The 144,179-nt window shown below is 33.5% G+C and overlaps 1 long non-coding RNA gene and 1 pseudogene across 1 annotated transcript; both read right to left on the bottom strand.

Annotated features, from left to right (window-relative positions):
- Positions 1–1,054: 1,054 nt before the first annotated feature.
- On the bottom strand, positions 1,055–1,703 carry LOC117024606 (deleted in azoospermia-like; annotated as a pseudogene).
- A 52,389-nt stretch (positions 1,704–54,092) lies between these two features.
- On the bottom strand, positions 54,093–121,910 carry LOC117025348 (uncharacterized). Its single transcript, XR_004423584.1, has 3 exons — positions 121,823–121,910; positions 78,609–78,665; positions 54,093–54,780 (listed from the first exon to the last, which is right to left on the bottom strand). It is a non-coding gene; the product is annotated as an uncharacterized LOC117025348 (long non-coding RNA).
- Between the last annotated feature and the right edge of the window lie 22,269 nt (positions 121,911–144,179).

The following is a 144,179-nucleotide window of genomic DNA, read 5'->3' as shown; positions in this document are numbered from 1 at the left end:
TGACAAAATTAAATCAACTACCACAATGTGCCAAACTTGAAGAAAAGATAAAAATATATAAAAATTTCCTGACTCAATATTAAACTAAGTAGAAATATGTACAAGAGTAGATTTTCTCCAACGAAACAATTAGGCTACACTCATTAGACAATATTCCTCCCCATTTTTTAAAGACAAATGAGTAATTTTTTACAGTTTTTAAAGCTTCAGCATTCTTTATTACCAATATTTTGCAGAATTAAAGATACAGCCATTAATTTTTGCATTTCGAGGAAAAAAATATTTTTTTAAAAAAAAAGGAGAATAGTAACTCACTAAGAAGCTTATATACATAGTAAAGTTTAGTTTGTCTTGGGTTCTTTAAAAAAATTAGGTTCAGAATTTCAATGATATCCTAATTACCATCCCAAATGTAATATATATGTGTGGATTCTGGATGAGAGATAAAATATTTCCAACTAATAAACATAAGACACACTGACTGGACTGTCCAGAATCAGTTTTACTGGGTTTAGATAAGGAAGAGTTCAATAAAGGTAACTATATATTGAGTTCCACTGATTTAAAAAATGTAGTCTTAAAAACTCTGCTTTTGTGGTAAATTTCTATTCAAATCATAAATGTAAAGCACAAAATTATGAACATTGTACTATTCACAGGTACTTGCTAGAGAAGTGAAATGCTTGGATTCTATCAAAATTCTTACCTTTCAAAATAGTGAGCTTTCTGAAACAATTTTTTGAAATTCAGCATTTGCTCTTAAATTGTTAAAATGGCAATTTCAATTAAAAAAATATTACAGATAAATCTTAATGTTATCCCTTTCAGTCTCAATTATTATTTATTTTCAACTATATATTTAACAAAGAACCAGGTTCTAAATAAACATCTAATGAAAAACAGTTTCAATGCAAAATAAAACTAGGTAATCTAATACAATTTATATAGTCTGAATGTGTGATGTATCAATATTTGGAATTAAATTTCTATAATAGTGAAAAACTCAGTCTTCTCTTAATATTCAAAACCAGCAACTTCTCATGAGACTAGAAAGTTAGTAGAGAAGATCATATTTAAGTACTGCCCAACTTCTTCTAAGATGATGCACTCTTTTATTCTTAAAGTAGTCATCATGAATAACAACAGAATTTCTCAGTCTATTCCCTGGATTAAACAGGTAAGATACCACTGTCTATATGCTATCGTCCACAAATTTCTTTTGTGGACCATTTCCAAAGGATGGAGTAGCTTCATGAACTGAGCATTCACTTGGCAAAACTTCAGCTCCTGAATCAACTTTGTTACAGTGGTATTTAACAGCTGCATAAGCTGGAGGTATAACATAACTCCTTTGTTCCCCAGCAGGCCACTGTGGTGTCATCCGATAAGTATATACAAGGCAGCTGATATCCAGTGATGACCTGAACTGTTGAACTTGAATAAGGAATCTACTCCTGAACATACGGAGTCATAGAATTTATCATCATTGCAGGCTACATACGATAAGTTTCAGTGTTTGCATTGCTTCCCACACTCTGCAACTGTGGTACATGAGGAAGATTAAAAACCAAAGGATGTGGCTGCACATGACAAGCACATAATTTTTTTTTTCTGATTGCAGGGCACTGTTTCAGCTTTTTACCTTGGAAATTTACCTGTGATTCTACTATGTTCTGCACATCCATGTCATTAATAAAGGAAACAAAAGTGTCTTTGCTTCATCCTCCATCATGACAACACTCTGTGTGACACATCACTTCTGGTACAGCAATTTCTGTCAAATAAAAACATTACAGTGTGTCCTCATCCACCTTACTCACCGGATCTGGCTCGTCCCCAAAGTCAAAATGATTCAGGACATCGAGGCAGCCATGACAGCACAACTAAATATTACAGTGTGTCCTCATCCACCTTACTCACCAGATCTGGCACTGTGGGACTTCTGGCTCTTCCCCAAAGTCAAAATGATTCAGGACATCGAGGCAGCTATGACAGCACAACTAAAGACACTTACGAAAGAGGACTTCCAGAACTGCTTCAGAAAGTGGCAAGAACGATGGATAGGTGTGTATAAAGCGAGGGGGAGGATTTTGAGGGCAATTAATCGCAATGTGTCTTTTACTATAATAAGTTTTTTAAACATTCCCCGTATTTTTTTTATCACACCTCATAATTACTCACTAAAAAGAATTTCTCCTTCCTTTCACCTCACATTTATAAGAATTTAAATGGAGATTAGGAACTGACAACCATTAGATACCAAGTCCCTAAGGAAACCATTTGTAAACTGCTACAACATTTTTTATATCCATTGTTACCACCTGTCCTCACAGCAGTCCTATGATATAAGCATTATTCCTCCTTCCATTATGAAACCAATGATAAGAGTTTTGATAATTCTTCAAGGTCATGTGGCTAGAGAAGGGTGACCCCCAGATATGAGACCAGGCTCCTGCCTCCTTGTAAGTTCACAGAGACCTGAATTCCTTTCCAGCACACAGTTTTTTTTATAGTAGCAGCAGCACTCTTAAACATGTAAAACATGTTATGGTTTTAAAATAGCAATAGATTCCAAATGCAGTCAAAGTAATCTCAGATTAAAACCGGCATCAAATTCAAATAAACACATTCCCCTACCCAGATAGCACTAGAGATTGGACTGATTATTAAAAGTAAAGAAGGAATACAAGTAGAACACCAGACTCTAGTGTAGTATGGCGTATACACACACGCACACAAACACACACAGATACATACCTCCAAATTAAGATAATACTATGTAGGCAGTATTTTTTTCCCTTTGGCTCTTTTCGCTATCATTTTTCTGTATGTTTTCCCAAATCTTTTCCTATTCATCAAAAGCACAATGTTTGATGGCTTCATATTATTACTTCACATAACTGTAGTATAACATTTACTTATTAGCACATTGGTGAATATTTAGGTGGCTTTTCCATTTTTCTTTTTCTTTTTTTCTTTTTGGCTTAAATAACAGAAATTTATTATCTAACAATCTGGAGGCTAAAAGTCCAAGATCAAGATGTCTGCACGGTTGGTTCCTTCAGAGGCCTCTTTCCTTGGCTTGTGGATGACTGTCTTCTCCTTTTGTCTTCACATGGTCTTCTCCCTGTATGTGGTCTGTGTCCAAATTTCCTTTTCTTCAAGTAATCCTCTTACGAATCTCTTAGCTGTTCTGTGTGATGAGCAGAGGGTCCTTTGATGGGTTATAGATGTTCAATTTGTGGTAAGTTCTGGAGAAGAACTCAAGAAGACTACCTCGCTGCCACAATTCCTGTGACGTCCCCTCCATTTTTCTATTAGAGAGAACACTGTACTGAGGATCCATATACATACTTTTTTTTTGGGTGAATTTCTTATTCCTTCCTATGAAGTAAAATTACTGGATCAAAGGGCATACACAGTAAAAATTCTCTTGAAATTCTTTTGATATATATTGGCAAATTATTTACAAAACTAATAGTCAAAATTCTTTCCCATGTATTTTCAGTTTATATTTTTGACTAATACTTGAAGTTTAACTTTTTTATATAATGGCGAATTGTATTTATTATTAATGTAGTTTAATGTCTTTAGTTTTCTGCAGCAAGAATTTATCTTACGTATTTGGTTAAAGAAGTCTTTACACATTAAAGATTCTTACAGCGAGTGTGCCGGTGTGTCATGGGGTAAACATGGAAGAAAAAATACTTGCTTTTACAAGCCTTTTTTTAGCATTCCAAGATAGAAAATAAATAACCAAACAAGGAAACAAGATGTTTTTTTGTTTCAGACAGTTATTTCTTTGCATCTGACCTTTTAGATAGCAGTAGGAGTAGTAGGATAGAGAAGGGTGATGCCTTAGCTAATGTGGCCAAAGCATAATAAGGTTCTCCAGTTTCTCAAAGCTTTTTATTAAATACATATATCATTTTACAGTTTTCCTTATTTAGGTCTTGCCCACTTCTTATCAAATTTCTTCCTTTGTGTCTTATATTTTTGTTGTTATTATGAAAAGGATCTCTCTTTGTGTTATGCTTTCTAACTGGCTATAGCAGGTGACTGACTGCTTTAATTATAATGTCTGTAATTGGAGCAATGGTGCCAAGGTCAGCATTACAGTGAGCCAGTTACCATAGGGAGCTACTCAAAATTTCTTGTGATTGAGCCCTCAGGATTCTATCTCCATAACTTCTAAGCTCACACTCAATGTGGAAGTGTCAGAGTTAGAGGAACTTATGATGACCAAAAAGCTTAGCCTTTTAAAAAGTATTTATGTCCATTGATAGTTTATGTTTTGAAATTATCCTATGAAACCTGCTATTTATCAAATACTTTAATTTATGTGTTTTGCATCTAGTCAAGAAACTTTACGAAGTACTTATACATTCTAAAAACCCACTTAATATTACCCAAGTTGTGTTACATTTTTTGAACTTATTTTCTTGCAGATTTTTCTTTAAGAAAAAATTAATTTATCATGACTGGATAATGTTGACCGAGACCAAGAAGCTATCTCTGCTTTGTGACTTCACACTTGACCAGGAAGGATGTGTATGGCTGTGTGAAGGGGATGGAGTAATTATTACTGTGGGAACAATATCCAGGAAAGATCTATCTTCCTATCTTGCTGAGTGTCTACCTGTGTATTTCCATGACACTAATGACTGTCTGCAGGCCCTGACAGATTACGTTAGCCTGAGGACCACATCAGAGTCAGGAAGCAATGTTCTCATGATTCTCCTATAGGTCTGCCTATGGCTTGGAGTAAAGTTTTGGATTTTTTTCCTTCCACGCATTCAAAATATTAACTGCAATATTCTTTGGTATAATTCATTTTTTTCTACTGAATATGAAGACTTTAAATGCTTTGTGTTTTGGGGTCAATTCTACATGTTTATTATATTTTCCACAGGCTTGGAAAATCTTTAAGCATAATAACAAGAGAATATTGATGCCATGAGTTTCTTTTCTCCCTGTATACCAGAGATCCAACTTAAGGGTACGGATAACTGCTTGCCTTCTGATAGCCAGCCCAAAACCATCACCAAGTGACACCCATAGAGACATCACTTCCTCCTGTGTGTTCCCATATCATTTCACACTTGACTGTCATTGTGCTCAGTGTCATGATTTAAAATTATTTATTTATCTGACTTTTCTTTACTGGATTATACCTACAAAAAGGTAGGAAATTGTCCTTATTTTTCTTTGTGTTTTCCTCACACCTCTGTATAGGCCAAGGTATGTGGTAATTGTTAATTGAGTGAATCGATAATTCATTGAATAATCTTTTTATTTTGTTCTCACATCATTTCTGAACTCGATCAACATCAGAGAGTGCCAAATGCTCTTATAAAGTATTTAATTCTATATTAAGTTACTAAAACAAACAATTTTCTGTTAAAAAATGGTTGTTTTCACTGTGTTTCTCTTTAACTTACAGGGTAAATTCATGTTTGGTTTGATGAGTAAGTGTATTTAGACATTTATCTGGCATGCTTGAATAAATTCCTCTGAGATGATAGATCAGTGTACTGTTTTAAAGTAATAATATAGCATGTGGAATTTACTCTGACAACTCCTAGCAGCGGCAATAGCTAACACTGGTATAATATTTACTATGTGCCAGGCTAGTAGATAACTTAAACTACTTGCCAGGCCTGATTTAAGGATTTTACATATATTAGTTTACTTAATCTTCTTGTTAGCACTTTGGTGTTGGTATTATTATTCCCATTTTTCATATGAGAACACTGAAGCTGAAAGATGTTAAATGAAGTACCCTAGGTTACATAACTGGTACGTGGTAGGATTAGCTTTAGAAACTAGGCCATCTGGCTTCACAGCTTCTGATCCTGACCACAATGCTGAAGACTCTTCAAGGACTCTGCTATTTTAGATCACATTCAAAACATGATCCTGAAGAGGAAAAAAATAAATAAGTGGTAAAGGTAGAATTACAGAAATGTAACCTACCCTGAATTCATTAACATCAACATTAGGTCAAGAGCATTTTATTGATGGTAATAAACTCCTAGGTAATGAATCATATGCTTACATCTTAAGCAAAAATATGTGAGATGAAAAGTGGCACATGGAGTGCCCACTGCAGTCTGTAATGGCCAAGCCTAATCCAAAATCTTTGAGCAAACAACACCATAGGATCTGCATTGTTCTTTTATACAGAAGTGTTTTTTTCAGCCAAGACTAATTAATTAGTGCTAGTTAAAAAAAACTGTCCACCTGGGTTTTCACTCCTCTTCACACCCCCAAATCTCCCTGAATCTTGGCTAAGAGAAATGGGTACCTGAGTCTGCCAGCCCATCCTGTGTGCCTCTTAGTGTGTCCCCTGCCATCTGTCTTATAACATTACTGCCTCTCACCCAATACCACCCTGCCTCCCCAGCCCTTGGCCCCAGCTTTTAGTCAACCTCACTAGCGTGGCCATTCTTTCGAAGTCACTCCCACTCCTGTTTCCTCTGGTTAGAAAAAAAAATGACATTTTAAAGCATTTTAATAACTAGTTAGAACATAACAATAGTTTAATCAACATTGTCATAGAAATGGTATAGAGTAAAGAAGAGTCATAATTATTTTAAAGGATGGTAGGAAGAACCTTCTTACCTACCAACTGTGTTTACAGAAATGCACTTTCACTCAGGTATTGTCTGTAAGACCATATTGTTACTCCTGAAGGGATACCATCTAATAGTACCAGATATTATACTACATTAATATAGCTTGATACCAACTTAGAAGGAGCTAATGTTTCTTGAGTGTTTACATTGTGTGGTATGTGTCTTATATATATTATTTCATTTGATCTTCACCAGTCATGCTCAGGTAAATAAAAACAAAAAAACAAACAAAAAAAAAACAGAACTATTACATAATAGTTGTACAAAGTCTCACAGTCAGTAAGTTGCAGACGTGAGATTTGTTATTAGTCTGTTCTGACTCCAAATATCAAACTCCTTCCACAATACCATGATTTAAAAAAAAAAAAAAAAAGATGAGGGCAGGTGCCCCGCTGGGAGATTCTGGGAAGCCAGAGGGTAACATAAAATTTAAGAAACTCTGAATGTTGACAAAAGAATGAACAATAAAAAGGTTCTAGGAATCTCAAGAATGTTCTCTCCTTTGCAATATTTCTCGAAGCTTGCTGTTTACGGCAGGCTAGAGTGATAGACCGGAAAAGAGTTTAAAGTGGATGTTGGAGTGAGGAAAACCCAGCTTTGACGATTTGTTTGCCATATTCATATTCATTAGGTTCCAACCTTTTAAATTCACAGCCCAATTTTTAAAGGTATTGTTTTAAAAAGTATTGTTATTTGCCCAAGGAAAGACAATGAAGAGAATGCTGATAGAAACAGAGAAGTGATTGAGATGTTAGAAAGGTCGAATGCAGAGGACTTAGCATCTCGCATTTTAATACAAGGGAAAGCAGTGATATTGCAATCACAGGGGCCCAGAGTTGTGAAACTGGATGATCCAAGAAGGGTGTTGCATTCAGTTTGTGGTGTTTGTCGGACATCTTGGTGGAGATGATGAAAAGTGAGTTTTGAAGTGAGAAAAATCTTGTGATGTAGGTGACGGTCAATGTATTGATTCACTTAGAAATGAAAGTTAAAGGTAGTCTACGGGAGGGAGTTTCACAGGGAAAGAACATACATTAGGTAAGAGAACCAAGGATAGAAACTGGAAACTTCTGTTTAGGGAGCAGAATGAAAAATAACAGTCTAAGAAAAAGTCCTAAAAGGAACTATTTGAGAGAGCCGTATCGTGGAAGGCAGTGGAGGAGACCTATGATGAAAACGATCCTACAGAGCAGTTCAAGGTAAGGATGGAAGACAAAAGTCTTAGATTTGGCAGATTATTATTACTCCTATGAGCGAGTGATGCACTAGATCAATGGAGCAAATGGGAAAAGAAATAAAAGTTAGAAAAATGGAAGCTCCTTTTCTGAGAACGATCTTTTGAGAAATCTAGCAGTAAAAGGGAACATCCGGTAGGGCAGTTTTGTGATGCGAGCAGGTACATTAGCAAGTTTGCAGTCTAACAATTTGAGATAAAGGATCTAAGAGAAAGAGAGAGAAAAATGTATATGTTGCTACCGGTCTTGATCTCACTTAAGTAGAAGGTGAGATTATTCAGAGGTATTAATAAGTGTGAGTTGGGGTTCTGTTCTGAAGGGAATGAAACAAACTTATACAAATTCAGCCAATTTAGAGACAAATTAAAGCATTAATTAGGAGCGGTGAGTGGCTGGTTTCTGCGGGGTTTATGATGGAACCAGTTTTATTATAGAGCTCTCTCTAGCATAACCTGAGAAATCAAGGACAGAAACACGGCTTTTGAGGTTTACCTGGGTTAGGAAATTAGCATACCCCTTGCTTCGTATTGCTGCTCCAAACTTCTTTTCAATACCTTCAAAAACTCGGCAATCTATTTTCTTCATCTTTATTGTTCCTGTCTACCAACTCCCACGACCCTTAGCTGCTTCTAAGATTTCAACGCATGGATCATAATCTTTTTCTCCTTACGTATTGACATCACCCTCACATGGCTTCATCATGCACATTAATAACATCGTTGTTTAGAAGTCCCTTGACTTCCTAAACTTTAACTACATCTCATTCCACCCAAGCAATCTACAAACACCTACGTTTCACGTGTCATCATCATTTTTTATGGCTGCTTCTCCTCTGCAGCTTCAGATTTAAGAATCTCAATAAGAGAATAAAAATATTCTTTGATTTGAAGGTAAAATGGCATATATATTTTAAGCTGAAAAATAGTAATTATTCTGCGAGACCAATCCTCCTACATCCTAAACTCTAATACATATTTTTTCCTGAAAGACAACATGTAAATATGTTAAGTAAATCTAACTGAATGTGTCCACTTTTTAAAATGCCTCCTTGAGTGTTAGTATGAAGACTACATAATCCATTAAATAATGGTCACCATTGAATGAATATCTACACTGCTATAGGTATTCAATGCATATTCTGTCAACTCAGCATAGCAATTTTTCAGAAATACCAAACTCACCTAGTTAATCATTACCATTATTACTGTTTAATCAGTGGTCTGACTCCCAAACCTAGGATTTTACCCCATAGTTCTCCCATAGGTAACATTCCACATATTACTTTGAAAGTGTATTTAAAAGATAATGTAAATATTTTTATAATTTTACTGATCTTTGAGAACTTAAAGTTCATATAAATTGAATAGTATAGAATGACTATTTTTACCACAAACATAGGGCCTGTAGTTGTTTAAATAGAATTCCAACTCTGCCACTTACAAACTATGGATCTTGGGAATTTAAATCAATGTTTTGGTAAGTCTCAGTTTCTTTACCTATAAAACAGGGAAAAAATAAAATCACACATACCACATCAGGTTGTTGTAAAAACAATTAAATGAGGTAATATATGTAAAGTGCTTAGCACATAAGGAACAGAGTAACTATTCGACATGCACCAGGTAATAATATTATTGCTATTATAATTACTATTATATCTAGCTAATATTTTTCCAAAGGATGTTTAAATATTTCTAAGCATTGGTTAATTTCAGAAGTCCTCAGAATGCCCCACTGAGATAACACATAAGGACATTCATGACTAAAATCTGTTTAATAAGATACAATGTATTTTTAATCGTGCCTCAATTATCACCAGAGGAAGTTAATTCTTTGATAGAATAGATTCTAGTTTCCTAATTTAAAAAAAAGGAACAAGCAACACAACAACTTCCCCACATTTTTTTTCCTCTGTCTAGATGGCAAAAAGGGAAAAGAAAAGATTCTGATATCCTGGTATCAACGTCACACAGCACCAGTTCCCATCCTGGATATTTCTTCAATGTATCGGTTTGCAGAGCCATGGTTTGGAGGCTGGCTGCTTCAGCTCGCACACATGTGGCCCACCAGAAGTGCTTCCATCCTTATCTCCCACCACTTCAAAATGAGTTCCCAGTGGTGCTCTGTTAGGAACTGGGCTGTCATCCTCAAGTTGGCACTCACTGCTTTTGGCAGCATTATTTCTGGTGATGTGTTTGTTAGGGGGGCCATTTGCTAATACCTGGTAAAGTATTACCAACATTAAGCTTCTTGAAAATGAGCTTGCTTTGCTAATGTAAGGACTGTGGAACCTCTGGGATAAGGGTGCATAGCAATGACTAAGTTTGGTTCCAGACCACCTGTCTGTGACAAAGGGCTGGGGAGTTGAGACATCCTTGAGATACACTCTGAACAAGAAAAGAAAAAGGAAGGAAACATGTCTCTCCAATGCAGATTTCCTTCTTATTCAGTGACAGTTTACCCCCAAGGGGCTCACAGGCTGGCAATTTTTTGCAATGAGTATTTTGGTTGTCTTACGTTACTCCAGATTCAAACTAACACCTTAGCTAAGGGTACAGTTTATCATGAAGGTTAAAACCAGTGTAAAGTGATAAATCGGATAAAAATTGTTTGAAATCTTATGAAGTTTATAATTCTAAAAATCTTCAGATCAGTAGTTCTCAAAAGAAAAAAAAAAGGAAAGAAAGAAACTCATCAGAATCACTCATGGAACTGGTTAATAACTCAAATTCTGGGTCTTATCCCTAAAGATTCTGATTCAGTAGGCCTGACACGATGCTAGAATCTGGGTTTTAATATGTAATCTAGTCAATTCTGATGCAGGTGGTCTTAAGAAAACACTTCATGAAGTACTAACATAAAATTTCTAGAGACTTGTGATTTAATCTTTAGCTGCCATCTTGGTCCTGCTGTAGTCAGACAATAAGATGCCCATGAACACTCTCTCCAAGTTTTCCATTTTCTTTTCATGTATGGATTCTCATTCATATTTCCATCTGTTAATTCAATCAGTCATTTAGTTTTCATATTGAATTCCTGGAAGCTTTGCGTTTCCCCTCCAGATCCAATCTCCACCTCTCTGACTTGCCTTGTGTCCTGGGGATCAGACTCTAAGGATGGAATCCACCAGTGTAATGTCCCTTGCCTTCAGAAGGCCAGTGGAGAGGAAAGTCAGGGGATTTACTTTTCTGGGCTCTCTCCTCAGAGAAATTTGTCAGTGGCTGAGTTCCCTCCAGTTTGTCAATGGCTGAATTGTTCTACTTAGGCATTTCCTAAGAGGCACTGTAGCTATAGCTCGTGCTGGATTCTGATAACTGCCCCCTTCTCTTGCCCCATCAGACATTGAAGACTATCAGCTTCTTAAGATTGTCTTACCCAGGGTGCTTCACTATCTGTTGCTGATTTCATGTAACTCTATTCATACCTTGTAAGAGCCCTGTGGTTACCTTCTCTTCGGTTACTTCTTTTGAGTGTGACATGCTTTTCCTAAAGGGATTCTGACCGACATATTAAGTAGCTTTATACCAGCTTCTGAGAAGGTCTTCAAAAATAAAGCATGGTAACAAATAATTATTCTGAATTGGAATAGGTACTATGATACAAATATGTACAGAGTGATAAAGTAGCATAGTGCAGGGGGGAAAGGAATCTGTCTTGGCATTTGGGAAAAACATAAATGAGGTGACATTGCTGTAGGTTTCTTGAACATTATTTAGAAAATCTTTAGGTGGAAAAGCAGAGGAGGAGCAGTTAAAAAGAGTTCCCCTGAGCATTGATTGCCACCACCCTACCTTAAGTCACTGTCATCTCTCACAAGGGTTAATGCTACAGTTTCCCTTCATTCTTTCTTACTCTCCTCCAATCTATTCCCCACACAGCAGAGCAGTGATCTCTACAAAACATAAAGACAATCATATATGCATAGTTATAAATAAAAGAAAAATATTTCTAAGTTTTTTTTTTTGTAGCTAGAACTTAGGATGCATAGGAGATAGTGGTAATAATGGTGGAAAACAATGATAGACATATTCTAAATAAGAACTTAAACACTGCAAAATTATGGAAGGCTTTAGAATAGAGGAGTGACATAATCAAATCTTTATTTCAGAAACTCTGGAAGCAATATGAAAAATGAACTATAGGAAGAAGAGACTGGAGGAAGGAAATCTTACAGGAGCCTTTTTTCACGTGATGCGGTTCTCACTGATCTTGTAAAGTGATTTTGTTATCCATTGGAAATATTCTCTGAAACAGATCATTTTCCACAACATTATCTTCTGGTAAAGAGCATTAAAATCCCTAGTGACAATTCACACGTAAGGTTTCACAATTGCCTAGGCCTATTGCCCTGAGATAACGTAAAATTCTAAATTGTTTTAATGTTCTATTACAGAGAAAATTTTGCCATAAAAGAATATTCAAACCTCAAAATTTTCTTAGCAATATGATAATTATGCCTTAAATCCAGTTTTGGGGAATTTTTCTTTTACGTTTTCCTCAAAAATACACTATTAAATTATTATTACCTAATAAATTCTGATGTAGGTATTAAATACATATTGTAATCATGGAAATTTAGGTCACTATATTCTTATGAAAAGCCCTGAGTGTAAAATACTGAGTTTGAGTTATCCCTGAACATATTTGATTATTTACTAAAAAAACAAATAGGGATAAACTTTGTATACATTTACTTTCAATGTAATGGAAAATAATATCGTATTATCTGTCAAAAATTTTCCTTAAATGAATCTGACTTTATATGATTAAAAACTCAAGTGCAAAATTAGAGGAAGAGGTAAAGGATGAAACAAAATTTAATTGGTCCAATCATGTGCTATGAAATATTATAAAAGTCTTTTTTTATGTGAAACTTTCATTTATTTATGTATATATTTTTTAAAAGCAGCTTTATTAATATATAATTACCGTAATATAAACTGAATACTTTTAAGGTAAACAACTTGAAAAGTTTCCACGCATGTGTATACTCATGAAACTATCATCATGATCAAGATGATGAACATATCCATCACCCCTAAAATTTCCTCAAGTCCCTTGTAATCCCTTCCCCCAACTCTCTCTGACTCCCCTGTTAACCCTACAAAAACACTGATCTTTGTTTTGTCACTATAGATTAGTTTACATTTCCTAGAAGTTTGTATAAATAAAATCATAGAACACTACCTTTGTCTAGTTTCTTTTCATTAACATACTTATTTTGAGATTCACTGGTGTAGTGTGAAGTAATATTTTACTTCTTTTTATGTGTGAGAAGTATTCTATGTTGATATACTAGGGTTTCTTTATCCTTTCATGTGAAAATTTGGATCGTTTCCATTTTGGGGTTATTACAAATAAAACTTAGCAAATGTGTGTAGAAGTCTCTGTGTGGACATATACTTTCATTTCTCTTAGATGAACACCTAGGAGTGAAATGGCTGACCATATGGTAGGTATTTTTTTTTTAACTTTTTAGTACATTATCAAATTATTTTCTAAAGTGACTGTACAATTTAAATTCCCACCAAAAATGTAGGAGAATCTTGGTTACCACATATCACTGCCAACACTTGATGTAATCAATTCTCTTCTTTGGGAACACCAATTAAATAAATGTATATTAGATGACTTGAAGTTCTATAGCTTACTGATGCTCTGTTCATTTTTGTAAATCTTTCTTTTCCATCTGTATAAGTTTGATTCAGGTATTTTTATATCTTCGTATCTCTAACTTTATATTAAACAGTTTTAACATCCTAGCCTGCTAATTTTAACATCTGTGTCAGCTCTGGATTGATTTCAGTTGATTGTTTCTCGCTTTATGGGTCTTTCTTCTTCACATGACTGGTATTATTTTAGCACATAATTGTTCGTAGTATTTTTCATGATTCTTTGTATTTCTCTAGTGTCAGTTTAACTTCTCTTTCATTATAATTTTATTTATTTGGGTTCTCTCTTTTTATAAAAAAAAAATGATAAGCTTAGCTAAAGGTTTGAAAAACTGGCCTTATTGTAGAAGTGGCCTCTCTGTAGACTGTGTGTAGGGTGATTTTAGCAGGCCAGTAGAAACCGAGCAGGTGCCGAAGGCATCCGGGTCACTGACCCACCAAGCCAGAGTGGCTCCAGGTGGGGAGGCCAGGTGTGTGTAGTAATGCCCTGTTGATCCTGCCTGCTCCCTTCATTCAGGGTCCAAATGGGCTTCGGTGAGGTGCCTGGGAAGACGCCGCAGAGAACTTGCAGGTAGGCCAGAGCCCTCACTCAAGCTGTGGAGGGAGGGGACATAAACAGTGGCACTTACTGGCCCCCTCCAACGCTGGAGAATTCCCATAGCCCCCTGAGAGCTCCTGTGGCTCCGCAGCTTTCTCTAGACCAGGGATGTCAAAACTATTTTCAACGTTTTTCACCAAGGGCCATATGCGGTAAAATACACAAACAGCCGGGCCACTCACTCGAGGTGAAGTACGTATTGCCTCACCTGGTTTATTTAAGTAAACTAAATATATTTTTGGAATTTGCTGCGGGCCAATTAACAATGGATTGTGGACCTCATTTGGCCTGCGGGCCGCAGTTTTGACACCCCTGCTCTAGACTGTATACCTAGACTCTTGTTTGTTGTACTGAAAGTAGTCTTATGTGGAAGAAACCTCTTTGTAGGCTCTATGGTGCCAGGTAGTTTTGGGAAACCACTTGGAGAAGAGCAGGTGCTTATGGCGTCTGGGGCACTAGCCGGCCAGGGCGAGCTGCTCTGGAGGCCAGATGGGTGTGGTGACACCTTGTAGTTCCTGCTTGCTCCCTTTGTTCAGAGGCAATAGGCTCCAGACAGTGTAGTTGTGAATGCACTATGGTGATCTTGCAGGGAGGTCAAAGCCCGGAATAGAACTCCTACCCACCTACCATATCAATGTAAGCAGGGCGCTCACTGGCTTCTCCAGCCAGAGAGTTCCTATACCTTTGGGAGCACTCAGGTATCTTCTTAGTGTTCGCTATTTGGTTTATTTTTCTTGTTTGTAGTTCAGAAGCTGTTCATTCAGCCTTCAGTTGTCTCACAGGAGTACTTGTTGTCTATATTTGTGTATCTTTGAGTTTGCCCATGGGAAGGGGCAACTTCAGTGTCTTCCTGTGCTGCCGCCATCTTGGACCTCTCACTGGTGTTTTTTTATTAGATGCCAGATGTTGTTAATTTTATTTTACTTGGTTCTGGATATTTTTGTAGTCCTGTAACTATTCTTGTGACTTGTTTTTGTGATGCAGTTAAGTTACTTAGAAACAGTGTGATCCTTTGGAGTCTTTCTTTTAAGATTTATCAGCCCAAATAATGTTCAATCTAAGGAATACTGCTACTGCGACAAGATGTAATTATCCTAATTCTGCCCAATGCCCTGTGAATCTTCGTTTTTCCAGCTTGCTCCCTTGAAATTATTGGGCACTGTTACCTCTATTTGTCCTGTTTGCCTCTTTCCCTGGCCTTGTGTGATTTCCTCAGAGCATGAGTTGCTCAACAAGTGAATACTAGAGACAGACCCTATGAAGATCTCTAGGGTTCTCTCTCTGTTAGTTCTCTCCTTTCGGGTACTTTGTCCTGTGAACTTGAGCTGCCTTCATCTCTCTGGACTCTCAGCTCCATCTCCTCAACTCAGGGAGTCTGCTGAGTTGCCTTGGACTTCCCATTCCTGCACCACAGGCCAGAAACTGTTTCACAGCCATGATTGAGCAATCAAAGAGCTTGTCTCATTTATTACTCAGGGGTCACTGTTCTTTTTTGCCTGATATCCAGTGTCTTGAAAACCATTGTTTATTTTTTTTGTTATCTCATATGGAGGGTAAATCTGGCCCTTTGACTTTATTTTGCCCAGAAGACAAAGTTATTTATTATAATGGATTATTTTCCTTCTATTTAAGTAAATTACAAGTATTTAGATTTTCTGAAAAAATTCATGTGTCAGGAAAAGGAATTTAATTATGGGGAGTATCAATCGTTCCAAGCTTAATTTCACAAAATATTAGAGATGATAAAACACTGATTTTTCTAAGCTATTGAAGATACTTTAATGAAAATTTCAGATATATTCTCTGAAATATTCTTACTATTTTTTTTTCAGGAGCTGTGAATATTATGAGTAAAAGATATTTAAGTAAAAACTATGTATAACATAATCATCTATATAACTATGTTGAATTTAAATATAAAACATTTATTATTAGACTACATACCTGGCCTTGCTACTATTATATTTTAGAATATGATATAACAAATTTACCATTTTTCACTATGAAAGAGCCATTTGTATCTCTTGATATGTAAATAGAACCATGCCATAAGGACAGGTTCTTAAAGACATCGAGTAATCCAGAAAAGCATAGTGCATTAGTCTGTGCGAGGCACTTTATGTCTCTATCTGAGAGACATGAAGACTATCTGAGTAAATTTCATAAATGACATCTTGCTAAGATCTTCATTATTCTGGTGTGGTTATAATACTTCATGTGAATCACTCTTATTATCCATTATTATTAACTGCCAAGGTTCAAATTCTAGCTCTTCTGTTTACTAGTGGTGAAATTCTGGGCAGGTTACTTAGCCTCTCTTTGGCTCATATCCTGATCTATAAAATAGAGATAATAAAGGTAGTATTTAGAGCAGTGCCTGACAAATAAGAAGTATTCTAAACTTTTGTTAAAATCAATAATTGATTGGTGTGATTGATACTGAACAAAGCTTGCTGGAAGATGGGCATCTGATAATAATACCATTTGTTGAATTTGCCGGTGTTCAACAGCAGAGGGGACTCATTGGTTTCTTCTAGGAGGAAGTCCGGGGTGGCAGCAAGTGTGATATAAAGGTCCTTTAAGCCACTGTGGGGCAGCGATGAAGTAGGCCTTAGAAAACAGGGCTTAAGACAATTAGAGGGCCTGAGATAGCTCTCAAGTCTCCTGCAGACCTAAGCAGCACGAGAGAATATCCTATAATTATTTTGCTTCTAAGAAGTCCATAGGAGTAGCTAAAAGTTGGGTTTGCACCAAAGTGACGCAGTCAGTACAGGATGTACTGTGTGGCCATGAAAGAGCCTCGGTTGCTCTCAGGGATCCAGTGAAGACCAAGGTCAGTATCTAAAGCTCAGGCTGGCCCAGCTAATTCTCATTGATGCTAATGTGGGCAGACACCGATATCCCTGGACCACCGACTTCACCTCATGTTGTTAAGGCTATAAAACCACCAGGACATGTGCTTTAATGTAAAACTAAAAGAAGGAAAGGCCCAGAGAAAAAAGAAGACCAGTCAGAAGGTGTTTACTCCTAAAGTGTTGTGTGAGTAATCAGGAATTTGACTACATCTTTCTGGATGTGGCTAGGTTGTTTTTACTCCCAGGCAGAAATAAGGTTTCAAAAAAGATATTAAGTCCAATTATCTTTGAAGTTTTAAGCCCTTGAATTTCTTGACTATGAAATTTGTACTATTAACTTTTAAACTGTAATTATGGGTGCACATGATACTATATGACATTGTAAGCTTTGGTGCTCTGGAAGTACAGTCAGGAGACATGAAGTCCAGTCATAATTTTGTTGATTACAATTGTGATAAAGTGAGCAATTTTTTAAAAACTTGTGTTGTTTTCATGGTATGTTTTTAACACCTGTCCAGCGTTACTCAGGCTTCCCAGGAGCATCAAATGGGACTATTGATATACAAGAGCTCTGAGAAACTCTAAAGCATAATGTGACCACAGGAAACTATCATGAATTAGAACATGAGTAACAGTGAGTTTCAGAAGCATCATGGAATGCAGACTTCAAGAATAATTAGCTCCCACAAATGGGGGCATGGAAGTCAATATATAGTTAAGGAAGTCAATATGCTGAGCAGTGAGGAAATACAGTCGTCAGTCTTAATGACTTGATGAAGAATTTAAGAAATCTTAGCTCAGGTATTTACTATTTTTATAGCACAAATAAAGTTGTTTTATCTCTTTGAAACTCAACTTTCTCATCTGCACAATGAGTTTATGATGAGGAATGGAAATCAAGTGTGTTAAGGTCTTGGGCATAGTAGACTTTCACCAATAAATGCTGGTTACTTTTATTCTCAAAGGATGTGAGCTGGTTTACCGTATCAAGCCATGGCGGGGCTGCGGGGGTAGATGAGACTGTGGTAGAAGTCAGGAATGAGCAGAGGTAAGTCATATACAGGCGTAGAATGTTCATTGATTAAACACTGTATATAATCTAGGCAATTGCCTTTTGAGGGCAGGGAATGCTGCAAGAATCATTCTGGAGGAGGAGGGGATTTAATTAACTCCTCTTCATGTACCCTGGCAGAGCACATGGGAAATTTGGAGCAACTTCTAAATTGGTTGTAAAGACACAGAGTGCGTATACTCCATGATGACAAGTTGAGTACTGGTTTATCGTGGCATCTGTGGGACCAAGCTCAAGACCTGCATAGGACACACTCCGCCTCTTTTAAGCTTTTAATCCAGTGGGACAAGCCAAAAGTACCTGAGTGATTCTGAATATTATTAGAAAAAAGTAAGAATTGGTTTCATTACTATGAAATAAAAGGCATGATTCAGACTGAAGTCAAGCGAAAAATGCAATTTAGTACAGTAGAGATCATAGAATCACTATTAATCATCATCATAATAATAATAATAATAAAAATAATAATAGTATTTTTCTTTATAAAGCAATGAGCAGAGTGTTTACTCAAAGGGAAGGAGATGGGATCACCCCCTTCACTTAGGCTATTGTGAAAGGTGCTTTTCTAGTTATGCATAGATGAAGTCCATGCAGGGTGAGGCTTGGAGCAAAAGACCAGGGGGAATGACCTTGATTTTGGGAATCATCTAATTAAAAATGATTTTAGCACCTTATTAGAAATTTGTTTCTGGGAAAGTTGGAGCAGAGAAAAAAACAAAAGTGACCTAGGAAGCCATGAATGGCCCAAAGATTAGCAAAGAAATTTTACTCATCTTAAGTAGATTAGGTTTAGGTAGCAAATTGATAATAGAAGATCAATGTATCTATCATCACCTTCATGATTTTCCAATAACTTTCTTATGAATTAGGTCTTTCAATCTCAGAACAAACCTGAGAAACTGTCAAAGCATATGTCATTAGCCTCAACTTGCAGATTTAAAATAAAAAGTTCAAAGACAGAGAGTGACTTGCTCAAGGTTATACCATAAATAATGGAGTCAGGCCTAGAACTCACATCTTCTGATGAACAATTGAAGTCTGCCTACAGCATACACTATAGTATATATTCTGTAATTTTACTCAGAAATAAAACACCGTTTTTAAATGAGGGAATTGCCCAAAACCTGTAGATAAAAACAAATAAACAAACAAACCCACATCAGGCCATCCAGATACTATAACTAGATCTCAAATTTAAATATAGGAGTATATCCCAGTTTCAAATCTATTGCTGCCATTTTAATCTACAGGTCTGATATGATTGGGGTTTACCCTGCATGCTTCTCAGGTTCCCTATAATGGGATTTCCTGAAGTCTTAAAAATGTTTTTATAAACAATTTCAGTTCTCACCACCTCTCCCGCTTTTAAGGAAAAAAAAATAGAACTGTTTCCATTGGCATTTCAAATCAAGATAAGCGTAATTAAGCATAAAGGCTTACACTTTGGTGAGGCATAGTCTTGGCATAGGTCTGTGGGGACAAACACAACATTTCGATAAGATCAAGAATATCTCTCATCACTGCAATGTTAGGCTAATTGATTTGGGACATTAGAGAAATTTCCTCTTTCCAAATTTCATTTATAAGATAACCTTAAAATGAGCTGTATTCCGAAATTGAGAGATCATGGCCTTTTCAAGGTCATTTTGTTCTCAGGCAACCTACATAAGCAAGGAAAAAAAAAAGAGAAAACTAGTTTATCAGTTAATTCTAATGATGCGTATACTTATTCTGCTATTCTGATAATTTAGGTCCTCAAACCAGTACATTTTTGTCTTATAGGCTATGTGTTGTTTTCTCTTAACTTTTTGTTTCTAAGCTATCAGATTAATTATCTTAAGTTTTTAGGTCTAGCCAGAAGGATGTGACAAAGATGTAGGGTTTCTAGATCTACATAGGCTGAATCAGTAGTTATTACTGGTTCTAAAAATTAAAAGGAGGATCTTAGTTCAGAGACACATTGCTACAGATATAGGATCCTATGAAATTCTGACCGAAATGTTTACCCTGGATTTATGCAATTTTGACCAGGCCTGACTACATCTGGCTGGACTGTGGATGATTCCATTTCTCCAGGAGGGAGGGTCTTTCTTCTTTCTATTTATGTTCCATTTCATTTAGTATGCATGGTGGGCATAGTGCCACTCTGACTTTTAACCCTAATGGAGAGAGCACACAAGTTGACTGGGAACCTCTAGGGGAAATCGAGCTTTAATGACAATTTGAGTGTAAAATCTGGTCTCTGGAAGAAAGGTCACCACATCTGCATAGCCCCTGGAGTCAGGCTTAGAGCCCTGTCTGCCTTCAAATAAAAAAGCATTTTCCTGTGTCTTAAGGCTGCTTTAGTTTGAGGTACAAGGAGCACATGACAGAATCAGGGGAACTGAGTGATGTTTGTGCATGTTTGACTGCACTCTGCATCCTAAGAGAAGACTTTGGAGAAACCCAATCAATACTACAAGCATGTCATGGACAGCAGCAATGCTGTTTTTATTCTGTTACAATAATGAATTGAAGTCTCCCAACAGCAGGTATAATAAGCACTACTCAACCTTTGATATTCAATCACCTTTAACTGGTTATATCTATCTGAAATTCACTGTTAACTGTGGTTTTACAATACCCCATTGGCAACCTTTTACTGCTCTCTCTGCACAAAAATGCAAAAACATCAAAAATGCTTCTCAGTGCTATATACTCAGTGTTTCCCTCTATTTGCTCAAGTGTTTTCCATTTTTTATTTAAAATCCAGTGGAAGGCATTCAGACTTTGTGCACAAAATGAAGTGGTTTTGCCTTCAGTTTGAAATTATTTTTGCCATTACTATTAGCCTAGAGTTCATATCTTCATCGTTTATGGTTGTGAAGTGATTTTGTGTTATCTAGATCCCCTAAAGCAAGCTAATCTTTTACAAATAAAAATGAAAAGAAACCAATTTTTTTTCCCACAATGCTCACTTGTGGTCTTTTTTTTTTGTTGATATCTGATTACTTTTTATTCATTTAAAGCATTTTTTTCACTATAGAATGAGCAGTAGAATAACAAATGCAGTTTATGCACAGTAGAAATGAACAACTGTTTCTACCTTATTTTATTAATGCAAATGAGACAAAAAATTAAGGGCTCATGAAAACTCCTGGTAAAATCCATATACTGGAGAGAGTTCAGGTTTTAGAATTCAGTCTGAATATGAATAAATATGTCCTGACATATTTTACTAGCCTCTCATTTTGTTTTTCAATTTAATTTTAAATACTAAGAATCTATTGTTTTAGGGTTGATTCAACATTTGAACAAAAATATCTGGTCATTTCAAGCTATGCTACAAGGTCATATCAAATTGTTAGATTTTAAAATTTCAATTTCATCTATTCAGATTGCTTCATGTAAATGGGGTGAATTTAACCAAAATCAGGTTTTGGATAGGTGAGCTAGTGGCCTATGTAAGAACCTGTGGTTTGCTGACCAAATAATCATTTTGTTTTTATTTTCAATTTGATTTATAGCCTTTGTAAGGTATTTCAGTGGATTCTTTGAAACATTTTACTTTGCAAAAAGGAAAACAAGGCAACAATAACAGAAGCCTATTATAATTAGCTATCATAATAGAAGAAATATGGTTTAAAAAAGTTTTAAGTTTCAGTATGCAGAAACAGCAAAAGTATAATCTATTTTGATTTAAATATCAGGAAAAAAATCACAATATTTAAGAAAGATAATAATGGAAGCTATTCTTATGATAAAATTTGACAAATTTCAGTAGTCTTAAAAATACTAATACATGGATAGTTTAATAATACAGTAATATGTCATATATATATACACATATACATATATATATATATACACACACATATATATATTTTGTGGATAAGATTTAGAATAATAGGGTTTATGTTTCTTTGTGTCTTGTATACACAATAGGCAAACTTCTACTTCCAAACAAATAAAAAACTAAAAGTTTCCATCAAAGCAAGAGTGGTAAAACTAAACTTAGCTTTTATAATAAAAATAGTGTCAAATTCAATTTCCCTTTCTTCTACCCAGTAATTCTGAAATGTTTTGAAGTAGCACCAGGCTGCAGAGTAATGCAATCTGCAAAATATCACCAATATTTTCAAACATGTGGTAATGATTTTCCTTACACTTAAAAGTGGCCCCAATTCTAACAATAAGCACAGTTGCTTTAGTAAAAATGTTAACTTTGACAGGTTTGCTAGCCATTTTTTATTATGTTTCATGAAAGATCATTAACTTCTTCCAATGCTTCAAAAGATCACCACATTTTGGGGAAGAGAGGTATAATAATCACTGTAAATCCTTATTGCTCAAGCAAATAGTGGACACACTAAATGAATACATTAATGAATTAGGTTATACCTATATTTAAGATACTTAAATTTCAACAATTACTCCGAAATTGTAGAACTCATATATTCTACTTTATGAGACGTATTATTAAAATATCCTATTCTCACAATGTTGCCAATGTGAAATACAGACTTTTACTTTACAGAAAAGAAACTCAAAATTAAAAACTTGCACAGCACTGATAAAATATGAATTATTTCTCTTAAATTCTAGAGAAATCTAACTTCTATTAAAATTTGGACATGTGTTAGAGTTTATCTCAAAGTGTTATAGAAATTGATAAACTGGTACAATAACATATATAGCAGTGAAATAAAAGGATCTGGGAGGAAAATAATTCACGTCCAGTATCATGACCAAATTCTTCAGTTTGTTTGCATAGAAACATAATATGTATTTTATATAATTAATTAATGACTGGAAGCATGAGAAAGTTGTGAAAAACCTTTGTTTTGAATTGACAAATATTTGTGTTTTTGATATACTTTCATTCAAGATGTGAAATAAAATGAAGTCAGTGACTGTAGAAAAATATTTCATAGCTAGAACACTGAAATGATTTAATAAGTTCTATGAAAAGTCAATTTGCATGAAATCAGCACCTAGCCTATAACGGGTGGTAATGGATTGTTGGCTTGATTTTATACCACTTGACATCAGATTACAATACACTGAATAAATGTTAACCTATAATCCCTTTAGTAAAAGCGAGCATTGTTTGTCTTCCCTTGTAGAGACCACATTGATTTTCTTTTATTGGATGCTCAACCACTGCACCTTAGATTGATTACTTTGAATTAAATGTGCAGAGAACATTTTTATTATTCTAAAACAGCAATCTTAACATTAAGGAAATGCACTTCCTCCCATTCCCTATGTACTACAGAATGTATACTCAGCCATATCATTTAGATTTCTTTAGTTTTCCCATTTTGTTTCAAGGCTGCTGTGATGCTGACCCCTACTCTGCCCCTGTGACCCTTGACCCAGACACATCTGACCAGTCAAGGCTCTGGGGGTGGCAAATTAATAGAAGCCCTGCTTGTTAATTGCATAAAAGAAAAGCCAAAGAATTCATCACCTCAGTCATGGCCATTGCTTCCCTTTGACCTCCTTTTCCCACAAGGCTTTTGCTGGTGGTCACATCTGTGGTTTTCCTTTAGCCTACATATTTGCTATATAATTATTCAGCATCAAACCTTATTAATCAAATCGATGCTGTGTTTTAAATGGAAATTGCAGGATTAATACAAGCATTCATTTCATCCTGAAAATCTTGATGGCTTTAGCACATGAAATCCAATTGGAATATAAAAGAAGGGATGTTGAGACCTGATTGAATTAGGGGAGGCATGGTGCACATTAAATTACATATGCCAGCAGGGTTCCGTGCTTTTATAGTAAAATACTGCTTTGCAGTTCATACGTCATATAACCTCTTGTGATTTTCTCTTATTCACTGGCACTCTTAAGATAAGCAAGAACATAAAAGGCTTCCATAGTTTTAAGAGTTTTAAAATATCCAATATGTCTTCAATAGAAAAAAAAATAATTTCCTATGACCATCTCATTGAATGTAAGAGATTATCACAAGAAGATACTGCTGAAACTAAGTACATTTTCTATTAAATAGTGCTAGACATCTCTTTATGTGATGGGAGAGGCTAAGTAAACCTATAAAATCAACTTTCAATAAACCCTTTTTTTACTCCAAATGTCTTTACATAGTAGGTGAACACTATTTGAGATTGAGTGTTGGAAACCAGAGTCACAGACAGACTGTTATTGACAAGTACCACAAAGATATTAGCAAAGCTCAATAGCTTATTCTTTGGGGTTAACCCTGACCTAGTGCAAGATTAGCACTAACACATCAATAACCTAAGAAAATAGGTCAAATTATGTGTTTTAATGCTTCAATTTGAAAATTTGGGCACATTCTAAAAATTCTCTCACAGAGGTTTTCTTAGCTCAGTTTTTGTTTTTAATCTAGCAAATATGAGAGAAGTGTGTCTTTGTATTTATAGCCTTATTATGGATGCGGATACACTGTTGGCACATTAATACATGACCATTTGGAAGAAATTTAAATATAATTCAAGTATAATAATCATAAAAATACAAATAGTTGTGAAATAGTAAAGCAGTTTGGTTAAGGGGGTTCGGTAAGGGGAAATGGCGGTGTCTTGTGAGAAATTAGGTATTATAGAAGACATTCCTTCCAAAATGTCTTAGTTTTATGTCGTTAAAGTTCAGGCTTCGTCTCACTCAAAACAAGTTTAAACTCACTTTTGAGATTGGCTGTAATTCTTTTTTTTTTTTTTTAACTAAAGAAACAAAGGCCTTTTCATAAAGGTCTCTGATAATTCGTATGTACCATTATGTGAAAAAGAAAAAGTTACCCCCTCTAGTCAAACACAAACTCTCGGATACCCAGTGTGGTAAGCTTTTATATTTATCCAAAATAGAAAAAGGAACATTTTGCCAGGATGTGTGGAGTGGAAACTAGAGTTCATGCCATCTTATGCTCAGTTATATGTCCTTATAACAGTGAATAACCTGTGCTACCATATGTGGCAGACATACTTTATATTACTATCCAAAGCCATATGAAAATTCCCTGCTTGCTTTCCATCAGTTACCAAAAGACTACATTTAATTTTAATTTCAAAGAGTACATTTGAATTCAAATAAAATTAGGGATAAACACAAATAGGCAGAAAGTTCCAATTCAGGAGTATTTTTTTAAGGAGTATACCTAAATGCTAATTATCTGCCAGATTCTACTTTTTTTAATGGGTGACTGTTTTATGTACATGGTTTTCTTGAGTAACTGCACACAAAGAAGGTGTTTGAAGCATCCCTATCTATGATAGTTCCTCTTAACTTGCAGTGTCATTCTGAAACAAGAATCCAAAGAATAGGGGTCTTTTCTCCTCCCTAAATGCATTTTAAAATTTTTGAATGAGGCATTTCTCTATAAATCCCATCTTACTATATAAAAAAAAGTTACTCAGAAGATCTTGATGGCACTGAATTTATGGAATTGCGTTTGACAATCATGAAAACAAATGCCTTCAGTATATATTATGACACAAATTATTTCATTTTTATATGTCCCTTGCCAAATTATATGATTTTACTTAGCACTTTATATATATTTCATGATTAGTTGTAAAAGACAATTAGTTGTAAAATGAGTCAGCTTAGCATCCAGAGGACTTTAATAACAAGTCGATACACAAGTATTGTCAGGTACTATTGTTAGTTAGAAATAAATAGTACCTCAGATTCTTCACTGCAATTAACATCCTTCACTATTTATACACAACCTGAAGTTTGATTCATCTTGGAACATACTCAGAACTTATAGTTTTTCATCAGGCTTCCAATAGGAGCTTAAATTATAACAAAAATCTTCAGGATGAATAAAACTGTTAATCTAGCACAGTGATTTCTCCTGAAGTTGGTATAATAATGCTTATGAATAAACGCGGGAGAGGACAAGTGTGTGTATGTATGTGTGTATAAAAGCATGTGCTCTCTTGTCCAGAGAGAGGCAGTAGTAGAGGTTCTATACAAGGTAGATCCTCTGAGTAGTTCTTCTAATTTTTTCTTGCTAAGGTTTAGAAAGCAAAATTCTTTAGAATCAACCCTTTAGTGAATAAAAGTAATGAATCAATTTGATGTTGCTCTTTGTTAATAAAAGGGTAAAAATTTTCCTTGTTTTACCAAGAAAGCATTATTTGGCCACTTATGAATAATGTAATCATTGTTACTATGAAAAAGGAGATCTGCTAAGTATACATTTCATGTGTTAGAAATGTTTTCAAGATAGGTGAATATAGAAAACAAAATTGAACACTTAAAGTCTAAGATAACTTCTTTTGAGCCAATCATGTAAATGATTTCCTCTGTGTGCCAGGGCAGCCAAATATTTTGCATTTTATTAAGATACGCATTCTATTTTCTGGAGCAAGCTAAAATTTATTCTCTCTGTTTCTAGGGTAAACATAATTATTTGGTGTTTTTAAATTAGGAGAAATAGCACAGACCAGGAAAAATCTAATATATTTCACTGTAGCACATAATTAGGGTCTGAAGAAAAATAATGCCTGCCTGATTCTATCTGATTTTAACAGATGAAAGTGAAGGCTATTAAATACTCAAAGAGAGAAAAAAAAATCTTGTTATTTTTTGGGAGACAGATGTGCAGAAAGTTGGTAGGAGAGTGTTGGGCAGCAAAAGGTATAAAAATTACTTCTCCATGAGAACATTCTCTATATATAGTATAGTGATGCCACAAAACCACATAACCATATTTGAACATTTCTTTAAGTTGTACAATAGTCTAAAAGTGCATATTAATATTCCCTTAGGTTTGGCAAGAAACCCATAGAGCTGAGGTATATATCACAATGAGCTCTAATTACATTGATCTCATTCTCTAATTTACTTTATTGTTATAATTATTTGCTACCATTTGAGTGATGGAGAAAAGACATCCTTCTTAATAACAGGGACTAATCCTATTTGAAGGAGAATCAAATAGTGTTCAAATTTATTTATGTTGTCAGTATATCTTGTTGAGAAAAAATAAAAAAAATCTTTTAATGCTATATCAAGTTAAGTTATTTTCACATTATTTTTTAAAAAAAACTGTGGATATATGAAGAAATGAGCTCTTAGCATTCATATAAAAATAGGTAATAAATATCTAGGGAGATAGTTTTAAGAATCTGCACCTACATCTATAAACAACATATTTTTTCCCCTTAAGTTCAGTTTAAAGCTAAAGGATTAAATTATCCAAGTTTTCAAATGATTGATTTTATTTGCTGTTATTCTATTCAGTTTCTTGTCCTGGGATTGTGTAGCAATGATCTCATTTGATCCACTTTAAATATAGGTGAAAAACTGCAGTGTCTGTTACAATCTGGACACTTGTTTACATATTTTGGCTGAACTATCTCAACACCATGAATAGTACTCTTTTACAATATGCAGTGCACATTTCAAGATGTTGTTGTTCTCCATGACTGAAGGAAAACATGTCTTTTAGCAAGTTGCCTTTTAATACAAAGTGAATCTCTTTAACTTCTTAACGTATTGACCTGATAAAGTAAATGATTTTCATATTCTTATGATATATACAAGTGTATCATATAACAAAATACCATTAAATAAGTAACAGTTAAAGAATAATCTTTTTTTTTCCCTAACAGTAGAGTACAATGATAATGGAAAGCATGTTCTAAGAGCTGTCACACAGATAACAAGTCATATAACATAGAATGATCTGGTGAAATCATTCTGAAACAAAAAACTGATAAAAGCTAGACATTTTTCAAAGGATACATTTCCAGTGTACAGATAATGCTTACGCGTAAGAAGAGCTTTTTAAAAAGTATGATAGAACTGCTCAAACTGTACCCATTGTTCAAGTCTCGACTGACTATGTACTGTGCAAGTGGACTCTGATGTTTTATAGGCACAGAAAGACCACAGGAATTGACAAGTACAGAGGACAAGGTCTTTATTTTAGTGTGGGTTTCTAAAAAATTTAAGAAACGGAATTAAAGATAAATCCACCTATTCAATAATCTCTTTCTGAAGACAGTGTTTAACAGGAGCCAGACATTCTTTAATGAAGGCCCATCACACTAATAATGCACTCAATGCTTTTACCTTACACATAATGCCATAAACTAAATATTCAGTGCAGGATGATATCCAACCTTGCACCAGCCCCTCAGATAGTCCAGGACATCTCAACAAACACTTGAAATGCTACCAAACCCAAGCCGCCACTTCACATGATTTATGATGTCATTAATGTCAAGCTATCAGTGGACAAGAGTAAAAGAGACAACAGCAAAGCTGACTAAAAACAAATAGTTTTGATTAAACTCAAGGACGTTCAGTACAGCTTTCAGCAAAAAGGCATTCATCATTTCCGTAGCTGACCTTGTGTTTTTTTCCCTTCATTTTTTAAAATCCTAAATGCAAATGTAATGCACGTTAGTATTCTTGCAGACTCTGAAACCCATTGTAGCTATGTCCACTCTTTAAGGCAAATGAACGAAGTAAAAGATAACAGCACGCTTTCGATGGGGCTGATGGAGTAGTTAATTGACCCTTTTCCTTAAACTCTCCCTTCCCCTCTCCTTTTATTTCCCAGAAGAATTCTGTCACTCTCCTTCTAAATCATTTGCAAAGAGTAGTCTCCTCTGTCTCTCCCCTCCCGTTTTTATGCCATTTTTATATTCAAAAGAAGGAAGGACTAAAAATTGGATACAATAAAGATTAAAATGTACATGAAGTAAATAAGAGGAGCAAATATTTTCATGTAAACATTTCTAACTAGGCTACAAACCTTTTCTGGAAACACAGTCAGATTATTCCTCAGAGTATTAGTGTGCTTACATTTCTTGAAATAAGCGAGCATAATGCTCCTTTATCTGATGTGGGCTCCATTTCAAACATTCCAATTCTCTTTTGAGCAAGAATTAAAATATAACATTGTAAAGAAGAAACAAACGATGTATCAGAGATTTTGTTCTTCGTCAACAACCAGTTGGACTGTCACCTCAGGAAATCTTATTTCATGGCCTTGTAAAAGCTGCCATAACTCATTCAAACAACAGGAAGAGACTAATAGTTCAGGCTTTAAAAATGTATTTTAAAAAGCTGTCAGTAGCCTTGTGTTTTTTTTTTTTTTTTTTTTTTAAGGTAATAAGGTTTTCTATTCAAGTACAAATTTTAAACAGTGATGCCCTCCCCATACATTTCTGATATCATTATGAGGATCTGTGCATCACAATCTTTTATTCCAATAATTCTTATTTGTTGTTAGCATGACACTTCAAAACCGTGAGGTTTTATCAGCAGATTTGGCTTTCACAGGCATTAATATAAATTAAATTATACCTAAATATCAGAATAAAATTAATTGCGGTATTTTAATTTTAACTATACATATACTTTAATAAAATTTTAAAAATCAGAATCTCATAAGACTTAAAAGCTGTAGTAATTTTTTTTTTAAATGATTGGAATACTTTATGAAATGTTGCCCGTTTTTAGTTGGAATTTCTCATATATATTTAAAACACTCCTCCCCAATTTAGGTAGTTTTTATTCTGATTAACAAAAACTTTCTGGTAAGATTTTTTTTTTTTTATGGGAAATAAGACAGACTGTTTTATAAGTATTATGTGTGCATGAGAACATTTGTAATATCACCCTTGGAGAATAATAAACAGATACTAGAGATTGAAATTCTGACATAGTTTACAGAACAATAATCCAAACATCTGTTATAATGACAAGGGATTTGAACAGAATAGAGAGTACATGGGAAAGCTATGCTACTTTTAGTACAGTTATAACGTTAAATCAAAGCGTTGCAGCTCAAGGCAGCTTGCTGTTAATATAAACAATTTTCTACATATTCCTGGGCCACAAGCCAGATCTCAGGATTCAGTTACAAGCACAAGGTCAAGAGGGAATCACAGTATGAAATTACTGCCTATGAATCAAAAGAATAAATGGATAATTAAATATGAAAACAAATTAGAAGGTATACTTTCATTTAACTCATCATATGAATTAGTGGAGCAACTTTATGTATGGAATTTGTTGCAGGATAAGTAGAAGCTTTAATGTATTCATTGATTAATCCTGAGCTATTAACATTTCCATGAGTCAGGCTCACCATATCATTTTTTTCTGTATATATGTACATATATATTTTTTTCTGTATATATATATATTTTTCTGTATATATATATATGTGTGTGTGTATATATATATATATATATATATATATATATATATATATATATATATATATAATTTCCTAAGGAAATCCAACATCTAATCATAACCATGAAGATAAATATCTAGTGATATCATTCATGGATGAAAATAAATGATGCTGAAAATTTTTAACTAATTGCATATGCAAATTTTCTTAAACCTGAACTTCTAAGAGACTTAGAAGAGAGACTCTGTCACAGTTTTAAATGATCTAAGATCTAGTTCCACTTTTCTTAATATCTTAGCCACAGCATTTAGCCCCTGTAAAAATCTAGCATCCTGTAAAATTCAGATTAGACTAAATAGAGTCTAAAACACTTACTGGAATAAAAGAAAAAATACACACACTAAAAAACTGCGATATATGAACTTGATATACTTGTATATGAAAAAGGATGACAATGGATCCAATCACTGGAATGAGTTTTTAATGGATTTCCCAGTCTAACAATATATCTGGTTTCTGATATGAGTGAAAATAATATCATTAGGTATTGACTTGAATTACTTGTTTTGGTTAATGGCTATTTAAATTCCCTCCCTTTTACAGAGAGAAACAGTTCTAAAATTTTCAAATTTGAAAGAAAGGAAAACAGTTGAAAATAAATGATGGTAAAGGTTGAGGGAAAGAAAAGAATAATGCTTTCTTTTTATTCTTTTAAAAAGAAGAGTAGAAATGTTCTGAAATCAAAATCTGTGAAATTTCCTCTTCTTAGCAGACGTTTTTGAAGGACCTGGGATTTGAATGGGGATAAGCTTCTATGAAAGAGGAGCAGCCTTGGGGCATTTATACAGAGAATTGAGGAGACTGAATTTATCATAGAAAATATTCTACACAAGTTCATCAGATTACTGTAGAGTTTCAAATATGCCATCAAGTTAAATCTCATCCTTCTAAATTATTTCATTCCAAATGAAGTCAATCTACCTGCCCCTCCAAAAAAGTTTCATAAAATATAAGAAAACAAGTTACTAAAGTTTAATGATGGCTTAAAATTGTTTTGAAATGTTGAAAAGTATTAACTAAAAAAAGGATCATGTACCCATTCTCATAAAGATACACACATGCCAATTTTTCCCTCTCACTGAATGCAACTATCAAACCTGCACAAATACCAGGAGAAGCATTTGAGAACTCTGAAAAGTAAATATCAACAAGGCTGGTAATTGAATAACACCATAATTTGAAGTACCATGAAACACACAGTGAGTTTACCATTTTTTTCCTTCCGTATCTGTTGGCTTAATCATAAGGTAATGCAAAACCCAAAAGTGAGCACTAAGTTTCATAAACATAAAGATAAAAGACAAAGCCTCCAGTTCTGGTTTGAGGAACAGAAAAGGACACTTCTAAAGTTCAGAGGGAGTGGGGGAAATCTCTTGATTTTTTTCTTCTACTTTTTCTGTCTTTTATTACACTCCATAACCAGATGGTCCTGCAGCAAAAACTCTGTGGCAGGGGAACTTCCTTTCCTTTTTGTGGAATTGCCATTTCCAAGTGGGTGGTGCCAAACTGGTGATTTTTTTCCCTCTCCCTTTGTCTTCCTGTTACATGGCTTTGGAGGTAGTGCAATCACAGAAGAAGACAGTTTCTGACTAGAGAACCAAAAGGTGAAACTCAGTGGACTGCAAAGTACCAATGATATTACAAAGAGGAAATAGCTAGAGGAAGGAGTAATTTTGTTTATTAATTCCTGGGTTAGCCCCTGGCCTATTCAAACACGAATCTGATCCTAATTAGCATGCCAAAGATTTTGAGAAGGAAAAGATTTCTCATAGGGTGTCAAACTGATCACTGGGTCATGCACCTGCAGGACAAAAAAGATCACTGCAACGGCTTTGAAAACCGAACTGACATTAGAAACACGGCTTATAGAAAGCTAAAAGAAAATGATCAACACTCTTGTAAAACATAAACAAGATCCAAAGTCTCATAATGTAATACGCAAAATGAACAGAGTACAACAAAAATCACTTGGCATATGAATAATCATGAAAATCTCAACTCATATGGAAACATGAAATCTAGAGATACCAATGGACAGATGTTGGAATTTTCTGGCAAGGCATTAAAGCAGCATTGTCAAAATACTCCAATGGACAATTACAAACAATCTTGAATCAAAATTAAAAGATTAACTATCAGTAAGATAATAGAAAATATAAAGAAGAAACACATACACATACCAACTTTAGTGCAACTAAATAAAATGAATAAAAATGGACAGAATTGAGGAAGAAATAGACAATTCAACAATAATAGGGGGAAACTTTAATACTCTACTTTTAATAATGGGTAGTCAACTAGTCAGAAGATCCACAAGGAAATAGAAGACTTGAAGAACATTATAGTCCAACTATTTATATCGAATAATCCTAACACATGTCTTTAGACCATTCTTGTCAAATGCATGAGGAATGTTTTCCAGGCTAGACTGTATGCTATCTTTAAAACAAGCCTTAATAAATTTAAAAAAGATTGAAGAGAAGGTTTGAATTTTAATAAGTTTCAACTTATCTAATTTTTCTTTTATGGACCATGATTTGGTGTTGTATCTCCAAACTCACCACCAAACTTAAAATCATGCAGAATTTTTTCTGTGTCTTCTTCTAGATGGCTTATTGTTTTCCATTTTACAGTTAAGTATCTGATCCAGTTTGATTGAATTTCTGTGTAATGTGTAAGACTGCATATGCATATGCAACTTTTCCAGAACGTTTGTTGAAAAAAAATCTTTGAATTTGAATTATATTTCTGTCTTTGTCAAGATTTGTGTGTGTGTACATGTGTGGTTCTATTTCTGGGCTCTTTTTCAAGTTCTATTAACTTATCTATTTTTTAATTAATACCACACTGTCTTGATTACTGTCACTTTATAGTAAGTTTTGAACTACAGTGTGAGACATCCAGTTTTGTTTTTCTTCAGTATTGTATTAGCTTTTCTACAAAGCTTTGACTTTACAAATTTGAGAATCAGTTTTTTGATAAAAAAGAACATATCTTGCTGGGATTTTGAATGGAATAGCATTGAATCTATATATCAAATTAGGAAGCATTGATATTTTAACAATATAGACTCTTCCGATTCATAAGCATGGAAAGTATCTCTATTCTTTGATTTCCTTCATTAGTATTTTGTTGTTTTCCACATACATATCCCATACATATTTTGTTAGGTTTGTAACTATGAATTATCTTTTTTCATGCTCTTGTGAATTAATTTTTGGAATTTCAAATTCCAATTTTTCATTGCTAGTTTATAGAAAAACAATTGGCTTTAAAATTTAATCTTGTATTTTGTAAACTTGATATATTCACTTATTAGTTGTAGACATTTATTTGCAGATTATTTGGGTTTTTCCACATAGACAATTAAAAGAAAAGACAGTTTTATTTTTTCCATGTATATATCTTTTATTTCTGTTTCTTACTGTACTAGCTAGAGACATGAAGTATGATGTCAAAGAGAAGTAGTAAAAAGGACGTCCTTCCCTTGTTCTGTTAGGGGAACAGCATCCTGTTTCATCATTAGTTAAGTTTTAGTTATATGTTTTTGGTAGGTGTTCTTTATCAAATTGTGGAAGTTATTTCTATCTAATTTTCTGAGAATTTTTGTCAGATGAATGTTGAACTATGTCAAATTCTTTGTGCTAACTGATACAATGATATGATTTTTCTTCTTTAGCCAGTTGATATAGATTTCTTTGATTTTTTTAAATGTTAAACTAGCCTTGTTTAATTGGGATAAATTTCACTTAGCTGTGGTATACAATTCTTTTTATACAATGTTGGATTCTATTTTTTCATATTTTGTTGAAGATTTTAAATGTATTAGAGATACCGGTCTGTAGTTTTCTTTAACCGTAATGTCTTACCTCATAAAATTAGTTAGAAAATGTTTCCTCTACTTCTATTTCTAAAAGAAATTGTCAAGAATTGGTATAACTTTTTTCTTAAATTTTTGATGTAATTCACCAGTAAAATCATCATGACCTGGCAATTCTTTTTCTTGAGGTTATTTAATTATTGATTTCTATTATTTTAAATTTGCTGAAGAGTGTCTTAAGGTCCTTAAGAGTGTCTTAAGTCCATGTGAACTGAGAAGAATGTGTACTCAGCTTTTGCTCTGTGAAACATTCTATAAATGCCAGTTAGATCAGTTGATTGATAATGCTCTTCCAGTTATATCCCTGCTGATATTCTGCCTACTTCATCTGTAAATTATAGATAGAGTGGTGTTTAAGTTTTTAATTGTAATATTGTATTTGTCTATTTATCCTTTTAGTTCTATCAGTTTTTGCCTCATACATTTTGAAAATCTGTTAGGTGTACACATACGAGTTCAGACAATTATGTTCATGAACTCCTCCTAGAAAAAGTGCTACATACCTCATTACCGAACATCACTATGGTCATCTTCGAAGTACTCCCCTTGGGAAGCTATGCACCGATGCCAGAGCCTAGTCCATTCTTCAAAGCAATTTTGGAATTCTTTTCTGGAATGGCCCTTAGAGCTGTCGTCATATTACCCTTGGTGTCCTGAATATCGTCAAAATGTCTTCCTTTCAATATTTCCTTTATCTTTGGGTAAAGAAAGAAGTCATTGGGAGCCAGATCAGGTGAGTAGGGAGGGTGCTCCAATACAGTTATTTGTTTACTGGCTAAAAACTCCCTCACAGATAGTGCCTTGTGAGCTGGTGCATTGTCATGATGCGAGAGCCATGAATTGTTGGCGGAAAGTTCAGCGTATCTAACTTTTTCACACAGCCTTTTCAACACTTCCAAGTAGTAAACTTGGTTAACTGTTTGTCCAATTGGTACAAATTTGTAATGAATAATCTCTCTGATATCAAAAAAGGTTAGCAACATCATTGCAACATGTTTGTGAACTTAATTGTCAGACCTCATATATAGAATCCTGTCTTCTTTGAAGACGGTCTCTTTATTATTATGCACTACCAGTCTTTATCTCTGGTAATCTGCCTACTTTGAAGTCTTTGTCTAAAGTTACTATATTGATACTCCAGCATATTTTGCTTAGTGTTACTCTGATACATCTTTGTCAATCCCTTTATTTTTCACCTATAGGAGTCTTTATATTAGAAGTGGGGTTTTTTTACACAACATAATATTGTCTCTAGTATATTTTGTTCACTCACTTAACTTCTATCTTTTAATTGGTGTATTTTGACCATTTATATTTTAAGTGATTATTAATATAGTCAGATTAATTTGTATTATATTTATAACTGATATTAATCATTGCGTTGTTCATTGTTTCTTCCCCTCCCCCTTTTTTACCTTCTCTGACATTAATTAAGCATCTTATATGATTGATTTCATTTTATCTCCTTTCAGAACATATTAATTATACTTTAAAAATTTTTTTTAGTTATTGGTCTAGAGTTTACAATAAACATTTTGATGAATCTAAGTCAACCTTCAATTAACACTATATTCCTTCATGTGCAGTGCAGGTAAAAGAGCATTCTCAATACTCCCTTCCTTTGTGACATTGCTGTCGTACATGTCATCTATTCATAGTCTATAGTTACCTAATATACTGTTACTATACTTACTTTAAACAAACATGTATTTTTTTAGATCAATTAAGAATAAGAATTATAAGATTTTGTTATAACTTTTATTATCACTACTCCAACACTCTTCTTTTTTATGTAGTTTCCAGTTTAAAATTATGTAATTTTTCTTTAGCATGAAGAACTTTTAATCTTTCTTAAAGGTTGGTCTTCGGGTGACACATTTCTTTAGTTCGTCTTTCACAAGTCTTTATTTCTCTATCTTGAAATATAATTTTGCTGAATATAGGATTCCAGCTTGATTAGTTGGTTTTATTTTTTTCAACATTTTAAGTATTTGACACTCCTTTATTCTTCCATACATGGTTTTTGATTAGAAGTCACTTCTTATCCTTGATCTATAGGCAAGACATTCTACCTTCACCCAAAGCTTCCTTCAAAGGTTTTTATTTGGGTTTTCCAAATATTGACTACAATATGCTTAGGTCTGGATTTTTTTTTTTTTTATTTTTTTTTTTTTTTGAGATGGGGTATTTATTCTGCTTGGGGTTCTTTGAGCTTCTTGGATTCATGGTTTTGTATCTGCATGAATTTTGGAAATTTCTCAGCCATTATTACTTCAAACATTCCTTCTGCTCAGTTTTATCTTTCTATTGTTTCTGCTATTCCAATTATAATTATGTTCAACCTTTTGAAATTGTAGCGCAGCTTTTTAAAAATTCATTTTTTTCTCTTGCATTTCAGTTTAGAAAGTTTTTCTTGACCTGTGTTCAAGTTTACTGATTTTTTCCTTCAGCTGTCTTGTGCCCATCAAAAGCTTTTTCATTTGTTATTGAAGATTTTTGTCAGCATTTCTTTTCGTTTCTTCCTTAGAGTATCCATCTTACCAGTTACATTACCTATCTCTTCTTCCATGCTGTCTCCTTTTTACTTTAGAGCCTTTAACATATTAATCATAGTTATTTTAAAGTCCTTGTCTGATAATTCCAACATCTGTGTCATATCTGAGTCTGGTTCTGATGATTTCTTTCTGTGTTCAGACTGTGTTTTCTTGTCTTTTCTTTCCTTTTTAACATGCCTTATAATTTTTCTTGAGAGCTGTAATATTGGATTAGGTAATCGGTAAATAGGACTTTAGTGTGAGGATTTATGGTAGTCTGGCTAGTTCTACTGTTTAAAGTGTGCTATAGCTATAAGGGCCAATGGCCTCAAATTTCTGTAATATCCTAATTTTTGTCTCCCCTCTTTGCTTTGGGGTTTCCTTTTGTTCTGAATCCTCAAATATAGTCTGTATCCTTGCAGCTATTTTAACTGTAATTCATTATGATTATACTGGAGTCCTTTTGGTGTCATCCTAAAATGTGAAAGAGGAGATTCTTCTATGGTTTTCATACTATTAAATCTTAGTCTTTTAGTGGACCTATGCTTTGGCGCTGCATTCTTTGTAGATGTTTATCCAGTGGCATAACTATTCCTCTCTTGTCCTCTATTCTCTTCTCTGGCTGTAGGGTTCACCATCTGTTGCCTTGAAGTCCTGACCCCCATGGCTATGTTTTCCCCACTTTAGGTTAAATAGGAAGTTTAGAGAGAGCTAGAATAGGGATGACTTCTCTTCTCACTACTGGGCTAAGGTTTTGGAGTTGAGCTCTAGCAGTGACCTTTCCCTGGATGGTAGGCCTTTGTCATAGAGTTGGCTTTCCTAGAGCCATCAAGGGATCTTTCTTGGATCCTCACTATCACAGCCTGGTGTTATAATCAGAGGGAAAGCCCATGAAAGTGTGGGGGTCTCCATAATACTGTAGCCCCTAGAAGTTTTTCACTTTCTTGCTAGTTTAATCTAGTTTAACACTCAGACTCCAACCATTTGTCAAAATTATCATTTAAGTGATTTTACCAACTATGGCTTCATTGACTTCTGCTTCATATTAACACCTCTCATCTTTGTATCTCTGAATGCACCTTTCAAACAAATTTCAATGTAACAATTTCCCACATAAGCTCAATTCTCTCAATGGGTCAAAAAAGTTATTAATATTCAGTTTTTCTAAATTTTCTTGTTGTAAAGACAGGAGTACTAACTTCTAAACTCTTTACCTGTTAACGATAAAACTGGAAGTCACTTCTCTGCTTTTTCTCACTGTATATATCACTATTTAATGAGAGATATAATAGTATATATATTTGTTTATTTATTGATAAATTAATTAATTGTCTATTCTCCAAATTGGGATGTAAGCTTTATGCAGGCAGGAATTTTTTGTCTTTTTATAAGATTTTTGTTGATATATCGTTAAAGTTTAGAACAATCTCTAAGTCAGTATTACACAATGTTTGTTGAGTTAATGAGTTCACGTTGATTATTTTAAAAATATATACTCAAAATCTGAAGTTTGTCAAACAATCCTGCTTCCAATTAATATTCTTTTCATATCTCTTTCATATGCCTTTCTGTATCTATATCATTTTTGCTTATTGGCAAAAATCTAAAGTGATTGCCCAGATATTAATAGAAAAACAATTGGTTTGATGGTGGTTGTTTTTGGGATAATTGATTTTCAGGGATGAGAAATAATTTTCATCTTCTATACCAATTTAATAGATTACCGTGTTTCACTGAAAGTAAAACCTAGCCAGACAATCAGCTCTAATGCATCTTTTGGAACAAAAATTAATGTAAGATCAGGTATTATATTATATTATGTTATATTATATTATGTTATATATGTTATATAATATAATATATTATAAGACCAGGTCTTATAGTAAAATAAGCCTGGGTCTTATACTAATTTTTGCTCCAAAAGACGCATTAGACCTGATTGTCTGGCTAGGTCTTATTTTTAGGGAAACACGGTAGTAATAATTGCTTGAAAACCAGATTTTAAGCTCACTGGAAGAAAATTTCCACAATTAATGAGATTTGTTTTCCTACTTAGTAGGAAGAAAAGTTGTATTATTTTTGCACTGTATGTACCATCTCTGATTCCTGGCACACAAACATCAGTTAATTATTTTAAAATAGGTGGCAACATGGTTTCCATAGGCTGCTCTTAGCTGTACCCATTCTAGTTTAGTTTAATTCCCAAAAATATGTGTATAATTTATCTATTAATAATATATTCTATAATTATTTAAATAAATTTCAGCTTAATTGTAGTCCTTTCTAGCAAAATAAAACTTTTAATTTCCAGTACCTAAATATCTTTTTACTAATCTTAGTAATCTTTATTTAGCCTATTTAAATTTAACTTATATTTTCCACTACCTTATATCCATTATATTTTCCCTTTGAATCATATTTCCATTAGTCTTACAATATCAGATTCATTAGGGTCAAATATAATTAATTCAAAAATTATTTGGATAGATTTGCTTTCTGGGAATTCAGATTCATATTAAGTGGTTGGAATTTAACATCTTTATTTTAGATGGTAAGAATTTTCAGCAACTGGCAGTCTAGAGTTAGCAAAAACATTGCCACTTAAATCCCTTGGAATGCATACCGGATAGTGTATCCAACACAAAACAACAAGGTGAGTTTTTGTCCCTTGTATTGGATAAATGTTTAATAGAAATATTTTCAACATTTTTTTAACATATTAGTATGACACTATCAATTTTTTTTTCATATTGTTACAATATTATCAATAAAATAATTTGGGTAAAGAGTTTTTAAATTTAATTTTCACATCCAGAAAGTATTGAGGAAAGGGTCTCCATTTTTATTGCAGAATGAAAAATGATTAGTATTTTTTTCTCTCTTTATAAATGCCTTGACACAGTACAGTCTAGTTTCTTATCACTGATATATTTATTATTTTTTTGATGATTTTGAGGTTTTTAATTAAATGAAATTAATTCAAAGTACTGGCACATTTAAAAAAATTGATAACTCTAAAATAACTTCAAAAATGTTAAAATTGTAGGGAAGTAAACCTGTAATATCTGAACTCAATGTAGATTTTATTTGCTGATAGAGATGAAGCACAGTGAAGTATGTATAGACTATACAAGCACAATGTATAGACATTGATATATTTGGATTGGATCCAGGTCTGCTAAAAAAATTCCATTATTTTTATCCCATAGAGTAGTTCAACAGAATTGTTTAATATATTGTCCTTACTGTCCTCCAACACCACACCCTTTTTTGTTCCTTGGGTTGGCATTTAAGGCTTGAGAGTAAAGTATGAAGAAAATTAGATCTGGTTATCTGTTCTAAAATGCTTTAATGCAATTGGATATATTAAAGCCTACATTAAGAAAGAAGAATTTTTCAATTTTAAAAGTCACTAGACCAGAGCTAATCTCTCTACCTTGTTTAAGGAGGAGCAAGACTTTCCTTTATCCCTGTCTTGATTTGCTTTGCTTTGGTGCCAGGGAAGTGTTAATTTTATTCCATCCAGTTTTTAAATGTTAATTGTACCTGTCAAAACAAAAGTTTCCTCCTGGAACTGGTTGTCATATAAAAAATGTCATATTGAAAGAAACTGAAGCATGAACTCTAAAATCCTTAGTTAGCTAAATGAATATTGACTAGCTGATACTACATACAATGAAAAATTCTCTAATAAGTTCTCAAGTAATAATACAAATACTGCATCTCAGTTACCAATGTTTATCACATCTTAAAAATGTAAAGTTTAACTCTATTAAGATGGTCAGGCTGATCTGAAAGTATCTCTAACCTCCTGTTTATCAGATGGGCAATGACTAGAATAGAATTAAATATGCAATTTTCTTCTTTGTGTGGAATTTGCGATGACGATTAGAGTGCTAGAGCTTAATCTTTCTAAGCTATTTCCTATGTTGTACAGTGAAGAATCAAAGGAAGTTACGTCATTAAATGATTAAGTCTAACAGAGGCATCATTGACAAGGTCATTCACATACAACATTCATTTAAGAGCAGTTTGCAGAGTATGTTATATGTGAAGGAACAGATCCCAGGAAGATAAGAGGCACCATTTACTGTGTGCCAAGGATTGTACTAAGCACTTTGCATGGACTACCGCATTGAATCTTCAAAAGAACCACTTGAGATAAGCATGATTTTATCATCTTCTTTCCAGATGTAAAACATTAAAACTCAAAGAGCTTGAGTGACTTGCCCCACAGGGACACTTCATTAGTAAGTGAATAGATAAGATTTGGTTCAACCAAGGCATAATTTACCCTCCTTGTTCTCAACTACAATGACATGCTACATTCTAGAAACATGACCAGAAGCAAAAGTTGTTAAGGAAATATGAAATATAGTCCCCCTTTATAGGTGTTTATGTCTCCTTGACCCAATTTATTTAGTTTTGTTGCTGTTGCTATATAGATGTAGACTGTGGTAGGCAGAATAAGGGACCTGTAAAGATGTCCTTGTCCTAATTATCAGAACCTGACATGTTATCTTATGTGGCAAAAGGGGACTTTGCTGACGTGATTAAGTTAAGGATCATGAAAAGATTACCCTGGATTACCCCATGAGTCCAGTGTAATTACAATGGTCCTTATAAATGAAAGAGGGAGGCAGGAGAGTCAGTGTGATTAGATGTATGAAGACTTCAACCCACCCTTTGAAGATTTGGAGATAGAGATAGAGAACTACAAGTCAAAGAGCGCAAGCAGCCTCTAGAAGCTGGGAAAGACAAGGAAACAGATTCTCCCCTGGAGCCTCTTCCATAAGGAATACAATTCTGCCAACAGTACAGTATTAGTCCCACGAAAACCATTTCAGACTTTTGACCTCCAGAACTGTAAATATTGTTTTAAGTTACAAAGTTCCTAGTAATTTGTTACAGCAGCAATAGGAAACAAATATATAGACCAAAAGCAAAATCTTTACCAAAAAACCCTTCCTTCCTTCCTTCCTTCCCTCCCTCCCTCCGTCCCTCCCTCCTTCCTTCCTTCCTTCCTTTCCCCTCCATATTACATAGAAGATTTGGAATGTTTGTGCAACCTATATTCAGGTGAATTTATTTATCACCAACCAACTTCTTCAAGAGATATTAAAAGCACCAAATACTGCATGCTCTTATTCCCCTCTACCTGTCTAATATTCCCACTATTAGTTGGTTTAAGGCAAAAGATGGATATACATTACATCTTTCAATGCCGATTCTGATTGAAAGTGGTATCATTTTGTAGGGCAGGTTTGAGAAAAATTCTGAGGCTATGTTGATGCTCAGTAGGAAAAAGCATTGTGGTCACTCTAAATGTTTGCCATGAACCCAGGTGGAGGGAAGCAGGCCAGCTCCCGAAGTGGTCAAGAGCTGGAAAAGCTCTTTAGAGATATGAAGAAGAAGTGATTCCTTCGGAACAGTCAGAATTCATAAAGAAGCTTGAAGATATTGGGTAAGTGCTAGGGAAGAGATACTCAAAAGGAACAATCTTGCTTTATTCAAATATTTTTCTTGGGGATCAACTTGGAATAATATTTGCTGGGCCTCATGACTTGCTCAAGAATGTGCATGTCACAATGAATTAGGATAATAGCCTTTCATAGACTCCCAATGTTCTAGCAGACTGTGATCCATACACAGTAATAATTCCTTTAGTCTAGGGAGATTTATAGACTATGCAAAACGATGAATTGTTTTGCTTGTCATTACAGTTGATGAAAATACTGTCTGCAACTTTTAGTAGCTATGTAAGTATCCCAAATGTAGAAGGCACATGACCAAGGAAAAATGAGGTTTACGTGGCATGATTATAAACTTGGGATTGTGTTTAATGAGCCCTATTTACACATCAGTTTAGAGATTTCCCTCCCTTATTCAAGAAAAATGGCTTGAGAAAAATGTTTGTTAGATATTCCATTTTATCATTCCAACAATGCCTCAAAACTAACTAGAGGGAAAGGTCAAAATGCTAACTTTTCTTGGACTTCTCAATACGTATGGACCAAGAGCAATGTTTCCTGTCTGTAAGAATTGGAAAATTCATAGCTTTGGGGAATGTGATGTTCTAGAATGCATTTATAAGCAATAGATATTTCTCATCAAATATTAAACACTTAAGTTTTTATTTTGTTTGCATATAACGTAGATATTTCCTTGAAGCATTTTTATTTATTGTTTTTTATTAACTAGATAAAAAGAAACCCCACCATTATCTAAGTATAGGAAGAAAAACATCTCTTCTGAATTGATGTGTTCATCATTGTAATAGAGCATAATTAAAATTATACACACTTAACAAAGAACAGGTTTACAATTAAGGCTTCTTTACGTTTATTGACATTAACTTACGATGGCCAACTCGGCCTTTATATCATGCATTTTTTAATACAAGATATGTGCTACGGTTGAAATAGCCATATTATCAAAATGTTAGTAGATATAAAATAAAGTAACTTCTTTATGCAATTAAATTTAGTAATTAACAATCCATTCATGATTTTATGGCACACAAACTTGTCACCAATCAAATGAGCTGTTGTCGGTTTAAAAAGAAAAAAAATAATTCTGTGAATGTTGAAAAAATGCAGAGTCCTAATATATAATAATTATTTAAGACTCAATCTAAGTTGGACATAACACATAGGGAAGTGGAAAGAGAACAATGTTTCTGGATTGATATACAGCGAATAGCTCTGCCTGAAAAATTAAGATTCTTCTGAACCTACCTTAAATAAAGCATCCGGCACATGATAGAGATGGATCACTTGCTCTCATAAATCTGGCATTTAAACTGAACTAGTTATGAATATTCGTGACAGAAAGATTTAGCTGTATGCCTCATCTCCCCACCAGTGACTAAATAATTAGTCTTTCAGTTAATCTTCATTACCATTGTCATCTTCCACCTTGTCCTTTGAAAACAAGATTGAAATAGAAGGATTTCTAGAAACTCATATTGAGAAATATGAGGGCTGTAAGCCATTCATATGACAACGGTGCTTAGACGAGACAGCAAAAGTTATTTCATCTAATCTATAGATACACCAGTGTTAAATTGATTAAAATTTCAAAGGAGATTTTGGTACATGGTAATGCTGATGAATAGTCCATAGACAGCAAAGGGTAAGATGAAATGCAGGTGAGGAGGAAGCACTAAATTGTCTTTCACATTCCTTGTGCTTCTCTATTGTTCCTGCTCCCTGCCCTCGAACACATCAACCCACTGCTTTAATCTTATAGCACAAATTCACTTCTGGATAAGAGTTTATGTGATAAGAACTAAGATCATGGGTGTGCTTTTAAGATCCCCTCAAGAATTCTATAAGAGCAAGAAAGACTGAAACTTATCCTTAAGAGTGAAGTTCTCCATCACTGGGAGGGCACCTTTGTTTAGGCGCTATTGACTGGTAAATCACCAGAAGTAGAAGTCCAGTAATAGAAAAATAAAAGCAATTACAATACTATTTATTTATCACCAACTAGGCGCTAGGGAATTTGATTGACGAGATGTTATCTGATTTGTCCCACAACCCTGCCCTATCTCCTTTTTCAAATGAGGAAATTGAGGCCCAAGAGGTAAAATAACTTGGAATTGCAAGTTTGTGGTAGAACAGGAGCTTAAAACCATATCTGTAAGATTTCAAGCAAAAGTTGTCAGATGATTTTACTTATTTTCAGTATATCTCAATTACTTTTTTTACTTTTTAGGTTAATCGAAGGGAGAGAAAGAGTACTGAGAAAAATTAAGCTGTGCAGAGAAAAGCAAAAGTAAAGTAGGCAAAAAAGTAGATTTTATAAGAGAGATATAGTATTTTTTTAAGGTTAGTTTTTTTTGGGTTTTTTTTTTTTTTTTTTTTTTTTTTTTACCAGCAGTCATGCTGATAATAGCCATTTTATTCATTAAAAAAAAAAATCCCTTTGGATGCTATCTGTCCAGAAAAACACAAGTTTCTGTGTAGATAAGTTGTATTGGTTTTAGCTCTTGTTTAACTGAAGCTATTGATAAAATACTATAGTTTCATCCATTTTTTTCACATTCATAGGCAGATAGCTCTTTTTAGTAGGTCCTCTGGGACCATGCTGCCTTCATTATTTGTTTGCAAGAGCACATAAACAGAAGCTTCATTGACATTCACGAAGAGGGAATCTTCTCAGTGAAATTTAGAGAATTCACCTTCTTGTCAATAATAGATTTCAGGAAGTTTTGTTTTCGATATTCCTACATATCCCGAGCCACTTATTATTTGATACTTTCTTTCAGGACTTAGTACCTAAATCAAGCAAGAACACCTTCTATTGTCACCCAGTGATAAATCTATTTGTGAAAGAAAGAGTTGCTCTTTTGTTTTTCATTTGGGCATAAATAAATGCATTTTTCTTCCTAGACATGAATTAATTAGCACTTTTCTGTCCCAGACATCTATAACATGAAAAGAATGTAAATCCAGAACTATCAATACAATTAACATTAGAAACGGAAGAGCTGGAAAAGAGAAAGTAGTCTGATAGTAAATTTATAAACTTTAAGTCAGTCATAAACTAATAAAATTTTTTGTGAATTAAAAGGGAAACTGATTGGATTCCCAAATGGGTACTTTCTAGTTATGCTGTGCTATCTTCTATGTTATCTTCCTGCCACTGTAAGCTCTTAAAACTGAAGTAGTTGGTTAATTTCAACACAAAAACTTGCGACATTTTGGGTGCCCGATCTAGAAGAAAATGATACTTTTGCTTATAGGTGCCTCTCTATGTAAGGAAGTGAATTTTTTTCTAATAAGGTTAGAACATTAATTAAGATAATTATGAATCAATAATTGAAAGCTTTGGCAACTCTTTTAGAGAAGCATATGCTTTGAAACTGAACAAGTGCAAAATCGTAACAGCTTGGTCTCTTCAAAAGTCTGGTTCAGGGAAGAATTCAGCCATTCCTTAAAATACTGTTAACTCAAAACCTGGGTTACTTTGGAAAAGCAGAAGAGTACACAATTAGGTAAAATTTTTTCAGAGCAGGGAGAGAAATATCGGTGCTCTATCATTTTCCCACCTTGAGAAAGACACTGATTTGAGATTCCACTGATTCCAGAACTGACTATAAACTCATTCTGGAGAGTGTTTGCTATCTTACCTGGAATCATATTCACAAAAGTATATTTCATTATGTTGTTAAATATTCATAGAAGATATTTAAGAAAATTCAAAATAAAATTTATATTTGTATTTGCCATATTATTTTTTAAGGCTATAGTGTCCTAAATATGAATCTTAAGTATGAACCTTACCTCTACCTGAGAAATATAAATTCCTCCTCCTTTCTCATAAGGGCACATAACTATGTTTCCCATTTTGATGTAACTGCTGGAAACTTCAGATCCAAATTTTAAACAAGTGTAACATGTTTTATTTTCAGACGCTTATCATAGCTATATCTTTATAATTTTTCCTTATGTTCTGATTTTCTATTTTGATTTTACTTTTTATTAAATGTATTTTCCTAGAATTTGCTTCAAGTCCTCTGTAGGAAAGTGTGAGGTTATAAATAAATAAAAATTAACAAAATGTGGTGGGAGTCTATATTATTGGACAGATTACAAACTGTTCAATAATATATACTATTTTTTCAATGAAGATGCTCCCACTGAAAACAGAAAGACCTTCAATTCCAAGTAAACTTCCACATATTTGCAGGCCAGAAGTCTAAAGCTCACACAACGCAGTAAAAACTAGGGGTTCCAAAAACATGTATACAAGTGGACACTTTGGTCAATGTTGCTGAAGTAATAGTTCACAGCAATCAGAAGTGTTTGGACACTGATGGTAACCACTTTGAGCACCTCTTGTAATTGCAGAAGTCAAACATGACTTGTACTCATCTTTGGTTATCAGTATATATTGAGTATTATAATTTTAATAGTTCTTTCCTTTCTTAAAATGTGTATACACTTTTTTGGCACCCTCTGTATTAACAATAAGAGTTTGAGGTTTCCAGGTTCGGGACCTCTACAGCTAAATGCATTTTTAAATAGGTGTTTAGTCCTATGTAGCAGAGCTGACCGAAATTTCCATGTAGTGAAAGCTCTTATGCTTTCATGCTTCAGTTTCTTAAAACTCACCTACAAGTTTTGCTGTGAAAATAAGCCAATTTTATTGTCATTTCTGTTCAAAACTGCAAATGACTTGTACTTGCTAGTAGAAGATAGATGGTGGTAAGATATTATATAGAAGTCCACATGAATAACTTTTCATGTTGGGGAAGTAGAAAGAAAAACCTTAAGAATGTTCAGTTTTAAAAGTATGCAAGGATATAGACTTAAAAACATTAAGATTTGTTATTCAAAGTTTACTAAGTTTAAAAAAGACATGTTATTCTTTTGTTTCAGGTACATGCTTATTAAAACATTACATATTGCCTTACTTGGGCTTTTAAATTCTAATCATATAGGCTCATGAGAAATTTTCACCTATAAAAAGATTTTTTGGAATCTTTTTAAGATTTTTGGTTAAGGCAATGGGTTTCTTACTTCCCACTCACCAAAGGAAAATATTCCCTCAGTTTTTTTTTTCTAATGCTTTCCTAAAATAATAATTACCTAAGACAGCAATGAGTGTGAGATGGTGACTTGTAACAATTACATGTATCCTTGAAAACCAGTAAGTAACAATCAATATCTCACTATTTTGTAAACTAAACATATTTCTGTGAATTCTTGCACCTATGTGACCCTTTTCCAGACATTCCCAATGAAGTGTCCATAATCTCTACATTGTGTGCATTTAAAATTATACAGATAAGAATCATTATTAAATCTTTCCTGGTTGTGTTTTAAATTAAAATTATTTCCTTTAAAAAAATAGTCAAAATTAAAGAGATATGGAATAGAAAATCGATTGCCAAAGGTTAGGGAAGACAGGAAGCGTGTGATTATAAAGGGGCAGCATGAGAAATTCCATTGTGATGATGAAATGATTCTGTATCTTGATTGTGGGGGTGGTTATAAGATAGATACATGTGGTAACATGTTGTAGAAATATACATAATACCATACAAAAATGAGGGAATTAAAAAATGGATGAAATCTGAGTAAGATCTGCATTCTAGATAATTGAGTTGTACCCATCAATTTCTGGTTTTGATAATGCACTGTGGTTATGTAAGATGGCACCATTGGAAAAGATGGGTGATGGGTACCTAGGGACATCTCTATGTTTAGTTCACAACTTCATGTGTGTCTAAATTAGTTTAAAATAGAAAGTTTAATTTTTTTTAAAGAATAATCAAATTAGCTGAAAGTGGGACAGGTTTTATTTATTTTGTTTTCAGTAAACAGTCACCTAATACATATCAAGAAAATAAATTTATATATCAAGCAGAAATAAATGCATAAAAATAAAGGAATCATGCTTCAGTATTTTTGAAGTTGATTTCCTACATTTTTATTTTAATGCTATACTATATAAAAGTTTATATTTGGTGGTTTGCTATTGTGTTTTGACAGAAAATAGCACTTCCCATTCACTAATCTATTGATCTAGATGTGTAAGACAACTTCAGATGTAATATCATTATTGCTAAAGAAAGTGAAAGAATACCCAGAGACTCTGTTTTCTGCCTATTTCCATACCACTTTAGTGTATAATGACATAATTTATGGAAAATAATTCCTGACAAAATTCAATAGTACCTTTTCTATGTACTTTATGGCAATACATAGGTAATATTTATTGAATACTCTTTATGTCAACGGGAATGGTACTAAAAGTTTTATAAATAGTCTCATTTAATACCAATTTTCACCCAATGAGATAGGTTATTATCAATCCAATTTTATAAGATTAGCCTAAATATGCCAGAGGTGTTCTTTCAAAACTGGTACTGCTGGATATTGGTTTGGAAATTCTAAATATTCACCATTAATTTGTATCTACTGAAGTGTAGACTTTGATATTGGGCCCAGATTATATATTTTGAAAACCTCATCTTCTCAGGCTAGCCACAGTACTGCAATTTTTTGAAGTTCTGTAGATTTAGCACTAAATTCAACTTATCAAGTTCTTCCCAGTCATCAATGAGCATAATATATTAGCACAGCTCTAACTCGCAGAATGGAGTGCCGTTTGCCATGTCATCTGCCAGAGGTATCCCTCATCTGCTAGTTGAAATTTCTGTTTTCCCATTAAGAGGCCAATGGGACTTGCACAATTGGCCCCAATTTATAAAAAGCAGTTTATCAATGTAGGCTTCAGGTGGATATCCAAATTAAGTGGTGCATGATTAAAGCAGTTTTTAAAACACAAAACAAAAGAAACAAAGTAAACATTCCCCCCCAAACTAAAAAGATACAGATTATTACAATTTTTAAAAAGATAATGATGAAAATGGTGACGAAGGATGATGCACAAAGAATCGGTCTACTTTTGGTGAGGAATTTATTGATCTATAGATTCTATATGAACCAAAATGTGTCTGATTTGAAAGCACAACACAAAATATATGGCAAATAATTAAATCATGCTGTTTCTTATTATTGTTTAACACCAGATCATCTTTTCAGAAGTTAAATTTTCATATGGTTTAACTCTTTAAAGTTTCCTGAGAGCAAGAACTGTGTGATTTACATTCCCACAGTAAGCTCCTAGCACATAGGACACTGAGTAAGTATGTGATGGATTGACGTTTGGAGGCAAGAAATGCAACAGATTAAAACAAACAAACAAAAAAACACACTGTAATACATCAAAACCACTCAAATAAAATTGAATCATTGTATCTCTTCAAATTGTCAGTGATGTTAAAAAAATTCTTTATTCACATTTGTATTATATGTTTCTATATGGTATATTGTGTCATGTGGGATATATTCTATAAATCATTATAAATATGTTTATGTGTAAATATATGTATATGCATTTAATTTATCCTCATACAAATACTCAAAATTTTAATTAAATTATTATGATTAAAAATTGTAGCAGTAGCCAGGTTAAAACAATAAATGATTTTTAGGCCAATCCACCTTCAATAAGCAAAATGGCTACTACTGTGTTTCCCCAAAAATAAGACAGGGTCTTATATTAATTTTTGCTCCAAAAGACGCATTAGGACTGATGTTCAGGGATGCCATCCTGAAAAATCATGTTAGGGGTTATTTTCCAGTTACATCTTATTTTCTGGGAAACACGATATGTATTTACTATTAAGAAGAGTTATGGGTAATTTTCAAATTTCTTAATTCTTTAACTTTCTGTATATAAAATTCTCATGAAGGGGATGGGGTGCAGAAACAAATTACCATGGAAAATATGTTCAACTGAGATCTAAATTTCTAAATAAACTTTCTGTGTAATTATTTTATATTGAGCCCCATTAAAAAACAATGCTACTACCCTAATTCCCCCACGTCAATTATTAAGAAAGCATAAACATATGCAGAAATGTTTATGGAAGAACAGCATTTGTAATCCCAACACCCTGAGATAATAGCTATTAATGTGTTGGCATATACATACTACCCCAAACTAGAAATAACCTAAATGTCCATTAACTAGTATAAGTGGATAGACAAACGGTAGTATATCTATTCAGCAATATTAAAAAAAAAATTAAAGTCACGGATGAACCTCAAAAGCATTATGCTAAGTGAAAGAAGCCATAATAAAAGACCACAAGGTTCTATTTGCATATATGAATCCATTAAAAAAATATTGTACTAAAGTTGTTAAAAAATAAATATATGTTGGCATAAAACTTTCTTAACTCTTCCTGATTCATATAATAAAATGGGTGATAATCTATATGCCAACTTGCAGTATTTTTTTATTGAGCATATATAATAGACATTTTCTGTTTAGCATAGTGCTACATCACCATTTTTGATTGATTATTCTATATTGTACAGGTGTACCATAATTAACTTATTTTTTCTAATTATTCAACTTTAGCATACATGTATGTGTGTGTATACATGTCTTTACACATTAGTTTCATTTTTTGCATAAACTGCATTCAAACATGGGTTTGAACTCTGCTGGTCATTTACATGATTTTTTTCCAATAAATATACAGTTGGCCCTCCATATCCCTAATTTTGCATCTGCAGATTCAACCAACTGCTGATTGAAAACAGTATTTTTTGATCTGAGGCTGGGAATCCATTGATGTAGAAGGCCACCTGTATGCACTGTTCTATGCCACTTCATATAAGGGACTTGAGCATCTGCGGATTTTGGTATCCTCCAGAGGTCCTAGAACCAACCCCCTGCAGAAACTGAGGGGCGATTGTAGTTAAGATTTTGGGGAGTCGAAAGTTATACGTGGATTTTTGACTATATGGCAGTAAGTGCCCATAACCCCTGTGTTGTTCAAGGGTCAATTGTGTACGTATATATTTTATCTATATCTATTTTTCTATCTATTAATAGATTACCCTAAGAACACATTGTACCAATTTATACTTTCATCTTTAAATAGTGAGAATCTGCATTTACTCTTACCCTTAGCAGCAAACAGGCCTTATCAACCTTGCTAATCCAGGCCAATCCTTAAAAAGTTAATTTATAGTGCTTGCATGCAGAGGTTAACATCCTTTTTTATGTTGTATGTTCATTTGTATTTTTGTTTTGTGGGGAATTGCCTGTTTGTTTACCTTGCTCATCTTTTTAGTGGAGTTTTTTGTTTTTAATTTATTAGTTGATAAGATTTGTTTACTTATTAACATTAGTAACTTGCCTTTCACATGTTGTGTAAATATTTGTTATACATTTTTCTTTGATTTCAATTTTTTTATGTTGGTCATATACTTTACATATACATATATTTTGCAACTGTAATGTTGGTCATTACATTTTTAGGTAATCAAATCTATCAAATTTTCTTTATTGGTTTTTCTTTTTGATGCCATGTTAACGAAATCCTCCCCTCCCCTAAATTGTAAAAATATTCAATTTTTTTCAGTACTTCTTTGCTTTTCATTTTAATCTTAAATGTTTAAATAATTTACAATTTAATTCGGTCAGTACTATGATAAATATGTAACTTTACTTTTCATCATTATGACTCCTTGATTGTATCAGCAATAGTGACTGAATAATGTGGGTATTTCTTCCCTAACCTAGTTTGAAATTAACATATACAATATGATTCCGGAATAACAGATATGGATTTCAGCTAATTTTGAAAAAAATACATATATTTATTATAAATATTTGGCATGGTATTCTCATTCCTGACAGATTATTCAGCAGTTCTTGGTTGTTACATATCATTAAAATCAATTAAAAATTTAGACAAGATCTATTTCCTAGTTGAGGGATCAAGTAGGAACCTTGACCCTATAGATGTAGATGGACACTTTACAGAAAGCTATCTGAGAGGAGAGACGCAATGCCCAATTTTTTTGTTTGTTGTGTCCCAGAAAATTCTGTTTCATCATTGACTTGGAATAAATTCTTTCCATTTACCACCTTCTTGGATAGGGTATTTTAAATTAAATGGAAACTTAGAAATCCGTATGAATTATGATAGATATAATAAAACTATACATATAAAATGAAAGATTAGAATTACAGTGCTTAAATATAACATTTGAGAATGCACATGTTGCCATGATTTAAAATGCATCATAAAATATGTATATGCATTTGAAGATAAATTTTAAAGAAAATTTTGAAGAAAACACGTTCTTTCCAGCCCAGGGTAGGAAGGACTCTCAGCTTGAAATAATAAATGCTGATATCTATTGAGTGTTTTCTACTTGCTAGGCACTATTCTAAGCAATTTACAAATGTTGACTCCTTTGACTCTCATAATAACTCTGTGATGAGTCCATTGAAGCACCAAAAGCTGAGATAACTCAGCCAAGGGCTCCCATTTGTAAAAGCCAGGGCCAAGATTCACTCTGGTCAGTTCTCCAGTCCAGTCCTTACGCACAACACTAAATCTCCCCAAAGACTCCACTGATTTCCAATCTGTTGTTTCAGTAGTCTTATGCTCTCAGATTTTCATCAACCTAAACAGATTTAAGTTTTACCTTTCATAAAAAGGGATAAAATGTAGACTGCTTTCTTCACAGAATGACTCTGAGGATAAAATGAAAATATTGGGCATACTGTTACATGTCAAAGCACAATGAAAAATATGAATTTTCATCAACCTTACAAAAAATGTCCTGTTCATTTAAAGCTCTTCATAATGAAAGCATAGAGTAATGACTCCAGATTCTATGGTTACAAACACTTCACTTATGCATTTACCCACCATTCATTCAAATAATAAATATATGATGATTATTATGAGCCAGGCTTTGTAAGTGTTTGGAAGATAGTGACGAACAAGATAGCAAAGGTACCTACTCTCACAGATCTTCCAAGGCAGTTGGTGTAAGAAAGAAAGGCTCTGCAGAAAATAAACAACATTTTAGAGGTGTGCAGTCCCTAGATGATGCTAGTGAAATTAGTCCAAAGGAAGTAAGTATATTTTTCTATACTTAACACCATGAAAATCAATTCAGCTGGAGAAACATTTTGTGAAATTTTCTTCAGAATGAAAATCTCATCCTGTTAGTGGGCAGTGTAATTTCTTCACATAAGAAATAAATCATTTTAATGTTTTACATATCAAATCACTATTGATAGAAGTTATATCAATCTAGAAAAAGTGATACTTAAGAAATAAAACTCAGACTGAGTACTGTATAATATGCATATATAATTCATTTTATTTTAAGCCTCCATTAAAGCTAACACTTGAGAACTAAGGTTTGAGACTTACTATAAACCAGATAGCAGTAACCAAGTAAAAACTTTCAGTTTACAGTTTCTGGAGGAAGCACAGAGAGACTATCACCAAATAGACAATTTTAGTATTTTTTCAATACCTGAAAGTAAAGCGCTAGATTTAACTAAGCTATCAAATAAGATAAACCAATAGGATTTATAATGCCAGTAGTTCTACTTCATTGTAAAATCAATAAATTAAGACGTTAATTTAAGCCCAGTCTTTGATTTTATTTTTGCATTCGTCTCCTGGGTAGACTGTACCCCAAAGCCAATGTGATTGGGAAAAGAAGAAGGATGAAATAGAAACCATGCTCCTGAGCAAATTGCAAGCCATGAGCAATTTTTTAAATATTAACATATTGTTAACAGATATCCTGCATTCCTCTTAGCCCTTGATGGGCTTCCTTACTACAGCTTATTTATAACACATTTATGTACTTATTCACTTATTTATTTTTCCAGATAGCCAGCAGTAATATTTTAGCACCAGAGCCACAGGAACAAAGCTATGAACTTCTAAGTTTTAGTATGAAACACATTCTCCCAGCTCACTTAGAACCAAATCTCACCATCCACCATTATGTGAACTGAATTAGTTGAGTCAACTGCTTGCGAGATGCCAAATTCCTATGTCTACCTTTTTCATACTCTCTGACCCCGAAAGCTGAGTCAATTATCTTTTTATTTTGATATTTTAGCATTTTGCACTTGCACTATTATTGGCTTTTGGCCTTTTCTACTAGAATGACAATGCCTTCAGAGTACGAATAGTGTCTTTCTATTTACCACTGAATCACCATCTTATAGTAGGGCAGAGATAGAAGGAGAGTTTAATAAATATTTATTTCATAAAAGAAGAAAAATCAATAAGTACATATTTCTAGTCAAAAGAGTTATCTAGTTACCAAAATTATTGAAAAATAACTTCAATCTGATGAGTAAGATGTTTCAAAAAAGGAAGAATTACAATTGAAATGTTAGTATGTACTCTCTTAATTTTTAAAATGTTTGAACTCATGATATATAGAATGTTGTTTAATGAAGTAAAGTGCTTTCTTCTTTAAAGGTCGAAAAATTCAATAAGTGTTATATTTACTAGAAAACTTAGATTGTTGTTGGCACTAATAATTATTCGCTTCGATATACATACACACAGCACAATCTTGGCATTCACAATTTCCAACTGTTTCAACGCTGCTGAAGTTTCAGGAGGGAGATTTTCAGAGATGGAGCATGTAGAAACTTTATTTCTTGTCTTTTAATCAAAGGAAGGATTCATTTCCAAAAGCTGTCCATCTGGTTCCTTTCATGAGCTCTAAATTTACATGATAAAAAGGCAGAAATATAATTAATATATTTTTTCAATAAGAGACAGTTTTAGGCATGTGCTTTAGCAATGAATTGTGAAAGCTTTGACACATCTAATTTTGAAATCTATGTCTCCACCCTGAGAGAGGATGAAGGAGAAGGCAGGGCCTGCAGCCTTTTGCTTATGAGAAGATCTTTTAGTGATCTATAGCTGCAAACCATGGGAAGATAGTTTCAATTTTGTTCTTGAAACATGTATCAAGCCCTATTGCCAACACATAGTCTTTCCTGTCACACATTTCACTGATTCTAAATCAGTGAAGGAGCTGTCTTTTGGCAGCATTACTGCATTGGAATCTTCTCTTCAAATCCAATCTGCAATTGCTAAACCTGGAGATCTGCATTTAAAAAAAAAGGCAGTAACTGTAATAATATTATGCCATTAATATTCCCAAGAAGTAGACTGATGGGAAAAGGATTCTATAGTGGAGGGAAAAGAAGCCGTGGAAGAACCTTATAGTATATTTTCAAAAGTGCAAAGTCTGGGAGGGAAACAAGATCAGGTTGTCAGTCTTTTAAGGTTAAACACATTGATTTCACTGCAGAAGGTCAGTAACAATACCACCAGTAGCAGATTTATACAAAAAGTAAAAAAAAAAATGTATGCAGTTGCTGGAAACTCAGGACTTTTGAGTCATAAATAGTAGATTCACTAATAATTGTTTCATGACAAATCACTTAATTTCAGTCAGCTTTTACTATAAAATATTAGACATAGGTTGAATCTACCTAATGAAGTTTTGTGATTACTGCCTGAATTGGCACTTGGGAGAATATTACAAGAATGAGGTTTATAGTTTGGGGGTTTATTCTGGCTCCTTTCCCACAAATAATGGATGCCTATAAATTGAAAACTAATTATTCTTACTGTGTGGTTCTTCCAAATATTGTCCAAATGTGTGCCTAGGATGCTAGGAGTTTAGCGGAAGTGTATTGGAAATGATTCTGTTGGAACTTTTCACAAAATGAAAAGTAAGGTGCATAATGAACCAGATTCTACTTCTTAGTAATATGCATTCATAAGAAAGATTTGAAGTTAAGTGTTGTTAGACTATGTTTATGGAAGGCAGATGAATGTCATTTATGCCTACTCAACCATGCCAACTTTATATTTTGAGTAATCAGAATACATATGTGTGATCCCAGCTGGGCACACTGACGGTGGAAATGACCAGTGAGAACAAGAAAGGAGAGCAACACAGATAATGTTTGCTTTTTAAATACTCTTACATACATTTTGGGTAATTCAAAAATGTTTGTGCAACATTTCACAAACATTTTTGAATGTTTGTGAAAAGATTCATGGAGTTAGCTTATTTCCAAGTAATGGTGAGTTTTTTTTTTTTTTTTTTTTCTCATGTGGCTTACACGGTGCATGTCTAAACCTACTTCCACGTCCAGAGAGCATTTCCAGTCTGGTATGGAAGGAGAATTTTGAATATAGGCTATCGTTCATCCAGGAAAGACACAGATTCACAGAAATTTTAACTTGGTTAACTTTGGCCAAAGGTAAGGCAAACAACTATATAAAAAAGTAAGACACTGCTAAATACAAACTAATTTTGCCTATTAGTAAAGCTATCTTATCAAAGAAAGCAAAGTTTATTCTAATTTTTCTAATAGATATTTTAAAAATCTTTTTGAAAAGTCAGATACAGATTAACATGTACGTTCATATCAGTCCTCTTTCAACATGTGATCGGCTTTAGCACGTTTGAAAGGTTTTTTCTTCCAAATTGCCCAAACATAAACATTATGTTAAATTCGTTTTTAAAAATATGTTCCCTGGTACACATTTTGTACATGTTGAAAATGAATTCGCTGGGTAGGGGTAGGGAATCGGAATATTTTTAATAAAGAATCTCAAGTGATATTCTCAGGCATGTTTGGGAATCACAGTCCCAAATTATTACCTGAATTTAAGCCCTCTTTGTAGTATCTGTGAGCAGCTAGAATTCCACATATTGAATAAACCATATTTACTTTTCTTTACATTTCTTATTTTGAAGGCAATGTAGGGGGCTAATTCCTTTAGGTAAGTAAGTGACAATCTGTGTTAGTAGTGATATTACTGAAGAATGACATAGTTTATGTCACAAACATTGAATCATCTAAATTATTTGTGCAAATCACAAGAAGAATGATTTGGGTATTCTTTAAACTCACTGTAATTTTTAGCAGATCTTCTAAGTGACTTGAATTTCTCTGGTTAACCAAATTACATGAAAAATGTTAAATTAGGTTGGTGATCTGTCATCATAGTTTAATAACTTTTAGGATACTTACGGAATATATTTTTACAAGCTTCTGTTAATTACTCACTGCCCTATTCTTCGATAAAAAGAGCTAAGACAATGATCACTAGAACTATCTAGAGATCTTGGCATTTGTTTAGAATCAGTATGGTATTTGATGCTATCCGTGCTTATCAGATACAAAAATGTGGCAAGGTAAAATTTCCTCTTTTGATAAGCTATTTATTAAGCACAACTTCATAATATAAAAATTTCCAGTTTTGACTATATTTTGTTCCAAAAACTTTCACATTGTCACTTACCACATGATGGAATTACTACTCCTCAGAGCACTGATTAGCTAATTCACTATGTAATTGCAAAGTTACTATGGACTAAGAGCTGGGGCAAATAAGTCAGACTTGGTCTTTATCTCCCTGGCACTCGTTGTAATGATAAGTCAGAGTGGAGGGTGAGCTTTATTCCAGACTTGCAAAAGCATGGAAGTGAGAGAGAAAATGGTGCAGCACTTAATTTAATGCTCTGCTGTCACCATCTTGAAATTTTTAATAATTTTTAAATGAGGGGCATAGCATTTCCATTTTTCACTGGGCCCTACTATTGTTGTTAACAGTCCTGATTACCCATTTCTGTCACTGCAGCATTATATTCTTGAAATTTGCAGTTGTTTCTCCTCTATCTGTCACCATGTACCAAAATTAACTCAAAATGGATCAAAGACCTAAACATAAGACCTGAGACAATGAACTGCATAGAAGAAAATATAGGTACCAAACTCATGGACCTTGGGTTCAAAGAGTATTTTATGAATTGTCTCCAAAGACATGGGAAGTAAAAGCTAAAATAAATGAATGAGACTGTATCAAAAAAAAAAAAAGCTTCTACACAGCAAAAGAAACCATTGACAAAGAGGCAACCAACTGAATGGGAGAAGATATTTGCAAAGAACACCTCCAATAAAAGGCTAATATCCAAAATAAAATAAGGAACTCATACAACTCAACAACAGAAAAGCAAACAATCCAATTAAAAAATAGACAGAGGACCTGAAGAGGCATTGCTCCAAAGAGGACATACAAATGGCCAATAGACATATGAAAAAAATGCTCAACATGACTAATCATCAGAGAAATGCAAATAAAAATCGCAATGAGATGTCACATCACACTAGTTAGAATGGCTATCGTCAACAAGACAAATAGTAACAAGTGTTGGAGAGTCTGTGGAGAAAAAGGAACCCTCATACACTGTTAGTGGGAATGCAGACTGGTGCAGCCACTGTGGAAGGCAGTGTGGAGGTTTCTCAAAAAATTAAGGATAGAATTACCATATAACCCAGCAATCCTTCTCCTGGGTATCTACCCAAAAAATCTAAAACATTTACCCATAAAGAAAAATGTGATCCGATGTTCACTGAAGCTTTATTTATGGTGGCCAAGTCATGCAAACAATTAAAGTGTCCTTCGATAGATGAATAAATAAAGAAGTTGTGGTGTATATACACAATGGAATACTTTTCAGCCGTAAGAAAAGATGAAATAGTACCATTTGCGACAACATAGATTGGTCTTGAGATTATAATGCTAAGCGAAATAAGTCAGACAGAATAAATACAGAACCATATGATTTCACTGATATGTAGTATATAAAACTGAAAACAACAAAAGAATGAAACAAACAAATGAAGAAACAAAAACTCATAGACACAGACAATAGTTTAGTGGTTACCAGAGGGTAAGGGGGAGGAGGGTGGTAGATGAGAGTAAAGGGGATCCAATATATGGTGATGGAAAGAGAACTGACTCTGGGTGGTGAACACACAATGTGATATATAGGTGATGTATTACAGAATTGTACACCTGAAATCTATATAACTTTACTAACAATTGTCACCCCAATAAACTTTAATTTAAAAAAATGTTAATTCAACTTTTTAAATAGCTAATCCATTTTCTTAAGATCTTAGCAAAATTTCACCTTGTCAGGCTTTTCTCAACCACCATTTCGAAAGAAGTCCTCTCTGTCCACTTACCTCAATACATGTCACTGCTCATTATCCCTGAAGCATCTATGACAATATAGAACTGTTTTGTTTATTTGTTTACTTGTTTCCGTATTACAGGTATAGTTCATGAAGGAAGAGACCTTATTGAGTCTTATTTAATAATTTATCTCCATGCCTTACAATGTTGAGTCAATATTTATTGAATGAATAAATAAACACATGTGTGGAATTCAGTGAATCTAAAGCACAGGAACTATGAAGGAGAGTGATATGAGATAAAGCTGTTGAAGTAAGGAAGGACCACAAGTTAGGGATGTTTGTCTGTATCCTCTCAAAGTGGGAGAGATATATTAGGTTGGTGCAAAAATAAGCACAGTTTTTGCAATTAATTTTAGCCTTAACCTGCAATTACTTTTGTACCAACCTATTCAGTTGAGGGGTAGTGATTTTGTTCTTCAGTATTAGAAATGTTGAAATTGTATTTTTGTTTAAAATGGACATTCCTGATAGTAGTCTATTTCTTATTATCTGAGAAGTCATCTGTGCTGACACTTTACTTAAATAAAAAAAAATAAGAATAATTGATATTTTTAGCTTTTTGGATTCCAACTATTTCAATACCCTCATTAAAAATGTAACAAGCACTGTGTTCTGAATATGTACATAAAATAGAACAATTATCCTCAGTTTGGTGCTACCGAAAAATATATAGCTGCCATTTTGTTAATATCCTTTCTTTTTTTCCCCCAAGGGAATATAAAAAGGAAAGAGAAATAATACCTAAATTAAAATCCCATGGGTCACTGTATATATTACAAATATTGAGGTCATTCAGCGCATGGCAGTGATCATAGTGCAAAATTATACTATTTTTCTTGTGAACATCATTTTTTTCCTTGGGCATGTATCTTTTCCCTGAAAAAATTATATATTCAGTTAAAATGATCTTATAATCAAGTGAGTAGGTGGATAGAAATGTCAAATAAGAATGACAATATTTCCCACCTACTTGCCTTCACAGGATGCCATGAGAATTGATATGAAAATGTTTTTGAAGTATTTTGAACTCTTTATACAAAAGACATAAACACATAGTTGTAAATTCATTCCAGTGGCCCCCAATGATAAATCTTATGACTTTAGAGTTAGAAGAGTTATAGTCACTTTTGAGTGCTAACTCCTCACTATAGATTTGAAGCTCAGAGAAGTGAATATTCTTGGTGCCACTAACTATAATACCTTTTATTTTTCAAGCAAAAATAAACATTGATTCAACGGATGGACATTTAGTATCAATTTCATTGCTTTGGGCATTGAAGGATACTGTGCTGGTCATTAGTTTGTAGGACAGCTGTAACAAAACACCACAGACTGAGTGGTTTAAACAACAGAAATTTATTTTCTCACAATTCTGGAGGCTGGAAATCTGAGATCAAGTGTCAACAGTACTGATTTCTTCTGAAGTCTCTCTCCTTGGCTTATAAGGATAGCCATCTTTTTCTTGAGTCTTCACAAGGTCTTCCCTCTGGACCTGTTTATAGCTTAATTTCCTCTTCTTATAAGAACACCAGTCATATTGAAGTAGGCCCCACCTTAGTGGCCTCATTTCAATGTGATTATCTCTTTAAAGGTCCTAGCTCCAAATACAATCACATTCTGAGGTATTGGGGTTTAGCACTTCAACATATAAATTTGGGGGGGATACAATTCAGCCTATAACACTCAAATACCTGAGTTTGGGCCTAGCATGAAGGCACTAACTAATACACGCACACTTACATACAGCCTTTTAGTGCTTCCCATTGCTCTTAAAATAAAATGTAAATCCCTTACTATAATCTATATGGCCCCGTATCTCCGGTTTCAGTCATGTGCCATTCTCCCTGGCAGTTACTTTTTTTCCAGACTTGTGCTTCTTTCTGGTTCTCAGTTCTTCATATCATTATGTCTAGGGTCTTAGCTTAATGTCATCTTCACAAAGAGGTCTTCTTTGGCCACACTACGTAAATTAATCCTGGTGATATTGATTACCTTATTCTGTTTATTTTCTGAATAATCTGTAACAAAAAGAGAAGCAACCTTTGATGTCTGGGATCTGATATGACACTCAAACCCAGGCTCAACATTATTAGAAACTGATCTCACTTTTACAGCTAAGCAATGTTATTCTCCTGCTAGGAGTAATGTCATAGAACATTCACATTAACAAGGTTATTGTGCAACCCAGAAAAGAAAAACCATCTCCCTCTCACTAAATGAGTGACTACTACTACCAGTTACAGCTATAGCTTTGCCTTAATCTGCTTTCTCTGTTGATGCTGTTTATGGAGATATCAAATCACAGAATCGTCCCTTCTTTATAACAACACCCAATTGGCCCCTAAACTCTTCCCAATGTTACCCAACCAGAGCTCAAATGCTATAACAGGGTTTTTCTAACGTTCTTATTGAGATACAGCACAGTTCCCGAGGTGAGTGTTCTCTCTCCTTGCAACAAGTAATAGACAGAATTTACTGAACTGCTGGCAGTCTTTGGCTGAGTTAACTATTATCCAGATCGTTTATACGTTTACTTATTGTCTGTCTCTTCCATGAAGGTGTAAACTACCTGAGGGAAATGATCTGGGATTGCCTCATCACTTCTTTATTGTTAGCAGCTTTCACAGCAACTGTCCCTGTACCTGGCACATAAGTACTTGGTTAATATCAGATGAATGAATGAATCAGTCAATGCCAGAATATTTATGTCTTTATACGCATTTAAATTCCTCTCTTTAGAACTTTTTAGGGTTTTCCTAGTAATATTACAGATATATAGGGGGACTGTCATCCCTAAATAGGGAATGAGATATTGCAAGTGGTACGTGAGGAAGATTATTCCTGTTGCTGGGAATAGAGCAGAATCCAGGGAGAAGAGAATAAATATTACTGTGTTAGGTAACGAAAGTTAGATTTTGAGTGGACACTTGGGTAAAGAGAGCAAATGGCCTATTTGAGAACTATGTAACATAGTAGTATACTTTTAGTGTACATTGATTATAAGGACCAGGATAATGAGACAAAATAGCTTCAAGATTGTGAGTCTCAGAATTTTTACTAAATTTCAGTCATTGTTCTCATTAAGTATTCATTATTTGTGGCTGTGGTGGAAATCTACTAAAAAATAAAAAAAAAGTCAACTGTTTTTTTAGTCATTAACCTTATCTTATAAAAATGGTTTGTATATGTGTATATTCTTTAAAGCCATTTTTATATGGCATGAGTAGATAAATTGTATTAGATCTTTATACTTTAAGTTATATAAAAATGTTTGGTAATTTATGTTTCATATAGTTAGTTCTTGGTTTTTAAAATTGCTTACTTTAAAAAAAACTTTATTATAGCTCCATTATTTGTAGAAAAGAATCAACCCAATTAAAACACCTAAGCTCAATTTAAAGATTTTTAGGTATCAAATAAGAAATTATATCACATGAAGTATGTAATGTGATTGTAATAGAGAATAACTTAATTCATAAATATTTTTGAAAGATAAGTTTTTGTAAAACAATGTGTAATATGAAGACAGCAATGATAGAAAAAATTTAGTATCTGTTTTGTATCTGATTGATATAGGCAATCCATGCAGTATATTCGAATTCTAAGTTTAAAATTTTAAACCAACTTCTTCAATGCTTTTAGGATAATCCTATCGAAAACAGACTCTGAGTTTTATAATTTGATTTTATTTTGCCCACAAAATTACAAATATTAGATTCAATAATAATGACTGATATTGTGTATTATTTTATCTATACTAGTAGAAAAATTTGATTTAAATTTTACAAGTAATAATAACAACATATATCCAGATGTTTTCAATTTCACATAATCCTATATTTTGTGCTTAATACAAAATAAAACAAAAACCTCTGATTATTGAATTCTATATGGAAATTACTGCAAAAGTAGTAGTAGTACTATCTTCATGTTTTATGAGGATGAACGTATGCTCATTTATGAAGCCTCTATTTAGAATCTGTTACTTTTTCTTTTAATATATGAAATCAAATTATTTTAAGTGGCCAATAATTAAAACTTGAAAGAAATATTTTATTAATTATACTTCTCTTAATGTAGATATCAAGTTGTTTCATTTCCAAATTTTAAGTTGAAAGTTTAATAATACTTTTCTGTGGTTTAAGTTTTTATGTAACTTTTATCCTTTTTACGAGCTATTGGTTTTGATTTCACATCTTTAAATCTTTTGAGTTCTGAGTTACACATCGGAATCTCTGGCAAAACTTAGCCTTAAAATGCATTGTTCCTATGAGAAGGAAAACTTCATTTTGTGGAATGTGAACAGCATGCTACATACCGACAATGTTAGAATTATCAAGAACAAAAGTTTGGAGGTTTTTGTTGCTTTAATTAAAAAAAGAGAAGCCTTCTAGAGTCACCTTCAAAATGTAATATAGAAACAAAGACAAGAAAAAAGAAAGAGTAGAGAGTATATCTTCATATTATTGGAAAACTATCCACCATAAGGACTTGGAATATTCAATTATAGGTTGTCTCTTATTATAGATTTAGCTATCCATATTTCTGCATACAGCATTACATACTCAAGTATTTGCTGATTTTTTTTTTAAGTCAGATTTTTTCCTGGCTCAGATTGTTTCTGAACTAATTAGTTTATTGGTTCTCCCATAACTAAAATATTGCAGGAGTAGAATAAAGATTCTGGAGTGACTTTCACATAAGGAAGCAAGCTTAAGGCAGAATCAAGGAGATACACTAGTGTTTCTGGCAGGAACTGATCATGAGTGATGTTCATAGTCTCTAAGTCATCTTGCTTTGACATTAGCACAAAGAACTCCTTAATCTGGGGGAGGACAAAGGCATGGTGGAGTGAGAGATTTAGAGATGTCTCTTCAGTCTCCAGAGGAAGAAGGTTATTATTTGTTTATTTTCATCAAAATATTAAGTGAGAATGTCTCTAGTAGAGAAAGCTTATTTTCTCTTGTTTCTTTGAGGGTTAAACATGAGTACCCTTGGCCTAAATATCGGCAGAAAGGATCAGCTTTCCCTTGGCCATGTTCTATTTTCGGACCTCAAGTATTTGGGGGAAAGAACAACCAGTAGCCATTATACCTATGACCCAGAATGATTATTGTTAGATTTAAAGGCAAAGAAGGAGGCGGAAGAGGAAGAGGAGGAAGAGGAGAAGGAGGAGGAGGAAAAGGAGGAGGAGGAAGAATCTTTATTATGATCTCTTTAATCAAATTAGAAGTATTTGGTTCAGAAATTCTTTGGAAACTTGCTTTTTAAAGATTGGATTAGAGTAGGATTATGGTCTCATTTTGCCCCTATCTACTAAATAATTGTTCTAGGAGACCCCTTTCTTATATACTGCCAACACTCTGGAACATGGATTTTCCAACAAAATAAAATGTGTGTTCCTGAGGAATAGCCTTTTAACCACTGGGGAATTTATGGAATAGGCTTTCTAAATGTTTATGCTAATGATTTAAAAAAGGGACTCAATTCCACTAAATAACATTGTTGGCTAAACATTTCATGATTGATGGGATATTCATCCCAATATTACTCCATCTGTTTTACCAGTATTAGTTCTAATAAATCTATATACTTCTACATTGTTTCTGAAGTTCAACAAGATTTTACCTAATATTCTCTAATATGCTTCACATATAAATTCCTTAGCTATCCTTTCTGGAATAAAACAGTAATCTCCTTTAGACATAGTTCTCTGTATTGCATCACCAAATTTGCACCATCTTCCAGTATTTATATGAGTTTTTGGGATAGTTCTAAAATCAATAATATACAAAGAATTTTATCTAATGTGTCTTTTGCTTCATTTAATACTTTGTAAGAAGTCTACCCGACAATCTTATAGCAAGCTGAGTATTTTGCACAAATAGACTCATCCAAAGTCTGGATGCAAACCATATATTTGATAAAGGATTTATATCCAAAATATATGAGGAAGTCATATAACTCAATTGTAAAAAACAAGAAGAAGAACAAATAACACAATTAAAAAATAGGCAGAGAACCTGAATAGACATTTTTCCAAGATACATATTGAAATGGCCAACAGGTACGTGAAAAGGTGCTCAATATCACTAATCATTAGAGAAATGCAAATCAAAACCACAATAAGACATCACCTCACACATGTTAGAATGGTTATTATTAAAAAGACAAACGATAACAAATGTTGCTAGGATATGGAGAAAAGGGAACCCTCATGCATTGTTAGTGGGAATGGAAATTGGTATAGCTACTATGGAAAACAGTATGGAAGTGCCTCAAAAAACTAAAAATAGAGCTACCATATTATCCAGCACCCACTTCTGGGTATGTATCTAAAGGATATTAAATCACTGTCTAAAAGAGATATCTGAACCTCCATATTCATTGCAGTATTATTTATAATAGTCAAGACATGGAAATAACCTGTGTCCATTGACAGATGAATATAGAAAATGGGGCACATGTGTTCAAATGGAATATTATTCAGCCATAAAAGAGAAGGAAATCTTGTCATTTGCAGCAACATAGATAAACCTTGAGGGCATTGCGCAAGGTAAAATAAGTCAGACAGAAAGAGAAATACTCTATGATCTCAGTTTTATATGGAACCTGAAAAACCCAAAATCGTAGAAGCAGAGAATAGATTAATGGTTGCCCGACATGATGGTAGGGGAAATGGGTGAGGGTGGTTAAAAGATACAAACTCCAGTTATAAATAAGTTCTGGAGAAGTAATGTACAGCTTGGTGACTACACTTAACAATACTGTATTGTATATTTGAAAGTTGCTATGAGAATAGATTTTAAATATTCTCATAAGAAGAAAAATTATGTAACTATTGTGAGGTAATGAATGTGTTACCTAAATTTATTATTGGAATCATTTTGCAATATATACATGTATCAAATCACTGTTATATGCCTTAAACTTATGCAATGCTATATACAATTTTATCTCAACAAAACTGGAAAGAAAATTAGGATAATAATATGCAGGATTTGGGGGGATTAAACACCAACTTATATTGAATTAACATATTGTGAAAAAGCTGCAAAATTATATTTATTATTATTAATGTTATTACTCATATGTATTCCGTTACTCTAGAGGATCCTGATTTAAACAGCATAAATCATTCACATGATACTTTATCATTCACTAGGTGCCAGACCAGAATGAAGTCAGGTCGAGTCTCTAAAAAAAAATTGAGTCTCTTATTTCACTTGTTATTGCAATGGGACTGAAAATCCAGTAAAGGTTATAGCTCTTTTTTTATTATTATTATAAGTTTCAGGTGTACACAACAACATAATACTTAGACATTTACATCCTTCACAAAGTGATAACCCCCCTCCCCCAATTTACTACCCTTCTGATATCATATATAGCTGTTACAATTCCATTAACTCTGTTCCCTGTGCTGTCTGCACTCCACATCCTGTGAATACACACACACACACACACACACACACACACACATAAATATATATGTGTGTGTATATATATATGTGTATATATATGTGTGTGTGTGTGTGTATACACACACACACACACACACACACACACATATATTCACAGGATATGCCAAAAAAACGTATACAAGTGGATATTTTGGTCAATGTTGCTCAAACAGTAGTTCGACATAATCAGAAGTGTCTGGATGCTCATGGTAACAATTTTCAGTACCTCTTGTAATTGCAGAAGTCAAATGTGACTTGTATTCATCTTTTTTAAATTGGTGTATATTGAGTATTGCAATTTTAATACAGTTTTCCTTTCTTAAAATGTGTATGCATTTTTGACATCCTCTGTATATATTGTAGTTGATATTCAATATTATTCAGGTTCAACTTCAGGTGTACACTGCAGTGGTCAGGCATCTACACAGTCCATGAAGTCCTCTCCCTAATAAGACAAGTGCCCATCTGACACCCAACAAAATCTTTACAGCATTATTGATTATATTACCCAAACTGTCTTTCAAATCCCCATGGCAGTATTGTGACTACTAATTTGTACTTTCTAATCTCTTTACCTTCTCCTATATCCCCATCGCCCTCCCATCTAGCAACCGCCAGTTTTTTCCTCTATATCTCTGAGTCTATATCTGTTTAGTTCGCTCATTTATTCTGTTCTTTAGATTATACATACAAGTGAGATCATTTGGTATTTATCTTCCTCCATCTGACTTATTTCACTTAGCATAATATTCTCTAGGTCCATTCATGTTGTTGCAAATGGTAAGATTTCGTTCTTCTTTATGGCTGAGTAGTATCCATCGTATAAATGTACCACAGTTTCTTTATCCAGTTGTCTACTGGTGGGGATTTCAGTTGTTTCCACATCTTGGCTATTGTGAATAGTGCTGCAGTAAACATAGGGGTGATATTTTTTCGAATTAGTGTTTTGAATTTCTCTGGATAGATACCCAAGAGTGGAATTGCTGGGTCATAAGGTAGTTCCATTTTCAATTTTTTGAGGAACCTCAATACTGTTTTCTATAGTGGCTGCACCAATCTGCAATCCCACCAGCAATGCATGAGAGTTCCCTTTTCTCCACATCCTTACCAGCACTTGTTTGTTGATTTATTGATGAAGCCATTCTGACAAGAGTGAAGTGGTATCTCATTGTGGTTTTTAATTTTCATTTCTCTAATGATTAGTGAGGTTGAGCATTTTTTTAAAACTATATCTGTTGTCCATCTGTATGTGCTCTTTAGAGAAATGTCTCTTCATGTCCTCTGCCCATATTTTAATTGGGTTGTTTGTGTTTTTGGTGTTGAGTTGTATGAGTTTTTTTATAAATTTTGGATATTAACCCCTTGTCAGATATATTATTGACAAATATCTTCTCCCATTAAGGATACCTTTTTGTTTTATTGATGTTTGCTGTGAAAAAAATGTTAAGTTTGATGTAATCCCATGTGTTTATTTTTTCTTTTGTTTCCCTTGCTGAGGGTATATATCAATAAAAATATTACTAAGGGTAATGTCTGCAAATTTACTTCTTATATTTTCTTCTAGGTGTTGTATGGTTTTGGATCTTACTTTTTAGTCTTTAATCCATTTTGAATTTTTTATATGGCATAGGAGCTGGTCCAGCTTCATTTTTTTTTTGCATGTCTCTGTCCAGTTTTCCCAACACCATTTATTGTATAGACTGTCTTTACCCAATTATAAATTTTTGCTTCCATTGTCATAGATTAAATGACCATATAGATATGTATTTATATTTGGGCTCTCTAGTCTGTTCAATTGATCTATGTGTCTGTTCTTATGCCAGTGCCATATTGTTTTGATTACTATAGCCTTGTAGTATGATTTGATGTCAGGTAGAGTGATTCCCCCACTTTGTTCTTATTTCTCAAGATTGCCTTGGCTATTCGGGGGTTTTTATGGTTCCATACAAATTTTAGGGTTATATGTTCTAGTTCCGTGAAAAATGTCATTGGTAATTTGATAGGGATTGTGTTGAATCTACATATTGCCTGAGGTAGTATGGATATTTTACCGTATTAATTCTTCCTATCCATGAGCATGGTATATGTTTCCATTTATTTGTATCTTTTTAAATTTCTCTCTTCAGTGTCTTACAATTTTCTGAGTAAAGGTCTTTTACTGCCTTGGTTAAATTTATTCCTAAGTGTTTTATTTTTTTGATGCAATTGTAAATGGGATTGTTTTCTTAATTTCTCCTTCTGACAGATTGTTATTGGTGTATGCACATATAACTGATTTCTGAAGATTAATTTTGTATCCTGCTACTTTAGTAAATTCAGTCATCAATTCTAATAGTTTTTTGGTGGAGTCTTTGAGGTTCTCTCTATATAGTATCATGTCATCTGCATATGATGAAAATGTTGCTTCCTCCTTTTCAACTTGGATGCTATTTATTTTTCTTGTCTGGTTGCTGTGGCTAGAACTTCCAGAACTATGTTGAAAAAAGTGGGCAACCTTGTCTTGTTCCTGATCTTAATGAGAATGGTTTTATCTTTTCCCTACTGAGTATGATGTTAGCTATGGGTGTTATATATGGCCTTTATTATGTTGAAATATGATCTCTCTATCCCACTTTGTTAAGTTTTTATCAAAATTGGTGGCTGGATTTTGTTAAATGCTTTTTCTGCATCTATTAATATGACCATATGATTTTTAAGGTTAAAGCTCTTGGCAAATGTAACTGGGTAACTATAGTCATTCCCACTCATTTTTGGAGAAAGTGTTAAATGGGATTTGGTAGATTTTATAGAAATACATGCAAGGAGGAATAAAAGGTATTTTTACATTTTATTAGGTTGGTGCAAAAGTAATTGAAGTTTAAAAGGTTAAAAATTACTTTTGCACCAGACTATACAACTTTTCATTGAAAAAGAGAGGGCTACAGAGTCAAAACTAACACAGTACAAAAGGCAGCACTATCTCTTCTTTACAAAATACATGCCTAGAGAAAATATCCTTGAAAATTGTGTTGGTTACATCATAAGTGTAGAATTAGACTATGTTAGTAAAATAAAAGGTGTTTGCCCAAAGACATTTTTGCATTCCTTCCATGATTTTCATGTTTCTAATGTACTGTTGAAAAAAATCAAAGTTCTGTTCAGTATTTTGTTTGTAGTTGACTCTAAAAAATTAAGGGAAACCATTAAACTGATTTTCTTTATAGTTTTACAGTACTCTATTTTGAATAGTGGTGATGCTATAAAAATACACAAGGTATAGCAATTAAGTTCGGAAACTTGGCACTGTGTGCTTACATTGACCCCACTGTTCAAACAGCTCGGTAAAGTTTCATAACCTTGGTATATCAGTGTCTCACAGCTGTGTGCGTGTTGATGTGTGGTAGTGTCTTAATGAGTGGCGTTCATTATTGTTGTTGCGTGTTTTTGTGTGCCATCGTGAGAATGTCTGAGCTTGAGTTAGAGCAACAAACAAACATTAAATTTATTGTTAAACTTGACAAGAGTGAAAGTGAAATCAGAGTCATGCTAGTCCAAGTTTATGGGGATAATGCCATGAAGAAAATGGCAGTATACAAACAGATTAAACGTTTTTCTGAAGGGAGAAAATGTGTCACTGATGAAGAGAGGTCAGGGCAGCCAATAATGAGTAGAACTGATGAAAACGTTGCAAAAATTGATCCGATAGTGATATTCAGCAATGAGGTACACAGCATATTTTCTAGAATGAGTTCGAGAATGTAATTATCACACCTCATACTTTTGCCTTAATATGAGTAAGTGAGTTTCCAGAAGGTTGAGACCTGTTTCATTTTAGTCTTCCTCACTTTCCAGTCCACATTCACACATTGCCTTTCCTTCTGTAATAGCACCTGCCATGCACCTTTCTGAAATTTTTAGAGGTAGGAATAATTAAGAGTAATTTGGATCAGTCCTAGGAATGGCTTAGAGAACTTAAGAATTAACTTCTAGTATTAGCTGATTTTTGGTTGCACTTAAGTTTTGAAATTTCCTGAAAAATACATGTAGGCCATACTACATATGTTAATGTTTCAAGAGAAATCTCTTTTGATGTATGCTCAGCTTTATAAATATAGAAGATAAATATGATAGGCAGGAGCCAGAAAGAGAAAGACAAACGTGAATTTGTTTCAGAATACTTTAGTTTCATGATGACGATGAAATATTTTAAAGAGAATTACATCAGTATGTTTCTTCTATTACTTAAGAATCACAATTAATTTCCCTAAAATGTAATTTTTCTTTCTAATACATTTTTTTCACTACATTGCATTTTAATCTCTAAAATACTTCTCATTTGTAAATCAAATGGTGACAATTTGCTTTTCTTTCACTGTGATAGTTTAGAAACTAGAAATTACTTGGTCCATCTGGTGACCAAGAGCCAAAAATATGAAGATGATCAGTTTCATTTTCTGAAGTTTGCTGTCTTTATGCGTATGCTGATGCTTCCAGTCGCAAGTTCACTTTATGTCTATAGAGGAATGGTTATTTCCAATGAGTGGTCATTTGTAGACGTACATTGTTTTGTGACAGGATAATATTTACTACAAAAGAGTTAATAAGTGGAAAGATAGCTTCATTTATTGACCTACTTATAGTTTTCAATGAAAAAATTGTGTGGATAGTTGCTTAATCTGCACTAGGAAATGGAGAGTAATTAGAGGTTTAATACAATTTTCATTGATAGTGCTTGTGAGTCTGAAGGAAGTCAGGAAAGCCTCAAGTTGTTTATTATTATTATTTTATAACTCTTAACATGTAGGTCCCTGACAGAAGGAGGACACTTACCAGTATCGGAGGTAGTATCCCACAGGGAGACAGAGGATGTATTTTATACTCACCAATAGCATTTCTACTTTGAGTTTCATGGGAAAAAACGGTTTAGCTATTGGTCAAACTGACCACCTAGGCTGTATTTTTCAGAATAAAGTGTAAAAGCTAAATATAGAATTCAGCTTTTGACTGTTGTGGGTAAAATGCTGTTACTTGGAACAAGTTTTTTTTTTGTTTGTTTGTTTTATTTAAATAGTGGATTTAAGAAAACAACAATCCTCATGGAATTTCTTCATTCTACATAGAGAATCAGTCATTGTGATTTGTTTTTTGTTGTATGGTGGCAATAAGAATCCACACATAGTATAGATCCTGCTCAGCTTTGCTAATCTTCTATCAACTTCGGGACCTGCAGATTTAACTTAAAGAGGTAATGTGGCACTCAACGACAAAATCAAGTTTTTAATGAAAGAACAGGTCATGTTTCAATCTTCTATTCTAAGGCATTTCCTTTCTAGAAAAGCTCCCTTAATGGATATTAGACAAAATAATAGCATGACAGTTAAAAATATATTGTTTCTTTTCAAATCTTTCACTACATAGACAAAGAGAGTGTTCTAATTTCCCTTCTTTTATTTTCATTTAAAAATTTTAGTATTAGCTGAATTACTGATAATCAGCATTCAATCAAGTAAACAAATAAATCAACAGAGAAATTGTTTATAAGATAAATGTGATCTAAACTGTCACTGTGAAAGGCCAAAGCAGAATTCATTTTATGTAGACCTCAAGCAACTCAATTTCTGAGGAATGATTTTAATGGTGGCTTTAACTTAAATGCATATTTTAACAAGGCATATTTACAGTACATAATAAATGTTTAAAGTAGATTAATTAGTATGTATAGTGGAGGTTTTCTTACTGTTTAGAATTATTTGCCTTGCTAAAGTAGTAAATCTAGATGAGCTGAGCACTCAAATGATTCTAATAACACTTGGCATTTGTACAGTGCATTATATTTTCTAAGTACTTTATAATTATAGTATTAATTAGTTAAGTGACACACTGATGTTGTGAAGAGGTCTATGTCATTATCTCCTTTCACATTTCAAGAAACTTTAAATGCAAAGTACACAGTAATTCACATTGCAAGTGATCAGGTTAGGACTAAAATCCTTTTGCATGACGTGTGCACGTCTGATGCTGCATTTTACTAAGAGTAATTTATTTGCATGCCATTTTCTCTTGGCTCAAGAGATAAAGGATTCATCCCAAATATAATTTCCCAGAATGCCAGCTGACTAAAAAAAAAAAAAAAGAAAAGAAAAGAGAAAACAAAATAGGGAGTTCTTTAGTTTCATTGCATTCTGCCTCCCATAGTAAATTTTTATTTAATCCTAAGTATGACTTGTTGAGTATGGCACTTTAATGGTAAATTGAGTAGCCTCCTAGAAGGACCCTTGGCAGTCTTTTGGAAAAATTGTCCATTTCTGCAGCATCTCTAGTGCTTCGTGTCAGAACAAGAGGAAACTATAACTTCCATGGCAAATAGGTTTGAGAATTCACTTAAGTGTATTTGGTTTACAATCTCAATGCAAATTAAGTTGGGTTCCAAAATATTATAGAATCATTTTATATTATTATAAGCAAACATACACAACAAGCATTATTCAGCCATTTGTTTTATGTTCTGGTTCCTGAGAGAAGACCTGGAAATTAATAAGACAAGTCTTCTGTACTAAAGTAACTCTTAGTTTAGTAGAAGGATATAAACATGTAAACAAATTAGAACAATATAGAAGAAATATTTATCAGACACGTGCTACCTATCACACATAGTTTTAGGAAATACAACAGTTAAATAAAATAAAACAGTTAAAAATCCCTCTTCATGTAGCATATATTCTAGTGGGTAAGAAAAAAAAAATATATATGCACTGTGATAGAAGAATAATAGAGTACTTACAGATAAGACATGAAGGAAAAAGTGATCAATATTTATTTATCTGAGTGACAGTGTGGTCAGGAAAGTTTTAATGATAGAATTGCTATTTGAATTTAATATTGTAAAGTAAGTAAGTGTCTATTTGAGAGCTAGAGAGAACTTTGGGGCAGCCAAAAGGATTGGGGTATGGAGGGTGATTGGAGTGCGAAATGGTTAGGTATAGAGAAAATATACTAAGCAGAGACAGTCTGGTGGACAAAGACTTGGACACATAAAATAGTCTTGTAAATTGCACCATGTGCAAAAACAAGCTCAGAATGAATCAAATATTTAAACAAAAACATTTATTCGTAAAGATATACGTGCTCTGATGTTCATTGCAGCTTTATATATGGTGGCCAAGACATGGAAACAAGCCAAGTGTCCTTCGATAGATGATTGGATAAAGAAGATACGGTAGGTATATATTGTGTTTCACCGACAATAAGACCTAACTGGAAAATAAGCATGATTTTTCGGATGACATCCCCTGAACATAAGCCCTAATGAGTCTTTTGGAGCAAAAGTTAACATAAGACCCGGTCTTATTTTTGTGGAAACACAGTATACACCATGGAATACTACTCTGCTGTAAGAAAAGATGAAATAGTGCCATTTACGACAACATGGATGGATCTTGAGATTATTATGCTAAGCGAAATAAGTCACAAACAAAGTCGAGAACCATATGATTTCACTGATATGCGTGCTATAAAACTGAAAGCAACAACGTAATAAGACAAATAAAGAAACAAATACTCATAGACACAGACAATAGTTTAGTGGTTACCAGAGGGTAAGGGGGGCGGGGAGGTGGATGAGGGTAACCGGGATCAAATACATGGTGATGGAAGGAGAACTGACTCTGGGTGGTGAACACACAAAGTGATATATAAATGATGTATTACAGAATTGTACACTTGAAACCTATGTAATTTTACTAACCATTGACATCTCAATAAAATTTAATTTAAACAAATCCAAGTATATGTGTGTGTGTGTGTGTGTGTGTGTGTGTATGCATGTGCGTGTATATATATGTGTGTGTGTGTGTATATATATATATATATATGTGTGTGTGTGTGTGTGTATACACACACACACATAATGATTCCACTTATATGAAATATCTAGAATAGCCAAATACATCAAGATAGAAAGTAGAATGGTAGTTGCCAGGGACTGGAGGGAGGCAGGTATAGAGAATTGTTTAATGAGTATATAGTTTCAATTTTGCAAGATGAAAAGAGTTCTGGAGATTGATTATGCAACATTGAGAATGTATTTAACTCTACTAAACTGTACATTTAGAAATGGTTAAGATGATGAATTTTATGTTATACGATTTTGCCACAATTTAAAAAGTGTTTAAAAGGTTTTTTGAAAAGTAAGGTGCAGCATACATAAGTTGTTTGTATAACACGATTTACACAAATAAATCAATCATAATTTAAAAATTGTATTAGGGCAAAATAAATGAGAAAAAGAGAAAAATGGAAAAATTGATTTTGTATATTATTTTTACCTTTGGTATATTTTGGATTTGAGTATTTACTTTGAAAAAAATACTTACAAAGGTAGATTGATATAGATAAGTGGACAGATGAATAGGTGGATATATAGTTGGGATGGTCCATAGTATTGTATTACCGATTTTTGATCCATTTTAATCCACAGAAATGGCAGTCTTATACCATTTAATAAAATACAGGGATTAGTAAAAGAAAATGAAAGTAGCCTAATATTTAACATTCTTTCCAGATTTCATTTTATAAATTAGAAAAAAACAAACCTCCAAAAATAAGTCTCAATTTAGTGTTAAAAAGTTAGAAGGATATTGAGTTTGTGATATTGTAGTCCAAATTTCTTCATTTGTAATTCTGCTTGCAATTATTGTTTTTTGTGTGAAGCATGTTAGCTCACTGAATTTCTAAGATTAGACTTTAGGCCTTACTGCATAGTTTATATATAGCACATTTATTGAGACTTAAACAGTACAGATATACGAGTTCTGACAATTAAGTTTGTGAACTGTTGCAGTGATGTTCCTAAACTTTTTTTGATATCAGAGGGATTATCCATTATGAATTTGAATCAACTGGACAAACAATTAACCAAGTTTACTATTTGGAAGTACTAGAAAAGCTGCGTGAAAAAGTTAGACAGAAACGCCCTGAACTTTTCACCAATAATTCATGGCTCTTGCATCATGACAATGCAGCAGCTCACATGGTCCTGTCTGTGAGGGAGTTTTTAGGCAGTAAACAAATAACTGTATCGGACTGCCTTCCCTATTCACCTGATCTGGCTCCCAGTGACTTCTTTGTTTACCCAAAGATAAATATTGAAAGGAAGACATTTTGATGACATTCAGGACATCAAAGGTAATACTACGACAGCTCTGATGGCCATTCTAGAAAGAGTTCCAAAATTTCCAAGGGTGGACTAGGCGCTGGTCTCGGTTCATGGCTTCCCAACTGGAGTACTTTGATGGTGACCGTAGTGATATTCAGCAGTGTGGTATATAGCACTTTTTCTAGGATGAGTTTGCAAACTTAATTGCCAGACCTTTGTATGTAGCATCTTAAGAATATTTCTAGACAAATCAACATTGTTGGTTGATAATTATTCTATAGTGTTTTTCATGCACAAATTATATTAAGAGAGACTATTCGAATGTCATATAAGTAGAACTGGCCTTTTTGAATCCATATCATTTTAAAAGATATAGGGCAGAAAAACATGATTGTGAATGGGGTGATGCTTATAGTGTTTGGTTCAAAAATCTTTCTTTGCCTGTGATGGATCTCATGTTCCTTAGGCAGATAATGTATAGTAATAGTTGAAGTATATAATAAATATTCTTTCTTACTAATGTATTACATTTTATTAGCTAGATCAATATTGCTGTAATTTCTACCATTAGCATCTCATTGCTGCCAAGCACATAAAAATATTTACATTGACATTGATCAAAATTGCAACAGTGTATATTAAAATATAAATGACATATAATCAGAATTTTCTGTTTTTACTGCCTCCAGTTATTTGTGACCCCAGATATGAAGTTCAAGTTTATACTTAATAGCACAATTATGTAAATCTGTAATTCTAACACTGAATTACAGCTGGTAATGATCAATAATTATATTTATGTATGATGTGAAGTTAATACTGCCACCATAGATTAATGTAAACAACAAAATTATTTCTGCAGTCAAGAGCTAACAAATCATCATAAACAAAGAGAACTAAAACAATCTCTTCAGAGTCTAATTTCTCCAGCAGAGTAAACAGATTTTTTATGCCCAATGAATGTAAAGCCCCAATTAAAGAAAACACAACTCTACCGAAAACATCATGATGGCTGAGTGTTTCACTACATTTTTTAATTCTTATTTCGGTCTTCAGAAAAGGGAATATATCCTGAAGTATCTGATAAGATTTTGCTGAACAGATCACTGAGAGAGGTGAGAGACACAGTAGAAATTCCAGAAAAATACAACCAGACAATTTAAAACACATTATGCAAAATATATACATCTTCTGTACAGTATAGAGTTCGAGGTCTTTAAAAAAAAATCTTTGCAAATGTATTGGCAAATTGTATGTAGCTCTTATGTGGTCTGACCCTTTCTTGAATCTAGCCGCAGTTAAAAGAAACAAAAGCTTGAAATATTCCATATAAAAGACTTTAACTTTCAACAGTTAGATATTTCTGAACCAGGGAGATGACAGGAATTATACTACACATTTTTGCATTGCTTAATGCTGTGTAAATATTAGATACTTGATAAACATACTGTACATGGATATAGAGAAAGCATATTAAAATACAATGAAAAGAACTGCAATATTTTAAAATGCCTATGCTCCTTGCTAAGACTATAAGCAATGTTATATTTTCTATTTCACCAGTAAGGTTAGAGAAGAAGGATTGACTTTAGGAGGATACTAATTTTACATCTATTTTATTCATTTGTCATTCACTCATTTTTAGCTGACATTCGCATAGGACTTCTTATGGGACAGACAATGTTCTAGGTGTTTTATATATAAGAATCTATTAGTTTTCATAATTGCTCTGTGAAGTAGTACTATCAAGACCTCCATTTTACAGACCAGAAAAATGAGGTGCAGAGGGGTCCAAGCTTACATAGTTAATAAGTAAAGGAGGTAGGATTTAAACAAGTTTTGCTTGAAATTAAAATCATGTTATTTACTTCATACTGCACGGCATAATCCAAATTATCAGTATTATGTAGTGGAACTCTGTTAAAATACAATTTTTGGATTCCTAATTTAGGCCAAGCTAGATTGCTAATATCCAGTCCACTTCAGGGTTTCTCATCTTCAACACCATTGACGCTTGCCGGATCAAATCATTCTTTGTTTTGGTGGCTGTCCTGTGCATTATAGGATGTATGACATCATACCTGGCTTCTTCCCACCAAATTCTAGTAGCACCTCCCCACCCAGTTGTGACAACCAAAATGTGCCCTGGGGAGCAAAATCACCTGCAGTTGAGAACTACTGAATCTTAGTCAAATCCCAACAACTGCATGTATTAAAATAGATTTTTAATAAATGCTTTTCAGTAACCTAAAACACTTATTCACTAAAAGTCAGATATTTTCTCTATTCCTAATCTACCTAGGAAACTTCACATCTTAATTCTGTCAAGGATGAATCTGGGAAATGAAAACTGACAACAAGAATTAGTCATTTCCGTGTAACAACTTCTCATGATGGTGTTACCAGTGATGGCTGCCCTCCCTGTCTCACAGATTTTCATCTCTGACATAGCTTATTTTTCACTTTGACTATATTGAAAATATATATATATCCATCTGGAAGAAGATAATTTCTACTCCTCCTAACCCATTGACACAAATACTTTATAGATCCCAAGATTGCTTCTGATATAATAAGTTAAAACCTTCTTTAGGAATGAATTTCTGTTCTTAATTTAGATGAAGTTCTCGTTTCTTTTAAAGGTCATCTCAATAGAATAATTCCATTCACTTTCATGCTACAGAAACTTTTTTGGGATTGGTAGTAAAGAATTATTGGCCTGTAGCCCAATTCTCTCTGAACTATTCTAGCTACCTTCTTAGCAAGATGAAAAAAACAGAATAATTAATTCTAAGCTCCCTTGTGAGAGTTCGTGACATGATGTTCTCACACTGTAAAATTTCACCCTGTGATCTGGAATGATAGGCTTACATTTCTTACCTGGTCCTTGTGTAAATCCTCAGGTAGCTTCAGCAAGGATGAGCTTGTTCATTCTACCTTTTCAGGACAAAAAAATTTTTTTTCTAAGACAATACATTTACGTGAAATTAATTTATTCAACAAATATATATATATATATGTATATGGCATTCATTATATACTAGTCACTGATCTAAGAAATTCACAAATATTATTAGCTCATTTAACTCTCATAGCATTATGAGGTAGACACTACTATTTTTATAATCACCTCAACTTTAAAAAGAAACTGAGGCACAGAAGGTTAAATAACTTGCCCAAGGTTACATGGCTAATAAGTAGCACAAGTAGGACCTAGACATAGGCAGTGTGGTGCCAGAGTGGGCAGGCTACAGAAATTGGTCATGCTGCCACTGCAGAATATTCTGAATCATTTTTTAAGAGATTCAATTTCTCTTCTAACTTGAAAATACCTCTACATTTCAACAAAGGAAGAGTTTCTATTACTGATATTTTTATTCACATAAAGATTCTTATTTATCAGACAGCTGAAGCTTTTAAGACAAAGCTCTAATCCTGAATTGGCAAAATGGAGCCCCTGAGCCAGATTTTGCCTACAAGTGTGTGTGGTGTGTGTGTGTGTGTGTGTGTGTGTGTGTGACTGTGTGTGTTGGACCAAACAAAGTTGTTATTACATTGTTTGCCAACATTTAAAGCTTGAGGAAATTTCTCAGAAAAATATGGATTTCAGGTGGTTCTTGAAATAATTATAAGAAAATAACATTCAGTTTTCCTATATGGCAACAATCTGTCACAGCTAAGCGGCTGTCCTTTTATATGGGACATGCAAGCCCCAGCACTCTGTTATCATGCATCTTGCAAAACTCATTAATTATCGTTTCTTGCTGGTCTCTGGATATTTGAGTTTGAGACCCCTACTCTAATCCCTGGAGGGACTGGAAAGAAGTAAAACAGAACTTAGTTCTCCAAGAACATAGGTCTCTACGGAGGTGCCATTTCTAGAACTTGAGAATAAGGTGAAATCTTAGGCTCAGACAAATATCCAGTCCATTGATTAAATCTAGTTTGCAAATTACAATACTGCAGTATTGTGATTGTTAAAAAAATTCAACTGAGTAAATTTAAAAATCTTATTGGCCTCATTCAATAATTCAAACATCCAGCAGTATCCAATCTAGCAGATAGAAAGGGGATCTGAGGATCAATACGAAATGTAAGACTTTTATAGGTAGAAGGGTGCTAGAACAAAGAAATAAAACTAACAAAAGCAGATTGGTTGTGGTGAAGTCATTTTGCTTTAGGGATGGCAGGAGTCTATCAGGCATATTATTTTATTAATGCTGATCAGGTCATTCCTGATTGACTGGTTTAAGATTCCATTTCTGGGAGAGCCAAAACTGTAATTGGTGACATGGGGCTTAGCATAAGACCCCACTCCATTTTGGGCCTGTTGTCTTATTTTTAACATGATTTATAAGAAATACTGTGTCTCCCTGAAAATAAGACCTAGCCGGACCATGAGCTCTAATGCGTCTTTTGGAGCAAAAATTAATATAAGACCCGGTCTTACTTTGCTAATATAAGACCGGGTCTTATCTAACGTAATATACTATAAGACTGGGTCTTATATTAATTTTTGCTCCTAAAGACGCATTAGAGCTGATGGTCCGGCTAGGTCTTATTTTCAGGGAAACATGGTATATATTTGATCATTTCTCATATATATTCCATCTTTGACCAGAGTTCCTGGTTCACAGTTCCCAAAACCCTTACAATTTCCTGAGCAAAAAGAGCAACTGTTGCATCTATTGTTTTAGTATTTTTCTCTTGTCCTCAGTTACTGAAAACACTTCAGAGTCATAAAGGTGAAATGGGTAGCTTGTTATTCATAACAACCTCCTTTCCACCAGAACAGGACTTATGTTAATGAGGTGACTTTTATAAGGCACTTGGGTTGGTTGCCAGGGAATCAACCACCAAGAGAATAGTGGAACTTTCAGTCCCATCTCCTGATTTTCAGGGAGGGGACAGGGGCTAGAGGTTGAAGCAATCACCAATGGCCAATGATTGAATTAGTCATGCCTGTATAGTGAAGTCTCCATAAAACCCCAAAAAGAGGGGGCTCAAGAGTTTCTGAAGATGGAGGTCTGGTGGAGATGCTGGGAGAGTAGCAGGCCTCCAGAAGGCATGGATGCCCTTTCCTCACACAATGCCTTATGCATCTCTTCCATGTGGCTGTTGCTAAGTTTTATCTTTTTATAATAAACCAGTTATCTAGTAAGTAAACGGATTTCCTGAATTTTGTGAACCACTCTAACAAATTAATCTAACCGAAGGAGGGGTTGTGGGAAATTCTGATTTATATCGAATCCTTCAGAAGTGCAGCTAACAAACTGGGCTTGAGAGTGGCATCTGACTTGGGCAGGGGTGGGAGGGTTTGGGGGCTATGGGGGAGAACAGTCCTGTGGGGCTGAAGCTTCAACCTGTGGAATCTGACACTATTTCAGGGTAGTGTCCGAATTGAGTTAAATTGTAAGACAGTCAGCTGGTATTGGAGAATTGCTTGTTGCTGCGGGAAACCCCCTCCCCATTGTAAAAATTGGATTCCAGAACCCTATTAAATATGAAAATCAATATCTGACTTTATGTAGAATTACCGTTCCATGACTCTACAGTAAGCGCCATATCCTCCCCTTGATGAGAAATAGGAATTAACTTAGCAAGTGGGGCAGCATTGATTGTGAAATTGGCTTGGTTGTGCAGAGTGGCCATGTGCAGGAGAAAGCTCTAATTTTGCTTTTCCATTATTGAACATGCAAAATATGGGCTATTTTAATGAAAATATCATTGTATTTCTAGACTTTATATATTACCGGGGCTTCGTTTTGACAAAATAATTATGTAAAAATAGAAATTGTTCTACATGAATCTCTAGTAAACATATGTGTGTTTTACATGCCATTCATTTGGCTCCAATCCTGGTGGGATGAGTGATGTCCACAATGTCCTGTCCTCAACAGCCCTGCTCAGCTCTTGTAGACTCATGTCCATGGCTTATTTTACGGAATGAATTCAGCTGGTATTTGGTCTTCCTCTTTTCCTGCTGCCTTCTATTTGTTCCAGCATTATTGTCTTTTCTATAGTAGAGCATACTCTCTGAATTCCATAAAAAGAGAAAATATTTAATGTTTTACTAAATAGAAGAGGATATGGTTATTAAAAATATCTTTAACTTCACTTAGCTAGACAATGGAATTTCATAAAACTCAACAAAAGTTAAATAATATAATTTGGAATGGTAGACAGTTAAGGGAAATAGCTGATGGCTGGGAGGCTGAATAGTTTGTAAGTGGGCATAAGTAGTCATGTGACAATATCTTAGTAGGGAAGTTGGTGGAATGCTTTGAACCTAAATCTGAGAGCACTTGATTATATATAAAAAGTGACAATAAAGCAAGAAAGGACCTATGAGTAAAGGAGAGAATCTCCAATGACACAATGAACTAACTGCATTTTTTTTCTGCATAGAAAAGCAGAAACTATAATGCCTCTAGTGTCACAATTATATCAGTCACTTCATGAATGAATTTTCAAGGAAATATTTTGCAGAAATCCTAGCATAGCATATTATAGAAACACTATTGTGATTATTTGGAAGTACTCATAGTATTCAGGATCATAAATAGTATATACGAGGTGTGATCAACAAATACAGTGAATGTTTAAATAAAAAAAAATTAGTACAGTAAAAGACACATTGCCATTAATCTCCATCAAAATACTCTCCTGTGCTTCAAACACACTTATACCATCATTCTTGCCACTTTCTGAAGCAGTTCTGGAAGTCCTCTTTCATGAGTGTCTTTAGTTGTACTGTCAAGGCTGCCTTAATGTCCTGAATCATTTTGACTTTGGGGAAGAGCCAGAAGTCACAGGGTGCCAGATCCAATAAATAAGTTGGATGAGGACACACTGTGTTGTTTTTATTTGACAGAAATTGCTGTACCAGAAGCAATGTGTGGCACTGAGTGTTGTCATGATGGAGAATGAAGTAAAGACACACAAAGAGCACTTCCAGAACTGCTTCAGAAAGGGGCAAGAACGATGGGATAAGTGTGTTTGAATCGCGGGGGGTGGGGCAGGGTATTTTCAGGGGGATTAATGGCAATGTGTCTTTTACTGTAATAAGTTTTAAAAATTTGAATATGCACCGTATTGTTTGATCACACCTCTTACCATGGTGTCTTGATTGATAATATGTATGAAGCTGAGAGTAAGCATTGAGCAACTACATGTAGGCCAAGCCTATTCTGCAATCAGCAAATCAGTTTGAGAACTAGAAGGTTAAAATGTAATTAGACTATAAAACCAAACCTGTACAATAAAAGAAGAGAATTCAAACAGAATGAGTTGAGGATAAACTATTTGAGGACTTCTGCTTAAAGACTTCATCAATACACAGTTGAGGAAAGCTTAGTAGTTACCCCCAAAGCATAGGGCATTATAAGTCAAAATTTTATACTCTGTAGTATGTCAGCCAATATATATTACATTATATATTCTTAAATTATTTATTTAATAAATGCTCTGTAGTTAAAGATGTAAATTTTCTTCTTTATTCTTCTATGGCCATTTTCAAGTACAGAACTACAGATTTTTTTTTTTTTTTAAGAATTAAAGAGTAAACTTACTGGGTGAATGTGACTAAATGATTTCATTCTGGTGCATAGACAGAGCAGACAAGGCCAGTTATATTTCAGATATGGGAGTAGACAAAAAATAGGATTGACTGGGCAGAGTTCTAGGACCTGGATGGGGCAGAGAGAGTAGTTGTTCAGAGACTGCATATCTTTACCATGCCACAGATGATGAAGATAGTGACAAAATGCTCCTCAAAGTTTGTTTTAATAGTAGATATTTTTAAAAAGTCAGAACATAGTTAAATGGTCCAAACACAGATCATCAATCCAAGGGTCTACTGGGAGAGAGGAAGATTCGGCAGTATATTAATTATCGATTGCTGCACAACAACCCACCCCCATATTTGTGGCTTGAAACTGTAATGGTTTACTATCCACCATGAGTTGGACAATTCCTTTGCTGGTTTTTGCCTCTTGGTTTCTCATGGGTTTACGTTTCACTGGAATATCTCCTGGACTTGAATGTCCAAGATGGCAGATGGTACAGATTTTTGGCTGGAGAACTTCAGTTCTTCGTAAATTGTTATCCTCCTGGTTTGATTAACTCCTTACATGACAGTCTCAGGGAAACATTGCCAGAGAGTGAGGGATAAAGCCTTAAGGCGTCTGGGTCTCAGGGTTCAGTACTTGTACAACTTCAGTTCCATCACATTTTATTCATTAAACTAAGTTCTAAGGCTGGCCCAAATTCAGTGGATGAGGAAATACACTCCATCTCCTTATGGGAGGAGTAGAAAAGAATCTGTAGACGTATAATAGACTAGAGACACTGAATCAATAGTGTGCATGAAAACAAGGAACCCAAGAAATTTTTATCCAAGTTAGAAAACAGAGAAGTCTAATTTTCAAGGCAAAATATGAGTGCCCATAGTACATGTTTAAAGTGTTTTTCATGTGCTTGCTTACACATGTGTTTTCGGTATGTTTAAAGATATCTCGCATGAGTGAACACCTATAGAATATGGCCTAAGCAGGGATTTTTCTGTGGTAGCATGGATATATATATATCTATATATATATATATATAGAGAGAGAGAGAGAGAGAGAGAGAGAACAATTTCTCCATTCTTTTTACTATAACAAGCCTTTAAGTGCTTTGGTTACAAAATAACTTTCCATTCATCCTGGGCTTTGTGTCCTAAACCTACATGAATAGAGCTGTTTCCTACTATACACTGTTATGTACTTTTCTTTGATTAAAAAAAAAAAAAACTCAGAAGGATTATTTTCTTAGGATCAGTAGTAGAAGACAATTGTTCATGGATCTCAGAATTCTAGGACACTTATTCTCCCATCTTGTAGCTGTAAGTATCTAATTTGTATTTTTTAGTTGCTACTCAATGGGGCAGAAATCATAGGACCCAATATTGCTCTGGTGGTGCTTTCAATAAAATAATCATATTTTTTTCTTATTTTAAGTGAGTCTTAATATATATATCACACGAATTGAGGAATGGCTGATTTGATATTTTGTTCTGTCCACAACTGGTTAGGGTTATCACTACGTGATCATGTGTTCCACGTAATGCAGAGCTCTGAATACATTTCAGGAATGGAAGTGATGATTTGAGTTTGCTCTTCAAATGTCTAGTATATTGAGAGGTGATCCAGGTATTTTGACCAATGAAATTGTAACTTATTTTAGTTAATCTTCTTTTGACTTCTGAATTCTGGCAGATAATAGACCTAAATTACCTTCTTCAAATTAGATCAGAAAGACATGGTTAAATTGCACTTCTAACCATAGTATCATTTTTCACTTACTGAAGAACAGTATAAATGATACCTACGCTTCCACTCGTGTTAAATTCTGTTTCCCTCCACTGTGCAAAGGTGAGCTTTATCTCTCTTGTATTTCTTGCAACAGGAAGCACATCTATAATTACCATGTACTTTTATGAAAATGACTAGCTTTGGCTGCATATTACATCTCTCCTAAATAATAGTAGGCTAAAACATTAATCGTCCTCTAGTGTTTAAAATGCCCAGATAGGCAGAACAAGGCTGATCTGGTAACTCCAGAAACTACTTCAGTTTCAGGTACCAAGTTCCTTTCAGATCATCCATCTGTCACTCCCAGGGTATGCCCATAGAATCCAAGGTGGCTGGTGGAACTCCAGTTGTCACATATGTGTTCTAGGGAATAGGAGAAGGGAAGAAGAGATACAGAATAACTCCCTCCTCTTCTAGCATACAATACTTTATTTTAATCTTACTGACTAAATTTCAGCCACATATTGATACATGTCAAGGAAGCTGGGAAATGTAGTATTTTAGCTAGGTGCATGGCAGCCCATTAAAACCTGGAATTCCATTGTTAAAAAAGAAGGAGTGAATAGATACTGAGAGGCAACTATCAATCTTTTCCACAGTGCTTATTAAGAATTACTTAAATATAAAACATCGTGTACACATTTCTAATATGTGCTTTGAGAATCACTACTTGGCAAGGTGTTTGAAATTACCAAACTTCCCATTATTTGGTGCTTCATGCCATTTAAAGTATAACCTGAATTTAGATTATCAGAAGATGCTGTAACCTCCTAAATTTAAATGTGTTTATCTTCAATTTCTGTGGTGAAGGCAACAGCTGCATCTTACCAATGAACCCCCATCTGATAGAAACATGTGTCTGATTTCTATTTTAGTTTTGGCATAGTAACTGTGAAAGATTTTGGTTGGCACTTAGTTATATATTGCTAATATGTCACCTACTATTATTGCTACTGAACTAGCTTCTCTGTCATCTCCCTTATCATGTAACAGATCTATAATCCTTATAAGTAAGCTAGAATTATATCCTTTTACAAAAATTTACATCTTAATTCTATCCCTAAATATTTACACCCCCCATCGACTTGTGCATTTCACATTTTTCTTCTACTTTCACCTAAATTCTAATACCATTATTTAAAAATTGTCAATTAATGAAGAGAGACTGAAAAAAGGCAATCAACTAGAAAATTATACAGTTGGCAGCACTGCATAAAAAATGATAAAACTGTATATGTTTATTACTTTAAATACAAGTGATGATTATTTCATTTGCTTTCTTTTGGTTTCTTAGACAGAACGTTAAATCTTACAATTCTTACCTGACTCAAAAATTTGTTTGTTACTACCTTTAGTTAGAGCATTGTCAATATCCTGAAATCAGAATTTGAGGAGATTTAAAAAATTTTTGGACAAAATGTCCCTCAGAAGTAGCAGTATATTTTATTATAAACTTCCTAAGACTATTTAATAATTATGATTATTTTATTTTTTACGTTTTTGAGTCTTATATTTTAGGTAGTCAATCCCAAGTGTCAAATCTTACTTTTCTAATGGATTCTTATTTAACTTCCAATTTCCATTTATCCCTTTGACCTGGGACTTTATTCTCCTGCAATTGTGTCCATTTTATTTTTAATATAAACTTTGGGTAAAGTATAAAATACATACAGAAATGTCCTAAATGTGTATCTTGAATCTGTGCAAAGTGTAACTAGCACTCAGAATATAAAACAACCTCCATACCCCAGATGCCACTTGTACCTCTTTCTGATCACTCTTCACAATCTTGACATCTAGCACTAAAGATTAGAGTTACTATTAATATATAAATGCAATTATGTAGTAAATAAAAATTTGTGCCTGCCTACTTTCATTTAAAAATATGTTTTTAGATTCACAGATATTTTGTGTGTGCAGTATAATTTATTCACTCTCATTGCTGATTAATTTTCACTTGTCTTTGGTTTTCAGCAATCTTCCCATGGTGTGCCTTGGTATATAGTTTTCTTTGTAATTATTCTGCATGGGATTTATAGCACCTCTTGAATCTATGAGTCTATGTCTTTAATAACTTTTGGAAAATTTGCAGCCAATATCGCTTCAAATATTCCTTATCTTTCATTTTCTCTCTCTCTCCTCTCCTGGAAGTCCAGTTACATACATGTTAGACTTTTTTCACTTGTCCCACATTTTTTATGCTTTTCGTAGCCTTTACTGTGCCTTTTCTCCCCCCACCCGTGTTCATTACTTTTGATACATTTCACTGACATTGACATATTATATTCTATTAAACAGTCTTCTACTGTTCAATATGCTGTTGATAACCATTTAATATGTTCCTAATTTCATGTATTTTATTTTTTAGTTCTGTAATTTCATTTGATTCTCTTTAAAGATTTTAGTTTAGTGTTGAATTTTTTCCTGTTATCTTCATTTCCCTCATCCTCTCACGTGTATTTATCATAATTATTTTAGAACCTGTGTTTTCAACTCTAATAGTTAGATGATCTGTGTTTTGTTTTGTTTTTTTCTTCTCAGTTTTTAGGCATGTGGTTTTATCTTTGTTGTGCCAAGTAATTTTTGTTTGAATGTCGGATATTATACATAAAAATATTAGGGACTGCAGATGACATTATCTTTCTTCAGAGAGTCTACTCTTTTCTTTGGTAGTCAAAAGGAGTGAAAGCAGACAAATGAAGGACAGTGCTGTTTTGCTGCCGTGTTACCTCCCTGATTTGGCTTGACCTGTGCCTGGTTCACCCTGGACCTCTTTCTACTTGAGTGGATGGAAAAGACTTGAGGGCCCCATTCTGTTGGCAGATTTCACACTCTAATTTTTATTTTCTGAGGCTGGTGAAAAACTTCAATCTACTTTTCAGAGATTTTATGCTTTAGCTTTTAATCTCCTACTCTGCACAGCCCCAGACTTTGGTCATTACTTTGAGATAAAAACCCAGTCATATACTTGAGCCTCCCTTCTAATCTTTATCAAAACTCTTGGTTTTTCAGTTTCCCAGTGGTAACACTCTGTTAGTCTAAAGGCCCAATTTTCAGCTTCCTGCTCAAACCTAGAATGGACAAATGCCCCATGGAAAAAGCAGCCACAAAAGCCAACTCACTCACTCAAGATTCTTCTCTCTCTGGAGTTTTAGACCCTCCAGTTCTTCGTGCCTCACCAGCTCTCCAATGTCTTCAAATATATGATTTGTGTGTTTTATCATTTTTTTCCTAATTGTTCTGTAAGAGGTTTTGGACTGCTGGGAGCTACTCAGTTCCACCTGGTATGATATATTATTTTACTAACTGATTTGTTCACTTTATTTTAAATATTCTATTATATAGATAAATAGGAAATTTACCTTTCTACTGTTGTTGCCTGTTATTGATAAGCTTTAAATATGAAAGGTCAGAATGTATACTTATAGTATATATAGGGAAGTATATCACTGCATGAATGAAAACATAAAAAAAGATTGTCACACAATATGTAATCCTAATAAAATGCATTTAAAATGTTAAACTTTATTAAATTTATGTATTATATGAAGTCTTTAAAATTAGCACTTCACTGTGAAAACAAATATGCATTCAGAAAAATGTTTCAAAATCCTAGAATGTTTATCTGACACAATTGGGAGAGAGGAATAGAATATATTTTGTGTGCCCATCCGCCATCACCAAGGTTACTCTATGTTTTAAAAATGTATCTGGTTAACATATATTACCTTTATACTTACACAATAGATTTTTTAAAGTTATGATGGATCTTATATTTTTCTAATTTATATCTATAGCTTTTTCTCTTTGAGAAATTTCATCTATGCCTATTAATTCAACCACCAATTGTATAGTGAGGATTCTGAGCCCAGACAGCTCTGTTGGGCTCAAGACCTATGCATAGAAAAGTCATCAAGTTATTGTGACTTAAATGTAACATGGATATTTCAGACTCAACTTCCTGAAACTTTATTTCTACTCCATTATTCTCACTGTACCTGACATGTGGTAGGCACACATTACGTACTGACTGATGGACTGACACGACCAGCTTATTCCAACCCAGAACCCTCTTTTTTACTCCTTATCTTGCTGAACACAAGAAAACCACCACCCTTTAAAATTATCCCAGGTGCTACATGTTATTCTTTATTACTCATTAAAAAAAAAAAAAAGTATTTCCTTTTTCTGTTTCTTTGCTTTAATTTGTTTTTTTCTGTAAGATATGTTCACAAATTTCTTGAACTATTTGCCTTTCCATATCTGTTTAAGAATAAAATACACGTGTGCGTACACACACACACACACACACACACACACACACACACCACTAACTGGAAGCTCAGTATCTTATTGCCAGGTTTATTGAATAATTGACTTCATATTGGGATTATTGGGAAGAGTGTCAGTTATGTTAGAGAAACCCTCAAATGTCAGCTAGTCTTCCCTCAAGTGTCATTCAGTTTCATCAGAAAAGAATCCCTAGCGCTCCTTTCTGGAAGCTATAAATCTGTAGACTTGATTGACTATGTTCCGGGAGTGGTTTCTTCCCCCTTCCCCTTATACCCTGCTCTCCCCCTCCTACTCTTCTTTCCCTCTCTATATATGTTGGAGATAGGGGTGAGTTTATCATTAAGTTTGTAAATTTCGTTTAATATCTCTACTTCAGTATAGTAAGTCAACCTCACCCTTAGCTTTTCCTAATGTCCCTGAATCTATGAGTACTTTGGTTGAGTATCTCCAAAGAATAAATCTCTAGGCTCTGTCAGGTGAAGAACAGGCAACTGGCCTTGCCAGTTGGTGGAGAAGTCCTTAAGTTAGGTTTTCCATGCTCCCATAATATCTTGTCCATAACTCTATCACAATTATTATAGTATATTATAGTATGGTAGACGTTTTTCTACTTCTCTGCTCTCTGACTCTGAATTAATAGACATTAGACTCTACTATCACAGAGACAGTATTTAATAAATATTTGAAATAAATGATTGGATTATTTAACTGAAATGTTTAGGTTTAAAATTCAAATTTGTAAACAAAAGCATACAGTCTTAGAGACTTATAGTGAGAACTCTTTCAAAAGGATGTCATATGTATATATGACATCACTGATTTTTTTTAACCCAACTTCGTCAACAAATTTTCACAAGTGTCAAGCACATTTTTAAGAAGTGGTAATACATCAGTCACCAAAACAGAAAATCACTGGTGCTGTCAGAAACTTATAGTCTATTGATAAGAGAAAACAGAAGTTAAAAGTAAATATAATCAATATGTAAATTGTATGAGTTAGAAGTTAAGTGCTATGGAAATAAATAAAAATTAGAGTAGATTGAGGAGAACTAGGAGTGTTGGAAGAATTCAGTTTGTAGTATTAAATTTGTTTCTTAGGTCATACTGGTGAGATTTGAACAAAGACTTGAAAGAACAGTATTAGCTAAATAAATATGTGCAGGAAGAACGGTCCAGATTAAAAAAATAATAATAACTAGACAATGGCCACAATGCAGAAAAGAAAGTATTTCAATGTGGCTGGAGTGCAATGAGCAAGAAAGAGGAAGAGTGATGGAAAATATGATAGGAGAGAAAGCAAGCCCACGTTCATGCTGAGATTTTTAGGCCATTATAAGGATCTTAGCTTTTACTCTACATGAAATGGGGTCATTGCTGAGTTTTGACAATGATATAACATGATCACAAGTACATTTTATAGAATCACTCTGTTTGCTTTAGTAAGAACGGACTGTAGAAGAGAAAGGTAGATACCGACCTGATAGAAGCGTATTGCAATGGTGATGAGGCAAGGTGGTGGTCGACCAGGATGGTGGAAGTAGAGGTGAGAAGTGAGAGGTACTTAGATCCTAATAGATATTTGAAGGTGAAGCTGATGAGATTGGTAGATGGATTAAACATGGATTTTGGCCTGAATAACTGAAGGATCAAATTGTCATCAATTAAGGTATAAAAGGCTGTAGGTAGAACATAGTTGAGGGCAGAAGATCAGATTTGGACATATATTAGATTTGTGTATTAGATATTTACCTGGCTATGTCAGGTCATCAATTCAGGAGAAATATTTAAACTGGGAATATATATTTGAGAGTTTAAGCATACAGTATTTTCTAAAACCATGGGACTAAGGAATGCCCCATTACTGGAAGACAAAAGATCAAAGAATGAGTTCAGGGGAACATTCAAATAAAGAGGTCTGGGAGAAGAGGAAAAACCCGTAAAGAAGACAGAGGAGGAAGAAAACCAAGAGACTGTGACCTGGAAACCAGGTGAAGGAAGTGTCTCAAGAAAGAGGAAGTAATCAACCCTGTCTATTTCTGGGAACTGAAATAGGACAGGAATTTGGAACTGATCATTTTATTTAAAGTTAGGGAGTTGAGATGAAAGACAGGAATCTGGTGGTAGTGGCAGTGGTGGTGATGGTTGTGGTGGTGGTGGTGGTAGTGATAATTCAGACTAGGGTGAGTTGAATAGAGAATGGGAGGAGTGGAATTGGACATAGAATAGAAAAGTTCATTGAGGAGTTTTGCTAAAAGGGAACAAAAATGAAAAATAAGTTTGTTTTAAGATGTGAGAAAGAATATTATAATAGCATATTTCCCATATGTGAATGGAAAAGGTCTAGCAAAGAGTGAAAAGTTAATGTTATAGAAGAAAGTGAAGGTGGAATTCCTGGGACCATTGTCCTTGAGTAGGTAGGAAAGATGGGAACTTATGTGAAAATCAGACTGACTGAGAAAAGAGTTTGGAAACTGCTTGAATGACATCAGGCAGGAAGGTAAACTATGTGAGTACGTGTACTGGTAAATGTGGTGGGTGGATTCTCTGGAGGTTCCTTTCTGAGTGCTTCAGTTTTTTCAGTGAAGAAAAAAAATGGCATCAGCTGAGAGTGAGGACAGAAGAGAGTGCTGAGCTTTCATGAGTGAGAAGATCTGAAGTAGTTGTCTAGGAGAATAGAAGTGTGAATGTCCAGGAGATGTATTTAATGATTACATGACATCATTAAGGGCACACTGCAGGCTATGAACAGGAATATAAAGTGAGACAAGTCAGCATGATGGGGTGTTGGTCTCCAGCCAGACTCAGGTGTATAAATGTGGGAGCAGAGGAGGAAATTTGGATTTAAGCAGAATCAAAAGAGGGGCAAAGGAATTAAAGTCATATGCAAGGAAATGATTATGATGCTTGACCACGGAATTTCTTGGGTTTTTTTTAAGTTTTAAATTCAGATTCAATTTAAAGAAATTAAACAGAATTCTTATTTTTATGAACCAAAATAATATTGCCTGCAAATGGAATGATAATAATAATGTGCTCATTAATAGTAACATACCAAATAAAAATCCAATTTTAAAATTTAACTTTATTTAAGTTCAAATGTATCTATGAAGTTTCTTCATCTCTTTTTTAGAACTTCAATGAAATATCACCATTGATATTTCAGCAATTGATTATTTTGCATCTATTCTCAGAATGGAAGCATTGTTAACTACCACGACAAGTAATGAAGTTTAAAAACAAGGTCTGTGATTGTCTAGTCATTTGAAGCATTTTCTGGATCGGATAATATTTAAGAAAACCATTGCAGTAGGAGAGAATAATGGATAACACACTCAAAAGTCTTGAATTCACTTCTAAATCTCATTTTCAGAATTGTTATTAGAAATATATATATATCTGTTAGCTGACCATTGAAATTATGCTGAAAATCTAGCAAAAATAAAAACTGCATATTCAGTGAAGTAGTACATCTTTCACATAAGTAGTCTTTCAATGATCCTAGAAGAGGCAACACAAATGAATGTGTATATTCCTTTTGCAAATACATGTTTTTGTTGTCCATTCAGTATGTCCCATACTTGAAGCAAAACATTTAATTGATTGTTACTTTATAAGATGGTTGTCTAATTGCTTCTTTTTATATAATTGGTTAGGAACTCTTATAACTTAGCATTCTTATTGCTGCTAAAGGAAATCTATTTCAAAATAATTATGTTGAGGAGACTCTTAACCTGATGTATATGAATATCGTCACATTGTTTGCAAAAATGTTGTGTGTGAATGTGTACTTATACACACACTTGTAGGTAGAGATCCCTACCTTTTATAAGCTTCTCAAAGGGATCTTTGATCCCCAAAGTAGTAGTGAGAACTGACAAGTCCATGATAAAGGGGATACATTTGTTCACACATAATCAAAACTTGTATGTAGTAGTTCTAATTTGCATATAATGAAACTGGGTTACTGAAGGGACAAGTGAATGTACCCAAATCACCCAGAAGGCAACAGTGTCAAATACAAAAGCCACATTTTAAAAATTTCTTCTCCAATGGAGTAACCAGGAGCATGCTGTTTTTCAGCTATGAGCAACTGGCTACTGATAACCTTGTTCATTAACAAATCAAGCAGCTGTTCAGATCTGCAGAAAAGCCCCCATGTTGTCCCTAAATACTCCAGTACAAAATCAGTGTAAACTAATTAAGTTACACGAGGGGAAGAGCATCAGATGTATAACTGATGATTCACTTAACCTCAGCTCACTCTTCTTTTAGCTTTCAATAATCATCAACCTCCAGGAAATGATAAGCTTTTACATCAAACTTGAATAAGTATTCCAGAGTGAATTCTATTGAAAGAGAAACATATATTTTAAAACTCTTTTAAATTTTATTTGTAGCTATTTGAACTTTTGTTTTTTTATTGAAAAAAAATTAAATCAGTGACTGGAAGTAATCTATGATCAAAAGATTTTATTATTTATGTTAGGAAAGCACTGTTTATACTTAAAAAGTTGCCAAGTATTGTTGGAAGAAATGGTGAAGATATCATTATTTGAAATTACAGTATTATGATTGAATCAAACTATCAAGATGTACTTAGTTTACATAGGTATGTCAAAAAATCAATTAGGATTTAAGGGGTGTGGCAAAATTAGTACACAAAATTATACATGTTATTTATCATTTTCACACAAATGTTATAAAGCATATGGTCTATCCCAGCCTTTATAGCTATTAGTATTTTAGAAATAATTCAGTTCAAAATTCATTATGGAAGAGTTGAAATGATTTTACCCATAGCTTCTTAATTTATGTGATCTCTTATTCTCTTTGTTTGGACAGTATCAAAGTTGTGGTAAATGTTAATCTTAAAACAATAGAATTTTTAACTTCAAAGGACTCTAAAGGTCCCTGGGTAAAACTCCTTTATTTTACTTTCTCAACAAAAACTCATTAGGAAAATAATCCTATTTTTCACATTCATTTCTATAAGAAACACAGATTGCTATGCTCTCACCCAGCCCAGTTCTCTCAATGAAAGGAATGACCTTGAATTGAACTGTAGAAAGTAAATGGAAGGAAAGTTTATTGAAAAAGTTTAGTAATGATATAGGAGATTAATGCATATATTTGTTTTGGACACCCTTCCTTGTGCAGCATATTCAAAGTGATGGAGTCGTGTTATTTATTATATTTTTCAGATCATTTGCAATGTTAATTTATATGAGTTTGATATCGCTTTTGTCTTTTAGTTGTGTGTTATTCTGAGAAATCCCTGGGGAAGCAAAGGATTTATATGCTTTGTGTACACGTTCTGCAGACTAAGCGCTCTGGCATAATTATTTTTGGCACTCGCTAACTGATTAAAACATCCAATTTAACTCATGATCAGTAAGATTAAACCTTTTTAATATACCTCAAAAGTAAATTATCATTTACTACTCAAACATCCCTTTCTGCACATGTCCCCAATAAAGCTGTTCTTTTTTCGTTAATGTACCTTTTAACGAGGATTCCCTTTTATTTCTTCCTTTGGGCAAAACTGCCTTATCCTTTATAGAGAGGTAGGAACAAAGATGAGATGGAGGCTGACTAGATAAGTACATAGGTTTCTAATGTTCGACCAATTACAAATCTTTGTTTTTGTGGTATTCTGTAAAGATTTGCTATTGAAGAAAATCCATCCTTGCTTTGAGTTTATTTGATGTACAGACAAATGGGAACAGTTAGAAGGAAATAATATTTGGAAAAAAAATCATTTACATGACTTGGAAAAAAACTGTAATTTTTCATTTATTTTAAATTACTTACTTTTAAAAACTTAAGTGTTACATTTCAATCTTGCAGTGAAACTCATTTAGTAGAATATCCAAAACACATTGTACTATTAGAACTGTTTGAAGGGAATAAATATTCCCAAAGATTAAAACAGCATGGTATAATCCTAAATTAGAATAATTTCAATTTGCAGGTCCTCTAAGGTTCTGATGAGGACCCTTGCAGTGGCTCATCACTGTAATGAGAGAGGAGGAAAGAAAATGGAATAGATAACATGCGTTTGGTTAAGTTAAAGCTTCATGGAGTTTTGAAATAGTCACAGGGGTAAGCACCTCACATTGAAGGAGGTAGAGGGGAAATCAGATTAGTAAATCTTCCTGTGTGGATGCTAGAGTGTTATTGTGTAAAAATATCATGGTTACTGCCTTTTATACATAGGATTAATATCAAATGAAACAAGAATTATTGAGTAGGGCTTTAGATAGAAAATAGGTCAAGTCAATGCAATAAATACCCTGTCAGTATTTTGATCCAGATTTACAAATACTTCACCAGATTGCTAATAAGCCTGTAGTCCTGCATGTAAATATTTGAACAGTATGAAAAGTGCATCTGAGTTAAACACTACTGTGCCCCAAATAGGTTGAACTACTGAAATGTTGTCAGAAACCAGCAGAAGGGACATTTTTCTGGAATATGTGGTAGATAGACCAAAAACACTGCCAAAAGTTGTTTCCTAAATTGTCAGGAAATCAAAATCTCCAAGTGGAATAAATATAGCAGTTGGTTACACAAATTCTAAGAGCTAGAAGAAATAAATAGCTTACAAAAACTTTGCATAGATTTCCCATTCTTGCATCTTTAAGTATTGGAGTCTGGGAAATAGCAAGGAAAAAAATTGGCCACTCCTAAAAATATCCTTAATAATTATTGTATCCATTGGATAGTCTCCACTCCAAGATGTATTCTGGACATGGGAATATCTTGAAGAGTCACTAATAAATGTGGGTTTTTTTTATTAGCTATGTTTGTGCCGGGACTCTGTTCCTTAGGGGCTGCACATATGCATAAGCTCAGGGGGCGAACATTCTCTCCATCTCCCCATTTCACATAAAATTAGAGGATAATTTACTGTTGAGCTACAACATCTGAATCCCTAGGTTATATATTAGTTTCAACAGTTATTAAAGCTTGTGTAAGACCTATCACATTCCCATTGTACCATTAGAACTAATTTATGGTCTTGATCTTTTTTTTTACCCTTAAACTTTTTGGCCAAATATGAAACTATAAAGACTTCAAGTAAAAACATTTGTTTAAAAAGTGAAAACAATAGTAATAAATGTTCCACTTTCTCTCCTCTGGTTCTAGCAGTGATTATAACAAATTTCTAATATATTTACTTAATGTTAATTGATGAAAAAAATAATGGGCACATTTTCTATTAAGAAGCAAGTTCAATTATTGATCACACCATCTGTTCAAAGGCAACACTCTATCACTTTCCATGTGTGTGATTTATTTTTAACTAAGAATGAAAACTTAACTTTGAACATGAGAAAGGGTAAGCTTGTTGTGCTTAAATTTTCATAAATTGGCAACTTTTGGCACAGGTGCCAAAGAGAGAACAAGAATAAATGTCTAAAGCCTTGGTTGTTAGGGTCTGATCATAAGCGTTGTGGTGTAGAATTCATGGATTATTCATGTGTAATTACAGATAGCTATTGTGTTCCTTTAAATCATCCCTATGGCCCATTATGGCCCATAACAACTGAAATAGCAATTGTCATAGTAAGGTTTGGGCTCTGTCACAGAGTGTGGACTCTAATCAATAATGATGAATGGTAAAATTTTACATCAAGCAGTCCAAAGTCTGGTTGGCCCCCTCCATAAATCTGTACAAACACCAAGTTGAGCAGCTGCAAGGCCTGGAAATTTAAAAGCCAACAACATTCGCCTTACCCCCTACATGCATTTACCTCTGTAAAAGTAAAAAAAAAAAAGGGGGGGGGTGCTGGAGGAGGAGGAGAAGGGAGAAAAGGAAATGCTCAATATATCAATTCCAATAATTCACAGGCTGTTAGAAGAATTTTCCCCTTATTTAAATGTGAGTGAACCCTAGGTTGTTTTCAAGGTCAATTTCAGGTGAAACGGGGGTCACTTAGAGGTCACTTGAGCTCCTATGCAGGTCAATACCGCCTCTTCACTTCTAGAGCAGACAAGCCGCTCACACCCAATCAATCCACCAACGCTGCTGCTGCACCCAGCGTAATGAACAGTGAATAAATGTAGCCTATCATCACAAAACATGCTTTTTAAGTACCTTTCCTTTTCATGTAAAACCTCTCGCTGTCAAATTCTACATTCACTCATCCAGCAGTGAGTAGCAAAAGTGAGAAATCAGACTCTCATTGGGGTTGGTAAAAGGTCACAGCTGACAGACATGGAGGTTAAACTGCCGAGTTAAAATACTGTTCATTACCCACTGCAGCTTTTTGCTAACTACACTTCTTTGTGTTCTAGTCAAGCAGTGCATCAATATGCTCCTCCTCCTAATTTATTAGCAATTGTTAAATTGTATGGGGTAGGGGCTAAAAGGGAAATTGATGTCTTATATGTGGCATATATTACATTTTATAAATATAAATATACATATTTGCTTTTGCATAATCCTAATTTCTTATCTATTTTCATAGTCAGTACCCTATCCAGCATTGTCTATTTGAGATGCACCCTAATTATTAGGGAAACATGATTTCCAAGATCAGAAGAGTAATCTGAATTCCAAAGACTCAACGTTAGTTGTTTGGAGACATTTTTTTTAACATTTTTTTTTTCTTAAAATAATCATGTATAAGACATTTTGATTGTTTTCAATTAAAAACGAAACTTTGGATAAATATATGAAAACCTATAATTTACACCAAAACATGCAGAAATGTGTTAGATGTACATAATGTTTCGAAATCCAATTTATTAAAAATTGTAAGATAGTCTTATGCTGACAAGGTTAGCACCTATCAAACACATTGTCAGTTCAGAATACAATCTGTTATTTTTTTCAGAGAAGCATGTAATACCGGCATTTTTTCCATTAATTCTGATGTAGTGAAAGGAGACTTTAATAGTGGTGAGTAATCACTGGAGTTGAAGTGGAAACAGTAATTTTTTCTGAATTCAGTTGACTAAATGAAATGGTTTGGTATGAAATCTGAATGGATTAGAACAATTTTCCAAAAATAAAATTTCATTCTTTATTAATTAATACGTAGGTGGAATTCCTTTTATTAAAATGCAGAGGCTTTGTATTTAAAGGTAACAATATGAAAACAAGTCGTAGAGTGTTCCAGTGCAAAATCACAAATCATAAATAAAGGTTTATTTACATGCTCTCTACAACAAAAATTTGACTCAACAAAATTACCATTATCTATTTACATCTTTAAAAAATGCATTCTGAGATTTATTCTAGAAAAATATATCTTTTTCCTCCTCCTGTATGCCTTCTCTCTCAGTGGGACTGAAAATAAAATGTTATGACTTAAATCACAAGAGGCTAACATCATTTTTAGCAACAAGGGCTGCATAATTTCAAGACTATGAGTGAGTGGCTGACTTTAACTAAAATGTTTCAGTTCTCTGCGTATATAGGTACATAAATAATTCAGAATTAATCCCTGCAGAGGGGACAATGGGAATCGTAAATTATCCATGTGCCGTCCTCAACATTAGAGGCAATGAACCTATAGTAACAAACTATGAGTGTTACTCATTACATACATTTCACAGACACCTTAACCTTTTGAATATTAATTTCCCTCTGCAGCTTGTAGCTAGGCAGTATCATTTTTTTTTCCTTTCCACTCCTCTTGCCTTCATTTCCTTCTCTCTTTCTTTCGTGAAATCTCCTAAACCATAGTTAAGCTGCAGCTACTGAGTAGATTGGAATACACTGATTTGTTACGGCAAGGGTTGTTTTCTTTTTTATTTTTTTAACTGCATTTTTTTTTTGTTTTTGTAAAAATCCCTTAATATTATATGTAGCCCTCTGTAGATTGTAAGGTGAGGTGTAACAGTCAGTCTTTAAGAAGATAAACAGGGTTGCAAATCTGGGCCAATCTGACTCCACTGGTGTTGACAATGACCTTTGAATTTCAAAAACACATAACATAAATTTTTTAAACTAGGATTGTCATAATTTTCATCTGAAGATGAAAATAAAGTTTAAAAAAGGTACAATAGATCCTAATTACACAATTTATTAGCCCTTTAACTGTTTAATTGGGAAGTTTAATTTTTAAAAATGCTTAATGAGATATAACAATAGCTATTCTCTTTTTTGTCTCTACTTTCCAGGTAAAAATATTCTGGTAAGCTTTATAAGTCTTATTTTGAAAAGAAAGATTTCTTTCTAGTCTAATTCATTATGCCCCATTGCTGTCTGTTAGATAATATACATTGAAATGTTCATCATGAAAAATGTTTTCATAAAAATTTATAAAATAAATATAAATACATATACTGGGGTGCCAAAAAATATGTACACATGACTTGTATTCATATTTTTTATCAGTATATATTGAGTATTACAATTTTAATACAGTTTTTGCCTTTCTTAAAATAGGTATACATTTTTTTTGGCACCCTCTATAGGTATGTAAGGATATGCATAGGCACATTTGTCTATATGTATTATACATATATATGAATTTCTATGAACAAAATTAAATCCCAGCATTCACCTGACCTACACATGATATAAAGGGATGCCAACAGACAGCTGGAGTAAAATTCATCAAAATTGTTTCAGCACCAGGCTTTTCAGATATTTCAACGTGCCCTTCCCAGCAGAGTTGCATGACTTATTCCCTCATCTCTTTCAGCTCTTTAATTACCTTTCTATACCTTCCATCAGTGATTAATTTAAAATTAGAGACCCACCAATATCCAAGATCTCTTTTAGTTTGCTTTCCTTGCTTTATTTATTTCTGAAGCTCTTTCAGCTTTGACATGTTATATAGTGTGCTTATTTACGTACTTATTGTCCAGATTGGAAGTTCTTTGACGGCAGAGAGTTTTGTTGACTTTATTCACTGCTATATCATGAATGCTTGAGAAATAGTAGAAGCTCAATAAATATGCTGAAGAAATGATACATGGTAGTAAATTTGAAATGTCAAGGACTATTTGAGAATCGCTCCAGTCACTCCAGGCTAATGGGACTAATTATGACATTAATCTAAGGCAATGCTTCCTTTATTTATTTATTTTTTTTGTGGCATCTCCTGCCCCACACGTTACCTTTGGGCATCCATTGACTTCTGACTCCCCCTGCAACTGCTTTTATTAAAATTAAAAGTTACTCTCAGTAAAAGTCTGATGTTACTCATTTACAAATTACATTGTACTTGCATAAAATACATTTTTATTTTAAGCCCTACACAATGAAAGGATTTGTTATCTACTAAAGAAATTTCAAGTATAAACACTTAAGGTAGGTGAAGTTAAGTTTTTTTTCTTTTATTATTGTTTAGCGGACTCTCATTTTTTTGATCCTCAATTCATGTTATTTAAATTTCCATTCTTCTCACCTCGATATAAGAAAAATCCTGTCTATGGTTTATTTAAATGAGCTGGAAATTGCCTTAACACCAGCTAATATGTGACCACAAGGCACATATGCACACACTCTGCGCCATACATACACGTTTTCACAGAAGACAAGTAACTAAATCTTAGTGTTTTGAACATGGTAACAAATAATATTTCCTTATTAAATAGCAGACCTTCTTTTCCTGAAGTCCAAAGAATTCTTTGAAATTACTGAAGACCTAAGTTTAACCTTTACTTAGGAAATGGTTTTTTAGTTGTGAAGAAAATCAAAGAAGGAAGTTTACCTCAAAAACTTGGGCCATTTGTTCCCAGTTTTATCCCAGGAGAAAGCTGGCTGTTTTTGTAAAACTGAGTTGTACATTTTATCCCATCATTTTGGTATCAATGATATTGATGTAAAATTATGATTATGAAATCACAATTCATAAAAATAACAAATTCTTTTATAACACAATTTTTATGAACAAGTCATTATTGAAGCTGCAGTCTAATAACTGTCTAAATAGTTGTTCCCCATATTTTTGTAGGATTATGAAAGCAAAGTCCCAATACATAAATAATGGCAGCCTTTCAATACCATGTTATATGTTCTTTGAATATATTTTTTGAGACATACCCCCTTTTTCGATCCAGTTAGCAGAAGTGATATCATTTGGTGAAGAATGATGGTGTTATAGCAGGAATGAATCTCAGCACCTAATCACAGCTCTGTAAGAAGCATACCATTTTAATTTTCTGTAATTGAACTTAGGTTCTACTTCAAGTCTTCATTTGAAAGATAATGTGAGACTTTCAAGCATGCCCTCTACCCATTCCTGTGGATAGAAATCTATATTTCTGGGGGCTATGCAGTGGCAAGGCTTTGGAGTGTAGGTGCAGCATATTGCTTACCTTTATTGCCATCACCTAACCTGACATCTACAGCAGCATCTATTTACCTAAAGAGTTTGGCTTTTGGACCAAGCCCATCCTTCTATATCCTTCCTTCCTTTCTGAACCCACATGGCCTCTCTTTCTTTCCCAGTTGCTTTAATTACCTCTTTGAGGCGCAAGACATTGCAGTATTTTTGCCTCTCTCTGGGCCACAGGAAACTTCCAGCTGTCCCTTTGACTTACTGAATCATCGGTTGCATCAGGACCATATGACTAAACACCACACTGAGCCATCTTTACTCTCCCTCTCCTGCACCATCCATGTTGGTTGAGAGAGTAGCACTAGGGTGGTGTAGCTTTTCTGATCACTATGTTAAATGTGAGCAGTGAGCACCAATCCTCTTTGTCCTTTGATTTGCCAAAACCCATTTGAACATAGTTCTCCCCCTGACTTCCTCGTCTCTTACTACTCTCTTCAAGAGCAGGACACTGGGTCCTAATTGTAAAACAGACTTTCAGGATAGAGTTACTTAGGGTACTTGTAATAATCCCACATGATGCCATTAGAATTTTTAGAAAAGACTATTACAGAATGTACATGTTTATGTATCCAATCAGCTATTAAGTAAAGGTGAGTTATCACTGTAACAATTTGTTACTGCACAGTGAGATATGAGATGTGTGGGGCAGTTACTTCAGTTTGGATCAGAGGATAATAGAGCACACTCTCTTTCTATAGAAAATAAGGAGAGTGGCGGGGAAAGCAGAAATCTCTGTGACTTACCTCAGCATACTCTTGAAGAGTACAGGGTAGTGGGAAATGATTTCAAAGTGAGGAAACCAACTTAGAAGAATTCCGAGGAGCCAGGTATCCCTGAGTCCAGAGGAAACTAGTTTCCTTAATTCTTAGTTTTCTTAGAGGGATCATTTTTAATAGTAGCCAGACTGTGATTTAGCAGGCAGAGATCTTCTTGTGAAACATGAGTGTTTACTTTCTCATAAAAATTATCTTCATTATGTAGGAAAAGAAATGAATTAGTGAACTCACGGCCTAGTTATTAATTTTCATAATTTTTCTTCCCCAGACCTAAATATATGGATATATGTGTTTGGTGTTCATTTTTAATATCTTCCTTTAAAAGTTAGTTAATTAAGTTAAGAGCAAAAAGAGAAAACAGTAACAGGCAAACATGCTATTTAGTGACAGTCCATAAGTAAAATATTTAGTAATATGGTTAAAACATCGTCACAATACATTCAAACTGAGTGATCTATTCAATCAAGTAAGTCTTGTAAGGGGACCTGAAGGGGTGAAAAATCGCAAAGTCATTTTGAAAATTAAAGTTGTGGTGTTTAGTATTAACAAATTATTAAAATTTGTATTCCCGTGTAAATCAACTTCATTTCTTTGAATGGGACAGGCAGGGTAATTTGGAATATATAATGGAGATCATGTTGCCAAAGGACTCTTTCTCTGGTGAAATCAGTATACCAACGTTCTAGCCATTTTCAGTACTTTGCACACAGTGCACACTAAATAAATACTTGCTGGATCACTTTAGAAAAGAGTACCTCCCCATACCCATAACTACCCACAAATTTTTCTTCCTGGAGGATTTGAGGTAAGTCTCTAAGGATATATCGTTCTTAGCAATACAGTCTATTAGCTTAAATCATTATATTGTAACAACATAAGAAGTAAAATAATTGAATAACCTCCAAACGCCTGGCAGGAAGTTAACATAACAAGCTATACATATTTTTTTCTGAAAATTACATGAATAGATACAAGAACAGATACTGAGACCATAAGGCTACTAAACATCTGAAGATGTAAGTTGTGCCACAGAGATGAAAAAATATTTTTTAACAATGCAGGTGCTGGTAACATCAAATGTAGTGTTCACTCATTTTTCAATTTTGGTATGCATTATTGCTGTTCCCATTTAGAGGCCAGACAGATGACTACCATCAACTACTTACAACTTAAATGTTCATTCTGTAAAAATAAATATCTGATTTGTGCTACTGTATGGAAATGATATTAATCAAGATAATATTAACCTAAATAGCAAAATAATTACGGAGAAATTGATCATAGCCATGAAAAAAGGGATTATTAAAGTACCCCCTTTTTTGTTCATATAATTGTTAAAATAAAACTACTGAAAAATATAAATTATTTAACAATGCAGATGCAACGCAAATCTAGGTGTTATTTTCTGTAATGTATTAATGCATTCTTAATATAGTGGAAGCAACATCTCATATAATATTAGAATAGTATATTTTTTGACAATATTATGTGACAACTTCCTAGGGAAATTAACAAAACATACATTCTTTTAAAAATCAACTAACTTAAAAACAAGCTAACTTTTAAAATTTTATAGTTGTGACCTGCAACACTAGGTAGGATATTTCTAGGAATGATATCACATTTAACATCAAATTTTTCCTTGCCCCACTTTTACCCTTTAATCTCATAATCTACCATGATCAAACAGTTTGCCTAAGGCTATTGCTTCTCTGAGATGGTATTTCTGGGATTGACCTTATAATACTATCAGACATATTATTTCTGTCAACACTTGGTAATAGTGCATAGAGAAATGACTAGGACTTTATTGTAGGGACTAGGCAAAACCATTGGAAAAATAGCAACAATTAGAGGCCCCAGAAGTTTAACTTCCATTCTTTATGTATATGTATGTACACATACACATAAATACACACACACATTTAGTCACATACATGACTCCAAGAAAATAAACTTCCAGAAGTCAAATTCTATCATATATATATATATAGTATATATATACACTATATATATATACACACACACACACACACAATTCATTGAATGATTCCTATGTAAAGTCCTATATGCATTAAATATGCCTTGAGAATTTTGAAGATTCTCTGCAAATTTAACACCAGTGATAATCCATTAATGTTGATGTTATATAACATCCACATTATGAATTTTTTTCTAGTGCCTGATTTCTGAAGGGCTCCACAGGTTCATGTGAATTCTCCTTTCTTAAAGCTCATGGATCTCATGAATGATTGAACAATATCTTAAAAGCTGTTGAGTTGACTAGAGAGAATCCGGTGAAGCAAAGTTCATCTACTCAACACTTTCCACAATTAGCCTTGGGTCAGAAAGTTGAAAAAGTAGCAGATACAATATTGGGGGTATTTCTCCAGGATGTCATTCAGTAGATAGAAGAAACCAATGCCAATTTATTGAGGTAATAAAGAACCCAAGATTAACTGAAATTTTAAGAAAAATTCTGGATTACAACAAATTCTTCAGGCTTAAATTATGTAATAGTAACTGTGTATTTCCTTCATGGAATTAGACTACAAGTTCCTTTATAGCAGGAATTTTATTTTCATAATGATTATTCCTGGCATCTGGTCACAGTAGACATTAAATTCATGTCAGTGTGTTGATGAATCAATGAATGAATGAATGAAATTGAAATAATTTTTTGGTCATCATCAAATTATAAGTACTTTAAGGTTTTGCGTAGCAAGACACATTCTACTACACAAAATAATGTGAGAATAAAATGGGTAAAAATATAACAAATTCAATATTTGTAAATGGTACTCATTCAAAATAAATCTGCTTCAGAGGCAAATATGAGTCAAATTAGTTTTATCTTTTCACAATGTTGTAATTCATACTTTGACTTTCAAATGTTTTATCTATTTGGGGGACACTTTTTGTTTTTCTTAATCTTGCTATACATGTATGTTAAAATGAAACACAGAGTACAGTTTTATTCAAAGAAAATTCTAAGTAAATAGAAAACTATTGTGTGGACTTTCTGGTGAAAGAGAATTAAAGAAAAATCTATGCTTGAATATTTATTTGTAGCTATGTTAAATGAGCACAAGATAATTGTGTGCTTAAAAAGAATAAATCAAGTAAGCCCACTTGACTGGGACTTACAGATTACATGGTTTTCTTTCTCAGAGAGACAGAAAAAAAAACAAAACAAAAAACAAACAAACAGAAAAACCTCATTAGCCACAGACCAATCATTCAATTTTACTTATTAATTATGGAAACTACTCATTTCTTGGCCTCAAGCATTAGATGGTGTAGGGTGACAAAAAAATCTGTCACCATCTATGGCTTATTATTCAATGTAAATATTTTTGGGAAAAAAATAAATAGAAATTCCTGCATTCAACTTGGTAGAGATAGCATCATTTCAGATATGTGAACCTTGGTTTAAATCTCCTTTTAAGTAATGTTTGAGGTACGCTTTTTTCTCCTCTGGGACAGTGAAAAACACAAATGATAGCAATTGGGACACAGCTATAAACGTGTTTTCTCATAATAAAAGCTGTTGTTTAAGCTATCAAGGAAATTACAATTAAATTGGACCAATAGCTCATATTTTTACAACTATCATTTGAGAAGTTGTCCATGTTTTTCCTATATGGCACAAAAGAGGTTTTACAGAGTAACAAATTAAAATTAAGCTCTTTCCATACCTTCTCAAATGTCCTTTGAAGGATCTGAAGATTTAGAGCCAAAATAAGCTCTTCAAAAAATGTGTTTCAAATGGTTTTAAAGATTATATAGAAAGGATTAATCAGATGGTATGCATGGAATGCTTTCCGTGTATTCATGGAATCCTGTACTAAATATAGTTGTTATTAAAATTTCAACCAAGTTTCATAACAACCATCTCTTATAGAATGTGAAGCTCATGGATGCAGTTATTGGATAAGAGATAAAGATTTAGGACATATTTCTACTTAAATATTTACCGATGAAAGCTGGCCCTTATATTTATTTATGGAACAACTGTTCTTGCCATTTTAGCTTCTTCTAGTAGTCCTCACTGATTTGTTTTAAGAACTTCATGAGAAGTTAGGAGATTACTAATTTAGCTCATGAAAACATATTGGTGCATTTTAAAGACAGTAATCACAAATCATGAAAATCATACTTTTTATTTAATTTTGTAGACTACTTAAGGAGTATGAATTTAAAAGAAATTGGTGATAAGCAATTTCTATTTAATATTTTTAGTGGATAATATGGAAAACAATTTAAAAAAACTAAATTCCCAGAATTATTTTTATCACACTCCATATATTAGTAAAAAACATTTTGTGAAATCAAGGAGAGCAATATTTTGAGAATCATGTTTAATTTAAAATAATGGATCATTTAAAAGACAGAAATGTGAGGTAAAGCTAGTAATATTTAAGTAATTAGAACTCAGACACAAGTTTTGACTAGGCAGTTTTAAAGCCAGGAGAGCCATGTATGTTTTTCTCAAAAGTTTAGATGTCACCAAGCCAAAGAGAGAACATGGATAAATACCATTCTAGTAATTGTGTTGCCATGTGATGATACATTTTCCACAACAGCAATAGATGAAATTCAAGGGCTAGAATGTTAACTTGTTGGATTTCATTTTTGTAGAATACAAACTACAATTACTTATGTAATAATAATTTGCAGAATCAATAGGGAGTGTTTTAGGCCATTTGAATTCTTATAAAACTGATAGAATGTCAATTAGATTTCCTGGCTAGAATTCCCTTCTTATTTCCTTCCACCTTATATTTTAGGCAAAACAAAATGTATTCTTATTTAATTGGAGGAGTGTCATGATAGGAAATCCAACTGGAGAAAGATCATACTATTAACGTCAGTTGGATCATAAAATAAATGGGTACACATGGGTATTTCCCAGTCTTTTGTTATTTTTGTGTTCTGCCTTAATTTTATTCATAACATTTATTAGTACTTAACTTATTTTGTCTTCTCCCACTAGATTGTGTACTCTGTGGGAATAAGAACTTCATCTGTTTTGTTCATATCTGGATCCACAGAGCCTGGTAAGTAACAGACTTGTAATAAATATTTGTGGAATGAAATATTTGACAACAAAATTTATATAGATGCATTTATGAAAACATCTATGCTCTTATAGAGAGTAGAAAAGATACTAACATATATAACTTTCAATGGTTGCCATAGGATTTCTCTTTTATGATTTTTCTTTTTAGTTTATATTTATTAAAATATGTGGGCTTCTTCATAGATTTTTCATTTCTAGAGTATATGGCTTCTGGGTGTGGTAATTCTCTAAAGATAAGCAGAATAACTTTCTTTTCAAAATAGAGCCAAGGATTACTTTTATTCTAGGTATTCCAAGTGAGAATAAAATACTTGTTTAGATTTGAAAAAGAAAGAGAAATGCCTAAAGGCATAAGAAGATTTTGGACAATAGATGATAAAACTTACTTTGGTTTAAATATCTGTAATATACAAAAGATCATTTTCATAATTTTAGCTCATTAACTATATCATTGATATTTAACACTCATTTTTAAATAACCAAAGACTACAATGTAATGAATAGCTTTCCAATAGATAAATTTCTTGTACTTTTTGGTATGATCGTGTATTCTTTGCCAGTGTTAAGAATATCATCAGATAATCTTGTTAAAACTTTGGCAATACAGAATGAAATCCTGTAATTTCAGCTTTTGGCTGGGAGTAAAATCACATATTCTCATTTCATTTTATTTAATAATTAAAAGAAAACAAACTTCTTTTACTTCAAAACAAGTGAGTTCCTCAAGAATTCTTCTGGAATAGGTTCATAAATATATATCTTAGCTAATAGTAAAGGTGTAGTATTGATTTTACTGTATGGGAGTTCTCATTTTTTTTTTTTAATTGTGTACCAGTTAAAGAACTTTGAAAGTACTCACAAAATGCTAACATAGTGTCATAAAACATAAAGTTTTAATTAAGATTTTATGAAAGAAGACGGACAATTTTTTTTCACAAAATTTAACTAATTCTTTACATCAAATTAATCAGGTATTTTGATGTCATGAAGATATATCCAAAATGATATACTGGAAGTCTTGGTAATACTGGAAGTTGTGGTAATTCTTTACATCAAATTAATCAAGTATTTTGATGTCATGAAGATATATCCAAAATGATATACTAGAAGTTGTAGTAATACTGGAGGTAGACTCAGAATTCTGCTTTATAATGAAGTTAAACGTAAGCAAAATTGAAGTGGTAATTATTAGCTTTTTGCTTCAATTATCCGAGCATTTAGACTAAAAGTAATTATTTTTACCTTAGTATTTTTGACAAGTAACTAAATTCTGTTATAGATTTTGAACATAATTCTCATATAAGCAAATGTATAAAATGTTCTGTAGCCATAATTCAAGTGTAATTCAGCCTACATAACTGGGGAAAATGCCATTTTAGAATAGACATCATCATGGTGCATTCATTTGATCCATCATTTTTAAATCCCATATGTGGTTTACATACCTGATCTAGATTTTTGCTTTCTTGTGCTGTATAAGTGAACTAGAAGTCCATGGAACTCAAGCACCCACCCCTTTTGTTGATACACACCTTCTAACTTAAAATATCTGTATGATTTCTTGAAATTCACTGATTATTATTATTGTTGTTTGTTTAGATACTTTTTATACCAAAATTAGAATTTATACTCCATACATAGCTACTTAGGCATAAATTTCAACCTTCAGAATTATTAGCAGAAATATACAGATCTTTGAAAACATGGGAAACGACATGGGGGCATTCTGTGCTAATTTTCAGTATTTGACAAAAATTAAGCTGACAGTTACTTTAATTAAAAAATGTATATAAATAAAACCATAGGGTCGAAAGTTATTCACCAGGAGGTAAGTGAAAACTATGAGAAATCAGCTAATAACTTGTTCTTACATTAGACTGAACCTAGGTCAGAAAGGTAAGCATCTAGCTATTATACGGCCAACTTTACATCATTCAAGTCAAGCTTGAAAAAGCAGGTTTCAGATGTTGACTTTTGCTTTCTCCAGATATATGTGATCTTTGGAAGAGAAAAGGACAGCGTTAGGCCCTTGGTGCTGGCATTTTCATGTCTTTCTCAATACCGCAACCATGCTGTGTCCTTTGGAGATGTTCTTTTACTGGACTGTTCCCCAATGAAACTAGGTCTTGAAGTGTCAATGGTATCAAGAGAGATCATAGGGTACCCCTCTAAATCTGCCTCTGGTTGATGTCAGTTCTGCTAGCCCCGTGGATTCTGGTCATAGCTGCCAACTTTCTCTTTGAAACTTCTTCCTTTTCATTATGTTTAGGTGCCTCTCAAGTCACCAAGCTTTGGTCCAGACTCAAAATCAAATTTCTTTTTTCTCGTCTCTCCCTGACTGATCTCAGAGATATTACAAAGCATATTAAATCTCCAAAGAGAGACAGCACTTAAAAGTGCTGTTTCACTTTTGTGTTAACTCACAAAAGTCAGTATCTCTGACTGATCACATATGAAAGAACCCTTAAAAAGGACAGTACCACATTAAAAAAAAAAAATTAAAGCATTTTAAGCTGCTCTTTGGGGTCTATCTTCCTTTAGACACCTCAACCTGATATAATGGTGGGGGTAGGTGGGTGGAAACTTGGTCTAAAAAATAATGATTAGCAAATTTAGGAAATTCTTTATGTTTGGCTGGATACTCTTTGCTTTGTCAGAACTACTGTCTGTGGGTATTTCACCTTTCAATTGACCAGTTCCAATTACTCTATGAGTTTCTGTTTTTGAAAAACTAGTTTCTTTCCCTTGGATAAAAGAAGTCATAATGTTAATACTGGAGGTAGACACAGAATTCTGTCTTTCATAAATATGAAATTGAGGAATATTATTTTAGAAAAGGTATGTTATCTGTAAAAGTGTTAGGAGAACTAAAAATTAAAAGATGGAATTTTATCAAAGAAAGAGAAGTTAATCAGGTTGGCTAGTCTATGGACATGATCTCACAGCTGTGATTAGGACTTATTTTGCTTTCAGAGAAAATAATGTTAACTCTAACATATTTACCAAGATGCTAGAACATCTTGACAAGTAGATAAAATAACGCTCAGAAAAATTAAACTAGTCCAACCTATTTGTAATACTTAGACTATAAGGGTAGATTCTATATACATTTAACTAGCTCTTAATGAAATACTAAGCAAAGATGTATGATTAATAACTACTTTTATTATATCAAGGGAAAACTGAATAATTCTCAGTCTTCATATCATTAAGAATCATCCATTTACAGAATTGTACACCTGAAATCTGTGTAACTTTACTAACAATTGTCACCCCAATAAACTTTAATTAAAAAAAAAGAATCATCCACTTATATGTGGAATCTAAAAACAATTTAAAAAAATTAAAAAAAACCAAACTCATAGAAATAAAGATGAAATTTGTGGTTACCAGAGGCTGGCAGCAGGAGGAAGGGGAGGGAAAGGAAACTAGAGGAAGATGTTCAAAATGTACAAAGTTCCAGTTATAAGATAAATAAGTACTAGGGATGTAATGCACATAATGACTCTAGTTAAACCATTGAGGTATAGTATACATGAAAGTTAAGATTCTAAGAGTTCTCATTATAAGGAGAAACTTTTTTTTTCCATTTTGTTTTAGTGTGTCTAAGAGATCATGGGTGTGACCTGAACTTATTGTGGTAATCATTTCACAATGCATGTAAGTCAAACCTTTATATATTTAAGTCACATGTATTTATGTCAAGTATATTTCAATATATCTCTATACAATTGGGAGAACAATTTTACTGAACTGAATTGAATAGGTGTGCTCTTCATACTACTTTTTCTGCAACTTGATTTCTGTAGTCTGAGGGAGCTATGAAAGATACTGGAACTGACTGTCTAAATTAAGTGTTAGATGAATTCTTGATCCATCCAGCTAATTATTAGAAGATTTTTGTAGAGGGCAACTGTCTCAGACTTTCTTGGGCTTATTGTTATATCAGACACTCTTCAGATATTACATCTGTCCTAAATTCAGTAGATGCCTCATACTAAGGACATTCATACCAATATGCATGAGATGTGACAAAATGTTTGTTTTTGTAAATGAATAATAGAAAATCAGATGTTTTATTTGTGTTATCATGTGGCATCTGTAAACATATTCATGAAACTATGTATCTAGTGTCTAGAATTGTGCCTGTCACATTATGAGAGCTTAATAAATAATTTGTTGAACTTCCTGAATAATATAAAAAGAATCATCAATGGTTGGGGATTCACATATAGATTAGGTTTTCATAAAATATATTTTTTTATCTTTGTGAGGGGTGAAATGTTTATTACATTGTTTTGTACACCTGAAACTAATACAAAAAATAAAATATTTTTTATGATTTAAATCTCCCAAACTGGACATGAGAACTTTAGAAACATTTATTTGATTTTAACTTTTCAGAATGCTGTGTCTGTATGTGTGTGATTGTCACTTTTTCATTTTCTGGTATTTTTGAAGAGTGAACATACTAAGAAGAAGGAATATAGAGACCAGATTTGGAGTAGATGGTACACTTAATGTGTAAAATCACTACTAAAGTATTTTGTTTCACAACTAAGGTTGTATTAAAGATTAAAGATTTGACTAAGACTTCATCATCTTACACAAGTGAAAGGCAAACTACAACTAAAAAATATTCTTTCTTCAATAGTTTTTATTACTGGTGTGAAATTGATATTTTTTTCCCCTTGGATGTTAAGCAAATACTAAAACCTTTATATTTTAAAACTTGAGGCAAAATGCATATAAGTATTTTTTATCCCACAGAGTAACTTTTAAACTTTTTATATTGTTGGACAGAATAGATATCATATGTGAGTCTAAGAACACTCTTGGAGCTTACTAAGTTTTTATACATTTATATAGTGTGAAGGTTTAGTTCATAATTCGATTTGCTCCAAGTCAGAATACTTGACATTTTGATTTTGATTTTCACATATTGCAAAGTTGTTCCAAATTCTACTTTCTAGCTGGCTCATTTTCATTGACTTTTTTAGATGCACGAGAGTGTACCTCATTGACAGGCTTTCGAAATTTTTAGATAAGGTAAATTCAAGATCAAATTCAATTCTGTTCTTTAAAAAAAAAAAATTCTATTTTTCAGAGAGCATCATAGAGCACCGATATTAGTACATCACATTATAGATCAATTATAGTATCAGTGCACACTAAATAAATAGTTAACATCATTAGAAGAATAATTTATATGGCTTATAAATACCAATAAAAATGTTTACGTCGTATGCTATTCAAAACTTATGAAGCTTACTTGTATGATAACCATGTCAGAAAAATAAATAAATAGCTCTATAGTTATATAATTCAAAACTGGCAGACTGTATGCTAAGTTTCCAATTTGAAAGATTCATAAAACACTATCTAAGACAAGTCTTCTTGAATTAAATATTTTACATAAAATATGTATTTACATTTTTGAAAAAAATAATAGTTACTTTTTTCAGACATATACTGAGTGAACTAATGTAAACTTATGTTTCTAGCAAATCGCTATTCTCTCCAAAATTAACGTGGTAATAGCTAACATTTTTTGAGCAATTGTTACATGTCAGACACCATTTTATGTACTAACAAATATAAACTTATTTAATACTCCCAATAATTCTGTGTGCTAAATACCATCATGAGATCATTTTGAATATAAGGAAACTGGAGTATGGAATTGTAAGAAAAATTTTGAAAATTACACAGCTCGTATAGGTTGGATTCAGAATCTATGCCCTTAACCAATGATTTACATTACCTATAAAATATTTCCAAGATTTCTTCTGTGCCCTGGATGTCCCCACTAATATGTGTTGCTTCTCCAGAGGGCAAATATTGAGATGAAAGTGAACATTTTAGTTTATTAGTTGAGATTTCCAATTTGTTTTCCTAAATACAGGCAAATGACAAATTAATTTCATTTTTTTTGTTATTTATTTAATTTCATCAAGATTTTTGGTCCTGTGTTGACATAACTTTACTTAAATGGAGGCAAGCATGGTTTGAAAAAAAATGGAGAGCAAAGAAAGATTGGTCGTACACACTTCATGACTATGTGTATTTGTTCCCTAGAAAGCAGGTTTTCTGTCTTTTTTTTTTTTTCCCTTAAATTTTTTCTAAATATTTCCCTTAAAAATACATTAGAAGATAATTTAGTTCAGAAGCTATGTTTAAATATATGAAATATTAGGGTATCAATTTAAATTATTATTTACACTCAATATTTATTGTCACACAATTATGGTATGATATGCCCTATAAGATAAAGGTGGAGGGGTATTGTTTCGTTATTTTAATTTAGAAATCTACAAAGGAAGAAGTAAACCTGACTAGAGTTAAAGATGAACATCAGCTCTAGAGAGGAGAAGTGCTGAAATGAACAAAAGTTTTTATCAGGTAGCACTTTAAGTTTTATGCAATAAACTAATTAACAACAACAACCAAAAAAACGCAGTTTACACAGATGCCCCGTCAAACACTACCAGAGAAGCACAGATGGGACACTATCAAGTAGCATAATGCTCTAGTACTCATTTATATAATCTGCATAATTCTTCCAAACATCTGAATCCCTGTAAAGAAACACATGCTAAAATTAAATATATATGTGTGTGTGTGTGTGTATATATATATATATATATATATATATATATATATATATATATATATAAATTGCTCTAAATTCAAACACTCTTTTACATGCTGCAATATATATTTGAGTGGGTGAAGTGCTATTTGTGGATAGTATTTCCCTCCCATTTAGTAAAGTTTGGAAATGAAAACAAATGTACACATACAGGGAATTCCCTTGAATAAGCAATACATCTGCCCAATATTTCAATGTACACTATATTTTCAGTGTGTTGCTCTTCCTAATTAGAAATTTTGAGTAGTTGAATCATTCACTTGTTTAAAGAGAGGTGTAAAATTCAGGAAACTATCTACACTGTGGCAAAGATTTATTTTTCCCTTTGAATTATTTTGTTTTTCAGGCTTCAAAAGCTCATTTTATTTAATTCATAACAATATTACTTGTGTTATAATGTTTTTTGGCCTGATGTTTGAAGCAAAAGTACCTAAATTTAATAATCACTGCTAACTGCAGCCATACATTTTCCTCTAATGATATTAGTGGGCAAATTTATATTGTTTTGCTTTATGCTTATCTTTTGAAGATGTATTTTTGAAAATGACTCTAGTGCCCTGAGCAGTGTATAGAACAAACATTAACTAAATGCCTGATTCTTCTTTCTCTGACTTATGTCTTATTATCTTTCCTGCCAAGATTCTTTATACTCTTTTCTGATTTTATTTTTTTCCTTTTTTGTTTTCCTAATGGTATAAGCCAATACAAAAAAACAAAAAAGAGAGAGAAAGCAAGCAATGATATTGGGGTTAGTGTTGGGGGCAGGGCATGCAAAGCCTCCAAGAGCATTGCTTTATTTTCGCCCCCCCCCAATCTCTCAGCTACCTCTATTTAAACCATACAATATGCAATCACATTGCCTTTGACCTTATTGGTTTCCTTTTCGAATGGACACTAATAATTAATACAAAGCCAGTGAGTGATGCGAATATATTCTCCATTGCATTGTTGAACATGCTAAATAATTTAAAAGGCACAGAAGACTCTAATGCTTGGTGGGGGAGGTAAAACCATACCATTTGGCAGGGGCAAGGGATTCGGGGTCCTTTGCTTTTTGTTTCTATTGAATGCTTTTTGGCTGTACAGCTGGAAAGGGCATTCCTATAGGACTTTAAAGGCAAAGTAGAAAAATGACATAAAAGCCTTGCTTGGATTTGATTGATGCACTCTCATATTTGAAGTTCACTCAGAGCTTTGTGCTAGAAGGCCTGGGTCACTCTATCCAGCACTCTAATGAGACTGTGTGTGAACACTTCCAGCTTTGTAGGCCTTGCTTTAATCAGAGATTGGAAAACACTCCTGACTGATAGGCTCCAGAATCAGATCTAAACAGAAAATAACATGCTCGATTTGGCCTCTGAAGGTGGGTTGAGCAAATCTTTGTGATGTATTGGAGCATTTGCTGAGTGCAAGTGCACGTGGGGTGGTTCTTATTTCTGTCGGCAAATACAAATTTTTCACTCAGCAGGCGTAATCAGAGCTAACTCGAGAGGAGAAATAACAAAAACTCAACAGCCCTTAGCAACTCAGCATGGCATAGAGGGATTTAAGACTTTAGCATTTTATCTCCATCAGTATGAAAATGTATGAGGAAATCCAAACTTTGAATGTGCAAATAAACACATTTAGCACATTGCAAGCCACTGATTTTACTGGATCTTTTGCTGGCACTTCCAATTCTTTATCAATTTCACTTAAGATTTTCAAATTTCATAAAACTTGTTTCCTAATTTGCACCATTTATGCAACTGAGTTCATTTGCATGAGCAAAGGATAATATAAGTAGAGCCTCCCAATGGGTTACTAGTGCATAATGAAGTTAAAAATTTTGTGCTGAATGACAAAAGAGAGTGTAATTCACTGATGGGCAAAAATTATCCTCACCCTGCGTGAGAAATACTATAATCCCCAACAATCGCCATTCATAAAGACCTGTTTCAGAGATACTTTTGGAACTCACTTGTAGAACTTTCTTACACATTTTTAAAAATAATACAATCATGAAAATAATGAATAACGATTAAGTATTATAGCTTAGCATGTTATTTTCACCACTGCAGAAAAAATATATTATTCAGTGACTTGTTTACACAATTTTTGTTATAAGTTCTCATTGTTTTGTAACTTTCTTGTCTTTATTAATGCCATTTCTTAGAAACAATAGACTATCAGAACTTATGATATTACCATTCGATATTAGACCCATGTCCCTTAATCATTATGTCTAAAATATGAGATGCTTCTTAGAGCATTACTTACCAATGTTGCCCAAGTTTCTATGAGGCTAAAGTTCTATTAATGAGATAACCATGTATTTTATTATCCAAATTTAAGCTTTTTAAGAACGAAAGGGCACTATTATTAATTAATAAGGCCAAGGCAATAGACATTGTGGATTGTACTGGAAAAAACAGAACATATGGTTTTCCACCGATAGGAAACTTCCTTCAAGTGATGTGGAAGCCTTCTTAATAAACCTTAGAATGATAATATCTCCGTCATGCAGGTTTTACTTACCATTTTTTGCAAGGTAGTAGTCTCCAGTCAACTTTGTTTCCACCAGCACTCTACAAATATTTGGCTCTATATTTTATAGATTACTTAGCAATTAAAAATTTTGATGTAATCATGTTTGAGAATCCTAAGGAAATGTTAATGGCTGGCAAATACGTGCCACACTTCTTTCCCCCTAATATTCAGCCTGACTGCTCGAAAGACTAAAGTGATACAAGTGGTTAAAGAGATACTAATTTTGCTCTGACTTCAGGGCACTGAAAATATTTTCTTATCAGAAAAGTAGGCATTAGACATCCAAATCAAGAGCAGGAAACAAACAATTCCACACTCCACATCCTGATTTAAGTTCTAACCCCACCCCATTCTACTTTTTTTCCCTTAACCAATGAGGATGTTTATAAGGAAACCAAAGATACTGACAGATCAGAGGATTCTGCCCCTACATTTCTTCTAAAGGAATCAGGTATTTATTGCTGTCAAATAGTCTAGATAAATTTCTACTTTCACTATTGCATAGATATTCTCAACTTTTCCCTGCATCTGTTTTTCAGAATACAGGCGAATGATTTGGTGCAAACTAAATTGTTCTCTCTTTCGCTCTCTGTCCCCTCCTTCTCTGCAACAGTCTTTAAAAATAATAACCCTGGAATAAGGGAATCTTGTAAGCCATAGCCATATGATTCCTTTGACTTTTATATTATACAGCGTTACAGTGTGCATAAATATTTGAATAAATTCCATAAAATAATAGTTTATTGAATGAGTAAATAAACGTAAACTAAATTAAAAGATTAATGCAAATATTTCTATGTATATTTATATGAATAATTATACAAACATAAATATCTTGATATCGATTCCTGAAGTGCTTTTTTACACCATTGACATTTATTTTAAAATTGGAAAAAAGACTGTAAGTTATTGAGTATTTTCTCTAGAATTCATCAGTTGGCGAGTATTTATGATTCTAAATATGCCACAATTGTTCTTATTTCTGGACATTTTTGTCTTATACAAATTTCTGTAAAATATAAATAATTCTTTTTAACTTTGGAACTACTGGTGAAACTAAGATGGTTACAAAAAATCATGATCTCTGTAAAATGAGAGAAACTCATGGCACGTCAAAATATCATGGTGTTTAAGATTCTGAAGACTATAAAAAAGTGTTTATGCTATGTGCTTCCTTATGGTATCACTTCAGCATGTTTGAGGTTGTAGTCAGTTGGCACATATACATTAAATGTAGTATTGAAATAATTTGGTATAATTAATATATTATTTTTATCCCTCACTACTCCATTTCCTTTTCTACCACGTTTACTCTGAGACTAACCTCTGTCCACTCTAAACGGCTGTCAGATAGGGTTACTTCTCTCTACAACCCCTGCCACTGATTTAGTTTACACTATAGTCATCTCTCCTACATGAACTCCTTGCTTCCAGTATTGTCCCTCGTTGATCCATTCTCCACATTATTGTGAGAATAAACTTTCTAAAATACAAATCTTTGATCATTCCCCTGCTTACAGCTATTTGAAATCTCTCCTCTACTCCCAGATAATGTTGAACCCAAAACTAGGCTAACAACTTCCTTTATATCCTATCCCTTGCTAACCATAACCAGTCCCTCTTCTTTCTTCCATTGTACTCTGTTAATCATTTTCCCTAAACATTCTTTTCAGCCCCTCCCTCTTTCCTTCTACAATAATTATTTTCATTCATTCAAGCCTGTTTCGCCACTTCCCCTGACAACCTTCCATGATTTTTCAAATACGGATAAGGTGTTCATTCTATGTGTACCAATACTTACCTGATCTTGCTTTATCGTACTTGTCCCATTATCTGAACCCCTGCTATATTGTTAACTTCATAATATTACTCACTTCTCTTGTCTTAGTCATAATAACAAGCCAGACTAAAATATAGTGTCTAGTACATAGTATTAATATTAAAATATTTATATATTTCTGTTTCTATCTGTTTATTGAGGCATTCTCTGTGAGAATTACTTGATATTAAAGATATATACATTCCCACCTTGTTAACCACATTTCCTAACACAATTCTATGTAAAAATCTGGCTTCAATTAGATGAAGCACTTGAAAAATAAATTCATCAATTGATTTCAAATCTTTAGCAATCAATTTTTGTTATTTTTCTCTTATATACTCATCTCTCTCTCTCTCTCTCTCTCTCTCTCTCTCTCTCTCTCTCTCTCTCTCTCTCTCTCTCTCTCTCTCTCTCTCTTAGTTCCTTGCTAAATTTCAAAGTAAAATATATCATCACAGAACAAAAAGAAAGGTCACTTCCATGAAATGTTGGGAATGATATTCCAAAACCATTGAAGAACAAATTCTTATTCTGTATTGGTAGTCATTAGAAGAGACATTTACACTGATGCATTTTTTTAAGTAAATAAAAAAAGCTTTATGAAAATTTATTATTTCTTCACTGTCAAGTGAATATAATAGTCACTATTCATTTTCTATTAAACTATTTTTAAAATTAGGCATCATAATGTATCTTCTCCCTCGTACATTTAGGTTTGAATCTTATTTTTTTTTTCTGAATGATATTTATACATTTAACTAATGATTTGGTTGTAATATTTTCCTTTCTGCAGTTGTGGCACAATAAAGTTTATAAGAGGGACAAATTTAATACATAACAAATTAAACTCATAAAATGAATGTAAGTATCCCAGGTTTCCTTTTTTTTTTTCTATTTTCAAATTTCTAAAATAAAGTGGATATGAAGGAAATGAAACAGGAATAAATCTATTTATCTTAGAAAGTATAATGTTAGAATTAGAGAAAATATCTAAATTCAGGTCAATATAACTTTGAAAAGTAAAATAAAAAATCCAAATATTAAAATAAATATCATTTGAAATAGAAATAAAGAAAATATTAGAAAATATTTTTTATCAGAAAGGTCAAACATCAAACAGATTAAGGGACTCGAGACACGTCTGATTCATGTTAGATATAGTTTCCAAGTATATTATTCTACTCACAAACCCAGTTCTTTTTCTCTTGGCTTCTCACTTTTTGATTTGATTTGAGGAATTGAACTGTTTCAGTAAAGTTTAATTAATATTCAAAGATTGCGTAGAAGTATTTTTTAACACAGGACATTTTTTTTTTCTGTGATGGGACAGAATGGTTAGCTAAGCATTTCTCTTGAGTGAGCAAAATGACTCTCGTCCTAAAGATACAAGGGGAAATTTACATTTACTTGGGCAACTCATGTTCTCTTCCAAATTGCAGAATCCCAAAGCTGCATAATCTGAGCTCCAGACAAGTGTGTCCACTGAATTGTTACATACACAGTTTGCACTGTCACCTATGGGCAGAGCATAAAGGATGCATTTGAGGACCAGACCAGCAACCTCAAGATCGCTTTTACTGAGTAGCCCAATAGTTTGCTTGCATAATGTGAAATTCTAGAAGCTTACAGTTAATATATTTAACTCAAGTTTACTCTGCTCTATTAATTAATTATATAAATGTTTTAAAGTAAATATTGCTATGCAGTTCTGTGAGCGATGTCTGCTAACCTTAAACAAACCTCTGGAGATACTACCACTAGGATCAGAAGAGAATTCTAAAGATCTAGTCACTATGGCTCTAGGAAATCTTGTGGAAAGCAAAAATAAATCCACATTTTTATATATCACCAGAAATAAAACTCTTATTAAGTCATGTTTTTCTGTTTTTGTAAACAGTCATTTTAAGAAAAGCTGGGGTCAGTTAGCATGTCACCTATATATAGTTTACTTACTAAAATTGAGTGCTAATTTCCCCTTCACTTTTAGTTGTTGAAGTCTAACAAAATAAAAATCATTCTGAAGATGTTTTTTAAGTGCTTTATATTTCTTCTTATTTGTATAGAGCTACCAGTTTTCTAATAGCATTAATAGGTATATAGTTAAAAATATCCCAGACTGTTTTAGTTTTAAACTAAAAGTTTCAGGATGTTTCCAAAGGTCAGATTGCTTGTGATTGAATTATACCGCTTTTTTTAAAAAAGCAATATAAATTAAATGATACCCTGTTTCCCTGAAAATAAGACCTAGCCGGACTATCAGCTCTAATGTGTCATTTGGAGCAAAAATTAATATAAGACTCAGTCTTATATTATATTAATTAAGACCCAGTCTTATAGTATTATAGTAAAATAAGACTGGGTCTTATATTAATTTTTACTCCAAATGACGCATTGGAGCTGATGGTCTGGCTAGGTCTTATTTTCGGGGAACATGGTATATTATGATATAAACATTATAATAGATATTGTGTGGGTTAATGCAATACTTTATTACAAAGAGAACTTGATATTTAGTTAGTAAAGAAGTAGGAATTGAAATCAGAGTAAATCAATTTTGTTTTTCAGTACTTGGTTAATTCCTTCTTACTTTTTTTCCTGTTGGAAAATACAATTTGTTCTTTTAAATCAATCAATACACCTCATATACTATATTATAAGATGACACAGAAAAAAATAAATGAATGACAAATGAAAGGGCTGCTTACATTTTTTTTCCTGCTAAAATCTTACTAAATATTTCTACTAAAATATTCTAGTGGCTTTTAAGATATATTTTAAATTTTCTCAATTTCAGGCAAATTGGAAAGCAATTAGATTATGGTTACAAGGGATAAAAAAGGTATAAGTGGTAAAATAAGACTTATGATCATTAAACTAGAGAGAAGAGAAACTGAAATAAGTTATTTCCTTTCCAAGAAAAGAATCTCAATGTTTTTAAATCTAGGAGGAAAAAAAAGCAAAGGTCTAACTGCCATGTAAACTCATTTGAAATGTCATGTTACATTAGAACCTAATAATCAGAATGCCTATTTCCCCTTTTGCTTGAGCCATCAAATTTGTCAAAATTTTATGATAATTCATCCCAGCATTCCTTAGACATTTAAATGACAGACACTCTTAGTAAAGGGAGAAAAAAGGAGTAATCTTACTCCTCATGTTAAAATTGCCTCCAGAGAGGTTTTAAAAATATTCCGTATCATGGCATGAGCAGCTGCTAAACTTTTCATTTCCACTTATGCTTCCCTGTCTCTTTGGAAAAAGACAATAAATTGGCTATCTACCTTTTATTGACCTTTTATTGTCCTGACCTTTTGACTTCTGAACCATGGCTGACCAAATCTTACCTTGACTTGTTTAAGTCAGTAGCTCTGATCCTCTGTCAAAGGTTCTGAAGTTTTCTTTCTCCTGAACGGGTTAGCTCCCCCTCTAGTGTTCACTGCTCATCAAATAATTCCTCCAACAAATAAGACAACTACCCAGTTTTGGGTTCCCCATAGAAGGGACATAGCTTGAAGTGACTGATATAAGTGTTTAATGGCACAAGGAAAAAAAGGTAAATATAAATTCTACACTTTTAAAAAATATTATTTCCCTTTGAGCACCTTGAAAGCATCCCAACAGTTTTGTCTATGAAACTCTAAGAAATGCTACAACTGCTGCCATGCAGGAGGAATGCATGACTGAATAGATAGGAAATGTTTGGAAACTATAAGATGACCTGGTAAACAAAAACAAAAACAAAAACAAAAACAAAAACAGTCCTTTGTGTTGGGAAATTTAAAGCCTGGTTATGAATAAAGGACTTTCCATTGAAAGCTGACACCCAGGGCCTCTTTATTTGCAGTCCAATTACCAATAAAGAAGCAGGATTGGGAGAGTGGGAGGTTCGAGGCTCCAGCATTTTTTTTTTTTCCTGAGAATTTTGAAAAAGACCAGTAAGAGAATTAAATCCCCTCCATTTGCTGTTAAAAAGAGACTGGGTAAATAATGTCCCATACTCTCAAAGGCTTACCCTTACTATATCTGATACAGAACTACAGAAAAAGTGCAAGGGATATCAGTGATAGTTTTAAAATGTGTTGGGCTCAAAAGTTAAAAGTTCAGCCATTTCATTAAATCTAGTGTTAAAGTTTCAGTGAGACTTAATCCAGAATTTATCATGCAGTTGAAAGTAAAAGGAAGGAAGGAAAGAAGGGAGAAGCAAAAGATGGAAAAAAGTAAAACAAAAATCTGAAACCGTCCTAAGAGGCTAAAACTCCACAGTTGCTCATCAAACTAAAATCTAGAAGGTTTACTTTTAATCATGGTATGTAATTTTAAACTTAAAAACAGTACTAGAAAACACACCAAATTCTTCCAAGAAGGCACACAAAAATCTACTATTTAAGTAATTGCTTCAAAGTTTATTTCAAGGAATAGTATATGTCTCAGAATAGGTCATATAATTCATTTAAAATTCAGGTTGAAAAAAATATGACCATATTAAATTAGCTTTATCTTTAATCTTTTGAATTTTGGGAATGATGTAAGCCCTCAACTAATAGTTTTCTTAGTATCAGTGATTTTAAAAACATGCTTGGTTAATTTTATTCTTGTGTCATAAGTTAACATATATTTCTTAATAAAAAAATACTAAGACTTTTAAAAATGATAATAAATAAGGATGATCTAAACTCAAAAGAAGAACTTCCTTTATTGTGTTCTGTTTTCATATTACTTCATGATCAAAATTATCTCTGTTATCATCATTATCATTAATAATGTATCAAAGACCCATACATTATGTAAACATACATCCTGCAAGAACCTAACTTACATTTTGTTATAGTGTTGAAACTGAATTGTTCTATTTTGGTTTAATAAAGACCTTAAAATACTTTCTAAGTAAAGTAAACCATTCCTTAAAAATATTTCTTACTTTGTTGTTTTTCTCTTTATTGTGTCATTTAAAACTGGATCACTCAATACAGCAGCAGAAGAATAATACATTCAAGCCCTTCAATGTTAGACCACCTTAAGCTTTTCCCATTTTCAATTTTCCTGGTTCTGTGTTTTATTGAATCCCATTTTAGTGCTCTCTTTTAAAGCTAATTTAAGGATCTTCTTTAAAAGATCATCATTCATGAACTAATGGGATCAGGTAACTAGTGCCTGTCTTTATTTAGCAAGAGCCCTTTTGAAGGCTTAAAGGACTAGCATGGTCCATGGGTTCATTCTGTTTGCACTTGTTGGGTAAGAATGACAGCACATGGGATAATCATTTCCACTATGCTGTGGATTTTTCCAGGTGGACAACTCTTTGCTCTGAACTAAACTGAGATCACACACACTTCTTTCTGAGCAGTTGTTTGACAGAAGTATCCTTTAAATCACATGTCTCGTGCTAGGTTGCATTGTGAAGTACACGGCTTGAACTGGAGGCCAGCACAAATATAAATACCACTTGTTTTTTTAGATGGTGCTATAAGCCATTGGTTCAAGCAAACTTCAAACCATAGGTAAAATTGAAAAGTAAATAAAATGCCATACATAAGAGGAAAATTGGATTTTATGAAATTTTCATAGCTCAGATTTCTAGTACAATTTTCACGTCAAAATTTCTAGTATGAAGGAGGTCATGAGTTATGTCAGCTTGACTAATTTAATTGCTAAAGATTATGCAACGTTGCAAAGGACAGATGAAGGGGTTCTATCTGTCAAAGTGGTTATATAAAAACAAACAGAAAAATAAGGACAACAACAAAATAAAAGCACAGAATAAATTTAACTATACAGAACCCTGAGGGTCCTTATAATTTGGACAGATTTATAATAGGATTATAAAATATAAGAACCATAAGGGACCTTAGAGATGATATCATCTACTTTTGTCATTTGCCAAATCTTAGGTCCAGGAAAACTCAGAAAAATAAGTTCCTGCTTAATATGTGGCTGCAAAATTGACAACAAAGCATTAGATCTGGATCTTTGAGTTTCAATTACACTGTTCTTTTCACCAAGTGGGCTTCAGTCATGCCCTGAAGTTAAATAGGGGTGTTTTTATGGAAATAGGAAAAAAGAGACATTTTTGGAAAGCTTGGTACAGTAGATGTGAGTTATTCAAGGAGTAATATTTAGAGAGGAGGAAGTTAAATGTTTGATGGGGGTAGAAAAGATACTTGTTACATTCTTAAGACTCATGATCTTGGAGTTTACCTTCACTAAAAGAACAACTATTAGTTGTAGATACAATTTGTTACTGAGATTGGGAATTGAAAACCAAATAACGGTTGATTGAAGATTGTATACTTCTTTATTTTTTTTAATTTTTTTTTCAATCACAGTTGGCATGCAGTATTATATTAGTTTCAGTGGTACAGCATAGTGATTAGAAATTTACAGAACTTAAGAACTGATCATCTTGATAAGTCTAGTACCCATCTGACATGATAATTATTACAATATTATTGACTACATTTCTTATGTTATGCTTTACATCCCCATGACTATTTTGTAACTACTAATTTGTATTTCTTAATCCCTTCCTCATTTCCCCCTATCCCCCGAAGCCTCTTCCCATTTGGTAACCATCAAAATGTTCTCTGTATTACAGGTTTCTGTTTTGTTTGTACATTTATTTTGTTCTTTAGATTCCATATATAAATGAAATTATACGGCATTTGTCTTTCTCTGTTTAACTTACTCCACTCAGCACAATATTCTCTAGGTGTATCCATGTTATTGCATACGGCAAGATTTCATTCTTTTTATGGCTGAGTAATATTCCATTATATATACATACTAACTCTTCTTTCTTCATTCATCCATTGATGAATACCCAGGTTGCCTCCATATCTTGATTATTGTAAATAATGCTGCAATAAGCATATGGATGCACATTTCCCTTCAAAGTAGTATTTTGGGATTCTCTGGATAAATACACAGAAATCAGATTACTGGGTCCTTCTTCTTATAGCCTTTGTTTTAAAGTATATTTTGTCTGGTATAAATATTGTTACCCCAGCTTTCTTGTTTGTTTCCATTTTCATGAAATATCTTTTTCCATCCTTTTACTTTCATTCTGTGTGTATCTTTGAAACTGAACTGGGTCTCTTGTAGGCAGCAAATGTAAGGGTGTTATTTTCTTATCCCTTCAGATACCCTATGACTTTTGATTGGAGCATTTAATCCATTTACATTTAAAGTAATTATTAATGGGTATATACTTATTGCCATTTTATTATTCATATTTTTAATCTTCTCCCTCTCTTTTTTTTCTTTTTCATCTTCTTAAGAAGACCCTTCTACATTTCTTATAATGCTGATTTGGTGGTGATGAACTCCTTTAGATTTTTATTATCTGTCCTTCGATTCTAAAGGATAGCTTTGCTGGGTAGAGTTATCTTGGTTGTAGGTCCTTGCTTTTCATCAATTTGAATATTTTCCGCCAATTCCTTCTGGCTTGCAGTTTCTGTTGAGGAATCAGCTAACAGTCTTATAGGAGCTCCACTGTAGGTAACTAAATGTTTTTCTCTAGCTGGTTTTAAAATTCTTTCTTTGTCTTTAACCTTTGTCATTTTAATTATAATGAGTCTTGGTGTGGGCCTCTTTGGATTCTTCTTATTTGGGACTCTCTGCACTTCCTGGGCTTGTATATATATTTCCTTCACCAGATTAGGAAAAGCTTCAGTCATTATTTCTTCAAATAGATTCTCAATTCCTTCTCTTTCTTCTTCTGGTTTGCCTATGATGAAAATGTTGGTACGCTTGATGTTGTCCCAGAGGCCCTTAATATTTATAAAGTTCCTTTTTTTTTCTTTTTGCTGTTTCAATTGGTTGTTTTCTACAATGTTGTCTTCCAAATCATTGATTCAATCCTCTGTTTCATCTAATCTGTGGATTCTATCTAATGCAGTCTTCATTTCAGTTATTTTATTCTTTATTTCTGACTGGTTCATTTGTATGTTTTCTATCTCTTTGTTGAAGTTCTCACTAAGATCATTGAGCATCATTATAACCAGTGTTTTAAACTCTTCATCTGGTAGATTGCTTGTCTCCTTTTATATAGTTCTTTTTCTGGAGATTTGTTCTGTTCTTTCATTTAACATATTTCTTTGTGTTTCCATTTTGTTTGCCTCCCTGTGTTTGTTTCTATGTATTAGGAAAAACTGCTATGTCTCCCAGTCTTAGAAAAGTGGCCTTAGTAGAGGGGTCCTGTGGGGCCCAGAGGGGCCCAGTGGTGCAGTTTCTCTGGCTACCTGAGCTGGCTACTCCACTTGTGTCCCTTATGTGGATTGTGCGTGCCCTCCTATTGTAGGTGACCCTTGGTTTCTGTTTTCACATCAGTGGGACACAGCAGCACATCAAACTGATTGGTTGTGAGCATTGGTTGTGAGCACTGGCTGTAAGCAGTGGAGAATTTGTTGTACAAGGACTGACTCTATAGAGCAGGATGCACTTTAGTGGGGTTCTGGTGTTTGCCTGGTGTGCCCTTTGGGTGTGTCATTTGTGGAGACAGTTGCATAGTACTCTGGTGTGGTCTGAAGCTGGCCACTGGTTGTGTTGTTTCTGGAGCCTTTGGTAGTTGGCTCTGTTTCAGGCCAAGGTCAGCAGTTGCATGTGCCCTGCCTGGGGTCATGTGGTATGAGCTACAAAGTGCTATCCATATGGGTGCCACTTGTACTGGGCTTGGAGGTGCCTGGGATGGGCTAAGCTGTGACTCAAGGCTGGATGCTGCTAATGCCTGGCTTGGGGCTGCTTAGTAAGAGGCACAGGGCATGCTGAGGCCACATGTTGCTTGTTTGTGGTTTTTGACCCTTTGAGAGATTTTAGGAAAGTCCATAGCATAAGCCATGACAGGCTATTTATATGGAAAAGCCACTGGAAGTGACTTGGGTGGACCCCCAAGTTGGATGGGGAAGGGTCTTAGGTAATCACCTGAGTTGACTAATGTTAGCCAGGTTGATGGAGATGCAAATAGGTACTCACCTGTGCATGCAGGCTGGCTGGAGGGAAGCACTCAACAAAGGAACAATGGGTTTTGTCAGCACTTCCATCCGGGAGAAAGCTGCCCCTCTAGGCCTCACATTGAAGGCAGACAATTTAGTTCCTCCCTGTATATCCCTGGCATCTTTTGAGCTGCTGTGCCAGCACTGAAGCTAAGTGTCAGTGACTAAATCTGTGTGCAAACACTTTAAGAGGAATGCCTGGGGCTCCAGCAGCCCCCTGTCTCACTCAGCCACAATCTCTGCTGGTTTTCACAGCCAGAAGTTATGGGGACTTCTCTTCCCAGGATTGGAACCCTGGACTGTGGAGCTTGGTGTAGGGATGGGGCCCCTTGCTCCTCAGGAGGACCTCCACAGCCAAGGTATCCCTCTCAATTTTTTTTTTTTTTTAGTTGGGGAAGAGGAACAGGGCTTTATTGGGGAAGAGTGTGTACTTCCAGGTCTTTTTCCAAGTCACGTTGTTGTCCTTTCAATCTTAGTTGTGGAGGGCGCAGCTCAGCTCCAGGTCCAGTTGCCGTTGTTAGTTGCGGGGGGGGGCACAGCCCACAATACTTTGTGGGAGTCGAAAGGGCAACCTTGTGGTTGAGAGCTCACTGGCCCATGTGGGAATCGAACTGGCAGCCTTTGGCATTAGGAGCACAGAGCTCCAACCACCTGAGCCACTGGACCAGCCCGTCCCTCCTGATTTTTAACAGCCACACGTGATGTGTGGGACCAACGCTTTTTGTGTCTCCATCCCTCCTACCTGTCTTGTTGTAGTTTCTTCTGTATGCCCTTAGTTGTAGGACTTCTGTTCAGCTAGTCTTCAGGTGATTCTCCATAATGGTTGTTCTGTATTTTAGTTGTAATGTTGATCAGTGGTGAGCAGAAGAAAGAACAGCATTTACCTACTCACCATATTGACCGGAAGACTTGAATTCCATATACTTCTTAACAAATATATATTGGAAATGTTTATTAAGGGATTTACTTATTAGGTAAATATAACAAATCCATACTTCTAGGCCCTAGCAAAGACATAAACATGTTTTTTGTGAATTATAGTGAAAACTTTGGTCAAGTGGGCTCATTTATTTTCAGAATAAATTATGCATTCATTAACTAATCAATAGAAATTCCAATGGTGATGAGATAAAAGTAAACTGTTCAATGACTTTTTAATGATAACAGCACGTTCAGAGAGAGAGGGAGAGAGAGAGAGAGAGAACCAGCATTATTTCTTCCCTTAGCGCTAAGTAGGCAGAATAAATGAAGGTCTTGTTTCACCATACTAAGATACTAAGACAGGCTTTCAAATCAATTTACTGATCCCTAAAGTGATTAATAAGGTCATATTTCTCACCAGGAAAGTTAGGTGAAATAACCAGATTTTAATTTTTAAATAATTGTAATTAGTAAGGCAAGGATTAATCATTACTATCTCACTTATGAAAATATATCTTTCTTATCTCAATTGAACTTTTCTACTTTCACTAAGTTCATTCTATTTTGCATCCAGCTGTATATTTGTGTTTAGATTAAAATAATATTAATCTAGTATATATACATAAAAACAGTAGAAAGTATATATATTAAAATGTAAACAGCAGTTGTATCTTGGTTGTGTGAAATTGTACGTTTATTTCTAAATTTTTTCCAATGAACATGTATATCTATCTTAACTTAAAATCAAAATTAAATACTTTTAAATCTATCTTTAATCTTTCTTAAATGTTGTCATTAGGAAAAGAAATTGATATCTATTGAAAAGGAAAAAAAAATACAGAACAGTGTGGGAGCCAGCAAAGACTAGTAAAAATGAATGATGTATTTATTCAAGCAAATATTTATTGAGTGCCTATATGTGTCCATCACTGTTCTCATAATTTGGGATACTTCAGTAAACAAAACCGATGAAAAGTCCTGCTTTTATGGAGCTTAAATTTTAGTGGAAACCAATTAGAAAGTATCAGAAAAACAAGAAAGATTTTTGAGATAAAATTAGAAATTTGTCCATGAGGAGTCCTTGTCAAATGTGTATGTGGCACCAAGAAGAGTCTTAAAAAATAGAAAAAGGTGAAGAAGGAACAGTAAATCTTTTTTGAAGAAGATTTTGGTGGGGTTTTGAAAGCAGTTTAAGTAGGAGAAAAATCTAGACTCAGTTAAAAACTGATCATAAGTAGTATAGATGATACTTTTCCGAGTTTGAAGTCAGTAAGGAAATAAAAAGAGGGATATTTACTTGTATGGAGCAGTGGCTTCAGATTGTTGTTCATAATTCTCACTGAGCTGCTGAAATACACTAAGTAAGAAGCAAGAGTATTGTTGGCATTTACATTCAAAACAAAACTCATGAATTATAGGTTGTTCTTTAGTTTAAGAACAAAGAACACATACAATAAACGTTAATCAAATTGTTTTGAATCAACTTTGGAAGGCAGCTATGCTCACCACTATACCACCAACGCCGCTTGAATCAACTTTGGATAATGGAAATTGCTAGTCCACATGGTAAACAAGTTATTGTGGGTATGTTGGAATTTGATAATCTTCATCATCCTATATAACTTCTATCTATTTTTTAAGAACTCAGTTCATCCATTGTTTCCATTTGAAGCTTTCTTTGGCATACCTGTCTTTTCTTCCTTGCTCTGTTAGGAGCTTAATTCTGTGCTTTATTTAGATACTAGCCTTTTCCATACCCGGCCTCAACTGTAGATTTCCTCATCCTATTTAGCCAGAAAATATTCAAGAACAATGATTACATCTTTCTTTTCTGTATCTACAGTACCCTGTTCTCTGTGTCTGGCACCCAGTAAACTCTCAATAGAATATTATTTCATAAATGGAATCACTGGAGTAAAAATTAGAATGAGAAAAAAAAAAGGAACTTTGGTTTCCCACTCTTCATTCTATAAATTACTTATTACTTTGTGGATACAGCCATAAAGTTTCCATGATAATAAACATTTTTCAAGGTGAAATACTGTTTTCAAAATTGGAGTCACACATGGAAATTAAGACTCTTGATTTCAACTATAAAATTATACAATAATTGTAAAACTGCTCTGCTCTAGAATGTCAAAATTACATCTCTTTTAACAAGTGTCTCTCCAAATAATCCTATATGATATTAACTCAAGCATTTTAATCTTATTATATTTTCATTGTTATATTATCCAGCTCATGCCATTCACTCAGTGAGTATTTAAGAAATGCTCTGACAGCATAGTAGTAATTGAACATATTTTTTCTTCATGAAGTTTATATACTAGGGTAAGAAGCAGATGATAAACCAATGAAAAATGTGGTTTCAATGCAATGGAAATAAAATATAACAGAGTAAGAAGAGAGTTAGAGAATGCTGAAAAAGGTCAATACTTGAGACTTCTGTATGTTGGACTGTGGTGGCTAGTCACCAAGTCTCAGCCTCTTTTCATGCAAATATTATTCTATACAGACAAGAGTAGGTCAGATTGTTCTTCTTTAACTTTGTCTAGTGTTCCAGTCCAAGGATGTCATGGTTAACGTTCTAATGTGTTTCCAATTTTATATCGGATGCCCCCACATTGCAACTGCTTGAGTATTCTGCTGTTGGTTTTTTTAACCATATTCAGGCCAACATAATTTGTAGCAGAAATTATTTCTTTAATAATATTTGAGAGACATGGGTGAAATGCCCAGAAAATACTACAAGATACTTTGAGAAATAATGGGAATAATGAAGAAAGACATAAAGGGGGTATAGGATGTCCCCAGAAATCCTTAGGAGAAATGGAGCAGATGATCTGTTACAAAAGTTATATACCTTCAGCAAGATATCAGGTAAACTGGAAAGGACTTAAAACATAATATTATGCACACATCTGTACCAATTTAACCTAATAGAAGGAGTAAAAAGTGATACTGTTGTAAATTAGTCATTCTACTTCCAGTAAATTCTATAAACCTTAGCCTGGAAATATGGTCGATGTCATTTAAGTAGGAATTAAAAGAAAGAGAACCAGACATGACATAATTATAGAGGCATGGCATTTCAGAGATGAAATAGATCTTAGAAGATCACTTAGATAAACTTCTTAACTTTACAGATAAAACCGAACTGAGGGGAACTGTTGAGTACAGACCACCTTCCAAGAGAGAAAATATGGGTACACTGTCGCAACATCAATTTTAACATAAGCTTAACTCTGTTGCATACTTTTCTCATACCTTTTACCACATCATATAAATGTGAATTCCTTGATTGTAGGAATGATCTATCACATACCACTGAAATCCTGCTGTTTAGTACACAGCCTGGTACAAAAATTGTATTGTAAATGCTTGAGTACTGCCTTGCTGGTTGAATAAATGAGTGAATGAATGATAAATGAATATATGGCCAACTCTATGCAGACTATGTGAAGTTAGGAAGCCAATAACAGAGCATCTGATAAAATTTGACTCAACTTTTGGAAAAATTTCTCTCGACTTTTAAGGCATAATGAAAAGAATTGCCAGTTCAATCTTAATCCAAAGAAAAATAGAGTTAAAATTATTGAGTGCAAAGCATGTGCCAAACCATTTTACTTGTATTAAGTTGATTCTCACAACAACCCCTCCCCCAAGACAGATATTATTCTAAATGAGAAGAAAAAATAAGCAAGCCTAAGGGAAATTAAGTAAATTGCCCAAAGTAACAGAGCTTGTAAATAGTAAAGCTAGATTTGAATGCAACTCTGGCTGCATGCACAGCCAGTGCCTTTTCTGTTCTTCATTCTCCCTTCTATTGAAACATGGTTTAGAGAAGTGGTGTTTAAAAACTTAGTAGGTTGTGGTATTATTAACTTAGCATTTATAATGGTTATAGAAAGAAACATGAACAAAATTTAACCTAGACTTTAAGGAAACACATTTCAAAAAATTTGAGAGAGGAGAGGCTTCATTCCATGGCCATTCATTTTAAAATAGAATATGGCTCCAGTGTTATAAAAATCTCTGAAACATTAAATTAACATTAAAATAACTGAACTGTGTTCTTCTAAATCCTGGCTTTACCACTTACTAGTATATGATCTTGGGGACATGACCTTTTTATACCTTATTTTTCTACTTTGTAGAATAGTGATAACAGCAATACATGTCTTTTAAAGGAAATTAGAGAATTACATGAAATATAATTATTTTAAAAAGTGTTTAAACTAGAGGTTGGCATATAGTAGACATTTAGTGAATGTTAGCTACAATACTGAAGATGAACAAATATGAAAATGGTTCCATAATATAAGATACAAGATCAAACAAGTAGCAACAGAAAGAAGGCAGCAAGTTAAGATAGCATGGAACAAAGGTCAGTGGAACCAAGTGGGACTGAAAGTCAATTCTCTTAAAGGGAGAGGGTTATCGTAGCAGTCTCACTTTTTGAAGAATAAAGTGAATTTGGAAAAGTTGAATGCCATTTGCCTTGACTCTAAGTAGCATAAGATGTATGGTCTGAGTGGCCATAGGTTTTTTAGAGGATAAAATTATCAGGAATAAAAAAGAATTTAAAATTTGGGGAAAACTAAAATTTACAGGATTAGATATAATAGAAATGAATGTAAAGGTCTGCAATGAGGTTCAATAAATCAAAATAATATGGAAAAAATGATATTACCTTGGAGACCAATTTATTTATTATTAAAAATTATCTTTATTTTATTCATAATATCACCATCTAATATTATATTGTGCATTTATTTACGTAATAGTCTACATGTATACTTACTAGAACATTTGTGTCCAGACAGCAGGGAGCTCAAGCGTCTTGCTCTCATATATCCACAAGGTGCTTAGCACAGTGACTGGCACATAGCAGTGACTCCAGAAATATTTTATAATCAAAGCATTGATTTTTAAAATAAATCTCCTTTACCTTCCTTACATTTGTGGGGCAAAGTTATGTAATCCATCTAAGCTCCTGGGACTTTATCTCCAAAACTATTATAATAAGTGAGATAATATACATAAAGTGCTCGGCCTTAAGTCTGACACATATTATAGTAGCTTCTCATAAATGATAATTTTATACTTCCTGTCCAGTGCTGCTATATAAAGGATATACACTATACCTTCAATATACATTTCCTGGTATAGAATGACAGAGGACTGGTCTTTAAATACTATGCTTCATAGACTACATAATCTTTTATATATTTTACCTTTGTTAGAACCTCCTAAATTATTTTATAATGAAACTTATTTATACTATACCTTTAGTAAAATATAAAAATGTCAAAGAAATTCAATTACATTAAATTCAATAAGCACTCATTGATCTTCATTACTTTATATAAAAGATAGTACCATCCCTTGTCATCAAAGATGATATGGTCTAACTGGGTGGACTTAGATTAAATAGCTATATTACAAAGAATATATAAAAAATGTAAAGGGAACTTGGAGTCACCATCATTTCCAATATATAAAGTTTTTTTACAATATTGATATTGAGCTCTAGGATACATCAATTTTAGTACAGATAATTGTGTGCTTAGAGTTTCCTTTTGTTAGACAAAAGCACTGCAAGGCAGTAAAACAAATCACAAAGGGTTATTAAGCTGTTTTTTTATACTTTAACTCCAAATGAAAACAATTATATTTGAGACATGCATTTAAGAAATGGGTGAATCATAAGGTCAAATTACCTTTAAAACAGAATCAAATGACCATTGAAATCTCTTATGAAAGACATTTGGCTTAGGAAAATTGTTTTCTTTTACTTGAGACTCAGCATTTATACATTTGCTGCTTTAAATTACTTCTAAAGATTATCTTTGTATTATAATGGAATTGTTTTGCAAATACGGCTTAATACATAAAATGAGAGCTATTATGGTGTCCCTTATGGTTCCATCACGATCCATAAAAAGTCTTCACAGGTCTCTACACAGTCTGCCCTCTGGTGCCCTAGGTCTGTGCTGCCACAGTCATATTCTCCAGTTTATTGTTTATCAGCCCTGAAATAAAAAGCAAATTCTGAGCTCAAAAAGAGACTTGATAGATGTAGCCTAAATTCAATTTAAGAAAATCAAATACTATCAAAGGCTGATTTTGAAAGGCTTTCTACCAATAAAAAACAAAATAAAAAATAATATATCTTAAAATACCAGTTGAGCATATTTCTCATTATCAGGAAAAAAAAGGCATGGTATGACAGAGACATTTTCAATATGCCACAGTTAACTTTCTGCAGGGATTATAAACTGACTTTAGGATTTCTAACGATGAGAGTTTCTATTAGAAAATGATCTGTACAATAAATACTTAGTAATGAGCACAGTTTTTATTATTTCAGGTTCCTTTTTAGGAGCAAAACAAGTTATAGCCACACACATTTTTAATTCTCATAGATAGGTATTTTTAAAAATTCAGCAGAGATTCATATAGTCTATTTACTGACCCTATGCTGCATGCAAAATTTATTCTTTTTAACTAGGTGGCCAAAGCTCTTATACTTTAAATAATCATATAAAATGAAATAAATGAAAAGCATATTTAAAACTCTAAAATGTGGCTTCAAGTTCATAAATTACATGATAAAAATCTATTTTATTAATTTAGACAACTGCTGGATTTTATAATATATATCATATTCCAAATTCACGTTTAAAATGTTAGAGGTCTACAGTCTTATTTCAACCTGAAATGATCAAAATCAGGCTACTTAATACTTTATTAATTGTAATCCATTAAAGAAGATATCTAAATTCAGAATCTACTGGTTGAATATGCGATAATAGCTAACATTTTTGGTGGTATTAACAGTTTATAATAAATGTCTTCACATATGGAATAGTATTTATACAAGTAGCACTATACAAAATTCACAGCAAAGCTAAGTTTTGTGTCTTGCAGAGGAATAGCAGGCATCTTATTTTTGTATAAAAAAATGTAGCAGTTGAGAACCCCAAAATTTGAAAACTGTGCATCAATTAAAGTATTATGTATTCATTTGTTAAGGGAAAGGTAGACTAAGGGTTGAATTTAATGATGAACTATATTGAATTGCTTTTACATTAGCACATATGTCTTTGATGATATAACCTCAAAAATAGATTATTTTAAGCAGCAAAGGCAGCAATTATAGAAAGATGTCAAATACAAAAACTGAGCAATTAGACAAAAATTTTAGCAGGGCCTGGTTCAGTGCAGGTATGGGGTTTTTATATTAATTTCTGTTATATCTCTCTATAATAAAATATTTTAATTTCTCTCAAGATCTCTCTAGTTTAACTAAATCCTCCTCCTAGATATGCAATCTAGAGCCATGCTAGTCATTTTGGAATTATGAAAAAAAAGAGGTAATAATGTGTTGCGTTAAACTCTTTACTGTTCTAATTCATTTCAATGAGAATCCGTCAATAAAAAGTCCCTGTTTCAGCAAAGGCTGGAGAAGAAACAAAAGAACTTAAATGAAATGATCTGTTTACAGAATGCTAAGTGAGGGTTCTATGAGAATACAGCATTAAATCCAATTTTGGTTCCTTAATGCAATTTAGCAAGCCTCATGTAAATGCTCCCAGTTTTTGCTTGTCTTTTGTGTGTGTGTGTGTGTGTGTGTGTGTGTGTAGCTGTGATATTGTGCTCTTTTTACTTTTCTTAATGTTAATTTTTTAATAAAAAAAGGTGTTCAACTTTTTTCTTTTCAACTTTGCTACAGTATTTCTAAATAGCCCAGAAGAGATAAATCAATGCCTGAACTGTAACTTTACACTTATATACTTGTTAAATGACTTTTTTACAGTCTGTTATTGCTAGCAATTGGATTGCTTTTAAACTAATGCTGTCTGGCGGGCAAAAGTGAGTGAAACCGCAAAGCCTGGAGGGACACTAATTACTTGTTTTAATTAGCAGCAACTTTCACTGGAGTATAATCTCCCCACAGGCCACTTTTTGGTAGGTGTGGGAAAAAAAACCACGTAGGAACAAACTGATAATCTCTTACTTGCCCCTAAATGAGAGCAGAACTCTGCTTCTAGTGTAGACATATCGTTCTGTTCAAACCCCTAACCCCTCAAGGGACAGGGCCTACCAGGCAAGGCTACCCAATTCAAAGATCTGTAGCAATCAGTTGCATAATAGAGCCCCTTATTTTATGCTGCTGCATCATAAAAGTGGTCCTTTTGTTACATTTTCATCCTGAAAAGTGTCTTAATCCCTTTCTTTTCAAACCAGTCTATGGCAAATTCCACTGGGATAGCCCATTCGCCACAAGGACTAAAATGACCCACTCCAAAAGCAGCATGTGAAGCTTTGAGCCTTTTTTCCCCCTGCCACTCTCCTGAGAACATTAAATTGTACTTTTCATTCCCCTCACCATAGGGGGAACCCCCTTAATGATGACAGAGAAAGAAAAATTCCATCACACTGTCCTATGATACCATTCTGCTGTCAAGCAGGCATTTCCCTGGACAGAGAATCAAACATGGCTTCCAGCAGGTGGATGGTGCTGAAGGTCACAGGCAGCCAAATGCAGAGGTTACACGTGAAGGAAGCACAGTTTCCCACAGCAAATTAAGTCATCTGTGAAGCCTTCTCATTTCCCAGCAACTAAATTTATGACTGCTCTGAAGGGTCATCATTGCTTACGTGCACATGTGCTTTAATGAAAGTATCTGAGAATTTAGAAGAACAGGATCATCCCAATTAAAAACATATGCAGGAGCTACATGGTTTTAAAAAATGAGTGAAATATTTAAATGTTTTTACATAATTCTCTTATTACTGGTTAAGGAGATAAAAGCATCATGTTTTTTAATAATTTAAAAATAAAAGCTTAAGTAATAGATTGTACATGGGTATATTTCTAAAACTTGAGGTTTTAGGAAATTGTAACATTTTTTTCCTTGATATGAAAAATTATATAACTCTTGATTACAGTGCTTGAGATATACGTGTATGGTTTGTTTCAAAAAAGTCAAAGCTGACTTAAAATTATTTTTTTATGAAATAAAACATAGAGCAGTAAATTAGTAGTTTCCATTGGATTACAAACATATAGTTGATTAATTCAAATTAAAGAGTTTTTAAATAGATTTTACCAGTATTTAATTTTTTAAATTATTATTTAGAATACCTTTTAAGTTATACTGTATACTCGCTCAAAAGATGAGATTGATTTTATACAAATGGGTCAGAGAATTGTCTAATAAACTTTCATGTGTTGACTTTTCCAATTGTAAATAATGATATCATTATAAATATCCCCTTGACCTGATTATGATTTTTTAAAATTTGACATTTGTTGGATAGTTTTTGTTTATTTTATTGATTAATAACTTAGGAGAGGCCTTAATTTAAAAGCTCCCTCCCCCCTTACAGGTATAACTTCTTACAAAGTTATTCATAAATAATTACAGATCATGGAGAAATATTTTATATATGTAATTTCATATAGTAATCTCATATACACATTTATCTCATACTCAAGGATTTGAACATTTCTGGATTACAAAAATAACCTTAAAAAAACAAAACCAAAACTCAAAACCAAGCATACCAACTCTAGAATATAGCAGATATTTTATTCTGCCATTCTTATATTACTCAGGTGGTGATATATTCCCATGTTTGGCTATTTGAAATATCAAGGGAGAGAACCCTCCTAAACGCTTACACTATAACTTTCCTTTGTTACTGCAACATTTTTCTCCAGGGATTTTATTTTAGCTTGCATAAAGTTACCTTTAGTTACTGTTTTGTAAAAAATGAAAACTCACAAAGCATTTTTACAAAATTGTTGAATCCTTGCCCTGGGGTTTGTTTTCTTCAATGGCAGGCTTGTGATTCAGTTGTGCTCAGGGTCTAGCTTGTTGGAGGGTTGGGATATGTTGTGCATGAGATAGCAAAAAGGGATCTGACTGAGTAAAAGTAAACATCCAGAATAAAAAGCAGTTGAAAGGGGCTTTGTGAACAAGGGTTGTTGCAGTAGAGGAGAATGGGTGAGGGTGGGGCTGCCCCAACTCTTTGTTTTCCTTCACAGCAGTGCCTCTGAGAGATCTGCATTGTGCAATGAATAAGCTGACCATCTCTCAAACAGGCTAATAGCCACTCCTGTAAGCCATTTAAACTATCAAGCCTAAATATTTAGAGTTATTTGGGACTTTTTTTTTTTATTAATTAGTGGCTACCTACCTACCATTCATCAATTTTCTGTACGCTTTCTTTCCCTAATACTTTTTACAAGACATAGTCTAAACTCCATGGCTGAAAGCTATGTCTGGGACTTCATGCTGTTTAATTAAGTCTGGCGAAAAAGGGTTTATTTTGTAAGATTATATACTGTGTAGAGAACCTGCACATCAAGTGAGATGCAGACTCAAACACTATTCCTATTTTCAAGTTTTAATTTCTAAGCAGAATGTCTTTTTGAGCACAATTTCACTTTATTTGCTCTTACGTGGGCAAAGGAAATCCGTATCTGAAGGAATATCTTCAGAATCCACACACCACAAGAGAAGGGAGATGACCAAGAGTAGGCTGAAAAAGAAGAAGAAAAATATAGTTTCTCCTCCCCCTCAATAAATATCAAGTTATTTGTGTTTTATAATCCTATATTTCCTATCAAGACACCAACCTAGAGAATTCTCTAGGTTGGTGTCTTGATAGGAAATAAAACTTGAGTCCATGAGGGACTCAACTACAATTTCCAAGTATCATTTAAATTCCATTATTAACTTTTTCAATATTATGACTGGTGATAAGCCTCTTAGGGAAACATCATTAATAAAATGACTTAATTTAATTACTGAAAATCCAAGTATAGAATATACTCGTATTTTATCATTATTCACATTACTAATATACATACATGTATTACATAGCTTATTTAATAAGGCCTTAAGCAAAGGGTAAATTTTTCTTCTGAGGTAACAAGTGGTAAAACTATAAAGAATTTTGATTATTGACCTTTAATGCAACACTATTCTTGACCTTCAGTTATGTATAAGGCAAAACTTTCAAGGTGCAGATATACTTACCATTTTGGTAATTTAATTCTTTTTATCTTTGAAGAATATTTGTCTTTGACTTTAAAATATAAATGCCAAAACAAAGATAATCTCCTATTTGAGACGTGGTAATATAAATAAATATTTTAATTATAAATAATTATAACTTTATCACTACTTAATAGGGGTCTTGTTACACAGCTGTGTTCAAATTGTAAAGATTAATTAAGCTGACATTATTTATTATCTTTCAGTATATAAATTTTGTTTTAATGAATATCCTAAATATGAGCTCTGACAATTAAGTTAGTGAACTCATTGCAATGATGTTGCTAAATTTTTTTGATATCAGACGGATTATTCATTATGAATTTGTACCAGCTGGACAAATAGTTAACCAAGTTTACCATTTGATGTGCAAAAAAGGCTGTGTGGAAAAGTTAGATGACTTGAACTTTTCGGCAACAATTCATGACTTGCATCACGACAATGCACCAGCTCTCACAGCACTGTCTGTGAGGGAGTTTTTAGCCAGTAAACAAATAGTTGTGTTGGAACATCCTCCCTACTCACCTGATCTTGCCCCGAATGACTTCTTTTTTTTTAACTGAAGATAAAGGAAATATCGAAAGGAAGACATTTGCTGACATTCAGGGCACCAAGGGTAAGAAGACGACAGGTCTGATGGCCATTCTAGAAAAAGTTTCAGAATTGCTTTGAAGGGTGAACTAGGCGCTGCGTCGGTTCATAGCTTCCCAAGGAGAGTACTTCGAAGGTGACTATAGTGATATTCAGCAATGAGGTATGTAGCACTTTTTCTATGATGAGTTCACAAACTTAACTGTCCGACCTTGTAAAATTTTAAATAATTCCCAGAATCATAGAACTCCAGAAATTACCTTAGAAATTATTTAATATAAATTTCCCATAAGGTTATGTTTTCGAATGACCAATTTTATACCCAGATATAGACTAGACATGTCAAAGCCTCTGACCCCTCTTTTAAGACATCTTTAAAAATGTACAAATAATAACATGAAAGAATTATGTAAACCAAAATATAAATTGTAATTACAGAGCATTGCTAAATGTTATAAGGGATAGCAAGTTGTATGAGACAAGTTTGCTTACTTCAAAATGTAGAAAGAAAGAAGTTATACATAATCTTAAGTAAGGATGCCAAGTCTTCTGATTTAAATACAAAGATCCATGGGGTATCTTTGATAAATGATTACTATGTGCCAGTTATTACTCTAAGGTTTTTACCTTAAGAATATCATTTATTTTTCACAACAGCCCTATAAAATAGTTACTATTACTCCCACTTTGCAGGTGATGAAACTAAGACTTTAAAAAAGTCAAAAATATAAAGTTAGTAAATACTTAAAAATGGATTTAAGTGAAGGAAATCAGGCTCTAGCATCTATGCTATTATCCACTATTTGAGAGTAAAATACTCTGTTGTTTTTCTGGAAGTGCCCAATAGTGTGCAAACAAATGTGGAGGTTCTAACTCTTCCAGATGAAATACACATCGAATACAAAATAATAATAGAGCCTTCCATCCATTCCCAACAAGGTGCTAGAAATATGAGTGAAAACATGTTAAACTCTAATGACCAGCCCATCCATCAGCTGAATGTTACCAAGTGACCTCCATTCATGCTGCATGAAAAAAATGGAATCACCTAGTCAGGCTCCATCTGAATTCCTGACCCATGAAATCATAAAATATAATAAAATGGTTGTTGTTTTAGCCACTAAGTGATAAGATAATTTGTTACACACTACACAGCTCGTATAAACTGGAACAAACAAGTTATATTAAAAGTACTTGACTTTGCAGATCTTTCTAACAAAAGTCTTATCCTTCTCTTTCCTTCACTAAAATTGTTGAGTGAATGAATATAAGGTGGTATTAAAGAGAGAGACTTTAACATTAAATACACACACAAAATAAATAAATTGTGATAAGTGTCATGAAGTAACTTAAGAGAGTGTTATGAAAAACAAATATTAGGAGAATGCACTCCAAAGTAGGTGCTCAGGGAAAATTTCCCTTCAGAAGTGAGTTGAAGAAGAAGGAGCAGGTGAGAAAAGATTAAAAGAATGAACTTTCTAGAAAGAAAGAACAGCTATGTGATAAGTCCATTAAACAGAAAAGAGCTTGAAATATTCTAGAAACTGATGGAAAAATAAATAAACACTATAACTGAAACATAAGACACAAACAGGAAAACAGCTTAAAATGATTTTGGAGATGTGGCTCAAAAGCCAAATTATAGAGGAAAATTACCTTTAGAGAGTTTGGATTCAATCCCAAATTCAATGGGAAGGTAATAAATTCTTTGTAGATATTAACTATTATTATTCCTACTTATATTGTAAAATACTGATCAGATCTCTTTCACTGCAACATTATATTTATGGTAGTAAAACAGCATTGAATTTTTAATATATTTTTCTTTGTAGAAATTAATTTTGAATTTGTCTAAAGCCAAAGGCGTGCTCTCAGCGGAAAGAATAGAGCCTTTTTTTCTTAAAATTTGTCCCAAAATGGTAACTTCTAGGCATTCTCTAGAAACTACAGTGGCACAGAAGTTAAGTAGAAAGAAAAGGGGCTCAATTCCTAAAATTGGGGGAAAATACATTTCCAGTGCTCAGAATAAGGGCTAAAACAGCGCTTCCCATGGCAGTTATGAGGCTTAAGTAAAATAATCCATAGGTTTCACTCATGACATGCTGTAACACATAGTGAAGTTTTAATAAGTGTCAGTTATTATATTTGAGATGTAAAATTATGGCGAGTCAACTTTTCTCCTGAAATGATACAACAGATGCTTGCAAGGTGAACATTTAGACGTTTAGTGTTCCTCATCAGCAGTACCCATTTCTAAGTACTCTTTTCTAAGTTATGTGCAATATACAAGGCTATCATTAAATACAGCCATTATTTTGAGACCAAGTTAATTAACTATTTTATAAATAAATTTTATTGCTTAAGAAGGAAGTTTTGCCCTCATATATAATTGGATGCCATCTTCAGTAAAGTTTGAATCCTTGATGATTCTTACACCTAGCCCTACTGCTGCCAATACAGCAGTTTAGACCTAAGGTGTCTTTCCTTCATCATTATTTAAGCAATTCAACCACATTAAAAAAATTTTTTTTTATTCTCAATATGTGAATAATTGAGAATAAAAAACTTTTCTGTTCAAATTACTGTGTGGTTTCTGTCTTCTGGCTGGACTCTGACTGATATATTCCCTAACACAATATTCCCAGCATTGTGCTAGGGAATATATCAGTCAGAGTCCAGCCAGGAGACAGAAACCACAGTAATTTGAAAAGGAAAAATTTAGTACAAGTAATTGTTAACTATCAAAAAAGATTGAAAAAAAAAGCAAACTAAGGCTAAAGGAAAAGCAAATGCAAGTATTCTATTTAGGGTTTAGGGAGAGTGAACAAGAAGGAACTAAGAACTTAGAAGAGAAACCCCACCTCCCTCTACCTACAAATGCAGAGATTCAGACTTTTTTAGAGAAGGCATGACTGACACAAAAACACATAGTCTGATGACGGTGCTTAAGAAACTCGCGGACGTGAAAAGTGAGTTTAGCTGGCCCCTAAGAATGACTCACATGGGGGGCTGAGAAAAATGCTCAAAGGTGGGGTATGTTGTACCTCATCTTTAGGAATGTCCCACTGAGTGACTGAGAAACCTGCTGGAAGATTCAGTATGGCCAGAGCTGATGCCTACAAAAAACTTGCCAAGTGACCAAGATAACTGCCAGAGGGTGTGGGTGGGCTGGTCCCTATGAGAGTCTGTTTTTTTCTTTTACTTGTATTCTTTTAGTCCCCACTCCTAACAAAGGCTCATATTAAGTCAGCTGGCAAAGGAGAAATGGTTGCAGGGTACAAATACAGTATTACAAAGCAGGGCAAAGAAACATGGATTTGGAGCTGAGAAGCATTAATATGATAAATGATGCAGGGAATCAGAGAATAACAACAAAGTCCCCATATTCCATTAGCTCAGAAACTACTTGGGCCAAGGTGAAAAAAAAAAAGTAAATATTTATAGTGCATTTGGATAAGTGCTCTGATAGGGGTATATAAAATCTTCATAGGAATATAGAGAAGGTCCCTTAATTTATCCTAAGGAAATAGAACAATGATCATGGAAGAGCTGACACTTTGGCTAAGTTTCAAAGAAAGAGTAGGTATTAGCTGGATGGGGCATGGGTGAAGAGGAGAAAACTCTCCAGACACAGGAAGCAGAAAGGGCAAAGGCTAAGAGTGAGCTAGAGCACTGCTCGTAAAATGGATTATAAATTATATAAATTGCAAACTATGGCAAAATTGACCCTAATAGGTAAGTGTGGGCTAGATCACTAGTCTTTTTCTTCAAATGCTATTTTAAAAAGCTTGAATTTTATCCTGAAGACATCAGAGAGTAACTGAAGGCATTGGAGATGGTGGAGTGGGGTTGTCAAGATCAGAATCACAATACTGAAAATCCATCGCCAGGTTGAACTCAGTGTAAATTCTACAAGATTCTGTGTCTCTGTTCATTGGTGAAGCTGAATGCCTATAAGAGTACCTGGTACATAGCATAGGCTAAAGCATTTGATGAATGAATGGGGGTTCATTTTAAAGATGGTGACTAATTTGACATTAGTTAGATGTTAATATTCAATTGTG

Source organism: Rhinolophus ferrumequinum, chromosome 7, assembly GCF_004115265.2.
Source record: "Rhinolophus ferrumequinum isolate MPI-CBG mRhiFer1 chromosome 7, mRhiFer1_v1.p, whole genome shotgun sequence".
Classification (NCBI taxonomy): domain Eukaryota; kingdom Metazoa; phylum Chordata; class Mammalia; order Chiroptera; family Rhinolophidae; genus Rhinolophus; species Rhinolophus ferrumequinum.
This window is presented reverse-complemented; position numbering and strand designations above follow the sequence as displayed.